At 36.9% G+C, this 144,179-nt stretch overlaps 3 protein-coding genes across 5 annotated transcripts; 2 read left to right on the top strand and 1 right to left on the bottom strand.

Moving 5' to 3' along the window:
* The first annotated feature begins 30,959 nt into the window (after nt 1–30,959).
* On the top strand, nt 30,960–34,206 carry LOC5567568 (xanthine dehydrogenase 1). The gene is made up of 3 exons (XM_021838562.1): nt 30,960–33,291; nt 33,754–33,860; nt 34,090–34,206. The coding sequence occupies exons 1-3, from the start codon at nt 30,960–30,962 to the stop codon at nt 34,204–34,206; spliced, it is 2,556 nt and encodes an 851-aa protein (XP_021694254.1).
* Nucleotides 34,207–34,729: 523 nt separating this feature from the next.
* Nucleotides 34,730–110,697, bottom strand: LOC110676980. 3 transcript variants are annotated; one of them, XM_021847177.1, is made up of 4 exons: nt 110,267–110,697; nt 35,619–35,724; nt 35,257–35,562; nt 34,730–35,199 (listed from the first exon to the last, which is right to left on the bottom strand). In XM_021847177.1, the coding sequence occupies exons 2-4, from the start codon at nt 35,655–35,657 to the stop codon at nt 34,765–34,767; spliced, it is 780 nt and encodes a 259-aa protein (XP_021702869.1). In that variant the 5' UTR covers nt 35,658–35,724; nt 110,267–110,697; the 3' UTR covers nt 34,730–34,764. The 3 variants fall into 3 exon arrangements, with proteins under 3 accessions (XP_021702869.1, XP_021702883.1, XP_021702878.1); XM_021847191.1 differs by lacking the exon at nt 110,267–110,697 and adding an exon at nt 50,898–50,982; XM_021847186.1 differs by lacking the exon at nt 110,267–110,697 and adding an exon at nt 50,862–50,886.
* Nucleotides 50,032–50,713, top strand: LOC5567569 (peritrophin-1). The gene is made up of 2 exons (XM_001657511.2): nt 50,032–50,143; nt 50,202–50,713. The coding sequence occupies exons 1-2, from the start codon at nt 50,140–50,142 to the stop codon at nt 50,609–50,611; spliced, it is 414 nt and encodes a 137-aa protein (XP_001657561.2). The 5' UTR covers nt 50,032–50,139; the 3' UTR covers nt 50,612–50,713.
* Nucleotides 110,698–144,179: the final 33,482 nt, after the last annotated feature.

Raw genomic sequence — 144,179 nt, 5'->3', positions numbered from 1 at the left:
GTGCTTTTTAAGAAGATTCAATGATTTTATCAGTTTAAGACATTTTTTTACGTGAAATATAATAGGAAAGCTTTCGAATGACGCACCTACACAGATTTGAAAAACGAACTTTCGGTATGTTTCGGTGATTTTTTATTTCTCGACCTGTTACAATTGCCTCTATCACTGGCACACATGCCCTGCTCAAGCATATTTTCCGTCCAGAGTAATGGAAGGAAGGGGTTATGTGCCCCATCTACAAGAAAGGCGACAAGTTAGATTGTGAGAACTTTCGAGCGATCACCATTCTAAATGCGGCCTACAAAGTCATCTGTAGTAAACGAGTTCGTGGGAAGTTATCAAGCCGGTTTCGTTGACGGTCGATCGACAACGGACCAGATCTTTACTGTACGGCAAATCCTCTAAAAATGTCGTGAATACCAGTTTCCAACGCATTATCTTTTCATCGATTTCAAGGCGACATGCGATAGTATCGACCGCGTAGAGCTATGGAAAATCATGGACGAGAACAGATTTCCCGGAAAGCTCACGAGACTGATAAGAGCGACCATGGAAGGTGTGCAAAATTGTGTGAAGGTTTCAGGTGAACATTCCAGTTCGTTTGAATCCCGCCGGGGACTACGACAAGGTGATGGACTTTCGTGTCTGTTCAATATTGCGCTAGAAGGTGTTATGCGGAGAGCCGGGCTTAACAGCCGGAGTACGATTTTTACGAGATCCAGTCAATTTGTTTGCTTCGCGGATGATATGGACATCGTCAACCGAACATTTGAAAAGGTGGCAGACCTATACACCCGCCTGAAACGCGAGGCAACAAAAGTTGGACTGGTGGTGAATGCCACCAAGACAAATCATGCTAGCTGGTGGGGCCGAGCGCTAGGTAGCAGTGTTACGATACCATGGATCCTTGCTAACGGCTGACAATAACGTTAGCCGTGAAATACGGAGGCGCATCATCAGTGCAAGTCGGGCCTACTATGGCCTCCACAAGAAGCTGCGGTCAAAAAAGATTCACGCCCGCACCAAATGTCCCCAGAAACACACATGTTATAATGATGTATTATCAACTGATATATGACCAAAACTAGTCATATATAAGTTGATAATACACAATTATAACATGTATTTTACTCGGGGTACCATGTACAAAACGCTCATAAGGCTGGTAGTTTTTTACGGGCATGAAACGTGGAAGATGCTCGAGGAGGACCTGCAAGCACTTGGAGTCCTCGAACGTCGCACAGGGCCGCATCCCATACAAATGCTGGCCAAAAGTACAATTCTCACTCAAAACGTTCAAAAATGGTAATTATTTGACAAAACATGAGTTTCGGAGGTAATTTGATAGAAATAGTCGCTGAAACAGAAAATCGATATTTCCGGTACATTTGACAGAATTTGTTTAAAATAGCACATTTTTGTAATTCAATTAATGAAATCCGTATCCATCAAAATCAAATGAAACGTCATTATTTTAATGCCAATTTGAAGTTAAATATCGTGGGCAAGCTCGAAGTGGTTTTTGAATCTATTCGGGAGCTTATAAAGGTAAAAAATGCAATATTTATATCAAGTATGATGGTCTAATGGGCTGATTCGTATTGTAACTAAAAAATAATTTTTCTTATCTTGGCGCAAAAAAGCACAAGTGAAGCCATAGTACATCGAATACTATGGAACATTTGCCACAAATTGAAGGGTAAATGATCATTTTAGAGCGTTTCCCAGATATCTTGCACTACCTTTGAAAAAAATGCCTTATTTTTGAAGAAGCTCTATGTTATACACTTCTTGACGTTCTCAAATGGTAAACATGTCAAATATGGTTTGAAATATCCCCAAAACAAAGCTTAAGGTATATTCTTTCGAATGAGACCGGTTGAGAAAGGTTTGGTCATGATTTAGTGCAGAAACTGCAATTTCTATAGAACAACTCTCACGAAATTTGAAAAATTCAAAAGAGTCAATTTCAGCTGACATCTGACATCCGATTCATCTGAAACTTTGGGGAATTGTTATTCAATACTGAAGAAATCAAGAAAAAATATTCGAGAAGGAATGTGCAAACTTCATTTTTTTTTACACTTTTGGCCAGCTTTGGGCCACTGTGCGTCGGGTGCTTAGGACGATATTCGGCGGTGTGCAGGAAAACGGTGTATGGCGGCGAAGGATGAACCACGAGCTCGCCCAACTCTACGGCGAACCCAGTATCCAGAAGGTGGCCAAAGCTGGAAGAATACGATGGGCAGGGCATGTTGCAAGAATGCCGAACAGCAACCCTGCAAAGATGGTGTTCGCTTCGGATCCGGTTGGTACAAGAAGGCGTGGAGCGCAGCGAGCTAGGTGGGCGGATCAAGCGCGTATCGATTTGGCAAGCGTGGGGCAGAACCGAGGATGGAGAGATGCGGCCACGAACCGAGTATTGTGGCGTGAAATTGTTGATTCAGTGTTATCTGTCTAGATGTTTACTAAAAATGAATTACTTAGCTCAAAAGTTAGATTAAAAGTATCTCCGATAAAGTTGTTCGCAATAACATTTTCTAGAAGCTTGCAGAAGAGCGCCGCCACAAATTTCCATAAACAAAAAAAGTTGTATTCTAAACATAAGGGCCACCTTATTATACTTTTTCCTGTAAGATGCAATAACTTACGAATAACTTCTCTTAACACACCATAAGTTTAAAATCGACGATAACAAAGAAATCACTCAATTCATGCTAAATTGTCGATTCGTACCAATGTGCATCATGATTTTTAATCATAGGGGAACTGGGTGTAAACTGCGCCGTTGGAGTAAAACGCGCCACCATCGATTTGAACGAACGACTTGCTTCGGGACGCCTTTTTGTCTCTCGATATCAGTGTCTGCATATTTCAATATACAGTCAACAACGCCGATCCTTAGTAGGCTCCGTCATCGTTGAATTCTTCTTTGTGTGAATGTTTGTTTGACAATACATGCACGAATCTGGTAGAACGTGCATTCAGTTTTTCAATTACTTTTGCTACACTAATTCTCATCCACTACTGACATTCAAATTCAATTTCACTAGTGAAAAAAATCATTTCCATCAGAATACCCCACAAAACATCCGCAAACTGCAAAAGTTGTATTTTTTATTAAAAGACAATCATGATTCATCAGCTGGAGGCATCACATTGCCGTTTTCTTACACCAGTAATATAAAATTCATTTGTAATTTTTTATATTCAATTTTCAATTTCAGTGCCTCTAGGTGAAACTGAATTTTGAAATGACACCAACAGTGGGTGAAACTGAATGTGTGCGTGTGTTGCACCCACTCTCTTTCTCGTCGCATTCGCACTCGAAGTCAGATTGGCTTCTTGCTAGCGGAGTTTGTTTTTGTTCGTTTTCGCACTGATCGGGTATCATTCGGCTGAATTTTTACGACACTGCTCGATATAACAGGAAAATGTATAAAAATGCTTCTCTGACTTTATTTTTGAATGTTTTCCTGCCAAAAATCGTAAAAAACTTAAAAAAAAGTTTTTTGCTATTTTCGTTGAAATGTTGTGTTAATTTCTAGGTTATGTTTCAGGTCGATCAACAACAAAACTTTTGAAACTATCGTTGATAACCGTCTCCCATTGTTTGTTTTCCATGCGAAAAAAGTGTTGAATTCATTCTTAAAAAGCGTATTGAAGGACTTAAACTTTAATCAACTCGTGGGGCAAAACGGCCACCTCTATTTCATAACTCCAAAATAGCCGTTTGAATTCAAATTCCAGCAAATGTAATGCCACGCAGCAGTTACGAGCAAATTAGAACCTTACAAATGCACATTTTTCTAATCAGCATCAAGCTTGATAAAAACTGCTCTGCGATGCAAAGAAAAACTGAACTCAAAATTTTCAGCACAGATCCTCAAGCGTTTTGAGTGAGAGTGGACAAAAATGCGAGGATTTTTTTTGGTAGTCTCTCTTTCTCTCGTTGCGATGCTCACTTTCACTCACACTTCAAAAGAACTCTTGAGCATTCGTCACCATATTTTTTAATTAGACTTTGTTCTGAAAAATTACCCTTAGTTGATCCATAACTGTGGGGTGACTGTATTATTGAACAATAACATCTGAATAAACGCCCTTATGTATGCAACGTATATCATCATCTTCTTCTTCTTCTTCTTCTTGATATGGACGTCCTAACTGGAACAGAGCCTGCTTCTCAGCTGAGTGTTCTTATGAGCACTTCCAGAGTTGTTAACTGTGAGCTTTCTTTGCCATAGTTGCCTTTTTTTTGCATTCGTATATCGTGTGGCAGGTACGATTATCCTCTATGCCCATGGAAGTCAAGGAAATTCTCATTACGAAAAAATCCTGGACCGACCGGGAATCGAACCCAGACCAGTCTTCAAAGAGCATCCTTCTACTCCAGGATTCAAACAAGCATGCTTTGTATGAATCCCAACGATCCCACGTTTCGAATCCTGATTTTTCAATCTCAGTGAGCGAAATTTTGCTAGGGATTCAATCCCAAGATTGAATAAGAATAATAAATAAAATAAAATAAATAAATAAATAAATAGAATAAGCACATAAGTGTCACCATTTTATCTCTGTAATGGAGATGTTTGTTTAAATTTTGTGAGGAATTCTGACAATTAACCAGCTTTTTGCGAACACTCATGGCCGCTACAAGTAAGCACCCTTCTTGGTAGGAATGAATCACTGACACTTGGGTTGGGTTGTTTGAAAACAAAAAGTTTAATGATCGCTCCTAAACGCCCCAGACAAAAAGTTAAAAGTTCTTTGTATTTGTTTTTATTACTTTTATGAAGTGATAAAAATGGTATTCCTACTAGATTCTAGATTCTGCTAATGTGAAAAGGTTGAAATGCCTCATAATCTAGGGACTTCTAGGGGTTTTGGTTTTGGATCTCGCTTGCAATTTAAGTAGGGGACTTAGAAACAATGCTTCAACGTTATTCTTCACAAAACCGCTCAATGATAATATTTTATAACATATTTATTTATTACTCAATATTTTCGGTGTCCATTTTTTAGCGATTAGCACATTTCTAAGGATTTCCTAAGGATTCCAACTGAATTCTTGAACCCTATAAGTCAGTTTTATTTCAATTCCTGAATGAATGACCTTTGCAAACTGCCTTTTTTGGATCATTACTACCAACACTGAATGCGTTAGACTTCGAGGGGCTTTGTCAATTGAATTGGATTTGTCTGAAATATTTTCACATTGTTTAGAGAAGGTCAGATGTTGTGTGAATGGTTTTACTTACAGATCGCTGAAATCAACACTATTTTATCACCTACATTGATGAAATATTCAGAAGTTAAAAGTTATACTGAAGTACCGTGAAACGGGGTAACTTTGATAGTTTTTATCGAAGAAAATTTGAATATTTTTGCATGCTGTATCAAAGAATTTTAATTTATATTTTTAAAACAAGTACTGATATCCTAACTATCGATTGCAGTTGAAAGATTGCCAAAAGATTTATTCCGATTGGGTATATAATTTGTCATATAATCGAAAGACGGTTTTCTGTTTTGGGGTACCGTAAAACGGGGTAACTTTGATAATGCGGGTAACTTTGATAGTGCGAGACCCCCAACATAGTAAACGAAATATCGAAGTTTCTTCTTCTTCTTTCTGGCATTACGTCCCTACTGGGACAGAGCCTGCTTCTCAGCTTAGTGTTCTTATGAGCACTTCCACAGTTATTAACTGAGAGCTTACTGTGCCAATGACCATTTTTGCATGCGTATATCGTGTGGCAGGTACGAAGATACTCTATGCCCTGGGAAGTCGAGAAAATTTCCAACCCGAAAAGATCCTCGACCGGTGGGATTCGAACCCACGACCCTCAGCTTGGTCTTGCAGAATAGCTGCGCGTTTACCGCTACGGCTATCTGGGCCCGAAGTTTCTGTCAATCAGTTAAGGAAAACGAATGCAAATGTAAATAGTATTAGTATGACACTTAATGTCAAAGCTATTTTCGTTGAAATCAAGTGCATTTGAGAATTTTTATGCAAATATTAAAAATTTACAAGATTTTAGCATTTTTGCAACGCTTACAAACAATCTGTTCTACGACCACTATTTGATAAAGTCATAATGAGTTCGTCACTTACCCATGACAGCCTAGTTATAGTAGAACATGAATTCGGTCTCAAATCTCTTAGCGAAAACCATTTTTACAAACTGGGACCATTTTTGTAATCTAAGTCAGAAATTTCCATATAGCGTTAAACGCCTAGAGGTATGCAACGCCCTATAAATGTTCCGTGATTCATTCAAAATTGTTCGATTTATACTCCATTATCAAAGTTACCCCAAAACAGAAAATCGACTTTCGATTATATGAAAAATTAAATATCCATTCAGAATAAATCTTTTGGCAATCTATCAAGTGCAATCGATAGCTAGGATGTCAGTACATGTATTAAAAATATAAAATATAATTCTTTGATACAGAATGCATAAATATTGAAGTTTTCTCCGAAAAAACTATCAAAGTTACCCCGTTTTACGGTAATTCTGATAGTGGAGTATAAATCGAACAAAATTGAATGAGCTGCGTAACATTTATAGGGCGTTGCATACCTCTTGGCGTTTAACGCTATATGGAAATTTATGACAGATTACAAAAATGGTCCTAGTTTGTACAAATGGTTTTCGCTAAGAGATTTGAGACCGAATTCATGTTCTACTATAACTAGGCTGTCAAGGATAAGTGACGAACTTTTTATGATTTCATGATATAGTGATCGTAGAACAGATTGTTTGTAAGCGTTTCATAAATGCTAAAATCTTAAATTTTTTAAATATTAGCATATAAATCCTTAAATGTACTTGATTCCAACGAAAATAGCTTTGACATGAAGTGCCATACTAATACTCTTTATTTGTGTACTCGTTTTTCTTAACTGATTAACAGAAACTTTTTTATTTCGTTCAGCGTGTCGTGGGTCTCGCACTATCAAAGTTACCCGCATTATCAAAGTAACCCCGTTTTACGGTACCTAGATGTAAATACATGTCATGTCAAAACAAATTTAAAAGTGACACTAAATCATCAACGGTTACTAGATACATTTTCATCGTTACGCCAGACATTATCATCATCAAAGATTCAATCCTGGGATTGAATCTTCTCATATAAGAGGCTACGGCATAAAAAATTAACAAGGCAGGCTCTTTATTAACACAAATCATAATAATCTAAAGTTAAAGTTAGAAAGTGTTATTCGAAGATGCCTGAGAAGGAAAGCAAGCTTGTTAAATTTGACAAGAAGAAGAAGGAGAAACATGCCCATGACAAGTCGCTAGTTGAACATAATTCATTCGCTCAATCTACAGGAAATTACAGCAATCGTCCTCGACTGGAACTTGGAGGCTTGGGTGAGGTTATACAGTCCATCCGAAGAGAGGAGTACGCGTCGAATATGGACATCCCTACGGCCATCTTCTACAAGCTTACCGGGAGCAAACAGGGTAATCCGTTACCTATCGCTCTCTCTCCCGTCACCCACTTAGATCCCACACGCTCTTACCATGCCCAGGATGTCTCAGGACGAGCCGGATATATACCAGATTCTTCCCACTCTATGGGATCAACTCCTACTAAACCAATTGACTACATATCCACTACCGCGGTGCTGCCATCTATTGGTCGGCCCTTTCCGACTCTGGGGGTCAAAGAGGTGGAAGAAGACACATCTTCGTCTACTGATGCGGCCATATTCGACGACTACGATGACACTGAGGCCGAGATGGAAGCGGAAGCGCTTGAACTTGGTATCTCGACCAGAGGCTTACGCGAATCCGATAACTGGACCTACGACTGCCTAGTAGATGAAGATGGCGTCAACATTCAGTCGATCTTTGAGGGGTTCAATACCTTTTTGCTACAGGCACAACTAAACAAGGAGGTCAAACTGGACAGGGTAACGATTCAGGGTAATCGTATGTTTGGGTATGTGGTGCCGACCGAGACAAGTTCCACTATTTGGGGATCAGCCAAATCTTCGGCAACCATCACAGAGCTGCCAAGGAGCCCTCGGGGTTCTACTTCCCAGTCTAGTTGTTCCACTACTAAGGAGAGCACATCGCGACCACTGAAGCCCCCAGTCAGGAATCATCTGTTTACAAAACGAGAGAATCCGAATTTCACATCAATCTTGGATAGACCAAGATTCGAACGTCAGCATCTGATCCTGCAAACTGGATCTGTGAAGCCCCGTCCTGTCGATACTCAAGTTCCCCTAACAACAGAAATGGATGGTCAGGGTGATGAGGATGTTCCCTATAAAACTGTACTGATCAAAATGCCGGGACGTACAGCAGCGAATAAATCTGTCAATCTAAAACTCGATTATCCCAAATATCGGCACATAATCGATCAGGAGATGCCTACTGAAGAGAAGATCATCAAGGTATTGAAATTTGGAAAAATGCATAAACGTTATTTCTATCAGTGTAATTACCAGACCTCGACAATTGAACTTTTGAATTGAGAAAACCCGTTATTAATGTAAACATCAAATTTGATTGCAAACATGTGACGTCTCTTCTATCGTACCATATACCATCCGGACCACTAGATCATTTTTTTTTCCAAATTTATTCGAGGATAGGAATGACGTCGTCAAGTAGCTGTCAGTTTTCGGAATATATCACCTTCTTAATATAGTGCACCGTGTAAGAGACAAGATTTAATGCATGCTTTGATCAAAAGAAATTGAGCGCGCGCAAACGATCTTGCCGTGGATGATTTGTATCTCAACAGCTCTTGGAGTGATATTTTTTGAAGACTGACTCAGACACCTTTAGCATGGTTTTGCTTTGTAGCTGCGGACTCTAACCACTCGGATAAGGAAGACCCAAACGTATGTGCAAGCATGATTGCGCATGCGCACGTGCGTACGGCTACGTCAGGCGTAGGTGGCGAGTTTCACCCGCAAAAAATAAAAATGCAGATAAGCAAGCATTTTTTGAAAATTGATTTCAGAACTCCAGAAAAACGAAAAGAGATAGCTGTTTTTACTTTTTGATAGAACATGAGCTTATAATAATCTATTTCGCAGCTAAAATCGCTTCCTTCCTTAGGCCATGTCCCCAGTCCTCCTGAACTTTTTTAAAGATATTTTTTGACTGAATGACCTGCCGTATTTTTAATATTTATTTATAATTTTATTCAGATAAAAAGGATAAGCTTTCTGCTAGTTAGAGCTAGATTTTATCGATTCATTAAAAAAAAAACATAACATGCGTAATGTGCGAGTTGAGGGAGAGTGTGCATCGGCGGATACTGCTGCAGCCGCTGAATACTTAAAATTAAGAACAATCATTGAAGCTGGGGCATATTACGCAGACCATGTATTAAAAGGTGACAAATATTAGACCTTTGTCTAAGCACCTTTTTATATATGTTTTTAACAGATCAATTAGAAATTGTGCACATTTAAACAAAAAACAATATTAAATTGTACCTAAAAAGCAAATTGGAACAACAATTTGTATTTTTAATTTAGTTGATCTTCTACGCTACCAGGTATTCAACGCCGACGAAACAGGCCTTTTTTGGAAGAAGATGCCATCCAGTACGTTTCTCGCGACAAGAGACCGCACAGCTTCCGGCTTCAAAAGAACGGATCACGTTGCTGTTCTGCTCCAATGCTTCAGGAGATAAACAGCTTAAGCCTTTTATTTTCCATCGAGCAATGAAACCGAGGGCTATGAAGAAAAGAACTTCAACAGGCTTCCAGTGCACTGGAAGAGTAATTCAAAAGCCTGGGTAACAAAGCAGATTTTTCAGGATTGGTTTGAAAACCTCTTTATCCCAGATACTAAGGAGTATTTGGAGGGTAAAGGGCTCGAATTCAGAGCATAGATAAAGCTCCTGGGTATTTGACTCTCGACCATCCCCAGGTGACGGTAGTGGTTCTGCCGCTAAACACTATTTCATTGCTAAGTTCAGTCACCCCACAGTTATGGATCAACTTGTACACAACAAAGTTGCCTCCCTGGCAATGCCGAATGTTGTAGTTTTCGAGAAAACACATTAAAATTCGCGGTTATTTACGGAAAGGTGACGATTTCGATAGAAATTGTAAACGTTGTCCATCCCACAGACGTGGATCAGTGGAAGATGAAGGTCCTCATTATGGATCAAAACCGACTAATATTATGGATCAGAACACTATAATAGCAATTAATCTGTTAGTTAAAAGAATGGTGTGAAAAGTGAAAGCATACGTTTTGGTGTTTCATTCGGAAGAAAAAAAAAAGGAGTAAAATTCCAGAATGATGATAATAAATCTTTGAGCTGTTTAGTAATACCGTAAAACGGGGTAACTTTGATAGTTTTTTCGGAGAAAACTTGAATATTTATGCATGCTGTTTCAAAGAATTATAATTTATATTTTTAAAACAAGTACTGGCATCCTAGCTATCGACTGCAGTCGATAGATTGCCAAAAGATTTATTTTGAATGGATATATAATTTTTCATATAATCGAAAGTCGGTTTTCTGTTTTGGGGTACCGTAATCCGGGGTATCATTGATCAGCGGGGTAACATGGATCGGAATGACCCATCTCATAAAAAGTTCGCATTATCATTTATTGATGGAACATTTCCAAATCATGAATGGTGCTTCTCTTTCTTGTATTCATCAGCTGATAAAAGTGAAGATTTTTGAGAAAATTGCGTTTACCTTATGCGTAAATTTGGCAACTTTTCGAAACAATGAATTCAATGATTAAGGATGACACTACCAAACATTAATGTCTCACATAAGTTCTGTAAATGATATGAGCAAGGAAAATGCGGTTGTTACTAAAAACGGCATCGCCGAAAACGATTCCGTTGTCAAAACTTTCATAAGTATGTTCAATTAGGCAACATTACCGAATTACTGTTAAGAATGTAACTTTCCCTTAGAAATTTGCCTACCTTTAGGCGTAATCGGTGGTTCGAGATGTTTTTAATTTTAAAATAACTCAAAAAGTAAATGACTTGTAAGCATTTAGCCTTCATATTCGGCTTCAGGGGCTATGATTTTAGTAGGTAATGACATTTTCAATATTACCGAACGTTGTTTACATAGGTGATCAATGTTACCCCATATCAGCTAAATCAAAAAATCACTTAAAACATTTGTTTTTAACATGCTTAAACCTTTCACAAAACAAAATAAAGTATATAGTCACGAGCTATGGGTACCAGTACTTGTTTTAAAAATATAAAATTTGCAACTATTGCATTTTCGAACCAAATATTCAAGAAATATTCAAAAAAATGATTAATGTTACCCCGGATTACGGTAACTTTGATAATGGAGTATGAATCGAACAAAATTGAATGAATAACGAACATTTGTAGGGCATTGCATACCTCTAGGCGTTTAACGTTATGTGGAAATTTTTGACTTAGATTACAAAAAAGGTCCCAGTTTGTGAAAATGCTTTTCGCTAAGAGATTTGAGACCGTATTCAAGTTCTATGATAAATAGGCTGTCAAAGATAAGTGGCAAACTATTCCAACTACATCAAATAGTGATCGTAGAACAGACTGTTTGTAAGCGTTTCTAAAATACTAAAATTGTGTCAATTTTAAATTTTCGTATAAAAAGCCTCAAATGTTCTTGATTCAAATGAAAACCACTTTTATATGAAGTGTCATACTAATATTCTTTAGTTTTGCATTTGTTTTGCTTAACTGATTAACAGAAATTGTGATATTTCGTTTAGTATGTGGTGGGTTACGCACTATCAAAGTTACCCGCATTATCAAAGATACCCCGTTTTACGGTACCTGTAATAAATGAAAAACTGGATTTAATACTAAACCATTTAATTCCACTAGAGATTGTATCCTTTGACAGATATGCGTATTTCGATCTAAGCTGTAAGGCAATCTTCAGTGCGTATCTGTCAAATGATACAATCTCTAGTGGTATTGAATGCTTTAGTATTAAATCCGGGTTTTCATTTATCTATCAAAATTGTATAATTTATCTATTTTAATTTTTTTTGTGTTTATTTCAAAAACATAACTGAAAAACAGTCTGATAGTATGTCATACGATTTACCTTAGATGTTTCCAATAGATTTGCCAGATACTCCAAAGGAAATTTCAGTTGGACAAATTTCTCTCTCTTATTTTCTTCTGTAGGTGAATGTCTGTTTCTGCTTGTGTAAAGTTCTAAAAACAGTAACTAGTTTTACCTAGGTTTGTTATTTGAAAAATAGTTCATGGACAAACTTCTCCAATAATCATGAAGCTTGCTTATTTGCTTCTTTATTATATCTCTTCTTTTCTCGCAACCTTCATAAACGCGGTGTCGTTCTAACATTCGAACGGCTTCCATAATGCACTCCGAAATGGTTCTGCTGCCGCGAGATAAGCTCACAACGACGCGTAAAATGTCCCTTTCGGTAGGTGGAGAACCACTAGGAAAATGTTCCATCATTGGACCAAGAAGGAATATGGAACATGCGGACCTTTGATGCCGCTGCATAGCTCTGAAATTCATAATTTATGAGAAATCTAGAAAAAAAAAGCATTACATAAAGGTTTGTGAAAGTTACTAATTGTCAGACACTATCGTACAAGATCAAGAATCCAATGGCAAACGGCAATCACACAAACTTCCTAACTTTACGCAGATGATGGTCGCTAACAGTACATGTCAAAAAACCGAAAACACAGAAATGCATTCAAAAGTGCATTGTTCAGCTACTACGATCAAAATTCGTTGAGAAGTGTTGCCTGTAATAAACCTCAAAGATCATGGTTGAACTTTTCAACTTTAAAGAAAAATCAATAACTAATATTTGGGTGACTCGTTTTTTTAACTTCAACCACCAGTTGAAAGCTATTACACTAAGCTACACATACTTGCATTAGACTGGTCTCTAGGTATGCATTGGGAAAAACTAGAGGAAGTTGACCATAAATAGATGTTTTCCCGTAGTAATTTCCATACAAACTTTAAACGGCTTGTGCAATCTCAGTTTTCAATCAGATGAACTCAAATTTTGACAGGTTACTCAGAATACACATAAGAATCGAATGAGCGGTGTGGAGCGAAAACGTTGTTTTGAACCACCCTTCCACGACAGTATGACACAAAATAACAAAGTTTCTGTTAATCGGTTAAGCAAAACGAATGCATGAGTAAAAAGTAGTAGAATGATACTTTCTGTCAAAGCTATTTTTGTTGGAATCAAGTTTATTTGAGGATTTATTTGCAAATATTAAAAATTTATAAGATTTTAGCATTTTTGAAACGGTCACAAACAATCTGTTCTACGATCTGTTAATCTAATTGATGAAGTCATAATGAGTTCGTCGCTTATCCTTGACAGCCCAGTTGTAGTAGAACATGAATTCGGTCTTAAATCTCTTAGCGAAAACCATTTTTACAAACTGGGACCATTTTTGTAATCTAAGTCAGAAATTTCCATATAGCGTTAAACGCCTAGAGGTATGCAACGCCCTATAAATGTTCCGTAATTGATTCAATTTTGTTCGATTTATACTCCATTATCAAAGTTACCCCAAAACAGAAAACTGACTTTCTATTATATGAAAAATTATATATCCATTCACAATAAATCTTTTGGCAATCTATCAACTGCAATCGATAGTTAGGATACCAGAACTTGTTTTAAAAATATAAATTATAATTCTTTAAAACAGCATACCTGTATATTCAAGTTTTCTTCGAAAAAACTGTCAAAGTTACCCCGTTTCACGGTACATGAAATTCAATCGATTTTCCCAACATATTACGATGGAGCGTGATAAAAGACGACGAGTTCCTTGAACTGAATAAGAAATAGCAGTTGAAAACATTCACTGGGCCGAGTAATTAGTCAAAGAGAAGATCGATGAAGAGAAATCGATCACTGCAGTTACGCCCTTATGATACTGAACGCAAGAATTTGCTTTCATTTATACGCCATTAGTTTATCTCGCTGATAAATTGCTGTTATAATGTTTTAGTCGATAACAGCGTAACAAAAATGACATTTTTGCGTGTCTCAAGGATCAAATTATGTGTCTAGTAGATTTGGGATAGATTAAATAGATTTTTCCAACATGCTTGCAGTCTCAATATCAAATTCTTCGGTTTTCTTATATGGCAAGATACAATAGTTTTAGAAACCATTAAAAACAACTTTTGATCATCGAAAGCATTATGAACTTTGTTGATAATAATTGTTTTAAGCATTGATGACCTACAATTCGTAGTTGGTACTCCGTGATTGACCAGAATAATCGAAGTTGCACAAGAAACCAACAGATGTAGCTTGGGAGTAGCTTTCCATCTTCAATGTACACTTTCGAGAAACTCAAACATTATAAAGTCAATAACGGCTCCAGCCATGTTTAAGAGTTTTGGGGGGGATGGGGGGGTGTTGAGATTTCTTACGCGCCATACAATTTATTTTTTATTTTCATACAAAAAGTCTTACCTTGGGGGGAGGGGGGCTTGAATAATCCCAAAAATTGTCTTACGTAATAAATGGACCGCCCATCGGTCATCGGGGAAAGGAAGGATAATGAATGTGACATCCATTGTTACTTGAGACCGAGATCACCTCTGCATCTCCATGGTTGTCACAGGAAGTAATGTGTTAGTGGACAGGGTTTAAAAGTACATACTCAGGATTCACCTTGGTAAGTGATGCGATTCATGTAGCCTCAGTTCAAAAGGTCACACATTAGTCACTAAAGATAAGGTGAACCTACAAGTCGACAATTTTAGTGTCGAACCATTCAAAGCTGTTTCTGTAATTACAAGAAATAGGTAAAATAAAAAGCAGGTTATGTTAAACATGCACATGTTTTAGACGACACATATAGTGACGAACCATTCATATTCTGTTATATAAATACATAAAGAGAGACATTCCTATCGTTGTCGTAATAAAAATATGTTTCTAAGGACTCCGACACGTTATTGCTTCATTAGCATGCAATGCCCAGTGGCACAGTCAAAATTCGTCCCTGACGAAAAGTTTTCCTGACGAACGCGGGAATCGAACCCACACCCCTTGACTCGATGCGATTAAATGCTTGGTAGCACTAACCGCACGGCCACGGAGCCCACAATGTTTTATAATAATCAAACATTTGAGCCAAACTTCAAATTTTCAAGAGCACAGATCTGGAAATCCGAATATCCGTTTGAGCTGAAAACTTAATCGATTGGTCGTCATCAGCTAGTTTTTCAGATATGTGCTCTTGATAATTTTAGGTTTGGCTTCGATTTATCTTCACCTCAAGATAAAAGCATGTAAGTGGCTCACCAAATCAATCATTCATCCGTGACTGAGCAGCCATATGCGATACACACACATAAAAGTTCACTCCGTCAACGCGAAAACCGAACTCGTAGCTTGAGCCGCTTTTTCCAGATGCAAATCATCAAAAATCCAAATCAGTTAATCGTGTCACAAACGTTGTTTAAATTCACAGATCAATGGTCAGTATCAACAGAAAAAAAAAAAACGCGAGCGATTAATTTTGACTTACCTACGCGCGGGCTACTACGATCAATCCGCTGTGTTGATTTTCACGTTTTTCTCGATAACCATCAGTGGGCCGAAACGCTAAACCCACGGTGTACTATATTAAGAAGGTGATATATTCCGAAAACTGACAGCTACTTGACCACGACATTTCTATCCACTTCGAACAAATTTGCGAAAAAAATAATCTAGTGGTTCGGATGGTATATGGTACGATAGGAGTTACGTCACTTGTTTACAATCAAACTTGATATTTACATCAGTAAAGAGCCTGCCTTGTTAATTTGTATGCCGTGGCTATTAAAAAAATCGTTTTTGCTCCACACCGCTCATTCGATTCAATATCAAATTCTGAGTGTCCTCCCAAATGTTGGGCTCATTCGGATGAAAATTGAGACTGCACAATTGCTCTTATCCTCAAGAACACATAGGCAAATACTAAGACTGACTGTGGCTATACCTATTATTTTCAGCACATTTACACATGTCCCACTTTTTTATTTCGTTTCCCTTTATTGATAATAATTGTTATACACATGAAAATTGAATTCTGTGGCAAATTGAGCGAAAAAAATTGCCAAACAAGCTGGCAAACTTGCATGCAAGTTGGTTGAGTCAAATTTTGCATTTCAGCAGTCAATATCTCAAACACTAGACGTGCTATGACATTTTGGAAAACGGCAAACAGTTTATTTGATAAATAGCGGTATTTTTGTGCTTGAGACACAACCGTATTCCGCAGCATAATGTGAGTCGATTTGAATCATGATAATAATGATCCTCCAACGTTTGAAATTTCTATAGAAAACGACACTTTTCCGAAAACAAACGTGAGTTTTTAGATGTATTCCCGGTCGATATACTGCTGTGCCAGGGAGGTTATTTTGTTTTATACAGCGGCACCCTGATTTTTTATCTTATTTTGCTCAGAAAAATGACCCTTAGTTGACCCATAACTGTGGGGTGACTGTAACTACATTATAGAGATATGGTTTTCCGGTTATTTCAACACATACACTTAAGTTAGTTAAGTTCAGTACATCGGTATTAGACTGGCCCTTAAACAAAAAAGTTGTAAAACTTAACGGGGCACCCCCTAGATATGAGCCTTAGGGTAAGAAAAACGCTCTCTCAAAATTTCAACTCAATTGGTTGCTCCACCAGCTGGCGCAATCGTTATGGAGTTTGTATGGGATATTCTTCTCAAATATAATGAAAATTGACCCTATGTCACTGTTTCGTTCCGCTTACTAATTGTTCGCGTTCAAATAAGGCCAGAATGACAAATACACTGGTTGATACCCAAATGAACATAATTGCAGAAGGTTGTATCTGGATTTAATATCATTTTCATTACTTTTTCAGTTGTTGAAAGTTAGGCTTAGATCAGCACTCCCGAACAGTCACTTATACGCATGCGACATGTGCCTCAGCTCGCCCAGCGTCATAGGTAGCTATGATGCGCTTAGTGGTTACCTCTAAGCTATGTTGAAGAAATACAAGCAGTATTGCATGATATACTTCAGATGGTTAAAACACCAACTTTAATAATTTTGATCGTGGTACAATCTTCTACAATATTCTTCGCTATTATATCAAGTAGTGTTTTTGACATTCTGGGTCCAATTGAACGCGATCATCAATTTTACTGAGCCAAACAGTAGATGATGTGCTGTTGCTCATATGTTTGAGCTGAAAATCCCATATTAACTTCAATTCAAATGCGCCAGCTCATGTAACGACCAAATGAGCTGAATTTTTCAGAAAGGCTTCCTCTAACCCCATGAAATAATCCTGGGGGGTGCCCCGTGGAATCGTACAACTTTATTTTTCTCCCATACTGAGCTGGGCCAGTCTAATCGGTATTCAATCGGAAACGGTATAAAAACTAAGCGTTTGCCAAACGTGGGACGATCTCGATAAAATTGGACTGCAGGTATGCAACCAACGCTTCGTTGATGCGAACGCTAAAACTGGTTCGAAGATTGCACGTTATAGATTTACACAGATCCGGACATAAAGTGCGGAATGCCATCATGCCATTTCTATCCCATAACACTTAATGATATTAATTGACCCTAAATTCCTTTTCCCAGAATGAATCTGTTGCGGCGGGATAGAAAGACGGTTTCGGACACTGTGCTCTCAGCAGTGCAAACCAGCGATGTGCTGGTGATGCAGTTTTAAACTGCAATATAAAATAATTTATCAAACCTCGCATAACTTGTGATCTCGCCCTAAAAGCCATTGGTAACCATGAGTGTAGCTCGTTGTTTCTGAGTATTTGAAAGGATTTTCATGTTATTTAACAACGCTATGGGAAAGAAAGGATCATTAGCTACCTGCCCGTGATGTTGGTTTGGATGCTTATTTTTTCTTTTGTTCAGAAACAACAAAGAAATCTACACATGTGGCTACCAATGGCTTTTAGGGCGTTATCTCAGAGTATGCGAGAAACAATGGTTTTATACTAAGTTAATCACTGTAGAATTGTACTATTAAGGCTGTATGTACATTACAAAATCATACTTCATCTAACTTTATTTGAGATTCTTCTTATTTAGATCTCGTTGTGCCCTCAGGCTTCAACTACAGCTTTTAGAAACTACCTACAAATTGGCCATGTTTGCAATGTACAGAAATCGACTGTGATGGACACATGAAATTGATATCTGGCGCGAAAGTGACGGTAGTGAATTATCGTAGGAGGTACACCAAAATTCAACCGGTAGATTTAAAACGAGCGTAGAAGAAGGGAACAACGAAACACTTATGGTCCGACGTACATGAAACGAGTGAACGGAGTGATCGTTGTCTATCCTTCGAAAAAGGCACGATAAATGTGACCGAAACGTCAGGTGTAGATCCCTAGAGACTGAAAGCCGAAAACCCCAAAAACATAACCTACAAATTCAGTAAGTCAATAAACCGTACAGACTTTAATTATTATAACTTACTATTGACCTCCACAAATTCAATTCAGAGTACCTAACTACGTGATTGTAGATTTTGAGAAAACTCCAGAAATTCAACTTTATCTTAGGGAATTTAACTCTTTTTAATGTTTCTATCCATAGTATTTTGTACCTTACCATCATTATCTCTCTGAGAGGATATGTAGAGTAAGCAAAACTGTAGTATCCTGTGAAAAGAGAAGGAATTAATTCTAAAATGAAATGCAGTGTTACATCCGAGCGATGCGATGACCATCCCGCACATTATTTTGAGAAGCAAATGCAGAAACAAAAAACTGTTTTACAAAACATCTCGCGTATATCACTCTCGCCAGTTGATATAAAACCAGAAGAAAGCCCCTTTACCACGACCATAATACGCTATGCTAACGACTATCAACAATTATTTGTGGGGCAAAACCGTACTTGCTGAGCCCGTGGACAAAGTTTCATTCACATTAAATGGCAAGCGGTACACTATTGGAGCTCATACGTGCCCGATTGATACAACGCTAAACACCTTTTTAAGAAACCATACCCTACTTCGAGGAACTAAATATATGTGCTTGGAAGGTGGTTGCGGCATTTGCACCGTATATGTTGAACGACAGGATCGTGCAAACGGAGAGAAGGAATCGATTTCGGTGAATTCCTGTCTGTTGTTGGTGTTTGCGTGTCATGGACTGGAAATCACCACGATCGAAGGAATCGGAAACCGGAAGGATGGATATCATCCGCTTCAGAAGCAGCTGGCCGAGTTCAATGGGTCTCAGTGCGGAATGTGTTCTCCGGGAATGGTTATGACGATGTACGGTTTGATGAAATCGAAACATGGAAAAGTGAGTGCTGAGGAAGTGGAGAATGCATTTGGTGGGAATCTTTGCCGATGTACCGGATACAGACCGATACTGGAAGCATTTAGAACTTTTGCAACGAGTTCTGAACAATTGTGCGAAGATATCGAAGATTTTGTGAAGATCTGTCCAGGTGAATGTACAAAATGCGTAAGCAATTGTAAAGTGCGAGATGATAAGCGACCAGTAAGAATATTGTTTCTGGATGGAAGAGAGTGGCATAGAGTGTACACTTTGCAAGAGGTTCTGAATATTCTAAAACAAATCGGAGATCGACCTTATATGCTTGTATGCGGTAATACGGCTCATGGAGTGTACAGAAGAAACGAAAATGTGCAAGTGTTCATTGATATTAACTCGGTAGTGGAACTTCATGAGGTTTCAATATCAGACACCATTTCAGTGGGAGCAAATATCACGTTGACAAAATTTATAGATGTTTTGACGGATGCTGCAGCTCAAGGTCCACAGTATTACTATTGTAAAGAAATGATCAAACACATAGAGTTGGTAGCCCATCCCTTAGTTCGAAATGTTGGGAGTATAGCAGGGAATTTGAACTTGAAAAATCAGCACCGTGAATTTCCATCGGATATCAGCTTGCTGCTGGAAGCCGTTGGTGCAAAACTTACTATAATGAACAAATTCGGCCAAAAAAACGTGGAGAGCATCGTAGATTATATATCGTCCAGTACCCAGAAGAAAGTAATACGTTCTATCAGTCTACCGGCCCTCGATCCGAACGTGTACGTGTTCAAAACATTCAAGATTATGCCCCGTGCTCAGAACGCATTTGCTTTAATGAACGCTGCTTTTCTGCTAAAGCTCGATGCATCCAAAACAATCACCGAGGAAGCAAGAATCTGTTTTGGGAACATAAGTGCCAATTTCACTCGTGCTGAAGAAACAGAACGCTTTTTGGTTGGCAAAACTGTGTTCAGTAATGACTCTCTTCAGGCTGCAATTAAATCGCTGAATGCTGAGCTACAACCTGATTGGATTCTACCCGAGTCATCCGCAGAATACAGGAAAAATCTAGCCATTGCTTTGTTCTACAAACTTGTATTGGGTATTGCTCCAGTGGATCAAGTAAGACCGCAATTCAGATCTGGTGCAACTGTACTGGAGCGGCCTTTATCGTCCAGTAAGCATTCGTTTGACACATATAAGAAGTATTGGCCACTTACTAAGTACATTCCCAAAGTAGAAGGTTTATCGCAATGTGCAGGTGAAGCGGAATACATCAACGACATTCCTCCTTTTCCAAACGAACTATTTGCGGCATTTGTTGTCGCAACCGTTCCACGCTCCAAAGTTGCAGAAATTAATCCGTCAGAAGCACTCAAGACGGAAGGTGTTGTTGGATGTTTCACGGCCAAAGATATACCAGGAGCCAATTCGTTCACACCTCAAGTGCTGGAATTTCCAGAAGTAGAGGAGATACTATGCAGTGGAAAAGTATTATACTACGGCCAACCAGTTGGAATCGTGGTGGCTGAAACTTCCGAAATTGCTTATAAAGCTGCCAAGTTGGTCGAAGTCACATATGAGAAAGGATCAAACCAAGTGATACGACTGAAGACAAGTGACGGTGAAGTTAGCAGTAAAACTTTTAAAACGGTTGGTGAAGAATACGATACCACAGGGATAAGAGACACAAACAAAATCATTGGACGTATAGAACTATTCGGTCAATCTCATTTTCCACTTGAAAAACAAACATGCATTTGTGTTCCACAAGAAAGTGGTTTGGATGTCTATCCGTCGGCCCAGTGGATGGGTGTTACTCAAGTGGCTATCGCTCAAATGCTCAATGTTCCTCAAAGTCGGATCAACATTTTCATAAGGCGTTTGGGTGGAGCTTTCGGGAGTAAGGTCTCTCGTCAGGGATTGACGGCATGTGGCGCAGCACTGGCCGCCCATCTCACCAATCGTCCTGTTCGGTTCAACCTTACTTTGGAAGCAGATATGCAACTAATCGGAAAACGCTGTGGTTGTATCAGTGACTACGAAGTCCATGTTGATAACAATGGAAGAATTCTCAGACTAATAAACTACTTCGCTCATAACTTCGGATCATCATTCAATGAGCCCCTGGCAAAATCAGTTATATTACTTTTTCCAAATTGCTATGATAACAAATATTGGACCGTAGTTGGGAAAATGGTAAAGACTGATCTTCCTAAAAACACCTGGTGTCGAGCTCCGGCATCTACTGAAGCAATTGCCATGGTTGAGACAATAATGGAGAACATCGCTCATGCTACAGGGAAAGATCCGTTAGAAGTTCGTCTCGCAAACATACCAAAAGACAGTAAGATGCGATTACTTATACCGGAGTTTTTGAAGCAAATAGATTTCGATTCTCGGCGAAAATTCATCGACTTGTTTAATGTCGAGAACCGGTGGAAAAAACGAGGCATTGCATGGATACCAATGAAGTTCCAAACAGATTTTCATGGCATATATTACGCCTTTGTTTCCATTAATATAGGAGACGGCTCCGTAGTTGTAACTCATGGTGGTATTGAAATGGGTCAGGGAATCAACACCAAGGTAACTCAAGTCATCGCTTCTACATTGGGCATTGAGTTGGATATGGTGAGCGTGAAAGCTTCCAATACCTGGACTGCGGCGAATTCTGAACCATCAGTTGCCAGCATCACCAGTGAGTCAGTATGTTATGCTGCAAATGAGGCTTGTAAGACATTGCTGGAAAGAATGAAGCCATACCGGCAGAAGTATCCAGATGCTTCGTGGTTTCAACTTGTGCAGATTTGTTACGTCGCAAGTGTGGACTTGAGCGTTAGTCTCATGTTCAAAGCTACCGATGTTTTGCCATATTTCATATGGAGTCTGTGCAGTGCTGAAGTCGAGATCGACGTTCTTACTGGAAATATTCTCATTCGTCGGATGGATGTTCAGAATGACACTGGTGAAAGTATGAGTCCCGGAATTGATCTTGGTCAAGTTGAAGGAGCCATTGTCATGGGCTTGGGATATCATTTGGCTGAAGAGTTGATCTATGACGCTACCAACGGAAAACTATTGACAGATCGAACGGTAAACTACAAACTGTTTGGCGCTAAAGACATTCCAGTAGACTTCCGAGTGAACTTCTTGAAAGGCAGCTCCAACCCATGTGGAGTGCTGAGATCAAAATCGACCAGTGAACCCCCTCTGAACTTGTCAGTGGTAGTTTTGTTTGCTCTAAGGTATGCTTTACGATCTTCCCGACGAGATGCGGGACTACCGGATAATTGGATTCCACTTACCACAGCAACAACACCGGAAAAGATCTTCTTAAAATCGGGGAACAAGATGGAAGATTTTCTCATAAATTGATAGTGCATAATGATTAGACACTTGAAGGAATAAAATAAATGTTACTGTGTTTCATTTGACTTTATATAATATTTCAGCATAGATACAGTTTGAAGACTCAATACTTAATTGTCTTCTGGTGCTGAATAGAAGAAAAGCACCAATTTACGAGCTAGCACTCATTTTCGGCCTATTCATACGATTTCGGCCTACTTTGTATGAAACCCCGAAAATCGGCAGAGAATTCTTGTAGGTCGTACATTAGTGCTTTTCCCCTACTACAGATCTGAATATTCCTACTTGCACGATGCAGTGCACTATGGTCCAGGTATCAGTTTTACGCGGAAAGATGCATTTTGAGCTTTAGAATGAAACATTAGACAAAAACGGTCTTCTACAAAGTTGTTTGTATTAGTTAAGCCCTTTGTTTGGTGTTATTGAAAATTAGGGTGGACCACATTTTCATAGAAATTGTGTGACTAACTTTCTTATTTGTAAAAATTATATTATACATGCTTCAGCAAAGTTGTAGACCATTCAATTTCAAGCAACTTTGCCAAAAAAGTTTTTTTGTATCTCTTAAATTGACCGATAGCTTTTTTCCTACGGTGACATAGGGTGGTCCGAACAAAACTGGTTTTCTGGCTCTAGAGTTTTCAATTCAAATTTCTCATCAAAGCAGTCTATGAAACACTTTTAGAGCTTTGAAAAATGCGTAATTTGGTGAGTGAAGAAACTCGCTATCTCCTTCCGTTTATGAGTGATTGTTGTTTTTCTCTCAAAAACATGCCTACTTTGATTGTGAATATCTCTGATTGGGGCAAACATAAAAAATATCTTTTGACAGCGTTCGAAAGACAAAATAAAATTGTATATTATATCAAAAAATTACAGATGTGTTATTTTTGTAACTTTAATAAAACGACTTGAAAGTCAAATATTTTTTATCACAAAAACTTTAATAACTTTTGAACTAAAATAGATATCATCAATATTTTTGCATGAAAATTTGCGTTTTGTTAAGTTCTCAAAGTCGTTCATAGACGACTTTGACGAGAAAATAATATTAAAAAAACAAGAGTCGAAAAACTTATTTTTGTTGGACCACCCTGCGATGATTAGGAAAAAATGCTCTAGATTGGTCAAATTTTAAGCTACAGAAAAACTTTTTTTGGCAAAGTTGATCAAAATTTCAAGTTCTACCGCTTTGCCTAAGAGCATATACCAGTAATTTTGCAAATAAAAAAGTTGATTATATGATATGCGTGATATTGTGGACCACCTAGTTTAAAATGACACAGTATGAAAGCTTACATTTTGAGAAACAATTTTGTAGAAGATCATTTTTGTCTAAAATTTCATTTTCATGCTCAAAATGCAAAATAATAAAGAAATACATACAATGAAAATCTTCAAAATAGTTTTGAAGCCCTATCTTTCTTATTTCAGATTTCTCGTCAAAGCGGTCAATGAACGACTTTTAGAACTTAACACAACGCAAATTTTCATGCAAAAATATTGACGATATCTATTTTAGTTCAAAAGTTATTAAAGTTTTTCTGCTTAAAATCCTTTGTTTTTCAAGGCATTTTATTAGAGTTACAAAAATAACACATCTGTAATTTTTTGATATAATATACAATTTCATTTTGCCTCTTGAATGCCGTTTAAAGATATTTTTTATGTTTGCCCCAATCAGAGATATTCACAATCAAAGTAGGCATGTTTTTGAGAGAAAAACAACAATAACTCCTAAACGGAAGAAGATAGCGAGTTTCTTCTCTCACCAAATTACGCATTTTTCAAAGCTCTAAAAGTGTTTCATAGACTACTTTGATGAGAAATTTGAATTGAAAACTCTAGAGCCAGAAAACCAGTTTTGTTCGGACCACCCTATGTCACTGCAGGAAAAAAGCTCTAAATCGGTCAATTTGAGAGATACAAAAAAACTTTTTTGGCAAAGTTGCTTGAAATTGAATGGTCTATAACTTTGCTGAACCATGTATGATATAATTTCTACAAATAAGAAAGTTAGTCGCTCAATTTCTATGAAAATGTGGTCCACCCTAATTTTCAATAACACCAAACAAAGGGCTTAACTAATACAAACAACTTTGTAGAAGACCGTTTTTGTCTAATGTTTCATCCTAAAGCTCAAAATGCATCTTTCCGCGTAAAACTGATTCTTGGACCACTGTGCAGTGGAATATACCCTGTTAGGATACGAGAAATATTCCGTATTATATGCCGTTGCATTTCTTCGGACAGTACGTCTTCCAGAGAAAGGCCTGAAACAGTGCCGTCAGCCTACGAAGGTCTACCAATGGAACCCTTAACAGGCACTCCAACGACTCAAGCCGTTGATACGCTATCTACCATTCAGAATAGTCCCCGGCTGTGGATCTAGTCTACCCTGACCATTAACTCGATGCTGGTCGGATTGGTGCCGAGGTCAGTCCTGCGATTCCGGTGAAAGAAGGCTTCCGGCTCATAGTTGCCCCGACTACTCATCACCGATGGTACGTGACGCTCAACCTAATCGGTAAAAAACATTCCCATCTGCACCTTTGCCTCGATCTCCCCCGGAACTACATGACGCAACTTCATCGGGGGAGGTATGTGCTTATGTACTTCACTAGCCTCTGCTGTTGGAGCATAATGTGACAATCTCACCGGGGCTTTGCAGAACTTTCATGCACTCCTGGTGGACCAGTTGGACGCCGAGGTCGGTCCAGCGATTCCGGATGGAGGATGACTTCCGGTTCACTGGCGCCTGATGAATCAAAACAGGCGCCCCAATGACTTATTATCGAGACCTTCGGGTTAAAGTCCTCCTCATCCAACAACAACAACTTATTACCGATGTTACGCTACGCCCGCTCTACTCGATGTAGTCCCCGCCGGAGGATCTAGCCTACTCCGATCGCGACCCGGAGCTCTCTGGTCTTCCCTCCATCTCCTTTGCAGCAACGACATTATCTGCGTTATCCCCCTGTTCCCGCATTCCAAGTGCTTTTATGCTGGCACATGTTCTGCACGATATTGTCTGGATTTAGGACGCTTGCGGTTTATAACATGCTCCGGGGTCTCCTCAATATTTGGACAGGCCGGACAATGTGAAGACTCTGCGTTTCCGAGTCTGTCCAGATATTTCCAGAAGCATGCTCCGGCGAATTCTGACAAAAAAAAACTTGACTTGACCCTCGTATGAGCGTTCGACTACTTCTTGCATGAGGAATCGATAACCGTGAACCATTTAGCCCCCGAACTTTCCGCGCTCTACAGGGATAGCCCCCTGCGGTGAATCTACCTTACTCCGTCAGAGCTCCCCGTCTTACAACACCCGCCCCGAACTGTACCGTCAATCACTCGTTTGCTGTTCTCTCCATTTCCGCTGGAGAAACCCATTCCAGATATTTTCGACACTACACATTTTGTCCACGATGTTGCTTACTCGGACGTCTTCACCACTGACAGTTTTCATTCCTCTTCGCTCCGAATCGAAGCGTGGGCACTCGAAAATTACGTGTTCCGGCGTTTCCTCTACATCGCCGCACTCTGGACAGAGCGGCGATCCAACGAGGCTGAACCTATGCAGGTACTTTTTAAAACAGTAGTGGCCTCATAAAAACTGCGTCGTATGGAACCTGACTTCTCCGTGTAGATCCACCTTCCGTTCGCCGCGGAATCCCACTTTTGCTGCCACTTCCTTATTGTATCGATTATTGCAGTCTCCAATCTCCTCTAGTGCCTCTGGCCTCGTAGCACTCACAATCTTCTTACAAAACGTAGTCGATAGGGATCATGCCGGCTATGACACATACCGCCTCCGACAATATGGTGCGGTAGGCACTCGATACCCGCATGGTCATCAGCTTGAACTTACTGGCAAGCCTATCTCGATTCCTGTTTATCTTCAGCACAGCTACCCACGCTAGACCAGCGTACCTAAGGATGGATGAGGACACGCTAGCCAATAACCTTCTCTTGCTACTGATTATTTCCGAATCGTTCGACATAATCCTGATCAGTGACGTAATCACCTTCGCTTCTCTCTCGCAATGCCTGCAATACAATGCAATCCACATGGTATCATCGCTCATTATGCCGAGAAGTTTCAGTTTACGTTTTGAGGCTATTACGTGTTCCCCAACAGTGATTTCAGCCTTATGAACCATATTACAGTTACTGATAAGCACTAATTCAGTTTTATCGTCTGCAAGTTCTACGATTTCGACGCCTCTTGGTAGCTTCAGGGTCAGCACTCCGTCGTACATTACGTTCCACAACGTCGGACCCAAAATAGTGCCCTGGAGCACGCCCACATTGATCACAATATGTTTCTGTCCTTCACCAGTATTGTAGCTCAGTGTGCGATTGTCAAAATTACTTCCAAGAATCCAAGTCAGGAACCTTCATCTTATGCAGCGCTGCAGCAATGGCTTCCCAGCTTGCGCTGTTAAATGCGTTCTTCACATTGGTCGTAACGATTGTACAAAATCGATTGTCTCGTCGTTTTGTCGTCCCTACCGTTTTGATTGCATCTATTATTGACTTCCTTCTCCGAAATCCGAACTGCATAGTCCATTTTCGCCTTCTGTAAATGCCGTCAGCCTTTAAAGGATGATCATCTCCAATAGCTAACCGAGTATATCTAGCAAGCATATCGGTCGGAACGAACCTAGTTCACCGGGGGGCTTACCCGGTTTTGGTAGAAGTACTTGTTTTTGCCTTTTCAGTGCACATATCTAGGTTGGCTCCTAAAGCTGCTCTCAACGCAACGTTGGGGATACCATCTGTTCGCGAAGACTGCAAATGCACTCATTCCTCCAATAAGCTGGGTGACGTTCTCGGTTTGGCTCGATCTTCTTGGTATGGTTGTGTCGCATACACGCACCAGCGCAGCCATTAACTCCTCTGAACTCAAGTTCAGTATCGGATCTTCTCTTCTGAGTGCTTCGACAAAAATCTCTTTATGGAACTGCTTCGTCTTCCACATCCGCTCATGTGGTTGCCTTTCGCTCTGGATATTTTGTGTCCGTTCATCGATTGTGTAGCGGACCTCCTGGTGGTCGCTCTTAGTATATCCGTAGGAGACTCTCCAGTTCATGCTTCCCAGTAGCCTTCCTCACTACGCCATCTACACAGTTTATTTCTGTCGACATCTTTGCAGAACCGGGCCAAGTGGTCGTATTCTAGACACCTGTAGCACCTCTTAGGTCACTGAGAGACGCAAAGTGGGCATACCGTACATCCTTGATTTTTCCGGCGCTTTGTTGGCTGCTTCTACTTTAAGCTTTATCGACGCTGTCTGCATTCCGCACGGTCATCTTCTCAAGCGTACATCAAGATCGCATTGTTCTCTCCCCACCTCGTCTTCGGTGGTAATTTCGCCAAAATCTTTGCATTTGAGTATCAGTGCAGGACTCATGACTGTCACCTTCACCTTCTCGCCCATTATGCTGAGCTTCTGTTCATCGAATCCTTTTTCCATTCGATAATTATGTTCCCTGCTTGGGTGCGTTTGATTTCTTGCACGTCAGCACCAAATTTCTTGAGTTACGGGTCTGTTCTCATGGCCCGCAAGACTTCGGCGTATGTGCCTTCGCTTGCTTTTACAACGACCGCTTCACTGTTTCGTATCTTCCTGATGGGCTTTTGCTTTCCCGCGCTATCCTTCCTTCCCCTGTCTTTCCTGCTTTGAGCCATCCGCCAAGGGGTGTCACAATTTTTACGACCTGTTGCTTCGTCCGTCGGTCTTACATCTGTGCTCTCTTGTTTCTTGGATGCTTTCGTCGCCTGGTGACGATCGAGTTCTTTTGGTAGTGAAATCTGGTGCAGTTGTTACTCTCATTGACTTCCCTTTTTCCCTGTTCCCTTTTCCGGTGGATGTTCCGCCACCAGAGCACTCTTGCTTGCCGCTAGCTCGATTTCAGCAGCTTCTACTCTCTGCGCCTCCTTTTTCCACTCCTTGATGGTTGGTCCAAGAGTACCTGGGATTCTTGTCACGAGGTCCTTAATGTCCTTGTGCACGTCATGCCTCTTATCGACGTACTCACGGAGCTTATCCGAAAGGGTTTTCGCCGCTTCCACTTTCGATTGCTTCGGAAGTAAGTTCTATACGCTTTGCAACGGCTGTTGCTGCCCCTTCTCTCTCTGTTCTTATTTTCATTTCTGCTTATTGTGTATCTCATGTTTACGCTTTTGATGCTCATGCAGCTCTTGTTCACGCTTCTCTTGCTCCAGCTATTGCTGTTGCATCTTTTCCTTTTGCTCTGTCGGTGACCTTGGCAAACCACCTTTTGCGAACGGATTCGCCGCGTCTTCTCCGTCAATGTTGTTTGATTTATCTCTTTCCATGCTTTGCGGGTCTCCCTTCCGAGCCACTATATCCGCTCGTCGTAAGTAGTCCTTTTGTGATCTAGCAAGGTGGCCATGCAGGGGATGACACGGTCCTTCATGGGGTACCGTGTTCAGAGTCAGATCGACGCTAGTCATGAATTTTCAACTGAGCCAACTTCCACCGTCTAGGGTGGCGAGTTTTGAACGTAGTAGGAGGCCTGCCAGGGTTTTAACGGGACGGGAGCAACCGTACTTTTAGCCCACATGACGTTTCAGATTGGTTTTACCCGTTTTTACTATGGAAGTGGAATAACACGATTGTCGGCTCCATTTCGTCTTGTTGTCATGTTGAATCCTTGGGCTTGTCCTTCTCCTTACAGCCAGTATACCGTAAGTAGAATCTTACTGGCATCGATTCTAATGTGCTCGACGGCATGCCTTCTTTTGAGCCACTCATAGAGCTAAGCGCTCGGTCACTTTTCCGTCACCTGTTTAGTGTTAAGAGACGAAGAAAGCGCCAACTGATGGTTTTTCATTGGAGCTAGGCAAAATCCCTAGCTCCCACCTCTACTGTGTTCAAGGGCTGTTCGCAATTAAGAGGCATAGACTATCAAGAGTAGTATCTTATCGCCTGTCGTTCGCATCACAACGGAGCATCAATTCCTTGCATTGGCGGGTGAAGTTGATTCTGATGGTGAATCATATGGATGCTATGATCACTGCAGGGCAATTTGAACAATTAAGTGATCTTCATGGAATAGCCAGAAGAGCTCCGGGATGATAAAGCTCCGGCAAAGGTTTGCCGGCATTAGAAATTGTTATATGGCCTGAAGCAGGCCATCAGAGTATGAATCCAAAAGCTGGACAAAAAGCTCAAGCAAATGGGTTTCAAGCGATCAAAGTATGACACGTCAAAGCTGTTAAAAAAGGTCAAGATGAGCGGCTACAAATACTGCTCGCACTCTCCACAATATGAATTAGCAGCTCACCAAGAAAATGCGCACTGTAACTGAAGAAGAAAAGGTTTATATGTAGAACATACCGTAAAAAAAGCTCGTTGGAGTATTACAGTTCGCTGCGTAGTGTATGTACCAGGCCGGACACCAGCCATGAGATACATAAGTCTGGCGAGCAGAATTTACAGTAACATTGAACTGGCGCATTCTTTAGCGGCCCCCTCTCTCCCTATGAGTGTGACGAAATTCCTGGAGGACCCTTAAATTAAGCAACAACAGACACCAGTGTGCCGCAGTAGTTCATCAAATCGTAAACCTTGTTCCTGATCATGACTAATGATGCCTTCATAAACTACGCAAGAGATCAATGATTGAAAATTTCATATGAATCTAACAACATTGGTCAAAATAGTGGTACGCTAAGCACAAATAAATTATAGAAAAAAACTAACTTGGTATGTTTTGATGTTTCATTTCGAAGCCAAAGAAATCTTAACACCTGTCCACGAAGAATTATGTAGTAAAAGTATTATAGCTAAATTCTACGAATACTGATTGAATACATCCCTTCATCAAAGATGGGCTTGTGTAATCCGATTTGTAAATAAAATCATATAAACATGTAAAATTGTTTATATCGAAACAAAAAACAAAAATATGCCAAGTTGTGAACGATAGTGATTTATCTTTATGCATGTATATTATTTTGTATAAACTAACTAAATCAAAAATATTTATAACCCCACATATGTCTATTCACACGTCTCGCCGGTTGGTATAAAAACTACTCATAGGGCAAAAAACACGACCATTTTGCGTTATGCTGTCGACTATCAACTATTTCTTGTGGGGCGAAACCGTACTTACTGAGCCCTTGGAAAAAGTTTCATTCACAATAAATGGTAAACAGTACACTATTGGAGCTCATACGTGCCCGATCGATACAACGCTAAACACATTCTTGAGGAACCATGCCCTACTACGAGGAACTAAATTCATGTGTCTGGAGGGTGGCTGTGGTGTATGTACGGTGTACGTTGAAAGACGGGATCCTGCAAGCGGAGAAAAAGAATCGATTGCGGTAAATTCCTGTCTGTTGTTGGTGTTTGCGTGTCATGGATTGGACATCACAACGATCGAGGGAATCGGAAACCGAAAGGATGGATACCATCCACTTCAAAAGCAGCTGGCCAAGTTCAATGGGTCTCAGTGTGGAATGTGTTCGCCGGGAATGGTTATGACGATGTACGGTTTAATGAAATCAAAACATGGAAAAGTTAGTACTGAGGAAGTGGAAAATGCATTTGGTGGAAATCTTTGCCGATGTACCGGATACAGACCGATACTGGAAGCGTTTAGATCTTTTGCGACGAGTTCTGATCAATTGTGCGAAGATATTGAAGATTTTGTGAAGATCTGTCCAGGTGAATGTACAAAATGCGTTAGCAAATGTAAAGTGCGAGATGATAAGCGACCAATTAAAATAATGTTTGTTGATAGAAGAGAGTGGCATAAAGTGTACACTTTGCAAGAAGTTCTGAATATTCTGAAGCAAATAGGAGATCGACCTTATATGCTTGTATGTGGAAATACGGCTCATGGAGTGTACAGGAGAAACGAAAATGTTCAAGTGTTCATTGATATCAATTCGGTAGTAGAACTTCACGAAGTTTCAATATCAGACACTATTTTAGTGGGAGCAAATATCACGTTAACGAAATTTATGGAATTTTTGGCGAATGCTGCAGGTCAAGGTCCACAGTATTACTATTGTAAAGAAATGATCAAACACATACTGCTAGTAGCTCATCCCTTAGTTCGAAATGTTGGGAGTATAGCAGGGAATTTGAGCTTGAAAAATCAGCACCGTGAATTTCCATCGGATATCAGCTTGCTACTGGAAGCTGTTGGTGCAAAGCTTACTATAGTGAACGAATTCGGCCAACAAAACGTGGAGAGCATCGTAGATTATATATCGTCCAGTGCCCAGAAGAAAGTAATACGTTCTATCAGTCTACCGGCCCTCGATCCGAACGTGTACGTGTTCAAAACATTCAAGATTATGCCCCGTGCTCAGAACGCATTTGCTTTAATGAACGCTGCGTTTCTGCTGAAGTTCGATGCATCCAAAACAATCACCGAGGAAGCAAGAATCTGTTTTGGGAACATAAGTGCCAATTTCACTCGTGCTGAAGAAACAGAACGCTTTTTGGTTGGCAAAACTGTGTTCAGTAATGACTCTCTTCAGGCTGCAATTAAATCGCTGAATGCTGAGCTACAACCTGATTGGATTCTACCCGAGTCATCCGCAGAATACAGGAAAAATATGTCAATAGCTTTGTTCTACAAACTTGTGTTGGGTATTGCTCCAGTGGATCAAGTAAGACCGCAATTCAGATCTGGTGCAACTGTACTGGAGCGGCCTTTATCATCCAGTAAGCATTCGTTTGACACATATAAGAAGTATTGGCCACTTACTAAGTACATTCCCAAAGTAGAAGGTTTATCGCAATGCGCAGGTGAAGCGGAATACATCAACGATATTCCTCCTTTTCCTAACGAACTATTTGCGGCGTTTGTGGTCGCAACTGTTCCACGCTCCAAAGTTGCTGAAATTAATCCGTCAGAAGCACTCAAGATGGAAGGTGTTGTGGGATGTTTCACAGCCAAAGACATACCAGGAGCCAATTCGTTCACACCTCAAGTGCTGGGATTCCCAGAAGCTGAGGAAATACTATGCAGTGGAAAAGTATTATACTACGGCCAACCAGTGGGAATCGTGATAGCTGAAACTTTTGAAATTGCTAACAAGGCTGCCAAGTTAGTTGAAGTCACATATGAAAGAGATGGTAACAAAGTTGTTCCTCTTCGGCTAACTGCAAGTGACGGTGAATTGAGTAGTAAAACATTCGAAAAGGTTGGTGAAGAACATGATACTGCCAAGGTTAAAGACGCACGTAGTGTCGTTGGACGAATGGAACTGTTCGGTCAATCTCATTTCCCACTTGAAAAGCAAACATGCATTTGTGTTCCACAAGAAAGCGGTTTGGATGTCTACCCGTCGGCCCAGTGGATGGGTGTTACTCAAGTGGCTGTCGCTCAAATGCTCAATGTTCCTCACAATCGAATCAACATTTTCATAAGGCGTTTGGGCGGAGCTTTCGGAAGTAAGGTCTCCCGTCAGGGATTGACGGCCTGTGGCGCAGCACTGGCCGCTCATCTCACCAATCGTCCTGTCCGGTTCAACCTTACTTTGGAAGCAAATATGCAGCTTATTGGAAAACGCTACGATTGTATTAGTGACTACGAAGTTCACGTTGATGATCACGGTAAAGTTCTCAAACTAACAAACTACTTTGCACATAATTTTGGATCGTCGTTCAACGAGCCAGTTTCAAACTCATACATAATGATCTTTCCTAACTGCTACGAAAGTAGAGCTTGGAAGATCATTGGTAAAATGGTAAAGACTGATCTTCCTAAAAACACGTGGTGTCGAGCACCGGCATCCACTGAAGCCATTGCCACGGTTGAGACAATTATGGAAAACATTGCTCATGTTACGGGGAAGGACCCGTTAGAAGTTCGTCTCGCAAACATGCCAAAAGACAGTAAAATGCGATTACTTATACCGGAGTATTTACAAAGAATAGAACTCTACTCTCGAAAACAATCCATCGACTTGTTTAATGAGAAGAACCGGTGGAAAAAACGAGGCATTGCATGGATACCAATGAGATTCCAAACAGATTTTCATGGAATATTCTATGCTTTTGTTGCCATCAATATAGGAGACGGTTCCGTGGTTGTGACTCATGGTGGAATTGAAATGGGTCAGGGAATCAACACCAAGGTAACTCAAGTCATCGCTTCCACATTGGGCATTGAGTTGCATATGGTGAGTGTGAAACCTTCCAATACTTGGACTGCGGCGAATTCTGATCCGTCGGGAGGTAGTATTACCAGTGAATCAGTGTGCTACGCTGCAAATGAGGCTTGCAAGACATTACTGGAAAGAATGAAGCCATATCGTCAGAAATACCCAGATGCTTCGTGGTTTCAACTTGTGCAAATTTGTTACGTTGCAAGTGTGGACTTGAACGTCAGTTTCATGTTTAGAGCTACAGATGTTTTGCCGTATTTCATATGGAGTCTATGCAGCGCAGAAGTCGAAATCGACGTACTTACCGGAAATATTCTCATTCGTCGGATGGATGTTCAAGTGGATACTGGTGAAAGTATGAGCCCGGGAATCGACCTTGGCCAAGTTGAAGGAGCTATTGTAATGGGCTTGGGATATCATTTGGCTGAAGAGTTGATATATGATGCAACCAGCGGAAAGCTATTGACGGATCGTACGGTAAACTACAAACTGCTTGGACCCAAAGACATTCCAGTGGACTTCAGAGTTAACTTCTTAAAAGGGAGCTCCAATCCATGTGGAGTACTGAGATCAAAATCCGCTAGTGAACCACCCCTCAACTTGTCAGTGGTAGTTTTGTTCGCACTAAGGAACGCTTTACAATCTGCTCGCAAAGATGCGGGACTACCGGATGATTGGATACCGCTTAGCACAGCCTCTACGCCAGAGAAGATTTTTTTGAAATCTGGATGCACGACGGAACAATTTTTACTAAATTGATCATACACAATCTTCGAATAAACATCAATAAAATCTTTAAACTCGGAAGTTTTGTTTTATTTATTTCTTTACCAGCTTTGTGATTTTAACTACGGCAAAAATTCTTTCTACTAAAAAGCATATCATTTCATTACACTTCATTTGCTTTCAAAATACAACTTTATTGTACCTTCATTGGAATTTTCTGAGATTTTCTCAGTTGCAGCTTATCCAACCCGAACGTGGCCAACTGAACGATATTGCTCGAGCAGAACTCAAACAAATTGCGTCGCGTATGGACCTGAACGTGTGTCTGATCCGATTCGATTCCCATGAGAATCCGCTGCGCGACTTCTTTGCTGGACAAATTAAGATTCGGCGCTAGCTTTGTCTGGTGTTTTTGCTGCTGCGGATGATTGGTGAAAACGGTGGTTAACCGGATGTTTTCCGGACGGCTGAGACCAGAAGCCACTTGAGTGCGGCAAATACTTTCTACGAGATCATCATAATCCGGCAAGCAGTCTATGGCAGCGTGAGCTCTACTGGGAGTGTTTTTGATGGAGACAATGCGTCCAGAGCCTTGATGTAACATGTCAGGGACGAAGCATGTGAGGAGCTAAAATTTAGCAGAGGAATTAACATGATTATCAAAATTCCACCAACCAAAAGTTACGTTAACATATCCTAAAATGTCGCTCGATGTCTGACTGACGAATTGTTCCATTTGTTCGTCCGTTATTCCGATACCGTTGTCGCATTCTTGATGAATCACCAACTGAATCGAACCAAATTGTGTTTTGAGCTTCGATGCCAGTTCACTGACCTCTTTCCTGCTGGATAGGTCACAGTTAAATTGTTGATGACGAACTGAGTCCGATCGTTTCCCGGAAGGAGGAGTGACTAAAGCCACGCGGCATTTGTGAATCTCGATCAACAGTTCGCACAGTAACTGCGAAAGCGGGGAGCATCCATTGGTTATCTACAAAATATGGGATGATGTTAGGGTGTTGTTCATAAGTGTATACTGCAAAATACCAAAACGTTCCGTTTATGTAGAATTGATTCGTTGGACATTATGAGATGAGGTGCTGATGCTTTCTATGCTAGTGGAATGTTGTTCATCTTATGGACAAAGTGCTTCCTGAAAAAGAACAGAGAAAACATTTTTTGTCAAGACTGATGAATAAATGCAATTTAGTATATCAGAAAAAACATAGTACAGCAAAACGCTATACTAAATATTTTAAGCGGTTGTTTTGATAATGATTTTTTTTTTTGGAAAATTGTGTACCTTAAAAGTTTAACGCACAGCTATTCGGCAAGATCAAGCTAAAGATCTCGGGTTCTAATTCCATCTTTCCTGGTTTGGATTTTTTTGACTTCCCGAGCGGAAGAAAATAACTACTAAATACCAATTTGAGGTATTCCATACCATATAATTTCCAATACTTACAATCTGAATGAGGTATGAATGAGCCCTATATGGCTATATGGTGCAGAATATAAGGTGGACTAGGATCCCTGAAGGTGATTGTACAATGTCAAGACTTGTGCTCTTCAAAATTTGCGGAGTGGCTTCGTTCTATAATCATCTGAAATGATCCTAGTCTTCAGAAAATGCCAAGCGATCAACATGGGCATCGGGCATGTTCAAGGTAGACTGGTTGGAATGCCCGCTTGGTATTCAGTACCTCTTGTAATTTGCTTCAAGTGTCTGGGGTAGTAGGTTATGAACAGTTGAACCAAAAAAATAAACCAGCGAAAATTTGTAGGCTCATCTTTGAAAAAATAAGGTCATAGTGAACCATGACTCTTTTGAAAAGAACCGTGATTCGTTCACTCTATTTTGAGAGTCGACTCTTTTGCACGCTAAGCCTGCTCCACGCAGCGCACGTGTTAAAACTACACAGAATGAGGCAACTAATGCAGAACTGGCTGACTGTGTGAAAATTCTGTGTAGGTCGCACTCATTCTGTGAGTAACCGACGTGTTGGCCTTCGGCTGTGCGGGGATCGATGGAAACGGAACTGTCAGTCATCTCCCGCGCGGCAGCAAACAGTTGGCGATTGGTAAGATTGGGAGTTTTCAGGGATTTTTTCCAGCGAAAAGCCGGAAGATGGTCGCAAATGAGAAAGTTTTTCCCTTATTTGCTTCCGCTTCGGCTATTCGAATGAAACAATCTCTGAAAAACTTTAAAATCGGGATGTTTTTTCAATGTTTTCAGAAGCAAAATAAACATGGAAGCGAATTCCGTATTCCAAGCGTTCCTCCTCTGTGCGCATTTCACTCATTCGGTTTGTTTACCACCGTTTGCACAAAACTGTGTACAGCCCCCTTTGCACAGAATCTGTGCAGCATGAAGAGAGGCCGATTTTGTGTACTCAGCACTCATTTCTGAGCGGATGATGTTTAGCGTGTATGTAGGGTGGATTCAAGCGCCGGGTATCGGTGTTGGTGAACGTACTTGCGAGATTGGTGGTGATTCGCTTCATCTCCTCTTTCAAGTCCCGGCTAACCCCCACAAAGTTGGTGCCCCGATCGCTGAATACTTCTTCCGGGGCCCTCCTCCGTGCAATGAATCGCCTTCTCGCCATCTTGCAGGACTCCGTGGTCAGGTTTGACATCACCTCCAGATGCACTGCGCGTATGGTCAAGCATGTGAACAGTGCGACGTAACGCTTCACTTCGTTGCGTCCCTGCTTAACCAGTATCGGCCCGAAGTAGTCCAAACCAACGCATGTAAACGGCCGAACGTGTGATGCGGTTCTCGCTTCAGACAGTGGAGCCATTCTCGGCACTGCTTTCCAGCTTGCTTCAAGGCGACTTTCATCTCCGACACGTAGAACCGTTGACGCATCTTGTTAACCGCCGTTTCAGCATTGCAATGCTTGAGCCGATGGTGTGTGCTTTAGGGTAATCGAGTCTAGTTCGCCTCCAAGCGTCTGGGGCTCTCAAGGGGCTCCGGAGCTTGTAGGTTGAAGCGCCCATCTAGCGAATAGGGAGTCGTGGGTTCGATCCCTACCAGAGAACGTGGTTTCTTTTCGCAGTTTCATTTTCAATTAGTACATTAAGGCCCAAGTCAGTGGCGCGTCTGAAATGCGCGCGGGCTACTTTGATCGCAATTTTAACAAATTTGACCACCTTTTCCAAAATTCTAAACTCACTTGTCTCTTCGAAATTAAATGGAGATTATTTCTTGTGAAGAAACCATGTTCATAAAGTTATTAGATTTAGCTGGAATGTCTTTTGAGTGGCAAATGAAATGCCGAAAATATAAGACATTGCTTGCTATTTCATCTGATAGAAGCTGTTTGGGGACATATTTTGAAAATTGGAAAACATCCATCGATAGATATTTCCTCAAGGATTATTCCTGTAAAAAAATATTTCCAATAAAATTAGGCAGGAATACGGGAATGTCTTTTAAACGCGATTTAAAAATCATCATTTTTCTCATAAAATTAGCCATCAAATTGCCAACGATAGCCATGCAACGATCGATGAATCAGGCATAGTTCATCCAAGTGGGCAAAATGAATTCTAGGAGTAATCCACGTTGCAGCTAATGGGAAACTTTCTGGTGGTTGATGAGTTTTGATGATAGAGATATTTTGTTTCTTGGATAAGTACAATTTCATGGTGAAAGTTCATAATGATACTTATTTCACTACTGGACTATCGCAAAAGTTTTTACAAGTGCGGGAACGCTAATGAAAGTGCGCGATGGCATCAAATCGAGTCAGTTACTTCAGCGGGATTATTCATCGCAGTCCAAAGAATAAATGATCTGAAGACACCACTATGGTTCGAAGCAATCTCGCACTTTTATTCCCAGTTCAGCAGTGAAAGAAATATACAACAACTTGATAAAACTTTTGCGCGAGTTAGAATTGATTTGACGCTTCCACACTAATTATGATTTGCATGAGGGAACATATGTCAACAGTATATAAAATTATGTTTGATAAAACCTGATAAGGAGGTGTTGTTATGTTCCATGCTTATTTGAAAATGATGAGTAAACTACCTATCTAAATGATGCTTTTCTGAAATAAATTTGACTGCTCCAATTGCAATATTGAAATTATATGAAAATTCGCATGCCCACCCTAGCCGTTGAAGAAATGAACCGTTACTCTTTGAACGTGGCAAAGGATGGTATTACCATGGATGGTGGGTGCGCTCGTAAGACATGCAGTTGTTTGCCCCAAGATTATTTGGTTTTCTAATATGAAAGCATACATTTTTTTATATACCAATGAATTGCTGAGAAAATTTGCAATCTATTGGTGCTAATTATAAGGCTGAAAAATAAAATTCATAGCATACTTTTTCAATTTCCATTTCATGCGCAAACGATTTCCGCTGCAACAGCAGCGGGCCGTGGGAAGAAGGAATACGAAAAACCGACCAACAAGCGATAAATGAAATGTGTTCATCTAACTGTGAGTCATTTTGCTAATCATGTAGGATGGGTGATCTGTTGATATTGATATTGGTATCACGTGTTGATTACTTCGAGCCTCGAATTCTTGGATCAATTTTAATTTTATCTGCAAATTGTTCTGAACAAATCTTCTTAATTTTGTTGAATAAAATATATTGGGGGATTAGAGTTTTCTAAATTAGTAAATAATACGTCATAAGTCATTTTTAATTTCAGAGCGGTCGGTTCTCAGCTTGCTGCTGGCGATCAACATGCTCGTGCTGTATGTATCAAGCGAGCGTGCTTGTGCGGAATGTACTAAGTATACGATGCAACTGATCTTGAATTAAATATTTCATATTACAATTGGCATTGGAAATTCCAAGTAAATATTTGTATCTCATGGCTTTCTAAGTGGGATGCCCGAAATTCATTGAAAATATTCTAATTGTTTGTGACTGAGAACTTTGGACAGACAATTTGAATGTGATTATTGGGAATTTGTTGAATATTTTCCAATTACTGGTAGACACTGAAAAAGGCTGCAATATGAAAAGATGATTGCTTAAAAAGTCTTTGATAAAGTGTACAATATTTTGAAATACATCGAGTTGAAAACAAACAAAGATATGACAAGAACACTATTTGTATGACATGTTGGTTTATTAAAATAAATCCTAATAATATTTGAGATTGTTATGGAATAATTTGAATATTTCCGAATACCTGATGACAAATGGGTATTCCAGACAAATATTTGAATGAGATGAGGAGCTTTATCAACATTTTGAGTAATACATTACATTCAAATGAAATAAGGGTTTCTAAAAAAAACGGTTCAATGTATAAACGAAATGAGTATTTTCTAGTAAACTCTCGAATATTTGAATGCTCTCTCGAAACATTCGCATTTTTTCAGCAACTTAGAAATACTTGTGTTTTGTGGAATTCTTTAAATTATTCTGAATATTTGATGGCGATTGAAAATTTCTGACTTATATTTGAATGAGATTAGAATATTAGAAAATTTCTGAAAAAATAGAGTATCTCGTCAGTGATATTTGCATAAAAGGAATGTTTTAGAAGAAATTCTGAAGTATGCATGATTGAGATAAGTATTTTTTAATGCAATTTTAAATAAGACGTCTCAATATTATATGAATATAATTAAATAAATTATTTAAACAATATATGCTCCTTTTTTAAGAATTACCGCTGAATGTTTGACTGAGATGAGAATATTTTGAATGACTCCGGAATAATTCAGTTATTTATGAAAATTTTGAATATTTCTGAATATTCGATGTTATTTGAGAACTTCTGGCAAATATTTTAATGCGATGAGGATTTTGAAAAAAATTAAGTATGACAAAATATTTAAATGAAATGAGTTTCTCGTGAATAATATTCATATATGGTTTCTGAATGAAATTTTGATAAATGTATGAATAAGATGAGTATTTTTATTTCACTTCAATATTTGAAATATCATGGAGTTCTTTGGAAAAAATCCGAATTATCGATGGCAATATAAAATTTCTGACAAATATTTTAATGAGATGAGGATTTTTACGAAAATTCTGAGAAATATAAGAACGCGATAAGTATCTCGTAAACAACATTCGAATAAGACTGAATTTCTAAAATAAATACGGTATCTTGCATGAATGATACGAGTGTTCTCTAAATAACTCTCGACTATTTGAATGATCTCTGGAATCTTCCGCATATTTTCGAATATCTGCGAATTTCAAAGATTCTGACAATTTTTTCAATAAGATAAGAATATAAGAAAATTTCTGAATAATAGGAGATAAACATCTCGAAAGTAATATTTGCATATAAAGAAGTGTTTCAAAGGAAATTCTGACGAGAATGGGATAGATATTTTCTCAATATAATTTCAAATGATATGAGTGTCAGAAAATTTCTTAATAATATATGAATAAGATGAGTATCTCATGAATGACAATTGAGTTATATGCTTTTTACAGGAATTCCGCTAAATGTATGACTAAGATGAGTAATTTTTTAATTACTCCGGAATACTCGAATAATTTATGAAATACTTTGAACAGTCACGAATTATCGATGCCATCATGCCAATCGAGAATTTCTGACAAATATTTTAATGAGAAGAGGATTCCAAAATATTTCTGAAAAATATATAAATGTGATGGGAATCTGTAAATGATATTAAAATTATAGAAAGGTTTCTTGAAGAAATTCTGAGAAATGTGTAAATGCGCTGAGTATTTTTTCAGTAACTTCTAAATTCTTGAGTGTTTTGTGGAATTCTTCAAATTACTCTGAATACTTGATGGTGATTGAGAATTTCTGGCATATATTTGAATAGAATATTAGACAATTTCTGAAAAAAATTGGAGTATCTCGTCAGCGATATTTGCATAAAATGAGTGTTTTAAAAGAAATTTTTGAAGAAAGCATGAATGAGATAAGTAGAGTATTTTTATAAATCAATTCTAAATAAGACGAGGATACTAGAAAATATCCATATAATATATGAATAACATGAACATCTTGTGAATGATATTCAAACAATATAAGTGTTAAATAACTTCCGCTGAATGTGTGACTGAAATGAGAATCTTTAAATTGACTCCGCAATATTTTAGTAATTTATGAAAACTTTGAATATTTCCGAATACTCCATGCCTATTTAGTACTTCTGTTAAATATTTTAATAAGATGAGGATTCAAGATAATTTCAGAAAAAAATATATGAGTGAAATTTCTCGTGAATGTTATTTATATACGATAAGGGTTTCTTGATGAAGTTCTGATGAATGTATGAATGAGATGAGTATTTTTAATTGACTGTAATATTTAATTGAAATGTAATGGAATTTGTTGAAAAATTCGATCTTGATAGCAATTGAGATTTTCTAACAAGCATTTGAATAAGATGAGGATTCCAAAATATATCTGAATAACATATAAATGAAATGCGTGTCTTGTTATTTGAATTACATAATGGTTTAGTAAAGAAATTCTGAAAAATACATGAATGAGATGAGAATTTTATCAATGACTCTGGAAAACTTGGGTGTTTTATGAAATTCTTTCAAGTGTTCCGAATACTTGATGCCAATTGAGAAATTCTGACATATGTTTGAATGATATAAGGATATTATAAAACTTCTATTTTATGCATAAAAAAAGTGTTTGATAAGAAGTTTTGAAGAATGCATTCATAAGATAAGTATTTTTTGTTTCATTTAATTTAAAAATAATTCTAGAAAATGTATTGATATTATATGAATACAATTAATATCTCGTGAAAGATATTCAAACAAAATAAGAAGACGTGTAACTTTTTCGTAAATCTTTACATCAATTTGTCCATCTAATCCAATTGCAAATTATATGTAATGTTTGGCTTTTCGGTAGTTATTAAACTTCCACTCGGCTGGTTAGCCGTAAACCACGATTCATAATTAAAAACAAGTAGCATATAAGTACTTTTTTTAGAATCTCCGCTAAATACGACTGAGACGAGAATCTTTTAAATGACTCCAGAATATTTCAGTAATTTATGAAAACTTTGAATATTTCTAAATTTTTGATGCCAATTGAGAACTTCTGGCAAATATTTTAATGAGATGAGGATTCTAGAAAATTTTAGAATACAAAATATATACATGAGATCGTGAATGATACTTATATACGATAAGGGTTTCTGAATGAAATTTTAAATTAAATATTTAAAATGTTCTGGAATTCTTTAAAAAAAATTAAAATTCCAGATGGCAATTGAAAATTTCTGACATTTGAATATTATTGAGAAATGTAAGAATAAGATGAGTATTTCGTAAATTGCATTTGATTGAGATAGAATTTCTGAATTAAATACGAAAGAAAATATTCTAAATAACTCTTGAATATTTCAATGCTCTCTGGAATCTTTCGCATATTTTTGAATATTTTCTGAATAAGACTAAGCTATTAGATAATTTCTGAAAAATAGGAAATAAGCATTTCTTAAGTAATATTTGCATACGGGAAGTGTTTTTAAAGAAATTCTGAAGAATGTATGAATTAGATAAATATTTTTTTAGTTTAAACTAAATTGAACCGAGGATACTAGAAAGTCTCTTTTTAATATATGTATATGACAAAAATCTCGTTAATGACATTTGAACAATATAAGTGGTTTTTAAAGAATTTTCGCTAAAATATATGACTGGGATGAGAATCTTTAAAATGACTCCGGAATATTTGAGTAATTTATTAAATGCTTTGAATATTTCCGAATACTCGATGCTAATTGAGGGCTTCTGACAAATATTTAATAAGATGAGGATTCAAGAAAATTTTAGAAAGAAAAAAAAATAAATGAGTTGAGCATCTCGTGAATGATATTCATATACGATTGGTATATCTGGTTGAAATACTAATGAATGTATGAATGATTTAAGTATTTTTAAATTACTTTAATATAAGAATCATTATGGAATTCTTTGAAAAATCGGAATTATCGATAGCAATTGAAAATTTCTGACAACTATTTGAATGAGATAAGGATTCCAAAATATTTCTAATATATAAAAATGAGACAGAGGCGAGCCTACCAACGACTGAAAGTCTCTTTAATAAAGATAGATAATGAAAGTCAAAATGAGGTAGAAGTAAAGCCGTTGGTCCCGAGATGAACTAGCCCAGGGCTAAAAATCTCGTTAATAAAGAAAACAAAAAATTATATAATGATTTCTCATAGAAATTCTGAAAATTGTATGAATTATTAGTGTTTTTTCATTGACTTCGGAATACTTGAGTGTTTAGTGCAATTCATTGAATTATTCTAAATACTTGATGGCAATTGAGAAATTCATGTTTTGAATAAGATTAGGATTCTAGAAAATATCTGAAAAAAATTGGAGATAAGTGTGAGTGATATTTGCATAAAATAAGTGATATAAAACAAATTCTGCAGAATGCATGAATATGACAACTTTTACCTTAATTTAATTTCAAATAATACGGGGACACTACACAACATTTTAATAATATATTAATAAGATGAGTGAATGACATTTAAATAACATAAATACTTTTTTTAAAGTAATTCCGCTGAACGTATAACTGAGATTAGTAATGATTCCGCAATATTTAAGTAAATTATTAATTACTGTCAATATTTCCAAATATGCCTGACGCCAATTGAGAACTTCTGAAAAATATTTGAATGAGATGAGGATGAAAGAAAATTTGAGAAAATTATTATTGAGATAAGTATCTCGTGAATGTTATTTGAAGGGTTTCTAAAAGAGAATATGACAAATGTGTGGATGCGATTATTTTTTTAAGACTATGCAATGCTTAAAATGTTATGGAACTTTTTGAAAAATCTAAATTCTCGATGGCAATTGCGAATTAATGACAAATTTTGAATGAGTTGAGGATTCCAAATAATATTTCAATGAAATGTGTATTTTGCTAATGAAATTTGAGTGATATAATTGTTTCTAAACGAAATTCTAAAGAATGTATGAATGAGATGCAATATGTTTCAACGACTCCGAAATACTTGATAATTTCATGTTTTTTTTTCAAATTTCGTACAATTTTTAGCAATTGAGACATTAGAACATATATTTGTATGCATAACTATTGTCTTAATTCAATGTTATATAAGACGAGAAAGGATTTTTACGAAATTCTGAGAAATATAAGAATGCGATAAGCATCTCCTAAACAACATTCGACTTAGACAGAATTTTTAAAATGAATACGGTATCATGCATGAATGATACGAGTGTTTTCTAAATAACTCTCAAATGCTCTCTGGAAACTTCCGCATAATTTCGAATACCTGTGAATTTCAAAGATTCTGACAACTTTTCAATAAGGATATAAGAAAATTTCTGAATAATGGGAGATAAACATCTCGAAAGTAATATTTGCATATAAAGAAGTGTTTCAAAAGAAATTCTGACGAGAATGGGATAGATATTTTCTCAATATAATTTCAAATGATATGAGTGTCAGAAAATTTTCTAATAATATTTGAATAAGATGAGTATCTCATGAATGACATTTGAGTAATATAAATGCTTTTTACAGGAATTTCGCTAAATGTATGACCATGATGTGTATTTTTTGAATGACTCCGGAATACTCGAAATTTCATAAATTAAATTCAAATAGTTTCCAATTATCGATGGCATGATGGCAATCGAGAATTTCTGACAAATATTTTAATGAGATGAGGATTCCAAGATATTTCTGAAAAAAATATAAATATGATGGGAAACTGTAAATGATATTAAAATTGTATAAAGTTTTCTTGGAGAAATTCTGAGAAATATATAAATGCACTGAGTATATTTGCAGTAACTTCGAAATACTTGAGTGTTTTGAGGAATTCTTTAAATTATTCTGAATACTTGATCGCAATTGAGCATAACTGATATTTGAATAAATGAAATTTATTAAAATAAATTCTGAAGAATAGTTAAATGAGATAAGTATTTTTTTTTATTCAATTTTAAATAAGACGTCAATTGTTATGAAGGTCGGTAGTTCGGTGTGCAATTATCCGAATGGTATGAATTTGCGGTGGTGAACTAAAAATAAAGTGAATTTACTACTTTTGTTGGATTTTAACATTTTTTATACACATGTCTTAAAGTTCCAGACGGTTTTAAAATGGAAATAAAAAAGTAAACAACATCAATTTTAATTAACTTAAAACAGATATATATTACAAAATCATCCCATAGTTTTTTTTTTGTGTAAGGACTGTGCCGGATTGCAAACCTAATTTGGTAAAAAAAATCATATTTGTTTTCATTTCTAAGTTATAAGACCTTGTTGTTGTTTACTTTTTTATTTCCAATTTTAATCCGTCTACATTTGAGCATGTGTTTACTAATTTCAAAATCCAATGAAAATGCTAAATTCACGTTACTAGCTGCTAAATTCACTTTATAGAGCTATATACCTGTACCTGTACATGTAAATGTACATGTCAAATTTTGACACGTGTTCGTCGTGTAAACGTCAAAACCTTACAACACTATATTTCCTTATGCTAGAATAGTCTTAAAGTAGGCAATTTAAATGTACAAGGTCTAGTCAGTTTGATTGAACGGGGTAAGGCTCTCCTAGATAAAGGGGTCGTCAAGAAAGCACATGGTCATTTAGGGAGAGAAAGGGGAAAGGGTCTGGCCAAAAACACGGTCCATACAACTTTTAAAATTTGTGTATGGGCAAATGACGACAAGGGGGGCGGGGGCAAAATGCCGAAAAAAAACATGCCCACGTGGTTAATGGACGACCCCAAAGAGTTCGTTTATCTCGGAACACATATAAGGGCTATTCATCTTTGAACGTAATCCTCACTATGGACTCTAGAAGAACCTGCGGTTGAAAAAGATTTATCACCACAAAGATATACCATTCACCATAGACCACTATAGGGTGATGTCATCGCCGTAAACAACAATCTTAACACTCGTTGGAAGGGGTAGCATCAGTACGTCATCGTATTCCATAAAACCAAACCCCAGATCAAACTTTGAAGTAGGGTAAATTGGTATAATACGCCCCAACCGGGCAATACCCCCCACTTCATTTTCAAGGGATTGAGGCTTCTTTAACACGTAAATATGATTACATATCTTAAATATCCCCAAAAAAATTATGTTGCGCATATAAGATCTTTGGGAAGTATGAACAACCAATGGAAATACCGTAAAACGGGGTAACTTTGATAGTTTTTTCGAAGAAAACTTGAATATTTATGCATGCTGCTTCAATGATGTGCAATTTATATTTTTAAAACAAGTACTGGCATCCTAGCTATCGATTACAGTCGATAGATTGGCAAAAGATTTATTATGAATGGATATATAATTTTTCATATAATCGAAAGTTGGTTTTCTGTTTTGGGGTAACTTTGATAATGGAGTATGATTCGAACAAAATTGAATGAATAACGAACATTTGTAGGGCATTGCATACCTCTAGGCGTTTAACGTTATATGGAAATTTGTGACTTAGATTACAAAAATGGTCCCAGTTTGTGAAAATGCTTTTCGCTAAGAGATTTGAGACCGATTTCAAGTTCTATGATAACTAGGCTGTCGAAGATAAGTGGCCATCTATTCAAAACTACATCAAATAGTGATCGTAGAACAGATTGTTTGTAAGCGTTTCGAAAATGCTAAAATTGTGTAATTTTTTTTAAATTCGTATAAAAAGCCTAATATGCTCTTGATTCAAATGAAAACCGCTCTTACATGAAGTGTCATACTAATATTCTTTAGTTTTGCATTTGTTTGGCTTAACTGATTAACAGAAATTATGATATTTCGTTTAGTATGTGGTGGGTTACGCACTATCAAAGTTACCCGCATTATCAAAGTTACCCCGTTTTACGGTACCAAAAATATCGAAAATCAGCTTTTTGGCGTAAAAATTTGGGTCCGATAGAAAAGCCTCATTGTAAATGAAGGCCCATCGTTTAATATTGTACTTATTATAAAAACTTTTACCGGAAGACGACTGCTAATGTCATGGATGAATCGACTGCGCATGCCATGCAGTCGTTGTCTATCAATCCAGTGGACCGAGTGAAACCGAACGCACCACCAACAGACAACGCTCCAACACGTAGTCGATAAGCACATCTGCAGGCCAATACCAAGGAGAAAGCTGCTGCAATTAATAGTGCAACTGATTTCCGTGGGGCAGCAGGTGGATTCGCAACGTTTTCTACGGATCACCAAGCGCTTCCGACTGCAACCAACTTTTCCTTCTCGCCGTCGGCCCTGATAGAGCAGCTAAGTGAGCTACAAAAGCGTGCGGACAGTCTCCAGCAGCAGTTGATGGTTGGGACAAACCGTCAGAGTTGAGATTTTGATCGAGTTCTGGAGTGGTTCGTATAGCCACCAACAAGTCCTCAGATTAGCAACGACCTGTGCGTAACGCCGCCTACGAGTTCTCGTCCAACGATGGCAATACCAAGGTTAACAGTTCGGTAAGTCAACCGTGCTCTAGTTCTACCGTTACCGAGCTGATATGAAATTGAGAATATACCTCAAAATTCGCGGTTATTTACGAAAAAATGTCGATTTCGATAGAAATTTCAAAAGATGTCCACCCCACAGATGTGGATCAGAGGGAGAGGAGGATCCGTATTATGGATCAAATCGACTCATACATATTATGGATCAACACACTATAACAGCAATTTATCTGCGAGTTCATCCAATGGTGTGCTAGGGAAAGCATACGTTTAGGCGTTTGTTTCGGAATCGTCTTATCTTTGATTCATAACTGTGGTATGGTTTTCAATGACCACAGTTATGAATCAACGCTTCTGGGAATACGCTTGACATTTTATTTCCTACAGATGGAAGAAGTATGCTTACGCATATTTAATTGATTGCGATGCTGTACAGATTTATGGTTCACGTAGGTAAAATGTAATTGCAACTCTATTCGACGAGATATTCCCGTTTTAATCCAACTCTGATCCATATCTGTGTGCTATCCATAACTGTGGGGTGACTGTACTTCAGCTTGATGGGATGGGATGATTTTCTACGCATGCTCTTATCGTGCTTCGCTATCAAATGGGAACGAATTCTGCAATGCCTGTGTATGCCGCTTTAAAATCGGAAAACAAATACTGCTTAGGAACGTGATATTCACGGTTTTGATATTCAACTTTAGGTGACCGTCTACTGAGCCGGATCGATAACTTTCCATGAACTCACTTGCCACTTTGTAGGTCAAATTTAGAATAGTCAACCTTATCTGTCAGTAGAAAAAAAGTTGACAACGTAATCTCCATCATGGTCAGTCTAAGAATTTATGTTTCAAAGATCAAGTTGATGTAAGATTAAATGTTAAAATAAACATCTGATTTCTGATAAGCTTCAACTGGGCTCGATAGTCGCCAGCGGTTATCAAATCGTATTGGCTACACTTTTATGATTATGTTATTAAAAAGAAAGAAGTGTGATAAGAATTTACGCACAGCTAATCATCTGCTCAGTAGTCCAAAATTGAAATTTCTTCGGCGTATTTCAATAGAATAACATTTATTCCAGCACATTTTTAGGCGAATGAGTTAAGCTTATCCCGGAGGGATTAAATTTTGTAGAAGATGAATGTGCAATTTTAAGCAGAAGTAGGGAATATTTTACAAATCAACATGTTTAATAATATTGGGGCCTTCTTTAGCCGAGTGGATAGAGTCCGCGGCTACAAAGCAAAGCCATGCGGAAGGAGTCTGGGTTTGATTCCCGGTTGATCCAGGATCTTTTCGCAATGAAAATTTGCTTGACTTCCCTGGGCATAGAGTATCATCGTACCTGCCACACGATATATGAACGCGAAAAAATGGCAACTTTGGCAAAGAAAGCTCGCAGTTGATAACTGTGGAAGTGCTCATTGAACACTAAGCTGAGAGGCAGGCCCTGTCCCACTGAGGACATGATGTCAAGAAGAAGAAGAATAGTATGTGATTCACAAAGTAGATTAATGCACGTGTTTGAAGCTGATAATGGTGGGCGTAGTTTACAAACGTGATATGACGTTAAACACGTACTATGACAGCTGTCCAAAGAGGATGATATCGTCTCCTTGATTTTTGCTGTCAGACCGAGAGCGTATGTGTGATACCAAATTAAAACAATGTACAGACTTTCGTCGATAAAAGATAAGATGTAAAATATGCAAGCCTTCAAATTCTCCCATGGAATAACCCAAACAGATGAGTAATGATAAATGTTTTTTTTTGCGATTCCTTCCAAAAAAATCCCAATTCCTAAAATGTAAAATTAACTATTTACATTAATATTAAGATATTCAAGATTTGGCACCGCTTTGAAAGTACTGATATCTTATACACAACACGCAAAGGGCAAGCACATTTTAATCGAATTCCTCAAATGGAACAATCTGCTGACGTCACCACCCGGTTCAACTAGTTCGATTTTTATCTCTTATCGTTATCTGGCTAATCAGGGCCAAATCAGTGTTTGTGCGAATAAGATCATACGCTTCTCATAAATATATCGAACATGAATGTCTGAAGCTTCACTCCATTTCTCGCAACCATACCGAAATCATTAAAAGTGCTCAATATCGAAAATCATGAGTAAGTGTTTTAGACAAGTATAAAGTGTTCACAGTTCCTAATGTGTTTTAATTTTTAGAGTTCCACATAACGATAGTTTTGCTTGCACTTTGTCTATCGCAAGTATCCAGCAGTTTACCGTGCGTTAATCAAAAACCAATGAAAGTGCCTCTTCCTGGATCATCCACCCTCTACATCGCCTGCAGCAGTGGAGTCACCGTTTTCAGGAAATGCTCAAACGAACTACTGTTTGATATTAAAACCAACCAGTGCATTCATCCAATGGCGGATCGTGCATCTCGGCAAATAGTTCAGTGTCCAGAGGATTTCAACCCGTCGTTTCCGACGTTCATTCCGCACCCAACCGACTGTGCCAGATATTTTATTTGTGTAGAAGACGTTGCTCACGAGTACCACTGCCCAACGGGAACCAAGTTCAATCCGGCCATAAATGTGTGTGATTTGCCCGAAAACGTTAACTGTTTCTAGTGGTTGTACCTTTCGAAGATATTATTTTTCACTATGTTAAGATTTTCTAAACTAATTAAACAACAATCATCTGAAGATGATTGATACACTTTTATTTGAAAACCTGTTATGTTATTGCTCAAATGTATCACTTTCCTGACCAAAAGCTTTCTTTGTACTAGGGTTCACACATTGATACCGTACACCCCTGCTAATTTCAACGATATCTCATGCAAACTATTGGAGTTCATATTGATTTTGAACTACTTACACTCTACGAACCGCAGATACACCTCTTTTTGATTACCTGATTGGTCGTTTTGTTTTTACTCTGTTCCATGAGCTAAATGACTCTTGAACCATGTGTAATCTGCACGATGTGCAGATTAGCGGAATACACATTAAAAAGTGTTCAGATTAAATGTAACCAATCCAATGTGGTATTCGGTAGATAAATGCACACATCAGTAAACATGTGAGTACGGAAGGACAGACCGAATGTATGTCAAGGTAACCATTATTGATTTTGTTAATGTTAAAAGTATGCACAGCAAACAAGCTGAATAATGACCGATCAGACAACTTTTCGTCGTCCGTTGGGGCGGAAACTGGATCAAAGAACGTCCCATTCGAAAATAATCAGTAGTGAAGGGTGTGCTGCGACAACATCTTGGACTTGACGAGGTGATGGTATTGGCTGTAGTTCGTGAACATGGTTATTCCATTAAAAGTTCTATTTTTTGTATACAGAAGCGATGCTTCTATTCCTTGTCCAAACGGCTTTGAGTGACGATTGCACAATGGCCGGGCCCCATATAAAGGGGCGGCCAAAACTACCAAAACCATTTTTTGAGATTTTTATGTTTTTTATGATTTTAAAATATACCTCATGTATTATATTATTATGATCCTTGATTGAAATTGACCCAGAATTTAATCTTCTATGACTTTTATGACGGCAAACTGGCTGAAGTCAAAAAATTGAAAAATGTTGCAATAAAATAAAGTACAAATTTGATAACTTAGGAATGCAATATTTCCCCAATGTTACGCACTATCTGAAGGCTTATAGTTCAACACTTTTATCGAGCATAAGGATGGATAAAAATATTTGGTTGAAGTTTTAAAACTGTTGAATATTACACTTTAGTAATTTTGATGATTTTTAACATGAAAAACAACTCTTGTCGCGTCATGTCGCCGCCATTTCGAATATTGCACATCAAAATGCATCCTTAGACCTTACAAAAAACGTTTATTTTTTTTGCAGAAATTTGCTGATTTGCAAGTTAGAGCTATTTAAATAATTCAATATTTTCATATATTTTGAAAATATTTTCATACAAAGTTTATTTAAAATATATTTCATCACTGTTCATACACATTTTGATCAAACTCGGTCAAATACAAACAAAAAATGTGCTTTCAGCTTAGTTTGATAACATATTTAATGAAAAAAACTGTTTTCAAAAAAGTTACGTAATATGTGAATAACCCCTTCTGAAACATTAAAAACGCCAAATAACATATTAGGTTTACATATTTCATCGATTACGGCAATAAAACTAGTTTTGGCCAAACTTCATTTTTTTCCGACCATTGTGGATTGAAGCAAGCCCTTTCTCGTTGGTACGCATTTATCCATAAAAAACGATAAGGTTTGACACTGATCCATCCATAACAAGAATTGTGCAAAATGTTTTAAACTGTATGTAACACCCCCACCAAGGTGACAAAAATGCAATGTTTTAATCTTCAATTTGATTTCCAGCCCCAGATGCTATCGTAAAATTTTGATACTCACCGATAAAGGCTAATGTGGTACTCAACGAACTTTAAGTTTTATGGTTAAGGTAGACAAAAGACGAGCATTTTTTGTTTTCATTGATACACAGCACATGCGTGCGTCTATAATAAGCTTATCATTTAATCTTTTTTTTTAACAATTTACTTCCATGCATTTATAAATATAGTTTATGATTCTTTGCAATGAAGTAATTTATGACACCAACGTCTTTATTCAAACGTTTCTGAATACGGTTTTAGGACATTTTGTCGAATGACATTTGGTCGAATGCCTCTGGAACGTCTAGTCAAATGAAAATTTGAGGACTGGTTTGTATTGGTTTACCAAGCGTTCCCAACACAGCAGCGGGCGAGCAATGGAAGGTAAAAACAAAACTATGGAAGAGATGGTAGCGAGAGTGGTAGAACATTGAAAAGAGAGCAGTTTAGAATAATATATCTGTAAAATGAATTATGTGATGAATGTAGGAAGCATTAACCTCAACAGTACTACAACGATTGTTAACAGGTACTTGTTACGGGACTTTATTTTCAACAATAACCTTGATGTGATATTGTTACAAGAAGTTTGCTTTACGAATTTTTCTTTTGTTCCATCTTATATTTCGTATGTGAATGTGAGTGAAAATAGTTCTGGGACTGCCGTTCTGATTAGAAATACATTTGAAGTGGGACAGCCGTTTCTAAGCTTGGATGGAAGAATATCTTCTGTAATAGTGAACGGGATAAATTTCGTAAACATCTACGCCTTTTCTGGATCGAACCGTAGAAAAGAACGGGAAAACTTATTCTTAAATGATCTTGCTCCCCACCACGGCAAATCGGGCATAACTGCTAATGTTGTAGGTGGTGACTTCAATTGTATTGTAGATGGGACTGATTGCGTTGGGGAAAACAAAAACTATAACCCGAGATTACAAACCTCATAGATTCGTTCAAATGGAAAGATGTAGCGCTGGTTCTTAAAAAGAAAGAATTTACTTTTCATCGTGGATCGTCAGCTTCCAGGCTTGATAGATTTTATGCATCGGTCAGTATCATGGACCGTGTGAAAGGTTTCAAGACAATTCCGTTACCCTTTTCAGACCACTGCGGAATTGCCATGAAAATAGGAATTTGTCAAAATACGATAGTTTCCAAAGGCAGAGGATACTGGAAGGTAAATAGCACAATTCTCATGGATGATTATGTAGCCCGAGATTTTGAAAATAACTACGAGATTTGGAAGCATAGAAATCAGTATGTACATAATAAATGCGAATGGTGGAATAGTATATTTAAAACTAAGTGTAAACCGTTTTATAGAACTAAGAGCTGGGAGCTAAATAGCAGGATTTTTACAGAAAAAAGCTACTTTCAAAGTAAGTTGAATGAATGGATGAACAAGCAGAATAAAGGTGAGGACACTCTTCTTAATGTTAGAATGATCAAATCTAGGTTGCTTGAAATAGAAACCAACAGATTGAAGCATTTGGGAAACACCATGAATGAATTTACATTGGTACAGGGAGAGATGATCAATATATATCAAATTGCAGCTCAGATCAAGCGTTCAGAGCACAGTAGCGGATTTAAATTATCTAAAGATGGTTCCATGATTGTGGATATCAGGGAACTCAAGAAAGAGGTTTTCGAATATTACACAGAGCGGTTCAAAATGGATGAAAGTGCAGGATTTCCAAACAACATCAATGATCCCCTCAACAGTATTAACAACTCACTGAATGATGACGACAGAGAACATTTAGCGCGGCCAATCACAATTATTGAATTGGAAAGGGTACTCAAACTTTGCTCAAAAAAGAAATCGCCAGGCCCAGATGGATTGACCTATGAATTTTATTTGAAAATTTTTGATGTTATTAAGCAGGACCTACTGCAAATTTTCAATCTTTATTTATCTGGCACCTTTTGTCCCCAAAAGGCTTTTCAGATGGGATTATCACACTTGTTCCAAAGAAAGGGAGTAACAGTAGGTCATTAGATGATTACAGACCAATTTCTCTAATGAACTGTGACTACAAGCTGTTTATGAAAATCATTGCGGAAAGAATCTCACCTGTTTTAGATAAACTACTCTCTGAGGGACAGTCTGCTTGCGTGAAAAACAAATCTTGTATGAATAATTTGAAAGATCTTCGTCGAATGCTGACTAAATCTTGTGAGAACAAACGATTCAAGGGTTGTCTTGTCAGTATTTACTTGAACAAGGCTTTTGATAGAGTTGATCATGAATATTTGTGGAAGGTTTTGGAGAAGTTCGGCTTCCTCCAAACAATTGTTCAATGTATTAGAAATGTGTACAGTATTGCGGTTTCCAGAGTCCAGATCAATGGATTTCTTACAGATGAGATCAAGATAAACAGCTCTGTCAGACAACGATGTCCCCTAAGTTTGATTCTTTTTGTTTTATACATTGAACCATTGATAAGAAGAGTTTCAGAAAGTATAACAGGATTTCTAGTTTACGATAAATTTTTAAAAGTAATTGTTTTCGCTGACGACTTTAACATAATTATTAGAAATGACGATTAGTTTGATCAATTTTGGAGTATATTCGATGAATATGCAATACTTGCTAAAATAAGAATAAGTCTGAGTAAATCTGAATACATGAGATTTAATCAAGTAAGAATGGGACCACAAAAGATTCGAGAAGTAGATAGCCTGAAAATTTTAGGAATAACGTTTTGTAGAAGTTGGTATTTGACGGTAAACACTAATTATAATAGAGTGATAAATAATATAAAACACTCATTGAGTAGACATTACATAAGAAATTTGAATTTGTATCAGAAATGTTGGATTTTAAACATATTTATTCTATCAAAGGTTTGGTACTTAGCACAAATTTTCCCTCCCTTAAACAAACACATAGCGCAGCTCAAATCTATTTTCGGAAAGTTTTTATGGAATGGGTTTATCTTTAAAATCGAGAGAAACCAGATGTATCTTGATTACATGAAAGGAGGTTTGAATTTGATTGATCCGGAGGCGAAAATTTAAGCTTTATTTTTGAGGAACATCCTGTATAACCCAGATGGTGGTGATACATCAGTAGAAGAAAAATATTTACTAAAAATGAGAGAAGCACATACACAAAGACTAACAAAAAACGCAAGAGAATGGATTCAGGAAGGGAAAATGTTGAAAGAACGATTTAATTATAACAGTACAAGGCATTTGTATAATTATTTTGTAAGTTTGAAAAACTGCACTCCTAAAGTAGAGCAAAACATTGATATCAATTGGGCAGGAATATGGGAAAACATAAATATGAGATTTATTTCAACCGACATAAGATCAATGGTCTTTTGTTTTGTTAATGACATCATTACAAATGGCAAGAAACTCTCGGCTTATAACATTCGCAGTAGCCAAGGAAATTGTCGCAGGTGTGGAATCGCAGATAGTAATTTTCATCGATTAAAAGAATGTCCAAAAGCGAAGATCATTTGGGAATGGTGCAGTTCGATTGTTCAAACGCGTTATAAAATAAGTGTAGTTGATTTGGAGGATCTTCTTCCATTTTCGATATGTAAATCATCGCAGCAACAAAAAGCTGCTTTGTGGCTGACCATGAAAGTGATTTCATTCAATTTGACATTTTCAGAACCATCACTATTTGTTTTCAAAAAGGAGATAAGGGAAGAAAGGTGGAACAACAGAACATTTTTTGCTTCGGAATTCGGATCAAATTTGAACATATGCTAACTGTTAACAATCGTATATGTACTTAAGTTAAGTAGTGTTAAGCAATAAGAAGTTTGTAGCTCGAATCCTGTTTCAATAAAAAAAAATGGATCGCTCCTAAGGTAGGTTCAAGTAACAGAAACACCATTTATTCAAATGTACACCGAAAGTTTGTTATTTTGGACAGATATCTAGACTTGATTTGTTGGTAAAAAATTTTTTTGATATGTTAATAGATACGGTTATTGCTTAAAGCATAAATGTCTCTATTAATCCACATTTTTGGCAAATTAACATATATTACGGAAAAGGAAAGCATCTTAAAGCTGGTGAAAGCTCGGCAGGTTTTGTTTTAATGCTGTTGCAAATCGAATTTTACCAGTAAAAATATCATGTTGACAATCTTATGGCAGAGGTTTTGACGATGCTTAGTCAAAAATGGAATTATCCAATGCAAATAACTTTCACTCATGGTACAATAATTTTGAATCATGTACTCAAACTTCTATTACATTCAAAGGTGGAAATAAAAATGCAGGACTTTGGATTTTCCAAGTTTAATTCGTCACAGTCCTTAGAGTTTTCAAGAGTATAAATTTCAAGAACAAAACAACAGATTGATCAATTTCATGTGATATCTGGCGCGAAAATGGCGATAGTGAATTATCGTAGGAGGTACACCAAAATTCATCCGGTAGATTTAAAACGAGCGTAGAAGAAGGGAACTCGAAACACTTATGGTCCGACGTACAATTATGTTTAAGACATACATGAAACGAGTGAACGGAGTGATCGTTGTCTATCCTTCGAAAAAGGCACAATAAATGTGACCGAAACGTCAGGTGTAGAACGGAAATCCGTGTATGATCCCTAGAGACTGAAAGCCGAAAACCCAAAAACATAACCTCCATCACAGTCGATTCCTGTACATTAAATACAGATATGTGAACAGTTTTGTAAATGAAACCACTCAAGAGGGTCCATAAGGGCACATCGACAGCGCGCCGGATAATATGGGAATCAAATTGAGGGTCGATAATTTGTCAACACTCACGACGAGCTCACGAAAAAACCAGAACGCCATGTCAATAACCTTTTCACCTTAACCTAACCTCTTGAACTAGCACAAGGTACTATTCCATAATTTTCATTTCGTCTAAGCCCGCAACAAAAAGATGCATTCACTCCCACACCAAACTGCATAAATTGCAGTCGATCTTGAAGATCAATGGTTTCTGCGACTCTCACTGCACTACGAACCACGGTCAGACCACAGCTTGCAGTAAACTGCACCGTCACTCATTGCTGGAAGAGATCGGCGTGGCTCAAAATTTTAAATTTCATTGCTGGACCATTATCGGCATTAATCTTGTCTTGATCGGTTCGGTAACCTACATTCTTGGTGCAGCCGACGGACGCACAGTGGTACCGCTCATACGCCAAAAATTGAAAAATAAATTGACTGAGTTTTCGCTGTCTTACCTTTCCATAGATTAATGATGTCAAGAATTTGAATCGTAAATTCTTTACACGTCTATTTTAAATATTATATGTAACTTACTAGTACTATACCAGGAAGGAAGTATCAGAATCATTTTTAAAATTTTATTTGTAACAAGAGCATGTTCTTGCAACCTTTCCAACCTCCAATTTTTCCTATTCAAATAACGGCTGAATCACATTTAAATTGTATTCTAAAAATAGATCGTTATATGAAACTTGACACTTTTGATCATGTTTGACATTCACTTAGTCGACAAAAACGCCACAGGGGCTAATTTTTTTAACACTGGGGTTGTTCTTATTTGACATTTCGGGAAACGGAAAACAAATACACACAAAATTTGAGTTTAAACCTAAAGTTGTGACAAAATCCCAAAAATCAGAATAAAATGTATTTTGGCCGTAAACCAACGAAAAGCATTCAAAATTGAGTAAACATGTGTTTCAGGCCTAAACTTAAGCGTTTGGTACTAAAATTGGGACAGGGCTTTAGGACTCTATTATTAGACTTTTTTCCAGTATAATAAAAATAAATATGAGTTTGTGTAATGTAAAAGGCTTAAATGCCCTCATTGTGATTTTTGAAAGTTACATTTTTATCTAGCATGATCCCTAGATACTTAACTTCATCTGAGACATTTATAATTTGTAATACAAATTTCATATGATTAAGTTCATTTTGAGCACAGAGAAACAAAAAAGGATGTTTGTATAGTCGCGTTTTGTCTCATAGAAACTTTCAAGTGACAACACCATTACTCAGAATCATTGAAGTTATATCAACAACAATAACCACGAGTGCGTTTGTGAAAAAAAATGATTTGTAAATTCCTGATGGTAATTTTTATTAGATTTTATGTCAGATGATTTATGACCACTTCGTAGAACAAATGGAACCACTGTGGGACGCCGCAAACGCAGGCCATCAATTGGCAGATGACCTGTTGCACTCTCTTGCAGATTTGCAATTTGTACCCTGCAGGGAAAGTGTTGATGGGACGGCACAGCTCTGCGCTGGAGGGGTATGTAATCCAATCCAATGAATTGTTTTTTTCTATGAAGTAAAGTTTGCTGAGCAAGTGTCCCATATGTGACGACATCAGGCAGTTGTGGTTGGGGAGAAAATTGAGTGTGGGCTTTCGTAACGTGCGATTTATTTGTAAATTATAGGCATTAGGTGCCTTCATTCGACAAGGCTCTTTCTTGTGAAAAATTGTCATACTAAAAATGAAATTCTACTTATTGTTGAACAGAGAAATGATTTATCTCCGACTATTTCTGCTTCTGCCCATATGCAGTTTTGTTGCATCATTTGGAAGCATTTCAGACCAAAATCGCGGAGGCACGAATCATACGCAACTGAAGACCTCCCTTTCACTTTGTTTTATTGTCATGATGAATGCCGTTTAAAGTTTTTGGCGTTCAGTTTATGAACGAGTAGGTAACTGGATAATGTTTTTCGTTTAATGAGAATCTGTATTGCTACAGATTGGACGGGAGCTACGGACAGAACATGCGAGGCTCACCTTGCTGGAAGTGAAGTGAAAGTCGTTTATTGGGTGTGTAGAAGATTGCAGTTTACATCTGAATTTGGATTTTATGTCAGGATTGGAATATAAACGGGTTTGAATTGGTCCAGGAACTATGCTCTAACAAAAATTATTAATAGGGTTCTAAAATTTCTGATGAAATCTTGTTTTTATTTAATAACACAAAAGAGCATGATCAGCAAGCAACCACTCTAGCAATTTTTCCATTTTAAATAACGGCTGAATCACATTTAAATTTTCATTTTAAAAATAGATTCAAATGTGAACCTTGACACTTTTGATCATGTTTACAATTCACTAAGTCAACAAAAACGTCACTGGGGTTGTTATTATTTGACATTTCGGAAGGGACACGGAAAATAAAGTACACCCAAAATTTGAGTTCAATCCAAAAGGTGTGACCAAATCTCAAAAATCAAAAACAAAATGTATTTTGGCCGTAAATCAACGAAAAGCATTCAAAAACTGAGTAAACATGTGTTTCTGGCCTAAAACTAAGCGTTTGGTACTAAAATTGGGGCAGGGCTTTAGGACTCTATTATCAGACTCTATTCAGTATAATAAAAATAAATATGAGATTGTGTAATATAAAAGTGAAGATGAGAATCTTTGCATTCCTTTTTCAGTTATTGTGATAGACAACTAAAAACATGTTACTACAACAACACTAATGGGCCGAGTGTATGTAGTTGGAACTTTTCGTAGATACCCTAAACCCTTAATATTCTACCTGAATTAAATCATTTATTGGATTTTTTGTACGATTTTTTCTGTGTCCTTATCCAAGTTTCATAAAAATCATCGAGTTTATATTGTAAATTTCTTCAGCCGCACAGCAATCTCCAGTATTGCAAAATTCGAAAAGTTGCTCACAACAGGTACCGCTAACGGTAATAAATGTGCATTAGTCTCACCTCATGTGCATTCAATGTGAGTGCGCCAAGATTACGTCAAACGGTGGTCTTGATTGCATGATTGTAGCATATATGTTCGAAGGAATGCTGCTACCGGTAGCGCAGCATTAAACGACGTCGACGACGACTACGGTGAATAGACGGGCGTTGATCTAATGCTTTCCTATGGTAGGGGTGGATCAACCAGACAGTGTCTAGGTATGGAATGATTTTATCAGATCGTTTTGAAACTGATGTAGGCAATTAGAGGGCGGGGGTTACAATTACCATGGGGTATGTAGATAAGTTCACGCTGCCTATTAAGATGTGCAAATTGGATCTTGGTGGAGTCAATCTATATTTTGCAACTCATGTTCAGTTGATGCTAGATGACGTTGAACGCAATGGACGGCAATTTGTATACCTGATAAATTAATGGTTGAACTGTGTCAAGTTATCATTCTTGTTTCTTCAGATCACCAAGATGTAAAAAGATTTTTTTCTCTACGCGACGTATGTTTGATAATAGGCCGACAGGGCGATATGGCAAGCGAACTTATAAGTTCATTAACGAATTTCAATAATTCATTATACACAACCTCTGTTTAAGTATTCCTACATAAATTCAGAGTCTGACGGAATGCTCCCCAGGAATTTGTCTAGGGATTGCTGTACAGATTATTCTAAGATTGGTACGTTTTAAATTTCCTAACAAATTTAGTGAAATTGCTAAAAGAATCTCTGATATAGTTCTTAGAGGATTTCTCAAAGGTATCCTTGATTTTTTTTGTTAGCTAAAGTTCTATTTCCTCAACAATTTCCAAAGAAGATTTTTCAGAAAAACAGATTTTTGGAGGGATCTTTGACGGAGTCAATGAAGCTCAAAATAGTTTCAATATTCAGGAATTGTAACATTTTTTTCCGCCCACCTTCCCTTATGGAATAGTATTGTATAATGAAAATTGAGCCTTTATGATTCTGAAATCAACTTCTCAAAAAGATTGTATCATTCAATAAAAATTGCGCCCTTAAGATCCAGGAATTATTATTTTTCCGCAAACCTCCTAGTTGTATAAAATCATGCAAGGAAAATTGCGTCCCTAATGGTCAGGAGTTCTGACGATTTATTTCACTTGCTTCTCAAAAGCGTACTCTCTTCTAATGACACATTTCACAACAGAATGCTTTAATGAAAAGAGAAGTGTGCCCCTATGATCAGGAATAATGACATTTTTCCGCCCACATCCTCTTATTACCTGGTATCATTTGAATATAATTGTATCTTTTAATTCTGTGTTTATGACATGTTTTTTCATATATACAAAATAGCTTCCCTACAATCCAGGTCATTTTACAAGTTTTTTCGGAATAAGTTTTCAAGGAATAATATCATATCGTAAAATTTGCGCCCCTTAGATTCAGGAATAAAGACAAATTTTAACATGCAAAAACTCAATGCAAAAATGGCAACTTTGGCAAAGAAAGCTCTCAGTTAATAACTGTGGAAGTGGTCATAAGAACACTAAGCTGAGAAGCAGGCTCTGTCCCAGTGGGGACGTTAATGCCAAGAAGACCTGCATTCTCCTCCTTCTGAATATTATGACCACGGAATTGCTATCCCGAAAAGCTGAAAAATTGAAGCATAAAATAAAACGATTTTTGAGAGCCTCCTCATAAATATAATAAAGAGAAGCATTGCGTTGAAAAAATGTAAACGAAAAAGTTGATTCTGTATTACCACTCATTCTCATTTGATTTCAAAGCACGGTGGATGAAATCGTCAGATTGATGAGTTTCCTCGCATAACCCCCTTTTTATGAGTTCATTTGTACATTTTGTTTCGTCCCGTACAATCATGCAAAGTAAGCCGAACCAATCCGTAGCAGCTGTCAAATCAACATATTTTATCACAAGTTAAGTCACATAAGATCGCAGGTTAGTTCGGTAGAAAATTTATACACTCGCATTGTATGCTATTATTCATCACATCAAATATTCACGTATATCGCCTCCACATTTGTACGTAGAAGGCTTTTTCGCGACATCTTATGAGTAAAGTTTTGCACATGCAAAGTCTCCAGGTGATTTCGTTATATGGCCATTCCATGAAAAAACGATCTATTGGATCACCGAGTTCCGTGCAAATTTGCTATTTTTTTCTTATCCGAAATAAGGATACACGTGTTCACATTTCAGAAATATGGTGACCAAAAAAATCGCGACAGATTTTCAATTTTCTTGGACGGAATGAAAGCTAAAGATTTTGACTTTTCTACATGAAAAAAAAACGTTTTTTCGTGTTTTGAAGGCCTTGGGACAAAAGGGGCTATTGCTGTTTTAATTTTTTCTTGAAAGTTCAGAAAATTGTACGTTTACTGTCAAACTTTGAGCAATGTATGTTTTTTTATTTATTTTTGAGACATATTTTTATGAAAATAAAAGATCAGTCAGTTTTTGTCACCATATACTGTATGCCGTATACTGGCATACTCTCAGCGCTTTAAATTTATTATAAAAAAAATCATTACTTTTGAACAGCTCAAACGATTTCCAATCTTTTTTTATGGAATGAAAGCTTAAGATTTCAACTTTTTAGAAAAAATATAAAACTCTGAAAAAAAAATTTACGTTTAAAAATATAAAAATTTTCTAAAAAACTAAAATTGTTTATATATTTTTATGTAAAAACATTTTTTCTTCAGAGTTTTATATTTTTTATGAAAAGTTGAGATCTAAATCTCTCATTCCATAAAATAATTATTGGTAATCGGTTGAGCTGCTCAAAAGTCATCAGTTTTTTTTTTAATATTAAAATCTATTGCGCTGAGATCTACAATATGTGCTGATAAAAAATGACTGATTTTTCATTTTCAAAAATATTAAAATTTTCTGAACTTTCAAGAAAAAATGAGAACAGCAATAGCCCCTTTTGTCCCGAGGCCTTCAAAACAAGAAAAATGTTTTTTTTTTATGTTTTTTCATGTAAAAAAACATTTTTTGTGAAATTTTACATTTTTCTTAAAAAGATAAAATTTTTAGCTTTCATTCCGTCTAAGAAAATTGAAAATCAGTCAAGCGGTTCAAAAGCTAGTATTCTTTTTGCCAATTCGCGATTTTTCTGGTCACCCTATTTCGGAAATGGTCACCCCAATAAAAAAAATCCAACAAGTCATGTATCCTTATTTCGCATTAGGAACAACATAGCAAATTTCTACGGCATTCGGTGACCCACTAGATCGTTTTTTCATGGAATGGCTGTATACGTATAATTTGGTTATTTGGGGCGGATCATGATTATTATACACTCAATTATCTTAAAATTCAACCCCTGTCCTTAATGCAATCTCATTCTTAATTATTAAGCTTTTAATTCGACACATATGTCATATCTAATAAAACATAATGATAAATGTGATTTTCAATTGAACTAATAATTGAACATGATATTATGTTTATTATCATAGGGCAAATCGCCAATTGTTGAACGATCTCATTTATCACTAAATGTTAAGCACCTCATAAAAGAGCAGGGTGCTGTTGAACATTTGGTGAGAAATTAGGCCGTTCAATAATTATTAATTTACCCTTTAGGTTTTAACTTTTTTATTTCCGATCATGTAAAATTCTGAGGATAGGAGGTTCCATTTTTTGTTACCTCAAAGGATCCCATGTAAAACCTTTTCATACTGATTTTGCACGAATGTAGGGGGTGATCCCCAAGTATCGGACACCTAAGCCGCTAAATTAAAATATTTTATACAGTCGTAGTGCCTATTTATGACAAATATTATCGTTTTTGTAGCGTACAAAAATAAATTTGAAAATGTAAATATGAATTTTGTCATTGCATGTTGATGATGCAAATTAGTACCAAATTGACCAATATTAAACGATGGCACCCAATACCGGACACGATTGGAAATGCCTCGAATTCTGTAAATTTGCACATCATTGAATGTTTTTTACTCCAGGATTAGCATTTTACTGCCAATTCAATGAAATTACAATATTCACAAGAGTAATTTGCGTTTTACTAAGTGTGCAATAAGTTCAACAAACAACCTCTTTCATATATGATGAAATATAGCACGTGTTATTCTGAATTTACACTCTTCTTATTTTTATGATCAATAGAATCCTTGAAAAATGAATATATTTGAATACACAGTGGTTCCAGCTACATAGGAGGGCGGTCATAAATACGAAAGTCGGTAAATTAGTCATTAATTCATGAAATTTGATATGTATTTGTAATATACATGCAAAGCATTTCATCTGATAACAGGGGAGGTGCTAAGGTTTTCATCCCCTTCCCCTCCACGTGTTGACTTGAGTGATTTCACCATTATTCACTTACATGTACCAGAAGAGTGAATAAAGTTGCAGAAGCTGTACAATAAAGGTTTTCTACGTGTATTGTTGAACAGCTTATTATGATTATACATTTTAAACTTAAAATTGCGACATACGACACATAAGTGGTTTCCACCAATCTGGTCGCAAACGGTCGCAGCTAAATTTATGTGCAAATTGTAATTTAACTACATAAGTAAGTTTTATAGAAGAACGCAGGAAGGGATTTGGAAGGGAAACATTCTTTTCGGCTTAGTAAATGTTTCTAGAATTTCGAGTTTTTTTTTAAATTTAGGCGGTATACCAGCAATGTAGTATCCAAACAAAATTTGCAAATTTTAATTTTATTCTTCATTGAGATCGATTAAAACCTTATTAAAAACCAGTGCCGTTGATAGCGTACTTGTGAGGTATCGTTAACATTTCTGACAGCGTAGTGAAAGTGTTTTAAAATGTTCAGATTTTTATCATATATATATCTCCACTTAAATCATCTCACTTAAGTGACCCTTATCGTATCGTAAAAGCAAGAGTTTATGACCTATGGGGGAACCACTGTGCATTAGGGTGCGGCTTATTTTTCAAAAGTTCTCAAAACCAAAAATTCGTGTGCTCTACTGAATTCAAATCACATTAAAAAAGAAACCTCAAAATCTGAGCCAAAAATATTTAGAGGTGGCGCAAGCGTCTTGAAGTTAAATTTTCAGGTTATAAAAAATGACCTTCAGTGAAGTACACATAACTTTGTTATTTTTCAATCGATTTTAAAATTTTTAGCATCAATACCTTCAAAATTAAATTTGTAAAAACTTTGTTGAACATCAAATTTGTCTAAAATCAAAACAAGTTTTAGTTAAAAGTAATTTATTCCAAATTTTTCCTCATTTTACTAAAAATTTCAACTTTGTTTGACCATAACTTCATGATTACTCAACCGATTCCAAATCTTTTTACATGCTTTTGAAGCTTATATAATTGTTTACAAACCTTTCATTTATCACATTTTACTAAAAAAATGTCTTGACCAAGTTATTCAGCAAAAACTGCACAAAAACATTATTTTTTTAACGAAAAATGCCAGTTTTGTCAAATCTTTGGCAGTTAAATATTGTCTCTTAAGCTGGAACTGATTTTTCTCATTTGTTAAACTTTTGGGAAGGACTTTGCAAGATTTTTTAAAAAAATTGAAACAAAATTATGTTTGCATATGTTAAAAAATTATTCAACTTGTATTTAAGGCAAGATGCTTTACATTTTTAAGTTTTATAGAAAAAATGCTATTTTCGGCAAAAATAAAACTTAAATACAGGTATACCTCGATTTAGTGGACATTTTGATTTCAAAATTGTCCATAAAATCGAATTGTACATAAAATCGAAGCAAAATTTTTATTTCACTTTTTGCTTTCTATTCAGTTAAAACTTCATTAGATTGTATCATTATCGCTGAAAAACTTATTTTCGATACCAGGGTCAATGTTCCAAGGTTAATTTAGCTAACAAATTCTTGATGAAATCAGTCCGTCAATGAAGTATTGCATTCTAATTCAAAATATAAATATTATTCATAAGAATACAATTAAACAGAACGACATAAACTATTTTTCGCATGTTTTACTTATTTGTTTATTCAAAAACTCAAGCGCTACCAGGCATTACGGAGCCAAACCCATTTGAAATTTTATTTACAATTCCTTCCACAGCATAAAAAAATAACATTTCTGCGTATCTAGAGGATCAAATTATATGTCTCCAGTGAATTTGGGATTGCTGAATCTGATACCACTCTTAGAAGTTTTCCAGCATGTAACAATTTTGAGCTACAGGTCGCCAAAGTTATACAAAATACCGGTTTTATTTATGTTTACATGAAATAAAATTATAACACATAGAAATTTTGCAAGGCTTGATAAAAAAAAATCTGTTTATTGAATTCAAAACCACAACTTTTTTTATAACATGTCGCTTCAATAATCAAGGTTTGTCAAATTAACAATGTTATTTTGATATAACAATGCATTTTCTACACGCTTAGAATAACTGCACTGTGTACACACATTCAAAAATGATACAATTGGTATTATTGGAGGCAAAGTGATTTATAACATTTGATGTTTGTTAAATTATGTAATTAAATTGTCCCATGTCCTATGTAAACCTTAAGGATCGCGAGACGCGTAGAACGGCAGCTCGGTAAAATTTTAATCAAGGTCCAAAAATTCCAGCAAATTTATTGCCAATGCTATGGTTCCATAAACGGCATCCTATCGATCGGACATGACAGCGAACAAAACAAGCGTAATGGGACATGGGACAGTATCTACTCCAAATTCACAAAGGTAAAATCAATTTTACAATTTTTAATCCAGGAAAAATATAAATGAAGCTTTTATTGAGGTTTGCGTAAATTTTTCATTTAAAAAAATAAAAATGGTATATTGTTGCTTAATATTATAAGAATATGAGACTGGAAAATAAGATTTGACTTCTATTTAATCCAAAACATAATGAGTTTTCCATATTATCGATTGTTCAATACATTTGTGAAGAATTAATTTCGAAAACTTTTTTTCTACATATACCGTAAAATCGAGTGTAATTGATCAGAAGGGTGAAATTGATCATCGTATCACACGATTTTATTTATTCGTAATGGAGCACAAATATCAATGTAAGCTGCAGTAAATGAACATTGCTTGTCGTAACTATTGTCGAATTGTGTGTTGTGAAGTTTTTTTTGCGTTAAAGAATGTTTATTTCTATGAAAATAACGTAAAATTTCAAAATCATGCACGGTGCAGTATTGACAAACACCTATAAACTTCTATTTATAAGCAAGGATTTGAACATGGTGTAAACCTGAAAGTTTGGGAGGATGCTTGAAATATATCCCCAAACCAGATTTCATCACCAAAATTCGTAACAATTAGCTCATATGGTTGAAATAATTGAATTATTGTTAGATATCATTGAATTCCTTAAAAAAATTGCATACATACAGGCGTTTTCCGCGTAATTCTTGAAATTTAACTCTTCGTTATTTTTATAAATATTGCATTGTTAAGAATTTTACAAGCATATTCGGATTCAGGGAGCTCAAATTTATCATGTAGAGTTGTTATGGAAACTTACAATAACAGCATTTACAAGTGATAAATTTCACCCCGAAATGAGATCGTCTGATTTTAAATTTAAGAGGTATTTGTTAACAATAAAATGACATTTGTTAGAAAATTTCGTTACATAAGTAGATGAGGCTCACCTTCGTACTTGTTTTCCTGCATTTAGTTGTTTGGCATTATTAACATTATAGAAAACAGACTAGAAAAACCGTGAAAAATGATCAATTTCACCCGAAATTACGGTACATTTTGTTTTATTATTTTCAAATAAAATAAAACATCGAAATGGAATCAAAATAATACTTAACCTAACGTTATCAGTTTAACAAACAAACTTTTCAACATGGCAAAAATGATTTCTGGATTTACAAACATGTCAAACTGAGTGACAACAATTATGATTGTAGAACCAACGGATATGTTGGGTTGAATTCAACCAAAATGTTTGTTGGCCCTGAGAGTATCACCCAATTTTTCGTTGACCGTACAATCTATTTCTCCGCGTGTATAATTTATCAAATTTTTGGTGACCTAATCCACCTAGCATGAAGAATAAGAGTTTACTTTCCATGTAGAATATAATTTAGTAAAAAATGCATCATTAAATTTTTGATTAAATCGGTTTCAACAACATGGGTACCGTCTTCATATATTTCAAAAAATATACTAAAAGTGCTTTTCTAACTAAATCAAATATTTTAAAATAGTTAACTCATAACTTTTTTATTGCTGGTAAAGGTTTTCCATTAGAGTATCGTATGTAAGCAAAACTTTTTCTTGTAGCAAAATTTTATATTTTAATCTCGAGATGATCCAATATGACCAGTTTCCTCAGTGTATGTCAAGTAACGAACGTATAAAATAATAAATAGAATTTATTTTTGAAATTTTCAAATAACTACTAGATAAATCATTATAAAGTTTTCTTCAACAATTTTCGAACGACTTCATTGTGGAATTTTTGTCTTTAAAAAAAAACTTCAGGAACTTAGAAAAACTCGTGATGGAACCCTCTGAAAAACCCAACGTAGGGTAACGGTTGTATTTTGGACCCCCTAAGGAAGTGATTTTAGTTTTTTGTTCCAATTAATCAATTGCACAGCGTAACCAAGTCAAAGAACATGCTAAAATGTAGAGAAAAACTTCCTCTACGAGATAAAAATGCCCAAACGGTCCTGTAGGATCCGCAAAGCGTCGAAAATAATTGAATTTTGATGCATTGTTTTTCATTATTTTGGACACACCAATACATTTTGGACCCTCAAAGTATATATTTTGGACCCCGGCATTTTTTATTGTTTGGCGTCAAAGTCCACGACACTGGTTGTATAATATGCTTGCCCGTAGTCTAATCAATCGATTGACAATGGAAAACCAAAGAAACTCTTCGCTCTTAGTTCAGAAATTTGAAAAAAGTTTTTGTTTACATTTGAAAAATTTCTGACGGCTTCAATTTCTGTGTGTAACGTGTTGTAACGGTTGCATGGATGAACCGATTGAATTAAATTATTTTCAGATAAAATAAACATATTTTCCATGTACAAACGGTTGATACAAGTGCGGAATAATCCAATCTTTCTAAATGGCATGCGAATTGAGTTGGTCTTTCGATTCAAACTGGGAACTTTGCAGGAAAACGGCCCAGGGGGTCCAAAATATATTGGTTACCCTATGTATCGATTGGAGTGATTGAATCATTGTGCACGAATCATTCATAAAAATCTTTCCTCATTGTAGTGCTTCAAAACGAGCTTATAGAAATAAAGAAACTACTGCAATAATTTCAGTAGGTTCGTCCAAATAATCCTGAAGAAAGACGCATAAACGTTTGAGTAATTTGTTGATAAATCCTTGCTTGATTTAACAACTCTTCCTTCTTCGAGAAAACTCTGGAGGAGCACTTGGATCAATCTCTGAAAAGTATAAAACCCCCTAATGAGAAATGCGAATTTGTGGGATTTTCGGAACAATCCAAAGAACAAAAGGTAACTATTTTATTAATAATTAAAATTTCCACAAATCACTATAAACATGATTGAAGCAAGTCGTGAATGGCAACATGTTAAAAGTTATCGTTTATCACTACACAGAGGGTGTTCGCTGGTTGGCACAAAATCCAAATTAAAAGCACTCGAAAGCCACTAAAACGGGTTGAGTAAGTCGAACTGAAGGCTCCTCATTTTTAAACTTTTCCCATCTTGTAAAAGCTTTGTTGTATATTTATTGATATTTTTTTTACATTTTTCAACAAAACATGATCCAATCGCTCTATAAGCATAGCTTAAATTCCTCACATTGTTAAAGTTTACATAACGCATGTTTAGAATGAGATAAACATCAAAAAATTAAACATGATATTTTAATGTCCATAAAATCGAGGTAAAATGTACATAAAATCGAAGTACATAAAATCGAGGGTCCATATAATCGAGGGTCCACTAAATCGAGGTATACCTGTAATCCAAAGAAATATGATTTTTTCATTAAAAATCATGTTTTTGGGTAGTTTTTGTTGAATACCTAAGTCAAAAATATTTTTTAGAAACAAATGTTGTATGTACAGTTTAAAAACAAATAAATTTGCTTCAAAAGTATGTAAAAAGATTTGGAATCGATTGAGTTTTAATGAAGTTATGGTCGAACAAAAATGATTTTTTAAGCAAAATGAGGAAAAATTTGGATAAAAGTATTTTTAACTAAGACAAGTTTTGATTTTAGACAAAATTGATGTTCTACAAAGTTTTCAACAATTCAATTTGAAAGAAAATGGTGCTAAAAGTTTTGAAATCGGTTGAAAAATAACAAAGTAATGTTTACTTAACTGCAGGTCATTTTTTATAGCTTGAAAATTCACCTTCAACACGCTTGCGCCACCTCTAAATGTTAATATTTTTGGCTCAGATTTTGAGGTTTCTCTATTAATGTGATTTGAATTCAGTAGAGCACACGAATTTTTGGTTTTGAGAACTTTTGAAAAATAAGCCGCACCCTACTATGCATTGATGCAAAAATTACCAAGACGCCATGAAACAAATGAAGCTGTCCAAAACTGGGGGACAGGAGGTGGTAGACCAAAATTGTGGTTTGATCATACTTAGTTCAAATGTGATACAAAATCCATTCCGACTTTGAAATTATGATAGTTTTCCAATATTTCTATGAGAACAAAATTACTTTTCCAAATTCAAAATCATTATCAGATAAGTGCAAATTTTGGTGATACGTCAACTTTTTATCGGTTTTTAAACATCTCTGTTTTTTTCTAAAAAAGCGTGCATATTTCAAGGATGTGTTTTCTACGCAACCATTCCTCTCTAAAATAGCTTTCTTTTCTTCTAATATACCATCTTGATTGGACCACAGACAATCAGACGTAACACTCTAATTACTTTCATCGTACAGCAGAATAGCGCCCAATTATAATATTTGGTATACCACTATAGTTGGCCGACGGGCCACTCATGGCGCTCACATCACTTTTGTTCGAGTTTGAAGTTTTCCCACTACCGCCACCTAGTTCAAGTTTGGCCAAATGAAGTATTTTTAGCATTGGGCGTAAATGTATGCGTGACTATGTTTTAAATTCCATTGTTCTAGCTGTTACGTCTGTTTGTCTGTGATTGGACGATGATTTTTCAATTTTTCGACGATGTCTGCTATTGGGTGCTGTCCGGTACTGGGGGATCGCCCCTATCATTTTTTGACCTGCCTATTAAACCTAATATCAACTATTAAACAATACTCGCTCAAATCTTGTTTGAAGCGTCTAATTAGTGAAAAAAAAATCATCCGCTGACGGCGGCCATTGACTTCAACCATCGTGGAGCCTCAATGTCAAACCACATGACGGGGTGGTGGCGTGTGTTTGTCTTGTTTGTAAAGAAAGCCAAATACATCAAACAACATCATCGCACATATGCCGGTAGTTGCAACGCAAACCGCAAGAATCCGCATATCATTCCAAGAATGACCTTGAAATGGTTCTATGCGTAGAACTCCAACTCACGTATGAGTTAATTATCCGCTGCATTTGATACTCGCTGGCGGAGATCTACTTATTTTTACACTAAACGGTTGGGCGAGTTTGTTTGTTATGAGTTATCGCTCATGGGTCATTTACAAACAACCTGATGAATTTCATGGGTTGTATTCTTGGTAAAATATCAAGTGACAGAGAAAGTTTTAGAATCGTTCGAAACAGAGTTCGTAACTTATGGACAACCCCTTTAGCGGTACATCTAGTGAGTTGATGTGTTAATGGTTGTGTTCAATTAGTACCATTTGGAATGAAATTTCAACATATGTCTGTGCGTATACGGTGCGAATTGGAAGGGTCAATAGCTTCGCGAGTGCAGAAGAAAAAAAACACAATCAAATAAATTGCACCGTTGAATCTCAAATGAAAATGTTGCACATTACGTTTTGGTTCTTTAATGGGGGTCCCCATCGGCCACATATGACCAACGTTGATTGTCATAATTAGACAATTAATCACCGTTTCGGTAAATTTAAAAGTTGTGTACCCAGTTTGCACGTGAGTGTGGTTCAAACTGGTTATATGTTTCACAAGAAAAATTGCTTTCGTTAGATCTTGAATTGTCGTGAAGGTGTTGTGAGAAAGTTGACGAGCCTCGTTAGGGGTCGTCCATAAATGACGTAGCTTTTTAGGGGGGAGGGGGGACTTCACGAATTTGTGACGATGTGTGACGAGGGGGAGGGAGGGGTCCTAGCTAGTGGACGTAGCATTTTGAATCACGTCGGTAATGTGAGGGACGCTGATAAAAATGACACACAATTTTTTTTATCGAACTTCTTTTTTCTTCTTTCTGTTTGACTTATAAAATAATGATTCAGCTTCTAAACATTCGTATTACAAGATTGAAAATGTTCTAAGAAATTTAAGATTTTCTTGATAAGTGCAATCAAACAGATTTTTGAATTGCTGTAAATATATATATATATATATATATATATATATATATATATATATATATATATATATATATATATATATATATATATATATATATATATATATATATATATATATATATATATATATATATATATATATATATATATATATATATATATATATATATATATATATATATATATATTCATGTATTAATAAATTAATTTATAAATAAACAAATTGAAAGTTAAATAAAGTAATTAAAAATCAACGCTTTAACTACTTAGAAAACATTGTTTATGTTTTATTCATATTTTCTGTTAAAGCTTATTTCTTAAAAAAAAACATATGTTCGTTTTGGCACGTATCACATTAAAACAAGATATTTATTCCGTGAATAATGCTTTCAATGTTGCAGAAGATCTCCACCCAATCATTTCATCGATTTGTTTTGATATATCAATGCTCTTAATGGAATAGCCAGAATACAACTTGATGGAAAAGCCTGGACAACAGATTCGAGTGTTATCGAAATTGTTTTACCATTAAATTTTCTTAATAACTCGATAATTTGATGGATTTTTTTTTTGTATTTAATTGTTTCGTTACAGGCTGTGTAAGATTATTTCAGTATGGGGAACAATAATGAAGTTAAGCTGAAATCTTAATAAAGATGAATAATTTGTATAATAATAGCTAGGATTTTCTGAACAATCCAAATATTACAAGTGTAATCTTTTTTACATCTGATACTGATACTGATTGCTAAATGGATTTGGATTTGGATAATAATGACGAATATTCATTTCAATTTAAGATATGTTGCTGATCATTTTCCTCGAAATATATTCCCTAACAATGAATTATTAAAAAACAGTCCTCTAATATAACGAAATTTGTTTTCAACATATTATAAAATCTAACTCTAACTCGTTACTCTTAGCTTCATCAATCCAATCCAAGATTTTTCCTCTTTTTTCCTATATTTTCAGCTTTAAACTTGTTTTTCATGGTAACAACAGATAAAGTAATACAATTTAGCCAACAACTTACAGAGGAAAATTTTTATTTAAAACTGTTTTCCAAATTACTTTTGAGCGCTACTGCATTTCAAACTTTTATTCGTTAAATTATCCTTACATTTCAGTCAGTAATTAATATCAAACTTTGAATTGAACTTCTGAATTTATTTTTTTTGTTTTAACCCAATTATTAAGAAAAACAAATAAAAAAAATATGGAGGGGGGGGGGTTGCTTGATATGCTACGTATTTTCCAAGGGGGGTATCAGCATTTGTGACGAAATGCTACGAGGGGGGAGGGGGGTGTAAGAAATCAGTGAAAAAATGCTACGTCATTCATGGACGGGCCCCTTACGTCATCACTAATGAATTTGCACAGCGTTCTTCGCCTGGATATTTAATTGCGTGGTTATTAATACACTGAAACCTCACTTTACGAAATGGGTCGGGAGTACGTAAAAGGACTTTTTGTTACTCAAATTGAATTCTCGCTTTCAATTCTGCTAGGGTGTGTGTGCTACGCGAGTTTTTAAAGTTTATATGTGATCGAAAAGCGCCGACCTTGCTGATGTGGGATTGTGCATGGAATTGAAGTTGTTTGTGTACACCTCCATTCTTCTGAACTAAATCGGAACGGCCTGCAGAAGTTTGGTGAGAGAGTTCTTTTTGTACACATCTAGTAGAAATTGTGTATCAGTAGTTTGTAATCATGCTGATATTAACTTTAAGGCTAAATTTTATTTGGACTGGGTGAATCTGTTTGCTGGAGTAGGTTTCTCTAGGTTCATGCATAACAGTGAGAAAATGAACTGAACACGGCGCGCCGCGGCGGAGGAATTCATTCAAGCTCTCGATGTATTGGTGGGAGCGGCAGCTATTTTTTTTAGTGGCATGCCGAATCGGTTGGCGAATATGTAGTGGCATCTGTTAAGGTGAAGCTCCTTTGAATCCACTAATAACTATATAAATGTAGTGGTTCACATAAAATATTCTCCTATTTGTTGGTAATAGTGAAATTATAATTGATAAGACGTTGTTGCCAGTAATCGCTACTTCAATTTGAGTCTTTTCCCCTTCGACTAAATCAGATTGCTTGATGTCGTACGTAACTATCAACGTATCTGACAGCCCTGCAAGCGAGCAGCAGGCGTAAAATTAGAAAAATAAAAAAGCGAAATGCTGTGATCAAGTGATTGTTTTTAGCACGGTTTGGTGAAATTTTAGGTTTTTTTTATCAGAAATCAACCAGTAATCGTTCTTTTATTAACAAGTAGTGAAAGTAAACTGTGTTGGAGGTTCTACGTTTAGCGAAAGTGGTAAAGTTTGGCGAAAAGTGTTCTTCGTTCGCAGGCGGATAAGTGTAAACAATGTAGCAAAGTTAAACGTCCGTGTTGAAAATAGCACGGTTTTTGAAATTTACACCAGCTAGTAGTGTTAAAACTTCGGAAATCGTAAGGTAATAGTCTTCTGATGTCTCGTTAGCAATTTGGGTGTGAACTTAGTGTAGGTAAGTGAAATATTTTGAGAAATAATGTGGACTTGCAGAAATGTGTTTGTATATGTGAGGAAGCCATTTTCACTGCCATGACAGGGATTCCTTCCTATATGTCCTTAACGACTATGTAGGTCAGGCCAGCAACCAGCGTGTAGAATATACTAATGCAAATCAGATTGAAAGCATGCGTATACGATTCATTGTGTGTGTTTGCCTGTGTTAGCATCGGTGGGTCGTTATGCAAAATCCAGCTTGTGCTGGTATAGGCGCGTGGGTGACATGATCAGTTTATCTCCTGTGAATGGTGGGACAGAATGTTGGCACATTTTCACATAAGAATACTTGGCATTGATGCATTGATATTGTGTCTTTGGAGAAAAGAGTGTTAACAGGTTGCGATTTGACACCTGAGTTCATGATAAGAGCATTGACGGCGCTTGATCTAGCACACGCTCGAATTCCTCTTTCGCTAAGAACCTTGCTTGGCAAATATTTTCATTTAGTCTTGCTATTGTAAAAAAAATCTTACAGTAAAAATATTATTCGTACTGCATTGTTAAATCTAATGAAAACGAATCAAGTTAAGGTTGAAAATTCAAAAAGAAGATTGATCAATAAAGGTCGATCACTGCTAATGCGCCTTTGGTATCCTAAGCGTGAGATCTTGTGATTTATGTTGGACTGCACGGAATGAATTCGACAACCTTGTGGCGCTATTAGAATCGTGATGTTACAGCCTTCGATTTGATTCATCTTTACAGTTTTATGTTTATCATCATATAGCTCTGGCGGGTTATTCGTATATTTTGTGAATGTATGTATGTGTTTTGTGTCTCTTTTGTTATCATTCATTTATAGTATATGGTGTAGTATTCACTATTTTATTTTAATACATTATTGCTAGTTCATTGTATTTCTATCTTATATTGTTATTTTTGATATTTATATTATATTACATAATATATTGTTGTATATATCATTTTTTGCTTTGCGTTATATTACATCATATTTGTTGCAGGGATCCAATTCAATAGGTGTAACTTCTTGAAACATTTTGAAGTCTACATATTGGAGATACCAACTTAATGATTGCTTTGCATCTTTCAGCTTGTTGTTCATCTATACGTTCATCTGTATTACATAATTATTTTGGAGTGTGCTCAATAAAGTTGAAATCATCATATTCATTGAATTAAATCATTTTTATCATCCATATATACATCATATATGAACTAAATTTACATTCTTATGTATATCTCATTATTTTATTTCATTTCATCATATGTTGGGATTTGGGAGGGTGCATCAGGGCATCATTGAAGTTGCAGCAGGACGATTCTCTTTTCCCCGCAGGTTTCGCGTAAGTATCTCTGCTTACCGGTTCACCACAGTCCCTTTGGCTCTTCATACAACGGTATTATGAATTCAATTTAATAATGAAAATTGACTCTGCTATCCAGTGAAACCGCATGCAGAGCAAGAATCAAGCTAGGATGGTGACTATCCACATATAAACATACATTGTTATTTTTTTCAGGCTTGTTGGAACAATCGGTTATTATGTATTTAATATTAATCAACTTTTATTCATCAGTGCGCATCGTACCTTCGTGCTGTGCGTACACGAATTCTCTCTGCTCTTGGAAGTTTTCTTAAAAACTACCTAAAGCAATAAAACAGTACTTTTCAGTGCTACAAAAACAGTACTTTTCAGTGCTAAAATTAAAAACGGTACTTTTCAGTGCTACTAAAACAATACTTTACAGTACTATTTTTTCTACTATTGATCCCTTTACGATCCTTGTTTGGACCCGTGCCTTCGATTTTTCGTTGGACCCGTTGGCGAAAGCTAGCGGTGGTAATCCTTCTTGGACACCGTCTTGGGAAAAAACCTCTCGAAGGTCACGTCTTCTTTCGTTTATTAACTAAACATGGTATCAACAACAAACAAAAGGAAGGGTGAATCTCTGAATTCACTAATTCCTTCCAAAAAAGTGGGTTTTAAAACTGTCACTACACGTGGCAAGAATGGAAGAAAGGACGTTTCCCCGGAATGCGAACTTTCTTCCAAGGGTGAAATGAATAATTGTATCGAAATGAGCAATCAGATCGATGCTCTAGACAAATTTTCCGAACACCAAATCGAAGCAGCCTCTAGCCCAGGCTCTTTGATTCAAGTGAGGAAGCAAAGAGTGCCGCCTATCGTGGTCAGTTGTTCCGAATTTGCGGGATTTAGGCAGGAGATCTTGAACTCCATTAGGGGAATCAAGGTTTCCTTCCAAATCGTAAAGAAAGGAGACTGTCGCGTTTTGCCGGAAACTCTTAAAGATCGTGAACTTCTTCTCAAACATCTTGAAGAGAAGAAGCACAAATTTTTTACTTATGACGACAAAACTGATCGTTTGTTCAAAGTAGTCTTGAAAGGTCTCTTAAGTGACTATAAATCACCTGAAGAGATCAAAAATGGAATAAATGATATACTTGGATTTTCCCCAGTCCAAGTAATCATTATGAAAAAGAGAACCCAATCTGACATTGTTCGGAAAGCTTTCTCAAGAATATTATTTAGTTCACTTTAACAAAAAAGAACTAAATAATATTAAAGCTTTAGAAAAAGCAAAACTTTTGTTTGATGTCCGTGTGACATGGGAACATTTCCAGAAACCTGGAGGAAATTACCAGAACCCCACTCAGTGCCGTCGGTGCCAAAAGTGGGGTCATGGTACAAAAAATTGTCGCATGGATGCTAAATGCATGATTTGCGGAGGTTCTTCTCACACCAAAGACGTCTGTCCAGTGAAGGAAGATACCACCAAATTCATATGCTGTAATTGCGGGGCTAACCATAAGTCCAATTTTTGGAATTGTCCTTCACGCAAAAGGGTCATTGAGGCTCGTGCCAGGCAGATGAAAGATAATATCCGTTACGATAACGGTCGTTTCCGGAATTTGCCTGGTAGAGTATCGAACAATGCTCATTTTTCAGTTAACGATCGCTTGATCATGAATCATACCCATCAGGAAGATCATAATCATGCTCATTCACAAACTAATTTTAATCCGACGGGTAGCCGTTCGAATCCTTCAATTTCGAATGTATCTACCCACGGTAAATCCTTTGCCGATATCGTAGCAGGAAATTCGAACTCCTTCCCTGTTCGATCCATGGGTACCCATTCTACTTGTTTCAAATCAAATGGAAAAAACCCTACCGCCACAGGTTACTCCGCTTCTTCGTCTACCGGAAATTCCAATGGGAAATCACATGACATGTCTGCCTCTGATTTTAATTTTCTAACTGAACAATTGAATCTAATGATTGATGCAATGTTCAAAGCCACCACTATGACTGAAGCAGTCCAAGTAGGTGTAAAATTTACAAATCAAATTGTTATTGGATTACGTTTTTCTAATGGATCCAAATAATAATTTAAGTATTTTAAATTGGAATGCTCGTTCTCTGAATGGTAAAGAGGACGAGCTGTTTTATTTTCTTACGGTTAATAACGTGCACATAGCAGTTATTACCGAAACGTATTTAAAACCTGGATCTAAACTCAAAAGAGATCCTAACTTTTTTGTTTATCGTAATGATCGACTTGATGGGGCATGTGGGGGAGTTGCAATCATCATTCATAGGCGTATAAAACATCAACTGTTTTCATCATTTGAAACTAAAGTTTTTGAAACTTTAGGTGTTTCTGTTGAAACACAGTTTGGTAAATATACTTTCATAGCTGCCTATTTGCCTTTTCAATGCTCTGGGCAGCAAGTTAATTTGCTCCAAACTGACTTGCGTAAATTGACTCGCAATAAGTCAAAAATTTTTGTTATTGGTGACTTTAATGCCAAACATCGGTCATGGAATAATTCTCAAAGTAATTCCAACGGCAGAATTTTATTTGATGAGTGCTTTTCAGGATATTTCTCAATTCAATACCCTGATAGCCCCACATGTTTTTCCTCTTCTAGAAATCCTTCTACGATTGATTTGGTCTTAACCGACTCTAGCCATCTTTGTAGCCAACTGATTACTCATGCTGATTTTGATTCTGATCATGTCCCTGTTACATTTCAAATATCCCAAGAAGCGATTCTCAATCCTATCAGCTCCACTTTCAATTATTTACGAGCCGACTGGAATATATATAAATCGTATGTTGACTCTAATCTTGATGTTAACATTTCTTTAGAAACTAAACTTGATATTGACAATGCTCTTGAAACTTTAACAAATTCCATTGTTGAAGCCCGGAGCTTTGCAATTCCAAAATGTGAAGTAAAATTTGAATCCGTGATTATAGACGATGATCTTAAACTCTTGATCCGTCTTAAAAACGTGAGGAGAAGGCAATTTCAACGCACTCGCGATCCTGCTATGAAAATTATATGGCAGGATTTGCAGAAAGAAATCAAGAAACGTTTTGCTCAATTAAGAAACAAAAATTTTGAAAATAAAATTTCTCAATTGGACCCTGGCTCTAAGCCCTTTTGGAAATTATCTAAAATCTTGAAAAAACCTCAGAAGCCAATACCGGCATTGAAAGAGGAAAACAAATTATTACTAACTAATTGCGAAAAAGCTCAAAAACTTGCTATGCAGTTTGAAGGCGCGCACAATTTTAATTTAGGACTTACTAGTCCAATTGAAAATAAAGTTACTCAGGAGTTTGAAAATATTCTCAATCAAGAGAACGTTTTCGAAAATGCCTGGGAGACTGATTTGGAAGAAGTGAGAACTATTATTAAAAAATTCAAAAACATGAAAGCTCCTGGCGATGATGGAATTTTCTACATCCTCATCAAGAAACTTCCAGAAAGTAGCTTATCATTTTTAGTTGATATATTTAACAAATGTTTTCAATTAGCACATTTTCCTGACAAATGGAAAAATGCTAAGGTTGTTCCAATTTTAAAACCAGACAAAAATCCTGCAGAAGCTTCTAGCTGTCGTCCAATCAGTTTGCTTTCCTCCATCAGTAAACTTTTTGAAAAGGTTATTTTGAACAGAATGATGGCCCACATCAACGAAAATTCAATTTTTGCCAATGAACAGTTCGGATTCCGCCATGGACATTCGACCACTCATCAACTTTTACGTGTAACAAATTTGATCCGTTCCAACAAATCTGAAGGCTATTCTACTGGTCTTGCTCTTCTAGACATAGAAAAAGCATTCGACAGTGTTTGGCATGAAGGTTTGATTGTAAAATTAAAAAACTTTAATTTTCCAACATACATTGTTAGAATAATTCAAAGTTATCTGTCAAATCGTACACTTCAGGTTAATTATCAGAACTCCAGATCTGAAAGACTTCCTGTAAGAGCAGGTGTTCCTCAAGGCAGCATTTTGGGACCAATATTATACAATATTATCACATCTGACTTACCTGAGTTACCTCAGGGATGTCAAAAATCTTTGTTTGCGGATGACACAGGCCTCTCCGCCAAAGGACGAAGCCTGCGTGTCATCTGTAGTCGATTGCAAAAAAGTTTGGATATTTTTTCTTCATACTTGCAAAAATGGAAGATTTCTCCTAATGCTTCCAAAACTCAACTAATAATATTTCCACATAAACCAAAAGCTCTTTATTTGAAACCTTCAAGTAGACATGTTGTCACGATGAGAGGGGTTCCAATAAATTGGTCAGATGAAGTTAAGTATCTAGGGCTCATGCTAGATAAGAATTTAACTTTCAAAAATCACATTGAGGGCATTCAAGCCAAATGTAATAAATATGTAAAATGTCTCTATCCCCTTATTAATAGAAAATCAAAACTTTGTCTTAAGAACAAGCTTTTGATATTCAAACAAATTTTCAGGCCAGCCATGTTGTATGCTGTACCAATATGGACTAGCTGTTGTAATACCAGGAAGAAAGCTCTGCAGAGAATTCAAAATAAAATTTTGAAAATGATTCTGAGGCTTCCTCCCTGGTATAGTACCAATGAGTTACATAGAATATCCAATGTTGAAACATTGGAACAAACGTCAAATACAATCATTAATAATTTCAGGCAAAAATCGTTACAATCTTCTATTGCCACGATTAATGCGTTATATGTTTAGGTTAAGTTAGGTTAAGTATATTAAAAACGTTTTTTTTTCTCTTATAAGCAGGTGAAATCAACTCACCTGTAAAAAAACTTAACTGCTACGGCAAATGAAATGTAATATGTTGTTAACAAAATGTTAATTAAATCTTAAATTTGTTTTACCAAATTAGGATGATAGTGTTGTCTAATAACACAGAACACCTAGATATAAGAAATTAATGTAATGTTTGGAATGATACTAAAAAAAAAAAAAAAAAAAAACTTTCATTCATCGGTCAAACCATCGAGTTAAAACACGATTTCCTATTTTTTATATTTTAAATTATTGTATTTAATTTTATTACATAACAATCATTTCATTGAATCATATAACATGGATGATATTGGGAGGGTGCATCAGGGCATCATTGAAGTCACAGTTGGACAATGGAGTGGAGTGCGTTGTACTATATCTACTGTTCATAGGTAAGAAATAGGTATACAAATAATTCCTTTGGCTCATAACAGATAATTTTCATTCCTTATAGCTACTAGTCCAGTGGAGGTGCACGAATTACTTATTTGTAATTGGTTTGTTATACTAATTCATTGGCATAATTTCCGGAAGCATCATGGAGTCATCGGAGATACTAACATAATCAATGCTTTTAATATTTTTGCATGTCGTTCTATTCCGGAAATTGTAATTCGTCCTTATTTTGGAGACTACCTAATGAGGTTCAATTCATCACATTTAAAGAATGGAAATTCTGAAACATCTACTATCCAATCATATACAACTATAAATTCAATTGTATATATTTAAATAATTATATTTCATTTATTATATGCTGGGTATTGAGAGGGTGCATTAAGGCATCACAGAAGTCACAGATGTAGTAGGGTGTCAGCCGGAGTTTAGGGGAATGTGCCGTGACATCATTGCACTACATGCTGTTCTAATGACTTTAATGTAATTGTCCTTGTTTACTACAGTAGGCTACAGCGAATGAAACGAAGTGTCTGATGTAATATTATTTTGTTTGTCCTCCCTAAACATATGGAAGCTGGAATTTTGTTTTTGTGTATCCGGAAACTTTATTGACAAATAGCTGATTTTTTATTTTTATTCAAATTATTTGTTTATTTTTTTATCATTCTTTCCTCGACCAGCCTAATATCATCAGTAGGACAAATATTCAAATATATGTCGGCCGATATAATACTGCATGCATTCAGATGCTGTTTCACTGCGTCATATATTATTGTTGCTACTATTTTATTTTCATACTTTATCATCATATTATTATATTATATATATTATAATCTGTTGTACTATATAACATATCACTATAATTGAATTTATCATGTTTTGGGGAGGGAGGGAGCATCAGGGCATCATTGAATTTACAACTGGACAATGAAGTGGAGTGCCAATCGGAGTCAGGAGGAAATGTGTTAGTCGTTCGCGTCTAGTACTTTTCTCTCCAACAGTTGTAAAAGATTTGACGCGCCCTTCTTCTAACAAACCTTTCCGTGGAAAGCTCGACAAGTATTGCAAATTCTAATACTCAATCTGTTGGATCATATGGCTGGAAGGAGATTCTCTATTTCCCGCGGGTTTCGCGTAAGTGTTTCTACTTACGGGTCCGCCACCCCCCTTTTGGCCCTTCATACAGCGATATGTTGAATGCAGATTGGTAATAAAATTTGACCTTACTGTTGAGTGGAGCCGCATGCAGAGCAAGACTCAAGCAAGGATTGGTGGCTACCTACATACATACATACATACATACAAATTGAATTCTCGCTTTCAAAATTAAAATTGAATTATGTTTTGCAGATTATTATAAACTTTTTTGCAATCTACAGGCTTTGCCCTTTGGCGATGAGGCCTGTGTCATCCGCAAACAAAAATGTTGGCATCCTTGAGGTAACTCAGGTAAGTTAGATGTAAAAATATTGTATAATATTCGCCCCAAAATGCTGCCTTGAGGAACACAAGCTCTTACAGGAAGTCTTTCAGCCTTGGAGTTTTGTTAATCATCCTAAAGATTACGATTTGGCAGATAACTTTGGATAACAATGTATGTTGGAAAACAAAAGTTAATTTTTCATTTCTACAATCAACCAAAAATGATAAGCTACTCTCTGGAAATTTCTTGATGAGGATTTAGAAAATCCCATCATCGCCAAGGGCTTTCATATTTCAAAGGTTTTTTTAGTAACCGTTCTCACTTCTTCCAAATCAGTCTCCCTGGAATTTTCGAAAACGTTCATATATAATTCTGCCGTTAGAATTACTTTGTGAATTATTCCTCGAGCGATGTGTGGCATTGAAGTCACAAATGACAAAACATTTTGACTTATTGCGAGTCAATTTGCACAAGTCATTTTGAAGCAAAATAACTTGCTGCTCAGTGAGTTGAAAAGGCAAATAGGTAGCTTACTTTACTTTTGATGGCGCTACGTCCTTCAAGACATGACATGCGTCACAATGTTAGGCTAACTAATTCGATCCAGTTTCTCGATCGCCCCACACTTCCAAGATCCTGCTCCACTTGGTCAAACCACCTAGCTAGTTGCGCTCCTATTCGTCTTGTACCCGCCGGATTGGAGGTGAACACCATATTTACGGGATTGTTTTCCGGTATCCTCACAACGTGTCACGCCCATCGTACCCTTCCAGCTTTGGCGACTTTCTGGATACTGGGTTCACCGTAGAGTTGCGCAAGCTCGTCATTCATTCTTCTCCTCCATTCGCCATTCTCATATACTCTGCCAAAGATCGTCCTAAGCACACGTATGTCAAGAACTCCTAACGCTTGCAGGTCCTCTTCGAGCATTGTCCACGTCTCATGCCCGTAGAGGACTATCGGTCTTATACTTATGACCCACTTGTGGTATACGTACCATGGTACAATTATCTTGAAATGGGTTCCTTACTGATAATTGTCTTCATTCAAGATAGCCTTGGAATAATTTTCTTGACAACTTGTACCATGGTATATGTATCAGATGTCTGTCCAAGGTATTATCAGCGTCTTGTACATGGTACACTTAGTACGGAAGTGAAGTTTACCAGACCGCAAGATCTTGTGGAGTTCATAGTAAGCACGACTTCCGGCAATGATACGTCTTCGAATTTCTCTGCTGCAATTGTTATCCGACTTTATCAATGATCCGAGGTAGACAAATCCGTCCACCACCTCGAACTCATCCCCTTCGATCATCACGCGTCTGACAATGCGAACTCTATCGCACTCGGTTCCCCCAGCCAGCAGATATTTCGTCTTCGACGGTTTCTACAAGGATCGTCGTTTCGCTCAACCAGGATATCAATTATTCGATCATCGAACCAGAATCGGAATCGTGGCCGGTGCTGATCAATTCATCGGATTACTGGTCATTCGCGACTACGAAGCAAAAAGAGATTCCACAAAGCACTCGCACCAACGGAAAACCTCGTAAGGAATTGCCATCGTTTGCGTGAAAAAAAGCAAAAAATATCTCTCTCCTAGTTTTTCTCACATAAAACCGAAGAAAACATCAGCAGCTTCGTAGTCGCGAATCGCCTGCACGATCGACGGGTGGACTCAAGCAAGGAGGCAGCAACGTAGAACGTTGTCCAGGTTAGTGAACATTTAGTGTATGTCCGCCGGAGCGTGGGCGCTTGGATACTCCACAATTTTGAATACAAATTTATCCTTTTGGATTGCGACATCTACACCCACACATCCCTGTATTATTACTACGAATTGAGGTTATATAATCTATAATTGAATGTTTTTTGGATAAGCTCGGCTTCATTTGGTACGGGTATGGTGCACCGTTGTTTTCTCCGGGTGAGTTGCTCGGTATATGTCCCGTCGAAGCAATTTTTGGATGCTACAGTTAATTTCCCTTCTTTTCACGCAACTTGATGAAATTTATCGAGATTTTATCCACATCTGGCTACGCTTTGCTATCAAAGTCGGACGACTTTACCCTATTGCTACACCCGTAAAGCTGTTCACTTAGTTAGGTGAGTCGAACAGTATATGTGCAGCCGAAGTTAAAATTTTGGATACTACCTATTCACATCAATTCATCAAATTACCCTTGAGATTCCGAACAATCGACGTTGATTGCCACAACATTGTGTGGCCGGATACCACCGATTGCGTTGGGTATCCTGTAGAGTAAAGTGGGGCAAAAGTTCGAGTGGGGTTAAAGTTTCTTTTTAAGATTTCTAGCTCAATTCAAAACAAATCTTATAAATGTCATGGTGGTTCGAATGCTATTCAAGTAAGAGACTTTCAATCCAAATATCATAACAATCGATTGAGATTTGGAAAAGTTATGGCTATTTGTTATTTTTCGACGTGAATATTGTAATTTTTGGTCAAACTTTCGTTGCATGGAACCAATTGAAGATAAAATCTTTTTCAATATTTTATGTAAGGGCGTTTCTAGGCCTATCATAAGGTTGCTTTGAGGTTTATTAGTTTTTGCATAAATGCTTGAAAACAATTTTCGGCCCATAGTGGGGCAAAAGTTCGAATCAGCGGGGCAAAAGTTCGACCCATGTATAAAATCACGGAAAAATTTGCAAATTGCCTAAAATCCACATATTATCTTCAAATTTAGTTAAATTTGTCTGATCGTGTGAAAATTGTAACCAAAATTTTACATTTTCACTTAGTTTTGCGAAAAACTGCTATTTTTGAGTATATTACAATTAACCCGGTTTGGGCAATTTTTTGATAAAAATTTAGTGTGTATTTTTCGTCAAACTTAAGTTTACGGCTGGTGTAAAGTATGCCTGTCATAAAAGAATCGATATTTTGTGTTTTAGCCAGCGAACTTTTGCCCCACACTAGATTCGAACTCTTGCCCCACCGGTGGGGCAAAAGTTCGAATAAGACAATCAATTTTGAAACTGTTATAACTAAAAATGGGTAAATATCTTGACACAAGTTTGTTCAGCAAAATTATAGCCAATATGTTGAAGGTTCACTGTAAGGTATTTGTTTTGTTTTAACTGCTATTGTTTTCCTGGAAACTTTAATTATACCACTAAGGTCGAACTTTTGCCCCACCTTACTCTATCACTCTCATAGGTCAATGTTCCAACTAATTCATATGTCCTAGCGAAGCTAGGCAATTACGCAGTATACTACACCATCATTTTCATCCGTTCAACACCCGATTGATTTCGACGAGTCATCATGTCGCTGGCATCGTATAAGGTCCTGGTGGCGAAGCTGAGCGACGTTCAACAAACCTTCAACGATATTTGGAGCTAGGTTGACGATCTGCCGGAGAATGCGACCATCCGCCAAATGACTGTTCGTTTGGAAAAACTGGACGATCTGTGGGATAAGTTTCCGAGTATCTCATAGCAATCAAAACCCACGACAGCGAGAAAAATCCGTATACAATGGAGAGGAAAGATTTCAGCGATCGGTACTATCCTGCGAAAGCGCTTCTACTGGATGCGATCAAGCTGAAGCAGGAACCAGTGGAGTTGAATACGTCGGCTAGGTTCCTAACGACAGCGACAAACCTTTAGTGGAAACATTGAGGAGTGCTTTTCTCCTCAGTCATCTTTTGCAAGGCGGATCTCCCTGAGGAAGGGAACCGAAGAATCTGATCGACTCTCTTCAAATCACTAGCGCCAATTACAAGTCGCTTTGGATCTTCTACAGAAGAGATACGATAACAGCAAACATCTTAAGAAGCTCCAGGTGCAAGCACTTTTCAAGCTCCCCCCCCCCCCTTGATCAAAGAAACACTCTCGTCGAAGGTTTGAAGAGGATCGTGCAGACCTTAGATAACGTCGTACAGCCTGGTGATTACAAGGATCTATTGTTGGTCAACATTCTCTCTGCGCGATTGGATCCTGTGACGCGTAGGGGATGAGAGGAGTTCTCTTCTACAAAAAAAAAAAAAAAAACAGGATACTGTGAATGAACTCACCGAATATCTACAGCGACGCATTCGTATGCTGTAATCACTGCCAGAAAAGCAATCAGAGTCCAAAAACTCAGCTCAATTCCACCAACCCGGGAAGTTCAAGACTTCTTCGGTCGAAACACTGTCCAAACATCCTGAGTAATTTGTGTTGTCTGCAGTGCCAGTCACCAGCTGTTCCAGTGCAGTGGATTCCAAAGGATGTCGCAATCGGAAAGGGAAGCAGTTCTCAGAAATCATTCTCTCTGCAGAAACTGCCACTTGAAGTTCTCTTGCCGGTATTGCAAGAAGCGTCATCATACGCTGGTGTGCTTCAGGCATGACAAGGACAATTCTTTGAAACCGGCTGTGGCACCGAAGCCGACGATGTCGAACAGTTCGAAAGAAGAACAGGATTCTACAGAGACGGCTACCTCAGGTTCCGAGAACGACTGCCAGCACTCAACGAATCTGTATGCGGTGAAGTATCAGTTCTCAATCAATCGTTGAACATTAGCTGCAACGTGTTGGCTTCAGAAGTTCTAGAGAAGCTGATGGTTCGATTTTGGTCCAGTGAGGAGGTCGGGTCGGCTGAAAATTATTTGCCACAAGAAGCTCGTTGTGAGGAGCACTTTGCTCGTACCGTACAAAGAGGAGAGGATGGCCGTTACAATATCGCTCTACCGAAGAACGAAGACGTTTTGGAGCGAATTGGTAAATCAAGAGAGATCGCAGCTCGATGTCTTCAGGGTGCGGAGCGTAGACTGGCGAAAAACGCCGATCTTCGTCCGCAATACTGCGCCTCCATGGTGGAGTACTTTCAGCTTGGGCATATGAGCAAGATCGAAGATATCGCAGGTTTGGTGAAACTATGCTATCTGCCACACCAGCCAGTAGTAAAGGAAGCCAGTACTACAACCAAGGTTTGCGTTGTGTTCAACGCTTCGTGTGAAACGTCTACAAGGGTGACGTTGAATGATGCGCTACTGGTGGGACCGATCATTCAAAATGATCTGCGATCAACCATCATGCGAAGCCGGACGAAACAGGTAATACTGGTCGAGGACATTGAGAAAATGTTCCGCCAAATCCTGGTTCGTAAAGAGGATAGATCACTACAATCCCTTCTGTGGAGGTCATCACCGGAGGAGGAAATCAGCACGTACGAGCTGAACACCGTCACCTACGCGACTAAACCAGCACCCTTTTTGGCGAATAGGGTCCTGAGCAGCTCGCAGATGACGAGAAAGGAAGGTTTCCGTTGGCGGCTAAGGCAGTCCGTCTTCAAGTCTTCATACATGGACGATGTGATTACTAATTCGAACGACGTGGTTAAAGCTGTACAGTTGAGAGTACAGCTTCAAGAACTTATGAACGCCGGAGGATTCAGGCTTCCGTAAATGGGCTTCCAACTATCCAGAGACGTTAGATGGAGTTGGAACTGAGGATTTAGCCATTCCTATAACGTAGATCAGTCTAGATCCAGACCCGGCGGTAAAAACTCTCGGATGGACTTGGATGCCGAAAACCGACACTCTGCGATTCCAATTCACGATTCCGGTATTGGAGGACGTAGAACCCTATCGACCACTAGGCCTCACAGGAGCTGCAATCACATCATTCAAGGTGTTTATGCAGCAACTGTGGACCCTAGAAAACGAGGATGGAAAGCGATTGGATTGGGATCAACCATTATCTCACACGGTGGGTGAGACATGGCGAACTTATCACCGACAACTGCCGATTCTCAACGAGATGAGAATCAACAGGTGCGTAATGGTTTCACAGACTGAACGAATTGACCTTCACGGCTTTTCGGACGCCTTGGAGAAGGGCTATGGTGGATGCGTTTACGTACGGAGTGAGGATTTAATTGGAAACTTTCTTGTTCGTCTGGTCGCGTCTAAGTCAAGCGCATCCTGGAGTTGCCAGACAATTCCCAGATTGGAGATATGTGGTGCACTTTTGACTGCGGAGCTGTTCGAAAAGGTCAACCAAGCAATCAGACTACCAGCGGGCGTACATTTCTGGACGGATTCCACGTGCGTCTTAGACTGGTTAGTAGCCACTCCCTCTACCTGGAGTCCGTACGTTGGTAATAGATGCGCGAAAATTCAACGGTTGACGGAGGGTTGGAAGATACAGAGACCGACGTAACCGATATTCAGTTGAACCGATTAAACCAAATAGACTGGTTCAACGGAAGATCCAAGATTTTTGGAAGCGGTGGAGACTGGCCAACTGAGCCAACTTCTAGGACGGAACAAAAGCTGGTGACCGCAAGTTGGTATTGAAGTTGGAAAAATGGTAGTACTCTGCGACGACAACCTACCGCCCATGCGTTGGAAGTTGAGCAAAATCGAGGAAACGCACCCCGGAGCTGATGGCGTAGTACGCGTCATTACGTTGAGAACAGCTTCTGGGAATTTAAAACGACCGGTAGAGAAAATCTGCCTTATGCAGGAACCAATCGCAGAGAACTAATTCTGTTCCAATTCCCAAAATTAAAAGTCCTTTCTCAATCCAAAATCCATCTCCCGTCTAGCCGAAGAGGAATTATTTTTATCATTCTTTTCAGAAATTTACGGAATTTATTTGCGGGTGAGAATGTTTGGGCCCATCACATCCTAGACACGCCAGTGATTTTTTCTGCTAACAAATTTTCTCGTAAATTTGATTAGTACAGTAAATAGTGATATGTTGAGAATAGTAATCCTTTGTAAAAGAGATTCGCGGAAGCTGACATTTCTGTCAAAGTGTGAGCCAATCGAGCAGCGAGAGCTGCGAAAGTGTGAGCCAAACGAACATGCGTTATGTTTGTTTTGAACTTTTCTTGAAAAGTAATGTAATCCGCTTGAAATTATTTCGGTAAAAGTAGTTTTTGATTTTTTCGGCCGTTTATTAGTTTGGATATGTAACTTAAAGATCTACAACGAAACAAAATACACTTTTTAGCAATGAGGAAGTCATGTCCGTGTTACAATATTATTCTCGACGCCGAACAAAATCAGCACTGCTGGTCTGTTGCCAAATCATTCCATTTTACATCCGCTTATCTCTCTATAAAGGATCACTAGTTAAGAACTAATGGTTTTTATTTAAACAATGTGAACCGAAAAGCCCGCGGCCGATCGAAAGGGATCCAAATGTATTAGAGTCTGAAATCTGTGGAACCTTTTTGGGGGATCAATTGCACTGGATGGTGTTTTACGGCAGAATAGTGTACGATTGAGTTACGATGATTGTGCCAATTTGTGACCATCAGATTTTTAACCGTCGGCTGCTGGAGCCTAGACGAGAGTGTGGACCTTTCTCGCCGATATTCGAAGGTGGGTTCCGGACCCGACAATGAGAATTGTTGGAGATTCAGCCTGGAAATTCCTGCTATGAGAAACGTTTTTTTTATCTTTATCAACGAGATTTTTAGCCCTGGGCTAGTTCATCTCGGGACCAACGGCTTTACTTCCCTTCCGTCGTCACTGAAATTTTTAGTGACTATGTCGGGGATGTGGTTTCGATCCCAGGTCCTCGGCGTGAGAGGCGTGTGTTCTAACCACTACACCAGGTCCGTCCCCGTTGTGAAAAACGTTGCCGTTCATCTGTCTGGCACGAGTCTCGACGATTCGTTTGCGCAAGAAGCAATCTCAAAAGTTAGACTTATGGTTTCCCTCGCAATTTGCGCATACAAACTTTTTGGAATCGTCCTTCAATGGACAGACGTCCTTAGCGTGAGAAGAATAATTCCGAGATTCACCCTTGCCTTAGTTCGTTGTTGCAACCATGTTTAGTGAATAAACTATAGAAGAAGTGACCTTCAAAGAGACTTTTTTCCCCAACGGTGTCCAAAAAGGATAACCACCGCTTCCACTAACGGGTCCAGAGAAAAATCGAAAGCACGGATCCTAACAAAGATCGAAAAGGAATCAAAAAGTAGAAAAAAATGCACTGAAAAGTAATAGTTTTGTAGCATTGAAAGTACAGTTCTATTGCATTAGATAGTTTTAAAACATCTGAGAGCAGAAAGAATTTGTGTACGAACTCTACAAACTTCTAATTCAAACAAATTCCATCAATTTAATATTACGTAGATGGAATTTACGTACCTGGAGTTTACGTAAATGGAGGTCTCAGTGTACATATTTCTTAAGACAAAGAGAGTGTTCAGTCAAATCATTATCAGCATGACTCATTTCATAAGAAATTTTATCAAGCTTATGCTGATACGTCAAACAACAGCACTAGGAGACACATCTGTGGGAAGTGAACAAACGGACATCAATTATAAGCTTCTGGTAAAAACCTAGCCGGAAAGCGCCAAACATACAATTTATTCACGATTGCATGCAGCTTATTTTGCATATACGCCGTACCTTTGTCAAGTAACGTGTTCTAACGCATGCCGGTTCTACCAAACAAACCAAGATGTGCGATGTGATATAAACAGAAATGAAGTTTGTTCAACGGAATGACTAGCTGTTAGATCCACAATGAGTCGTCGAATAAATCACGTATGAACGAGCAGAACGAACGACTGTTTGTTCTAAACGAAGGTGCGAGCTTGCTACATTGTTTTGGTTATTGTTGCAGGCAAATCCAAATCTGCGTACGCGTGGTTCTGGAAAAAAAAAAACGGTGAATCGAGCTTTCGCGTAAATATTTATGGTTACAACAACGCTTGATTGAATCTGATGCAGTTCACGTGTACAACTTATTTTTAATGTGATGTTATATTAATAAAACAACAAAGGACAAGGCGTCGAAGAAGACTATTTGAACTCGTTTCTGCAGATAATTTAGGTGTTACACAAGTTCATCGTTTTTTTCCATTCGATCGGTAGAAGTTTTTTGTGCATAGATCTCTGAAAGTTTTAAGTTTCCTTTGAATCCCCATGTACCCATTATGATTCATTTTCTGTTATTATCAAATAATTTAAGCCATCAGAGCAGTTGGTTTACAAAGCTAATTTACATACATGGGCACATTTTTTTTAAGTAAGACAAAATTGTAAGTTTTTTTAGGGTGATTAGTTTTTAATTGCATAGCTTTTCCTGCTCAAATCGTTGTTAGACCGACTCTTTTCAATTAATTAACAATTTTCTCAACTTTCCAAACTATATTTAGAAAAAAAAATATCAGATAAAATAAGTTTTATGACTTTAAAAATTATTACTCAAAATTGCTACAGCAGCCTCATATTTACTGGAGTCACATAATTTGGTCTATGAAACACGCGAAAAGGTTCCATTTGTTCCGCTATGTACTGTATACTTAAAAAGTTGTTACAATGCTTCCATCTTAAAAGAGACATCAACTACACATCCATTACTTCGCGCAAATAAAAAAAAAATGCAATTTCAATTGCAAAACGTCGATTTAAAAATCCTCATGTTCATTGCACCGAGGCACAACAAGCACCTTTTGTTTCGGTTTGTTTATTTCCGTTGCAAAGCTCGAGGCTCTCTTTTTCACAGTTTCACACTTTACCGTGAAAACCATGTCGCGACGTTCACCCGAGATGCACATGAACGCACAGAGACTAACTGGTGAGCATGCCCAACCGCACCCAGATATGTATAACCAAATCAAATAAAAGTCATGCAGCCGTTTGTATTGGCGGTAAATTTAGCATTCGTTGACATTGGCCGACCGTGATTGTTAACCAGCAATGACAACTTGCCAGCACAGTGGCACTTGGTCGGACAAAGCCTCTCGAGCATTGGAGCTCTTAAAATTGCATGATGACAATTTTCATACAGGTAGTTCTATTCTATTGAATGATGGTTCCCAAAAACATGAGATTGATCGAGTGGTGCTAGGTCATTAGGCCGAAGTATGTTAAGCCGAAGCACGTTAGGCCGAATGAGTTATAATGAATAAAGAATAGCCTAAAATAAAAGAACGAAAAATTTTGATTCCTGTCGAATTTTGTAAGTTTTGGTCTAATGACTTATTCGGCCTAAGCATGGTCATTCAGACAAATTACTCCGTTAAATATCAATAATACATTTTTATTATCCATATGAAATGAAATATTGATGTAATATTGATTTAAAAATTAAGTCAATTTGATAAATCATCGTTTTTTTATTCAAATTGGGGTTCTTTTAATATTTTGTCTGCCTTTTGTATAAAGGCACGCTACTGTGTGCTGTTTTATCTTACACACAGGTTCCCATTCTTCTTCGGTTGAGTTAGCTATTAGTGAACTTCATTTTCATATCAATTACCCGTTTGCACGCGAGTCGGGCGGTTGACCGATGTTGCGATCAGAACACGTGGCTTATATGTTCCAGTCTATCAACGGAGTTGCGTGATCATACTCTCAACCAATTGCAGGTACACTGGTTTAACCAAATAAAAATTCAACCATGTGCTTATAATAACGATAAACGATTTGTTGCAATTTTGTATATGGCATCATCAGACAATTCTGATTGCACAAGTCTAACGTAACCAAAAAAATACTTAATCAGGCCTTGACCTGACTCTGATAACTTATCCTAACGCAGTACAACACAATATAAAGAACAAAATGTCGTCAATGTTTATTCAAGAAACATTATTCTCATAATTACAATTATTGGTATCAGACAAATTGTTGAAATATTTAAAAAAAAATATAATTAGTTTAAATCATAGACACGGACACCGTGATTAACCATTTAACTGCATATACTGTAAAACTTAACACCAGACAACGGGACAAGCATGCTCCAGTAGCACAGCCGAGGAACATTCCTTACGAAAAGTTTCAACGGCTGACGCGGGAATCTAACCCACACCCCTTGACACGATACGCTTAACTGCCTGATGACATTTAACCGCACAGCCACGAAGCCCACTTTAAAAAAGCTGACGAAAGTACTAGTACAAGTATAATATGAACTTTGCCACTTGTATCATAAACCTCGAAAGAGGATGGATGATTCGAACAATCATTCATTATTCGCATGGTTGGACAGACATCACAGACGTCTAGCAAGGAACTTCACAACTTGTACTTCCGGAAGTTGTTTAGAAATTTACGTACAGTCAACATTCTTGACCGTATCTAATAATCACCACAGGACGATGACTAACCAGTTTCCACCACAGTATTCATAATCATAGTAATGCTAATATGTTAGTTAAATCCCTAATTGCATTATCTAATTCCTTTGAATTCTTTGCTATTTCGAGCAAATTAGCACATGCATGCGATAGAAGTTTGACGTCTGTTTCAAGCGCAATGCTGAGGAATCACATTCTCGAAGCTTCATAATGATTGCTGGTTTGTCCTTGTATGTCAGTACTAAAGCTAGCAAAATCTACCGAAAGACAGTGAAATGGGGTCAATTTACTTATTATGTAACGCTAAAATAGGAAATTGTCGACTCCCTCTTCAATGCTTTTTGAATGGAAAATTTAAATTTTTTTTGTGTGAGTCGTAACGCTTGAGCCTGCTCCCCTCCTCCCCCTAGAGCGTTACGTGATTTGAGGACGCATTTTTGTCGAATAAATTTCAATTTTAAACAAAATAACTGCTGTTGACGTTTCGGTGATGGCGATGATTACGATGATGGATCCTTGAAAGTTAACCTTTAACGTAATTATAAAAACGTGTAAATTTATGTTTAAAATTCATTTAATTTAATACAAAAGATTTTCTTGTACAGAACATTATGGTCCAGAAATAGCATGACTAACGTTCTTATTTGTATAAATTAATATATACATAGTTCAGAAAATTTGTAGATCATTCAGTTTCAAGCAACTTTGCCAAGAAAATCTCTTGTAGCTCTTAAATTGACCAATTTACAGCTTTTTTCATATGGTGACATAGAGTGGTCCTACTAAAACTAGTTTTCTGACTTCAGCCATTTCAATTTTAATATCGCATCAAAGTAGTCTGCAGAACATTGAAAAATGAGAACGAACTCGCTATCTCTTTCCGTTTGGGGATTTATTTTCTTGTGAAACACGCCTACTTTGATTGCGGATATCTATGATTGGGGAAAACATAAAACATATCTCATGATGTCAATCAAAAAAACAAAATTAAATTGCGTATAATAGCAAAAACTACCTATGCCTTGTATAACAAAGAATTTTTATCAGAAAATCTTCAATAACTTTTGAGCTTAAATATATATTAAATATATATATATATATATATATATATATATATATATATATATATATATATATATATATATATATATATATATATATATATATATATATATATATATATATATATATATATATATATATATATATATATATATATATATATATATATATATATATATATATATATATATATATAAATGATCTTTTTGCATGAAAATTTGCGCTTTCTTAAGTTCTTAAAGTCGCTTATAGATGGCATTGATGAGAATTTAATATTTGAAAAACGTAAGTTAAGTAAGTTTTTCTCTAAACGTAAGTTTTTAAATGCTCTAAATCGGTTAATTTTGAGCTACCGAAAAACATTTTTTGGTAAAGTTGATGGAAATTTGACGTTTTACAGCTTTGCCTAAGAGTATACAGTCAACTCTCCATAAATCGGTATTGAAGGGACTATCGAGTTAAATGTAGAACACATAACACGTTTAACTGCGATCCAAGGGACACTCGTAGTAGTCATGAAAACCAACTTTTCCTATGGCTCTCTAACTCGATATCGAGGTACAGAATATCGAGAAAGGGAGTGTTGACTGTATACCATCATTTCTGCAAATGAGAAAGTTGATTATCTTATTGATGTGAAATTGTGGACCACCCTAGTTTTAGATAACACTGAATAAAAGATTACATGTTTAGAAACAATTTTGTAGAAGACTTTTTCTGTCGAAAATTTAATTTTCGTGGTATAAATGGGAAATATTAGAAAAACGCATAGGGGGAGATCCCCCAGTACCGGACACTTAAGCCATTAAATTCATAATTCGAAAATATTGATTGTATGGGCTCGTGTTATCCATTTATGATAAATATTATCATTTTAATAGTGTACAAAAATAAATTTGAAAATATAAATATGAATTTTGACATTGCGTTGTTTTCAAAATCTTAATACAAAAAATCTTATCAATGGAAAAGGAGAGGGTTAAAACAACCGAAATTTTATTTTACGGTACTAGTGGACAGTTCCTATGTGTCGACATCGAGTCACGGAACATCTTGGGCAGTGCTTCCCAAACTTTTTCAACTAATATTTATCTGGAATCGCCCCCCTGATATGTGATTCAAATATTTTAAGTATGCGCTGTACGCCAATGTGTCCAATTGTAACTTATCAAATGTAATGTATGCATAGACGCCTTATGACGTAGTTAGGGCGAAGTTCTCCAAAAACTGAACCAAGTGCAATATTTTCCTAGCATACACCCGTGAATTGTGATATCATGCTGATTTATCTGCCATTTCTAAAATTACTGCAATAATTTTCAGAAATTGTGAATTATAAATGTTTGATGTTTTTGGGAGCGCATTTTTATTCAATCCAAAAACCCTGAAAAATGCATGAAAATTCAGAATGTTTTTCAGCTCATTGTTCAATGCAATTTATTAAAAGAGTATTTTATGTAAAACCATGAAAACTTGAATTTTTTCTACCGTTCTGAAAGTTTAAATCCGACGCATCTCAGAAATTTTTTAAATGTATTTTGAAAACACTATTTAAATATACATTTGAAGAAATTACGTCTTTGGCATCGTAGGATCCCGATTTTTGTCTGCTAAATTTTCCAAAATTTGCTTCCAAAACTATTTGCACCATAGTAACTAATGAGAAAGAGTGCAACCGAAACATCAAAATGGGTAAATTAGATCATTATTGTATTTTTTAGATAGCTGGCGTTTGCAAAATTTTATGAAAATCTGAAATGCTGTCCATTCTTAAAACTCACACTTCTCACATGATATAAAAAAATCTGAATGCATAATACAAACATTTAGTGTTTGACAATAATCAAATGTTGTCTATCATAATTTTTAGAATGACCATGATTGAAGAGGTAAAATAGTCCTGAAATAATTAAGTTAGGAATTGATAAACCATCAGATGTGTGTCTTCCAAAGGTCATGAGTAATTATTTTCAAAAGCTCCCGTGTTATCTTTTTCACCTCCTTCCTAGATTTTTCGCCCCCATGAGCTTTAAAATCACCCTAGGGGGGCGAATTCGCCTAGTTTGGGAATCACTGATCTAGGGATTCGATTTACTTCGTCGCAAGGGCTAATATTCGTCGCATCAAATTTAGAATAGTCAACTACGGCGGCGAATAATTGAACATATCCATGATACAGATTAATTTTTCTAAAGCAATTTTGTGCAGCTGTTATGGTTCGTCCACCTGTATACTGAAATGCAATAAAACTACTTTATACCGTAAACAACTTCAGTTGAATTATCCGCTCTGCACTTTTTCACCGAAGTTGCATGGACGACGACGTACCGAGCAAAATCTGATTAGCGATCGACGGAGCAACGCCATACTACAATTCATATTTCTCCCCACTCCTTGTGTGACTTACTTCATCTGGCAAATTAGTGCTATGACAAATCTTCGTGCATATTCACTGAACGATTTCATTCCAATCACACGTCATTCTAAATTTCTATAGTTCACGAAATTTTAAAAAATTCCCTTATCGACCACATATAATTGAGAATCCATTATCAAAACTGTGGAAAAATACCTGTGAGCATCAATGTGTGCGTACTATCAGGTGTATTAAACGGTTCCTTTGATTGTGATGTAAAAGACTGTGTTCGCTGCAATGGGAGCAATTCTCGCTTAACTTATCACTGTATTGCTTAACATTTTGGGTAGTTTCTCACTATAGATCGAAAGACACTGTAGCTCAGCGATTGATGGCTCGTACATCTAAATATGTTGGTCAAACGTTTTATTACAACGTTGAGGAGTTATATTTTGACCATTCACTATATCATAGTGAATCGTTAGTTGTGAGACGAATTAAAACTAATGGTGATCGAAATGAAAATGGATACGACGGATACGGTAAGTAATAATTTAATCGCAGTATTTATCAAATCTAATTGCACAATGCAAAAGCCGTCTTGGAAAAGCTTTGTTTGGCATCGGTTTGTATCAGCATCATTCACTGCAAAATAGGGAAAGTTGCAGGTTCTCACTGACCATAGCTTAATACGATGGAAATTAGTACATCACCCTATAGAAGTTCTCTCACAACGGTGAACAAAAAAGATAGCCATGGCTAACGAAATTTTTTGCCTGTCCATGGTATAATCTAAATGAGGATGGTTTCCTAGTTCATCAATACAATTGCAATAACAATTATGTCTTCCTTAACCTAGTGATAAAGCCCGCAACTACCAAGCAAAGCCAATTATGTTTTACGTTCTATCCAATGATCCATAAGGCCAAGATATTAAATCACTCGTGTTTCTCTCTCTGGAAGTCGGTTTCAAAGACGTGTGCTTCCCCTTTTCAATAGTTTACACTTCATCCATTTTTTAATGGTCGCAATCGTACTTTTGAGTGCCAAAAATAAACCTATCAAGGTAGAGGTGTCTTGGATGAAACAGATTTATATTGCAACATCGTAAAACATGTCGTAACTTATCTTTGATGTACATACAAAGCAAGCGCAAGGGCATTTCATGCACTTCTCTGTCACTTTTAAGCGGCGAATTCAAGAAATCAGTTTAATGTTCTTCCAGACGAATCATTTTCTCAATGATTACCAACACGAAGAGTGGCCATTTAGTGCACAAATTACGAATGACAAAAATCTAAACTCTGCTGTGCTGATTAAATTAACATTGATAAGTGAACGGCTTGAAAGTCATGCTGCAGGAAGCACACGCCCATTCGGTACTTTTATTTATGGAACCAAGCGATTTCTATAGCAATTGTTTTAATTAGGTTCCGTAGTAAATTTTACTAGGATTAAGTTTGTGCAACTACCAATTTTTCTTGGAATAGTAACAATAGATTTATGCTGATACGGAACTACCTGACAAAATATGCGCAATTACAAGTTGCACACTTTAATAAGGAGTTCATTTTAGGTTAAGATGTTGGTTGGTTTGTTTACGATCAAATACACTAATTAAATTATTTTGATATTTATTTCTGGTTGGGCATTGTTCTTGCTTAGCTGTACATGAATATTAAAATAAAATCCAAGACCAATGAAACAGGAGAAGACCATCTATCCCACGATTAACTGGTACTGGAACTATGCCGGTTCAATCTCTCCTGACGAAGTAGTGGATAATTTGCACATGTGCTGCTTAATCACACTGCTTCCATATAATTGCAAACAACACACTTGCGTCATACGACGCGCTGGTGTGGCGAAAATTCACATTTGCGAGATGCGCGAAAGATTGATGAAAATTGGAGAAACATTTGAAATGCTTAGATTGTGTTTCTCACAGTGCAGCTAATTCTTCAGATCAAGTATTGTTAAGAAATGGGACCCTCCGTTACCATGATCAAGGTGTACTGTAGCATAGTGAGATAACCAAAAATAAAATAAGACGTGCACAAATTTTCCACAAAAATATTATTTTGGGAAAATAATATACCGAAACTTGTAGATTATGCCCTCAATGTGAATTTTAAAATTTAAACTTTTATCTAGAATGAGCTTTAGATACTTAACTTCATCTGACAAATTTATTGGGAACCCTCTCATCATGGCTACTTGAAGGTTTCAAATGAAGAGCTTTGAATATATGTCAGAATATTATTAGTTTATGAAGAAAGAATGAAGAAAATGTTTGGATATTCATTTTTGCAATCTACTACAGATGACACGCAGACTTCTTCCTTTGGCGGAGAGGCCTGTGTCATCCGCAAACAAATATTTTTGACATTCCTGAGATAACTCAGGTAAGTCAGATGGGAAAGTATTGTATAATACACAGCGTAACAAAAATGACATTTTTGCGTGTCTCAAGGATCAAATTATGGGTCTCTAGTAGATTTGGGGTTGCTGAATCTGGTGCCATTCTCAGAAATGTTCCAGCACGTCACAATTTTTAGCTACAGGTCGCCAAAGTTGTATAAACCACTGCACATTGGTCCCAAAGCCATATCTAGGAAGACAAAAACAATTGCGCCTAAACCGTCAATTTTAGATATATGGTGTCTTCGGCAAAGTTTCTCCATATTATACAGACATTTTTTTTCAGAGATTTGAAATTAGGGTGGCCCACATGGTTTACGAGATCAGCACATAAACTTTTTTGCTGACACATTTAGGACTACACAATGTTCTACAATGTTTTAGAACAATCGATTTGGAGCAACTTTGCCGAAGAATCCAAATTTCTATCTCTTATGGTTCGCGAGTTATGATTTTTTTTAACAAAAAAGTTAGGGTGGTACTGAAAAATCAGTTTTTTCTTGATAACTTTTCATACGATAATTTCTCGCAAAAACTTTGTTCCGAGCACTTTTAGAACTTTTGATTGCGCGACTTTTTGCCGAAGAAACTACTGTTCCATCTCTTATGGTTACAGAGTTATAAGAATTTTTCTTCGAAAAAATGGTTGTTTTCAAATGCCGATATCTCCAAAAGGCGCAAACGGATTTTCAATCTTTTGTCGGCATTAGAAAGATTATCTCTTTCTCTAGTTATGGTGAAAAAACTGTGAGGACGTTTTTTGTTTGAAAAGATTGACAAAATTTTGAAAATAATATGTTTTTTAACCGAAAATTGTCCATAACTTGAAAAATATTCGAGATAGCTCTTTGGTGCCTTCAGCAAAAATGTGCAAAATTGAAAGTTCTGAAAGTGCTTCATACAAAGCATTCATAAAAAATCAACCCTTTAAGATATATTCACCATAAACCGAATTTTATATGGTAAAGAAAGCGAAAAAAGAGATATTTGCTGGAACAATCGAAATAACTGTATGTAAAGTCATTTTAAATTGAATACACATGTATTGATATCGATCATAGTAAGCGGAATCTAAGGAGTTGAAAAAAGGAAAATTATTCGCTGAAGCAGTTTTCAAGTGATCAAGGCCCACCTTCTGGTTCGTAACCTTAGACAGATATTTGGGATTTATATCTGGCTCTTGTTCAAGTTTCATGCATTCTTCAACAGGCGAATGCTGCCCTGACTTATTCGTTGTGGCAGATTTATTGGGTTTAATTGAATTGAATGGGATAAGTTGGATGCCCAGATAGAATAATTGCAGATACTTCTATATTTCTATGGGAGGATATCACGGGAAGTAAGGTTTTGGTAATTTGAAGGAATTCTTCAAAGTATACGTTTTGTTATCGTTTAGGGATGATAATATAATAAACGGGACCGGTATCGAACGCATGACCTTCTGCTTAGTAAGCCGAAGCGGTAGCAATTTATAACCAACCACGGCATAGATTAGCTGGACAAACAATATGTCGCGTGAAATAACAAGACTTCGTTTATGGATTAATGTTCCATGGATCACTGTTAAAACTGCTTCAGCAACTAAATTTCCCTAACTCCTTAGATTTCGCTTATTGTGATCGATCTTATTTCATTACATATATATTCAATTTTGAATGACTTTACATACAGTTATTCCTGTTGTTTCAGCAAATATCTCTTTTTTTCGCTTTCTTTATGATATAAAATTCGGTTTATGGTGAATATATCTTAAAGCGATAATTTTTCATGAATACCGTAAATTCGGGTGAAATTGATCAGTAGGGTGAAATTGATCACTATGTCACTCGATTTTATGTCTTCCTAATGGAGCACAAATATCAATGTCACCTGCAGTGAATGAACGTTGATTGTCGTATGTATGTCCAAATTGTGTGTTGTGAAGTTTTTTGCGTTCAAAAATGTTTATTTATATGAAAATAATGTAAAATTTCAAAATCTTGTACGGTGCGGTGTTGACAAACATCAATAAACTTCTAGCTCTAGACAAGGATTTGGACATGGTATAATCCTGAAAGTTTGTGAGGATACTAAAGATATATCCCCAAACTAGTTTTCATAACCAAAACTCGTACCAGTTCGTTGATTTGGTTGAAATAATTGAATTCCTGTAATATATCAAGAAATTCCTTAGGAAATTGCATACATTTAGGCGTTTTCTGCGTTATTCTTGAAATTTAAACATTCATTATTTCTATAAATATTGTATTGTTAAGAATTTGGCAAGCATATTCGGATTCAGGGAGCTCATATTTATCATGTAAAGTTGTTTTGAAAACTAACAATAATGGCATTGATAATTGATCAATTTCACCCCGAAATGAGATCTCCCGATTTTTTGTTTTAGACATATTTTTTAGCACTAAATTTACATTTGTTAGAAAATTTCGGTACTTGTGTCAATGAGGCTCACCTTCATACTTGTTTTCCTGCATTCAGTTGTTTGGCATTGTCAACATTATAGAAATCAGATAAGAAAAACCTTGAAAAGTGATCAATTTCACCCGAAATTACGGTACTTTGTATGAAGCACTTTCAGAACTTTCAATTATGCACATTTTTGCTGAAGGCACCAAAGAGCTATCTCGAATATTTTTCAAGTTATGGACAATTTTCGGTTAAGAAACATATTATTTTCAAAATTTTGTCAATCTTTTCAAACAAAAAACGTCCTCACAGTTTTTTCACCATAAACAGAGAAAGAGATAATCTTTCTAATGCCGATAAAAGATTGAAAATCCGTTTGCGCCTTTCGGAGATATCGGCATTTGAAAACAACCATTTTTTCGAAGAAAATTTTCGATAACTCTGTAATCATAAGAGATAGAACATTAGTTTCTTCGGCAAAAAGTTGCGCAAACAAAAGTTCTAAAAGTGCTCGGAACAAAGTTTTTGCGAGAAATTATCGTATGAAAAGTTATCAAGAAAAAACTGATTTTTCAGTACCACCCTAACATTTTTGTTAAAAAAAATCATAACTCGCGAACCATAAGAGATAGAAATTTGGGTTCTTCGGCAAAGTTGCTCCAAATCGATTGTTCTAAAACATTGTAGAACATTGTGTAGTCCTAAATGCGTCAGCAAAAAAGCTTATGTACTGATCTCGTAAACCGTATGGGCCACCCTAATTTCACATCTCTGAAAAAAATGTCTGAGAAATATGGAGAAACTTTGCCGAAGACACCATATATCTAAAATTGACGGTTTAGGCGCAATCGTTTTTGTCTTCCTAGATATGGCTTTGGGACCAATGTGCACTGGTTTTATTAATTTTTACATGAAATTTAAAGTACAATTTATCATACTTTTTTGTAATCTAATCCACCAAACATGCAAAATAGAACTTGAACTTTCATTTCAGACATAATTTGATTGAAATTGCACGATTAAATTTCAATTAAACCGATTTTTTCAACATGCTTGCAGTCTCCATACAAAATTCTTCGGCAAAATACAACAATTCTCTAAACCATCAAAAAATAACTTTTCCGTATCGAAAGTAATACAAACTTTGATGATAAGTATTGTTATACACATAAGGTTTGAATTCTGTGGCAAATTAAGCCAATATATTACCTTACAAGCTGGCAAACTTGCATGCAAGTTGGCTGAAATAGTCATTTTTTGCATTTTCAACAGTGAATATCTCAAAAACTAGACGTGCTATGATATTTCTGAAAACGGCAATGGATTCAGCAACGCTTAATTAAGTGAATAGCGGTATTTTGATGCTGGAGACAAAAACGTGTTCCGCAGTGATATTGCACTTGCACCAGTATTCGCCACGATTTCAATTTCGGTTCCTGAATTCGCCACCTACGTTGATACCATGGCGAAAAATAGGTGCAAAGGAGCAAACATTTTAAGAAAAATGATTTTTTTTTCTATTATTTTCTGAGAAAATTTTGTGGTTTCCAAGAATGTTTCCGTACCATCTTAAAGCAATTTAGCGCATTTAAAAAAAAAAAAAGCAATTTAAAAAAAAAAAAAAAAAAGATAATCCGAGGTGGCGAATAACTGGTATATGGTGAATACCGGTACACCTTCCCTAGGAAGTCCTAAATTGAAATAATGTGCGCTTTCAAACTGCATAGCAAGTTTTTGAGCTCTCAGTTAGTAATATTTCCTTCAAGGCCGGAATTGGCTTTTGAAGTTTTTTCAAAATTTTAGCTAATTTTCAAAAGAGCTTAGAGCCGGGTTCCATTTAAGAAATTTTATTTTTAAAATTGTTGTTTCTTAATTGAGTATACCGTTTTTTAATTTCTTTCTGCAGATCCTGCCATATCATTTTCATAGCAAAATCGCGAGCGCGTTGAAATTCTCCTCACGTTTTTAAGACAGATCAAGAGTTTAAGATCTCCATCTATAATCACGGATTTGAATTTTACTTCATATTTAGGTATTGCTAAGCCTTTGGCTTCAATAATGGAATTAGCTAAAGTTTCGAAAGCATTGTCAATATCATTTTTGTTTGTAAAGAAATGTTTACATCAAGATAACTATCGATATATGTTTCATATGAGTTCCAATCGGCTCTAAAATAATTGAAAGTGGGGCTGATAGGATTGAGAATCCCTTCATGGGATATTTGAAATGTATCAGAAACATGGTCGGAATCAAAATCAGTATGAGTAATCAGTTGGCTGCAATGGTGACTCGAGGCGATTAAGAGCAAATCAATCGTGGAAGGGTTTCTAGAAAAGGAAAAACATGAAGGGCTATCAGCGTATTGAATTGAGAAATATCCTTAAGAGCATTTATCAAATAAAATTCTGCCGTTGGAATTATTTTGCGAATTATTCTATGTGCTATGTTTGGCATTAAAGTCATCAATGACAAAACAATTGATTTATTGCGAGTCAACTGGGTCCTAAAATGTTCAATGAAATCTTGTTTTTATTTAATGACACCAAAGAGCATGTTATTACAACTACTTTAGCAATTTTTCCTGCTCAAATAACGGTTGCATCATTTTTAAACTTTAATTTAAAAGTTGGGGTCATAAATGAACCTTGACACTTTCGATCATGTTTGACGTTCGATTAGTTGACAAAAACACCACAGGGGTTTTAGTTTTAACACTGGGGTTGTTCCTATCTGACATCTTGGAATGGACATGGAAAACAAAATACACCCAAAATTTGAGTTTAAGCCAAGGGGTGTGACAAAATCTAAAAAGAACTTTTAAAAATGTTTTCTGGGCTAAAGCAAAGGAATAACATTAAAAAAATTGAGTAAACATGTGTATTTGGCCTAAACTTAAGCGTTTGGCACTAAAACTGGGACAGGCCTGTAGGACCCTATTTTCGCAACGTAGTTTGGAGCAATTGAAGCATTGAAAAGGCAAATAGGCAGCTATGAAAGTATATTCACCAATCTGTGTTTCAACAGAAACACCGAAAGTTTCAGGAACTTTAGTTTCAAAACATTTGATGTTTTATACGTCTAATGATGATTGCAACTCCCCCACATGCCCCATAAAGTCGATCATTACAATAAACAAAAAGTTTGGATCTCTTCTATAGATATGGAAAATTATTTCTGTACTATTTCTGTGCGTTCTCTAAAAATCAGTTTTTACTGAGTTCCTTCTGGTATTTCCAAAAAAAATCCTTCCCGAGAATAGCAGTATTATTGAACAGAGTTTTCCTAAAGTTTTTTAGAGTTTCTGGTCTAACCAGAAAATTGCTCTAAGAATCTTTAATGAATTGCTTAAAAATAACATTTTCCTAGGAAGATCCTCTACGTACTTCATCAACTCATAGTTATCAAGACGTAGTCATCAAGATCACCAAGCAAGAATTGTTTCAACAAATTCTTCAAAGGGTTCTTTAATAGATTTTCCAACATTAACAATTCATTCAGAAAAGTTCTTTGAAAAATTTCAAGGATTGCTAGAACTATCCAGGATTTCCTGCAAGAACCACTATTTTTTCCAGACGCTATTCTAATTATGCCTCCTAATATTTCACAAGATTTTCATAAGCATTTAAATAGGATTCAATTGAGAAAATGACCTCAGCGATTTCTTCTATCTAGAGGAATTAGTTCAACAGGTTCTCTTCGGCGATTCAGATATTTTTTTAGGTTATAATAATTAACATAAATGTTTCGAATGTTAATCCCGAAATTCTTCCATCTTGATATCTATTCACTTTCCATTTTTTGTTCAAAAATTACTCCAGAAATACATCAATGTTTTTTAATTGATTTCTTTTACAAATTATTTTACGAATCACTGCATATTCATATGTAATTAATATCAGATTCTAGAATAACATAAACAAAAAAAGCTTTTTGAAATACTTCTGAAAAAATGATTTCAATTCAAATTGAATTCGAAAACAATACTTAATTAATCTAGGAAAATTCAAAAATCCAACGAAATTTTTACAAAAGGTATTTTTATTTAACATCTTAGACATCTGAGTGACTCATGAATTACCGAGAGATACTATGGCGAACATATTGATGTAGAAACCATTTTTTCTTACTTGCGGATATTCCAGGCATTTTTTTTAGGACGAACCATTTTTAATTATTATGGTCGAGTTGTAGATGTTTGAAGAGAGAATATTGGTGGTATTTTTAAGAACATTTCTCATGGTAAAATTCATATTTTCACTAAATTTGAATCATGAAGAACATTTTTGCATAACTTTAAAAATTGTTTGAAATTTCTGATGGACTTTCACAAACTGAAAACCAGATTTTCACAACTCCTAGAATTAACCTTTTTAAAAGCCATGGTAGAGTAAAGTGGGGCAAAAGTTCGAGTGGGGCAAGAGTTTCTTTTTGCATACATGGGTCGAACTTTTGCCCCGCTGATTCGAACTTTTGCCCCACCATGGGCTAAAAATTGTTTCCAAGCGTTTATGCAAATACTAATACACCTCAAAGCATCCTTATGATAGGCCTAGAAACGCCCGTACATAAAATATTGAAAATGATTTTATCTTCAATTGGTTCCATGCAACGAAAGTTTGACCAAAAATTACAATATTCACGTCGAAAAATAACAAATAGCCATAACTTTTCCAAATCTCAATCGATTTTTATGATATTTGGAATGAAAGTGACATTTATAAGTTTGGTTTTGAATTGAGCTAGAAATCTTAAAAAGAAACTCTTGCCCCACTTTACTCTATAGTAATCAAATGTGTAAAAATCAGATTTATATCTTTACTAGTCTTGAAATGGCAGTATGGTGGAGTCGTGCCCATACTTTCTGGGACACCTATAAGCAATCAATTTGTGAATAAAAACAAACATTGAAGGCAGTGTTGTTCAAACTCAATTCCCCGAAAACAACATTTTCCGAACTACGAAGCCACGAACACACATGCTCTATCCTACTAAGATAGAAAAGCAGATGGTTGGGCTTGAGTACTGCACACAAAATCGATCAATGTTGATCCCAGAGAGCCACAATTGAAGTTTCGGTGAAATGAAATGAGTGAGTGAGTGAGTGCGAATCATTTCATCGAAACTTGAATTGCGGCCCACCGAGATCGAAACTGTCGGATCCCATGTGCAACACTCAAGCCCAACCACCTCCCCCTCCATCTCAGGAATACAAGGCACAGTTATAACAGTTCATGGCTTCACAATTCGAATTTCGGGGAAATGAGTCTGGTCAACACTGATTGAAGGAATAGTTGTCCTTTAAGAGGAATTCTCGTTGAAAGTATGAACACATATCATAATATGGTTTGACTCATTTCCAAGAGATGTGTTGCAAAAGTTCTGAAGCCCCCCTATTTAAATTCGTTCAGGAATTTGTTTATACTAAAATTTTTCAACGAAGGATGGTTCCAAACATGTTACTGCAATTCTGCTCAAACTAGTCAAAACAATATGAAATTTCTTAAGAATTCCAATTGAATTGAAATACAACCAGTTTTTTTTTTAAATAATGTAGTTAAGAGTTGTGCAGTTGAGAGTCATGCAAAACTACATAAAAAAATGAAGCAAAATCAAAGAAATAATTTATTTTGGAATAAAAACTATGGTCGACTTTTTTGGACTTCTTGACACCACACAGTTCGAACGAAACGTGTAAATTTCTGAGACATATAATTCACATAATTGGAGCGTGGTATATAGAGTAAGGTGGGGCAAAAGTTCGACCTTAGTGGTATAATCAAAGTTTCCAGGAAAACAATAGCAGTTAAAACAAAACAAACACCATACATTGAACCTTCAACATATTGGCTATAATTTTGCTGAACAAACTTGTGTCAAAATATTTACCCATTTTTAGTTATAACAGTTTCAAAATTGATTGTCTTACTCGAACTTTTGCCCCACCGGTGGGGCAAGAGTTCGAATCTAGTGCGGGGCAAAAGTTCGCTGGCTAAAATCCAAAATATCGATCCTTTTATGACAGGCATACTTTACAACAGCCGTAAACTTAAGTTTGCCGAAAAATACACACTAAATTTTCATCAAAAAATTGCCCAAAACCGGGTTAATTGTCATAAACTCAAAAATAGCAGTTTTTCGCAAAACTAAGTGGAAATGTAATATTTTGGTGACAGTTTTCACACGATCAGACAAATATAACTAAATTTGAAGATAATATGTGGATTTTAGGCAATTTGCAAATTTTTCCGTGATTTTATACATGGGTCGAACTTTTGCCCCGCTGATTCGAACTTTTGCCCCACTATGGGCCAAAAATTGTTTTCAAGCATTTATGCAAAATCTAATACACTTCAAAGCAACCTTATGATAGGCCTAGAAACGCCCTTACATAAAATATTGAAAGAGATTTTATCTTCAATTGGTTCCATGCAACGAAAGTTTGACCAAAAATTACAATATTCACGTCGAAAAACAACAAACAGCCATAACTTTTCCAAATCTTAATCGATTTTTATGATATTTGGAGTAAAAGTCTCTTACTTGAATAGCATTCGAACCACAATGACATTTATAAGATATGTTTTGAATTGAGCTAGAAATCTTAAAAAGAAACTCTTGCCCCACTCGAACTTTTGCCCCACTTTACTCTAATGGATATTTACATGACATGCCATGTAAACTTCAATTATATGTCATGTAACCGAGCAGGATTTTGTGTGGTTACAAGACATATAACACAAATGTACATGATTGCAGACTTAAATTTACATGACATCATGTTTACATCGCATAAATGAAGTTTACATGACGTGTAATCTTCATTATTTTTAACTGTGCAGGTTAAATTTCTGCCATCCTTCGCAAAAAAAAATTCGTAAATTTCTTAAAAAGATCTGTTACGAATTAAATTTTATATTTCACCAAAAACTCTCGCCATTTTTCGTCTAAGAATTTCCTTTACTAATCTTGCCTAATTTTCAATTAATGTTTTCGGACATTATACGAGTTGTAGTTAACATATGGATTACTTCAATTAATTATTGAGGGAGAACATCATCACTGGGGCCCAGATAGCCGTAGCGGTAAACGCGCAGCTATTCAGCAAGACCAAGCTGAGGGTCGTGGGTTCGAATCCCACCAGTCGAGGATCTTTTCGGATTGGAAATTTTCTTGACTTCCCAGGGCATAGAGTATCTTCGTACCTGCCACACGATATACACATGCAAAAACGGTCGTTGGCATAGTAAGCTCTCAGTTAATAACTGTGGAAGTGCTCATAAGAACACTAAACTGAGAAGCAGGCTCTGTCCCAGTGGGGACGTTACGCCAGAAAGAAGAAGATCATCACTGGACACCTCGAACAGGAGGAAGCCTGTCCCCCTGTTCCTACTGCAATGAGCATGGTTTTGTACGATTACAAATAGATACGGCTATCACTCCATGCAAACTGCAAAAATTGTTGAAGCCGTTTTGTGACGGATGTTACACATGTATCTAAAACCAGAACATACTCGACATCCCTTTTCCTCTAAAACTAAATATCCTTCTTTCGTCAATATGATTGACGTTGGAAGAAACGTCAATTTGGCATTGAAAAAAAAAACATACATATTGTTATTGTTTTAATCCAAAAATGTTGGTAATGCTTGCATTGACCCTGGATGTATTGTGTCTAAACAATTTAATCATCACCATTATCCTTCTACGTTTCTAGCAACTCTACGCCTAATTTCAGTAGTATTAGAGTGTCTACGTAGCTTATCACACCGCACGACTAGCTCCACCAAGTCATCCATAAAGCTGCATGCAATTATGAGCTTCTGCAGATCATTATGTCTGTGTAATGCTCGATCAAGCAATATCACGATCACGTTGCTGTAAGTGATTTCCCACCAGACGAAGCCCAGGTTTGACCTCCTCACCCGAATACTTCTCCGGAAGAATTAATCAAACCCCAGTCACTAATTATTATTATTCGTTGATCGCACGCCATGTAACTCGCCGGATCGAAACAAAAACCAAACTATCATACCGAGAAACAACAACCGCTATTAAATTACCTATCAATGTTCGGTTCACCACCTCTCAGCAGCAGCGCATGATGCACATCAACCGCAATCCGACGACGTGGTTGAACTCGGCAAATAGCTGTTCACGCAGCAATATCCGGACGGTCAGACACAGCCAAAACAACGCCAATTTCTTCCTCTCAGAAAGAGATAATAATGATTTGCACTAATTTTCCGTAGATTGTCATTGCGGCGCCCAACGAACGTAATTTCAAGGTAACCTCAATGCACTTATGCAACGATTCCTAGAAACGGAAGCATTCCACCATCAACCAAAACAGAACATTTACTTAATCTAGCCGGTGCGATTCGTTGACGATTGGAACCACGTGCGACGCGTAAGAATTGTAAACAACTCCCGAGAAACGTGACGATCCGAACTTGTGGGCACTTGGACTCCGAATGATGCCAGTTGGTGAATTGAAACTCACGCGATCCATCAACCAACCGAAGCTGTGACGATGAACTGTTGAATATCTTGCGGACCACACATACACCGACTCGAACGGAACTCAGAGTCTGGCCAGCAAAGTGCAGTGACTGCATTCAACTGCATCGAATGAACTATGTTGGAGTCAGCCAATCTTATAGTGAGCACTGTTAAATAGTTTTGATTAGCATTTTATGACAATAAATCAATAATGATGTAGGTACGCTATATCAATTTGAAGTCAATTTAGACTCCAAGCTCAGCTTGTAGATTGATACCTTACCAATCCACCCGATAAAGTTTGATTCTGTTCATCCACCTCCCGCGTATCATGAATGCCGTCTGTCGAAGTGAACTTTTTAAAATCAACTTCAGTTTCGCGCCTCATCTTGCTCGCCAACGTGTTGCAGTCGGCTTGGATGCAAATTGTTGTATCCGTTGGAAGCGGATTTTTGCAAGGCGGAATATGGGTAATTATTGGTCTCGTGAACCCTACTTATACATATTTTGCAGACTTTGAAGGATAATTAACACATTTAACGGATGATTAGGGAGGAACGATAAACGCCAATACTGAGGCTACTGAGCCATGAAGAATGAATGGCTTTGCGATGGCTGTTCAAGATAACATAATCTTCCATGCAAGTTTTCGACGAGGTGAAAAGGTTTACAGCTTTTCACCACGCTTACTCACCATATGATATATGTAGAAATGTTGATGCGTACTGACAGCACTTTTATATTCGCACAAGATCCACATATTATCTTCAAATTTAGTGAAATTCTCCTGATCGTGCAATAAATGTCACAAAAATTTTACATTTTCACTTAGTTTTGCGAAAAACTGCTATTTTTTGGGTGTATTAAAATTAACCCTGTTTTGGGCATTTTTTGATGAATATTTAGTGTGTATTTTTCGGCAAACATAAGTTTACGGCTGGTATAAAGTATGTCTGGCATAAAAGTATTGATATTTTGTGTTTTAGCCAACGAACTTTTGCCCCACACTAGATTCGAACTTTTGCCCCACCGGTGGGGCAAAAGTTCGAATAAGACAATCGATTTTGAAACTGTTATAACTAAAAATGGGTAAATATTTTGACCCAAGTTTGTTCAGCAAAGTTATAGCCAATATGTTGAAGGTTCGCTGTATGGTATTTGTTTTGTTTCATCTGCTATTATTTTCCTGGAAATTTTGATTATACCACCAAGGTCGAACTTTTGCCCCACCTTACTCTAATATTTTGTTGATATTGTTTTACAATCAATAATTTGAATTCTCTTTTTCCGAAATGTTCGAAAAATCCCATCCCCGACATAGTCACTTATGACGTAAAAAGTTATAGTGACGACTTCCTTCGGAAGGGAAGTAAAGCCGTTGGTTCCGAGATGAACTAGCCCAGTGCTAAAAATCTCGTTAATAAAGTCAAACCAACTAACCATTTTTTTACCTACAATATTTTTTTTTATTTTAATGTTTTAAACATTTATTACAACTTGCAAGTATTAATTCACTTCTAAACAAGAATTAGTTTAAGTTTCCTCGTATAATAAGGATTTTAAAATGGATACCGAGTTATGGAGGGAAATTTTCCTATCACGTGACATCGACTTATGGAGAGCACGATGGTAGGGAATTTTAAGGGACCGAGAAATCCATCGAGTTATAGAGTATATCGAGTTATAGAGCATCATACAACTTTTTTCTTATAAATTAACTCTTATATTGAGCTGTTTGATAATCCAATCCGCATGGTTATTAAATTAATTACCGTCGTTGGGGGTGACAATGGGTCAAAAAGGGATGTGTACGAATTATTATTTATTGAATAACTATCGTAATTTAACTCCAATAAACTTCAAATTTGGTGTGTATGTACTTTGATGGTACATTAACAACTGTTCAAAACATTAAAGAAAAATATTTATTCACAGTGGCACCACAAGTGAATGAAAAATGACCCAATCTCACCCCATAGAGGGGGTGACATTGGGTCACTGTAATTGAAATAACTTGTTTTTGATAATATGGTTGCAAAACCATTCACAGCTGAAGAATATTGATGAAATACGATGCAAACAAGATGAAAAGATATCTAAGATGTATCACAAGTATGATAAACCCACTTAAAAGAACGATTATACCGAAAAATTGAAGAGCTATGAGAAAAAATATGTAAACACAACATTCATCGTCAAGTTTACATAAATTTTCTAATTTTTTCTCTCGAAATGTTTTCAAAGTCTCATCCCCATTGCCATGAAGCCTATTCAGTTTCCCCAAAGGTGTACTGAAACAGTGATTATTTTAATTCTTCGCAAATAGTTAAATTTCGGAGCGACATTCCACGATCAATATATTTCAGGCAGATGTTGACGTCATAATCACGATATTTCAGTGTTCCGTTCAGTGTTCAGTTTCTATAATATGAAAACACTGATAAATAATTAAATTAAAAAAAAAAACAATCCATTTGATAAAATTTTACGATGTTGCTGCGCACGAAACACAGTTGCTGGATTGAGAAGTTGTCAAAATGCGTTGCATTGTTATTCAATGTACGGAATCCTCAAGTAGACTAGTTTGATGTTTCAGAGATGCTGTATTTAGAAAGAATAAACACATCTTAATGAAAAAGAAAACTACCGGCACCGTAAAATGTCAAAAATGTGGACTTGCAATTTCATTTACTGTCGTTCTTGCTTGACCCAATCGCACCCCCATTTTTGATGTTTTAGACACCGTACCGAAAAAAATAAAATTTTTGTTGAAAAATCAAATAGATTCTGGAAAATACGTGTGAAGTGTAATGAAAAGACTTTAAACCTACTACTAATATAACAGTAGAGGTTAAAGTACATGCGTGATACTTTGCACAGGATAAATTAAATGTTGTAAATTTTATCTAATTTCAACATACAAGTTTATTGATATAGTAAACAAAAACTACTATTTCTAAAAATGTATATTGTGATGAATTACGTGTAATAATATGTTCCCTAACATATGAAATATTAATTTAAGTAATATCACCGTTATTAGCTGAAATATTTCATAAATCATATTTTTCCGTTTTGACCCAATCTCACCCCCCAGACCCATTGTCACCCCCATCGACGGTAACTTATTACTCGTGGTAAATATGGAGAAGACTGCAAGACTCATCAAAAGCTATTTATGTAATCGTAGTCATACTGTCTGGCACAATGGGAACTTTACGGACTTAATTGTTCGTGCAGTGTACTGAGACGGTTACTCAGGATATTAGTCATGATATCTAGATCATCTATACTGAAGAATTCGTTCGTAATAAAAATATCTTAAAAATGAAGACCCTGTGTTGTAAAAGAAAGTTGGTTCTGAATTGTCTATAGGAGATTTTTTTTTTATTGTCGGACTATTTGGGCCGACTGTTATAAAATTATTACCAGAGGTAGTCTCTAAGAGCTCGTCGATATATGACCAAAAAAAAAACAAAAAAAAATCTAGTGGCTTATTTTCTCGAATTTTCAGGATTTCCGTATATAGTAGAGGGTCTTGTTTCCCCGGCTCGGAAAAATCGGGATCCGGGATTTTATTTTTCAAAATCCTGTGAAATCTTGGGATCCCGCTTCGTGGGCTTCGTGGCCGTGCGGTTAGCGGCGTCAGCCGTTTAGGCGTATTGTGCCACGAAGCGTGGGTTCGATTCCCACTCCAGTCGGTGGAAACTTTACGTCAAACGAAAAATTCATCACTGGACTACTGGGTGTTCTGTGTTGTCCGTTGCCTAATGTTCGTGATTGTTCAGTCTGTGCAGCCTTTGGCTGAAGACTGTGTAAACTGTCTTTATCCCGGAATAAAATCAAACTCTTCTTAAATGACCATAAAACGGTCGGAGCAGTTTAGTTGCATGGAGTAGCTTCACAATAACCTAACCTGGTTTTAAGGTACAGTTGGAATTTAATTACCAAAAAATAACACCCTACTTCATTCACCAATATTCCACCTATTTACCTGCACTCGACGTTAATGGTTACTGATTTCTATATAAATAAAAATGAAATGATGTTTGTATGTCACGAAATGGCTTGAGAACTAGTGTTTGGACTTACATGATTCTTTCACTGTTGAATTCGTCCAGAGCTCCGACGTGTTTTTAACGTAGAATAAAATTAAGGAAGTCTTATGAATAGAGTGGAAAACGGGATAAAACAAATCTGACATTTTCTACACGGGACTTGCATAGCGTTTTCAACAGCCTACTTGATGGCAAGACGAAGTTTGCCGGGACCACTAGTTTTAAATAAATAAAAATGGATTGGTGTTTGTATGTCACGAAATGGCTAACGAACGGGTCAACGGATATGAATGGTTCTCTCTCTATTTTTTTCGTCAAGGGTTCCGACGTGTTTGTGTGTATAAAAATCCCAGGATATTCACCGGGAAAGTTGGAAAAACGAGAAGGCACGGAACTGTCATTTTGTACGGAACGATCCATAGCGTTTTTTCAACAGTTTACTTGATGGCAAGACGAAGTTTGCCGGGACCACTAGTCTATATTAATAATAATGGAATAGTGTTTGTATGTCACGAAATGGCTTACGTACGGGTCAACGGATTTGAATGATTATATTTCCGTTTTGTGCGTCAAGTGTTCCGACGTGTTTGTGTGTATAAAGATTCTAGGATATCCACCGGGAAAGTCGGAAAAAACGAGCGTGAACGAAACTGTCGTTTTGTATGAGAGGGATTCCACGGAGGCATGCAAGTCGATTCTGATCGACCATTTCAAAAATATCTGAAACTTTGCACAGTTTTTCAGTTCCATCTAAATCGTCATTTTCCGATATCAAATCTTCAAGTTGAGTCACGACTAACTTTTCAAAAGGGTGTATGTGAAAATGGTTCAAAAATATTCAAAAAGCTGCACAGCAAAAACGGTTCGTTCGATTGTTAGACAACTAAAGAAACAAAGTTAGACAACTAAATAAAGATTCCAAAAAAAAATACATACAGTAAAAAAAAATTTGTTTTTGCTTTAAAAAACATCATTTTTGTCACAAAAACTCAAATATTTCAAAACCCTATCGGAATACCAACGTAATTTTTTGAGGGAAAACGGTCCATTATATTAGCTATCTGCCATAAAAATTTGGTGATGGTAAGCCAATAAACAAAAAAGTTATGACATTTCAAATATTTCACAAATTTGACACTTAGTGAAAAAAATTTTTTTTTTCATTGTTAATTTTTTTTAGGACCGCAGTTTGTTGCTGAATTTTTTGTTAAGGGTACCACATGAGGTTAACAAGTTGTTTTCAGGATATTTTATTTAATTATTCATAACTATTATAGCATCTATTAGAAAGTTAGACGCGATCCAGTGTTGTGATCTAAAGTCTTGATAGTGTCATATTTTTTATTGTACGTAACAGAAGAAAAATTCTCTCAATAGTGTTGAAACCTTTTGATAAAAGAAACCTATAAGAAATCTAATATTGAAGACAAAAGCTACAAAAAAAGTTTTCTATACAGGTATACGACTAGTTTACCTGCAAAAAGTTTACCTCGTAGAGAACAAGGCGGGTCTATACCCAGGTGATCTAGTATACGTAAAGCAGGTCGGTTTTCTCGGCGCTGGTTTTCTCCACAAAGTTAAAATCTGATTACACCTGGGTATAGACCCGCCTTGGTAGAGAATAGACTTTGTTAATCATATTTGGGAGAAAGCGAGTAACTTCAACAACATCAAAAACATGATAGGTACATACCATGAACATACTCACGAAAAAGCTAAAAATATACTACCACTATGGTTATAAAAGATTTAATTGTAAAATTTTTCTTCAGTCAAGCAAACGACAACAAACTTGTCAGTAAAAACTTAAAAGTGATTTTGTTTATTAAAATCTAACGAGCAACATGAGTAGTCGCTTTCTCAACTGTTGCAAGCCGTTTGCAGAAAAAAAAGTGTTCGAAAGAGCTACGAAATCTCACCGAAAGCACCATAGATAAACTGAAAGCGGATGGTTATGCTCCAATGTCTACATTGAATACAAATTTACGCATTTGTACGTCCTGCCGTTTAAACGTTGACAAACGGGCAATCTGTACATCATCGGTGGATCAGGTTGCAGGAAGTTCGAAAACAACAACAACTGAGGAATTACTAGATGCACCGACAACAACTGAGGAGTTACCAGAAGTACCAAGTGCAGATAGTCTTGCCACGGTACCATCAGCGACATCTGTTTCAACAAATCAATCAGAAGATGAGTGCATCCAGAAGGTCAACATCGAACGCTTCAACGAAGGGATAGCTGGAATAAAAGTGACTCCGATTAAATTGACGAAGATGGGTTATGTCAATTATCCCGAGAAAAAATACCGTGAAATCAACGAAGCTGTACGAAGAAACCTCTTCAAATTAGGACCTGAGGATGTGAAAAATACAGACTACGATGAGGTAATTATGAATATGAAGGAAAGGTTCTCGAATCTAGCCACGACAAGGAAAGAAAAATTATTGATTTTGTCGATGCTGCCAAGCTCGTGGTCTATTCAAGACGCCATTGATGAGTTCAAAACCAATAGAAATACAGCAAAAGAGGCAAAACAATTCAAAAATAACTGTCTTGCAACCAAAAATGCTAGGTCGAGTACTTCATTAACAGATGAGACAAAAGAAAAAAATAATTCAATATTTTGAAGACGATGAAGTAAGTAGAGCTATGCCTGGCCAAAAAGATTATGTATCTGTAAAAAAGATGGAAAGCGTCAAGCAATCCAAAAACGATTAATGATGACTACTTTGAAAGAAGCGTATACACGCTTCAAGGAAATTAACGAAAATATTAAGGTAGGTTTTTCCTCATTTGCAAGCCTTCGTCCAAGGCAATGCAAGCTTCTATCCAATTCAGGAACACATAATGTTTGTGTGTGCACATCACACGAAAATATTAACCTAATCTTACATAGTTTGAAGAGAATCAATTTATCAAAGGATATTAAAATGTTAACTGGTAGTCTTTTGTGTGAAAATACAACATCAAATTGCTATCTACGATCTTGTTCGGATTGTCCAGATTCTTCATCATTGGGAAATACTTTATTCGCTGAGTTTGAAGAAAATTATATTGATCAGTTATCATTTGAGCAATGGGTGACCACGGATAGGTGTGACCTAGAAACTATTGTAAAACCTGTAGATGAGTTTGTGTCATTTTTTTGCTTGAAATTAGAAAGTTTAATTCCTCACGACTTTATTAAAACAGAGCAATCCCGCTTTTCAAAAAATACGAAAAATACATTACAAGATGGTGAATTTTTAGTCATTTGTCATTTTTCTGAAAACTATAGCTTTGTATTGCAAGATGAAGTGCAGTCCCATCACTGGAACGTACAACAAGCTACAATTCATCCATTCGTTATTTATTTCAATGGAAGTACGCAAATTGAACATTTTAGTTTTATTGTAATTTCCGAAGATTTAAGACACGACTCAGTATCTGTAAATTTGTTCATTGCCAAAATGATTAACTTTTTACGCGTTGATAAGGATAAAGAAATCAGAAAGATATATTTCATGTCTGATGGAGCAGCATCGCAGTACAAAAACCGTAAGAATTTTTCGAGCCTATGTCAATTTAAATCAAAGTACGGAATTGATGCAGAATGGCATTTCTTTGCTACGTCACATGGCAAAGGTCCTTGTGATGCTATTGGAGGAACCATAAAGCGCATGGCCACAAGAGCAAGTTTAGCCAAAGAACGTGAGCATCCAATTAAAACTGCAAAAGAACTATTTGATTGGGCGAATCGCAGAAAAGAAGAAGATTTAACAAAATTATCATTTTGTTTTACTACTACTGAAGAGTACGAATTAACGGCATCAGAGCTCAGCGAGCAATATAATAACGCGAAAACGATCCAAGGAACCCAAAAATTTCACTGTTTCATTCCATTGTCAGAAAATAAAATTAAAGCAAAACTATACTCGAACTGTACTGATAATGATGCAAAAGTGTTCGATATTGTAAAAAATTGAATAACAATAAATAAATAAATAAGTATTAATAAAATGTTTTCATGATCTCATAACGCATACCCAAATCCAAAACTTTTAAAGTTTATATATAACATTTAGAAACTCATCGATCATACTCTAAAAAAAATATCCTGGTAAAAAAAAAAATATTTTCGTGTAATCTGTTAATTCATTTTAATTTATACATATATACATATACATAAAATATTTATACATATAATATACATAATACTAATGAATACATGAAAACGACTTGTTTAATTCACGCAAGGCCCTTAACAATAAAATCAGCAACAAACTGCGGTTCCCGTAATAATTTACACCGAAAAAAAAAATTTTTTTTTTCTACTAAATGTGAAAATTGTGACATGTTTGAAATGTCATAACTTTTTTGTTTATTGGTTTACCTTCACCAAATTTTTATGGTAGATAGCTAATATAATGGACCGTTTTCCCTCAAAAAATTACGTTGGTATTCCGATAGGGTTTTTAGATATTTGAGTTTTTGTGTCAAAAATTATGTTTTTAATGCAAAAAAAAAATTTTTTACTTTGTGTATTTTTTTTTGGAATCTTTATTTAGTTGTCTAACTTTGTTTCTTTAGTTGTCTAACAATCGAACGAACCGTTTTTGCTGTGCAGCTTTTTGAATATTTTTGAACCATTTTCACATACACCCTTTTGAAAAGTTAGTCGTGACTCAACTTGAAGATTTAATATCGGAAAATGACGATTTAGATGGAACTGGAAAACTGTGCAAAGTTTCAGCTCAATAGAAAAAAATGAATTAAAAAATTTACCAAATTTTGGTGCTGTTGCTTGGAATCACTCATGAGACGATTCATAGCGTTTTTGAACAGCCTACTTGATGGCGAGACGAAGTTTGCCGGGTCCACTAGTTCTTTTTAAATAAATTTCAATCGTGATGCGTATAGAATAGGTAATACCAATCACTCTCAATTTCGCCGTTAAAGCTACCAAAATCGATCCTCATTGCCATTCTTGTAACTTATTTGCATTCGGTGGATCATATGAAATCTTCATGCCTTTTGAAGAGTTGGCACAATAGCCGCCAGCATGTCAGATCAAGATAATATTCAAACGGAAAGGCCCATCACGGTGCTCCAATTACCGTTATTATCAAATAAAATATACCATTCAAACGGCAGTCAGCAGTTGATTTCTGACGTTGTTCTGCACCTCTGGGCCGATTTTGAAAAAAATCCTTAGTCAGAATTTTGAGTTACGCCCTTTTGAAGTTTATATGATGGAAATCACACGAAATATGCCACTTTAACTTATTTAAACAAAAAGATTAATAATAATGGTTTAAATATTCAAAAATACATTTTTCTAAAAAAATTCTCGACCGACATTTGAAAAGGGCCAATGCTTTGTTTAGTTATTACTAATAAGCCAATACACGAAATATTATATCTACCAAATTAACGCCTGGTAGTGATTTTGAGAAATTGTCCAAAGCATTCAAATTTGTATGAAAAATTCTTGGACAGAATATGCAGATACGCCCTTTTGAAGTGTATGGAAAGAATATGGAATATGGTGGATTCTGCTTCATCTATAACCAACGGTTTGCTAGGTGCATACATAATCATTACACTTTTGCGGTTGTTCTTATTTCATTCAATTTAGCAAGTTGCATAGAAGGAAGGATTCAAATATAATGTAACGCAGAATTTTCCAAATTGAGACCCCCTTTCCTCCCCCACGTTACAGCTTTTGTATGGAAAATGTATAAACCGTAACACTACCGAACCCCCTCGTTACGTAATATTTGAACGATTTCAAATTTACACGTACACATTTTGTCTATACTGACATTGAAAAAGGACCACAGTATAATTGAAATATACACATTTCAATACAGCTGAACAATGACTGTATCAAAGTTGACCTTAACACTCGAACATCACTTATCTGTATCTATATTATACATCTGTATTCTATTCCATTTTATTTATTTCTTTTCCATTCTAATCTGTTCTATTCTATTTAATTATACTCTACTTAGATTTATTCTACTATGATCCACCCTACTTGTTCTTATACATATTTTTACAAATGGACGCTGTATTAATTAACAACTGCGCGCAAAAGATTTGAACGATACACTTTCGATATATGTACGGCTTTTTAGCGCTCCCAGCTCTGTAAAAAATGCTATGCTCAGATTCTGACTCCTAGTGCGTGCTTCTCAATGATCCACAAAAATGAAGATTTTAATTATTATTTCACAGCAAGTCCAAATAAGGGTTTCAACTTATATATGATAGTTTTTATGTATTTTAAGGAACTGAAGCATTTTGTATTAAATGCTTTTCATTTGAGCTAGATCCTTGTTTTAAAGGTAATTTGAACAAGTTTGTCGAGAGCTGGGAAGAGCAGAGTCTGACAAAATCTTCGAAATATCATATCACCAAGTTTCATGTAAAAGACTTCTGCAATGCGGCTGGTCGAGGACTAGGCTGACATAATGAGCTGGCGTCGGAGTCTGTGCATAGCGCTGTTTCACAGACCTGTCAGCGCTATAAAGTCGAACAAACATCGAAAGTGTACCGTTCAATTCTTTTGCGTGCAGTTGTTGATTACAACATTGACATTTAAAAAAAAATTGTATAAGAACAAGTAGGGTGGATCAGAATAGAATAAATTTATGTAGAGTAGAATTGAATAGAATAGAACATATTAGAATAGAGAAGAATTAAATAGAATAGAATATAGAATTATGTAGATACAGATATGTTATGTTCGAATGTTGCGATCAACTTTGGTGTTCACCTATAGTGATGTGTATATATTTCAATTATACTTTGGCCCTTTTTCAATGTCAATCTAGACAAAATGTGTACGTGTAAATTTTATGCAACTCGCTAAATTTAATGAAATAAGAACAACCGCAAAGGTGTAATGATTATGTATGCAACTAACCGTTAATTATAGATGAAACGGAATTCACTATGCAATATTCTTTCCATACACTTCAAAAGGGCGTATCTGCATATCCTGTCTAAGAATTATCCATTCATATTTGAATGCTTTGGACAATTTCCTAAAATCACTATCGGGCGTTAGATTGTTAGATATAATTGTTCGTCTATTGGTTGATAAGTAATAACTAAACATAGCATTGGCCCTTTTTGAATATCGGTCTAGATTTTGTTTTTATGAAAATGTGTTTTTCAATATTTATAACCAGATAAAAAATCAAAACTACATTTTTTTTTGTATAATCTCTTTGTTTAAACAAGTTAAAGTGGCATATTTCGTGTGATTTCTATCATATAAACTTCAAAAGGGCGTAACTCAAAATTCTGACTAAGGATTTTTTTCAAAATCGGCCCAGAGGTGCATAACAACGTCAGGAATCAACTGCTGACTGCCGTTTGAATGGTATATTTTATTTAATAATAACGGTAATTGGAGCACCGTGCCCATATAAGCCTTATACAGCGAGCTAATAGCAATAAGGAAAAACATCCATGCATAAACAGTCACCAGAACAACATGCCGTTTGTTTGGAACCATAATTTGATAATTACATAGCAGTATTTTCTAGTTCAATATTCAATGTCGGGGAATCCCGGGATTTTCGAAAATCTCTCGAGATTCGGGATTTTTTAGATCCCGACTTTTTTGTCCCGGGATTCCCGGGAGAAGACCCTCTAGTGTATAGTACTAATTATAAAAATTCAAATCTCCTAAAATATGCATCGTAGAACAAAAGTTTTTTTTTTGAAATCGACAGGGAATTTCTTCAGCAATAAACATATAAAAACATTTCCCGGAAAAATTTTCACCATGGAAAAAATTGTCGGAAAAACAGCGAGAAAACTATCGCCTGTATCATGACACATTTCCGAAAAAATATTTTTATGTTTCATCAATCCATACTCTAATTTTCGTTCATAGACGACAAAATAGTATCTTTTACCGTTTAGGCGACAGAACTGAAAATGATTTGTTTACCTACCGAACAGACGAACAAAGGACGAGTAATTTATAATTAAAAAGAACCAAAACCTAGGAACTAAACCAGAAAAAATCCACATAATTTTGAATTGTTTATCGCATTATTGGCCTACAGCCATACCGTTACGTACAAACATCCAGCGAATTAAAATTTATAATGTAAGGTTTACTTCTAGGTAATCTATAACTTTAATGAAATTCTCCATAATTCAAAAGAGTGACATCAAAAGCATAGCAAAAGCATAGCGATCCAGTGGTTGACTAGTAGTGGAACGGATTCATGGAAGAACACGGTAGGAGTATGAGAGCGTGCAAAGACAGTTTTTTTTTGCAGCAGGAAGGAAGTTTAGTGAAATTATTGGATAGGGTTTCTAATGAATGAAGCGACCTGTGGTAATGAATGTAGTGACGTAGCTTTTCCAGGTCCTTGGGGCTTCACGTATACGATTTTATCACGTGTTGTTACAGAATCCAATCGTCCTGCTTTCTTGAGCTTGACAGCTTCACTCCTAATCCGTCTAGCATTGGGTGGCAGGTTCTCATTGATGTACATACAAGAATCCGATAGAACTCGTTTCTCTGATTGCGGAGAGCGAACTCACTATTCAGTCCAGCAGCAATCGGAGATCGTGATAGACTTTACAGCTCAACCATCGGGTTGGCCCTCTTTACAGCACTAAGGTGCCCCTTGCCGATACTCGACAGTGGGTGAAATCAACCATACGCCATACATGGCAGGCAGAGTGGGTGAACTCACGAGGGGCCTACCTGCGAAAAATCAAACGTAGCACTGATGCTTGGATAGACCTGAGGTCAATGAAGAACCAAAAATATTTTCCCGGTTGAGAACCGGCCACACAAGGCTATCCCACAATTACAAAGGAAATCCTTTCCATTGGACATGTGTGGTATGTAACACGGGTAACACAGTTGAGCATTTTATCTGCAACTGCCCAGCCTTTGATGGCCCCAGACAGATGTAGGGTTTTGTTCTTCTTCGTCGTAAGCGCTACTATTCGTCGTATCAAACTTTAAATGTTCCACTACGGCGGATATTCAAACTTACCTGCAACAAAGATTCATTAGCCAAGTGTAATTTTGTGAAAGCTGTTATGGTTTGTACACTTGTACACCAAAAATGCAATAAAACTACTGTATTTCGATTAATAACTTCAGTTCAGTTATCCACTTTGCACTTTTTCACCGAAATCGCATGGACGAACACGATTTGAGAGAAATGCTTAGCGATCGACTGAGCCACACCACTTTCCAACACAAGTTTCTTCCTGCCCTCGTGGGTGACTTACTAGCCGGGCACTTATTTTCACTATGGAAAACCTTCGTACTTCTTCACTGAAAGATTTCATTCCAATCACTCGCCGTGAAACTTCAATAAATCACCAAATTTTACGAAATTTCCTCAACCGCCGCGTATAATTGAGAATGTAAACAAAGTTCAATCCGTCGTACTGAGAAAAAAAAGCTTGTGCGCATCAATGTGTGCGCGACGCTCGATGTATAAATACGGTTCCCTTGATTGTGTTGTTTTCGCTGTACTGTGAGCAAATGCCATAAATGTACGGTCAAAAGGAATTGTGTTCATATGTTTGGGCTGAATTTTGATGACGAACAATTAATTTTAAAGGAAATAAGTATATTCCATCATGCTGAAGTAATGGAGGGAGATGCCCGTAGATCTATATGTTCTAGTAGATTTTATTATAGCGTTGATATGTTGTGTTTTAACCATTCAATACACACAGTGAGCCGTAAGTTGTGAGACGAATCTGGAAACTGATTGAAAACGATACGACGGACTGAGAATATGGTAAGATGCATTTTCTTTGCATTATTTCCACTAAGAAATCAAGATTTATCAAAATGTTATTGTACAATGCTAAAGCCGTTTTAAGAAATAATTGTTTGGCATCGGTTTGTATCAGCATCATTCACTGCAATACTGGGAAAATTGCAGATCTCACTGATCAATGCTTAATACGATGGATACTAGCACATCACCCTATGGGATTTCTGGTAGTATTCGAGAAGCTCTGCAGGCCGGACCCTCTTCAATGGCGGCGCATATCTCGTTCATAAAGGACGCCGAATTATACTTTAAAATTTAGAGTTAACGCCCTTGAAAAAAATTGCGTGATCGTAACTATCTGTTGTAGTACCGTAATGTGAATGTTTTGTAGTACTGTCGTTGGCGATGAGAATGGGTCAAAAAGCGATATGTACGATTTATTTATTGAATAACTATCGTAATTTAACTCCAATAAACTTCAAATTTGGTGTGTATGTACTTTGATGGTACATTAACAACTGTTCAAAAAAATTAAGAAAAATATGTATTCACAGCGGCACCACAAGTGAATGAAAAATGACCCAATCTCACCCCATAGAGGGGATGACATTGGGTCACTGTAATTGAAATAACTTGTTTTTGAGAATATGATTGCAAAATCATTCACAGCTGAAAAATATTGAAGAAATACAATGCAAACATGACGAAAAGATATAACACAGGTATGATAAACTCAGTTAAAAGAACAATTATACCAAAAAATTGAAGATTTATGGGAAAAAATATGTAAACCCAACATTTTTCGTCAAGTTCAAATAAATTTTCTTGTTTTTTCTCTCAAATTGTCTTCAAAGTCTCATCCCCATTGCCATAAAACCTATTCAGTTTCCCGAAACGTATAGTGAAACAGTGATTATTTTAAACCTTCGCAAATAGTTAAATTTCGGTGCGACATTCCACGATCAATACATCTCAGGCAGATGTTGACGTCATTATCCCAATATTTCAGCGATCCAACTCATTTGTACTTCCTTGAGATGCTTCTATAATATAGAAATATTGATAAATAATTAAATTACAAAAAATAAATCCATTTGATAAAATTGTACGATGTAGCTGCGCACGAAACACAGTTGCTAGTTTGAGAAGTTGTCAAAATACGTTGCATTGTTATTCAATGCACGGACTACTCAAGAAGACTTGTTTGATGTTTCAGAGATGCTGTATTTAGAAAGAATAAACACATCTTAATAAAAAAAAAGAGAACACTCGGCACCGTAAAATGACAAAAAAGTGGACTTGCAATGTCATTTACTATCGTTCTTGCTTGACCCAATCTCACCCCATTTTTGATGTTTTAGACCAGTGGTCCTCAGCCTAACGGACTATGCGGGCCAACTCAATTCTTTCAAATCATAGCGCGGGCCGCAAGATAAGTTAGGTCGATAAAAATATTATTATTTTAACTCCTTCACTAGCAGCTCATTTTTTTACCGCAAAATAGATATTCATATCGCGATAACTTTCATGTTTCTCGATATTTTCGCACCATATTTTGACAAGTTCTCAAAAAAACTCTTCTAGTCTGAGAATTTGTGTCGATTTTGATGATTGGTTATCTGGATCCGGAGTTTTTACAAAATTCTTTGGGGGACCGTCGTGTAGCAATAATCAACGTAAATTTTGCGGGTTTAAGAATTTCTATCGTAGTAATCAAATATTCACTGTTCGGAACAATTCATCAATGAGAGTATGTTGTAAAAAATGAGTAATGAGCATTTAGGTTTCTGGTACCACGCTGGCCAAATAAACATCTTGAAAACTTTAAAAAACATCATTCCGTAATTTTCAGATATCTCCATAAATACTTAATCGATTTGTATGATCAATTCAGAGTAGGAATCACGTTTTGAATATTTATTTTTCGGTAAAAAATAAACCTGCTGGTAGAGGGGTAAATGTCCGAAACCACTTGAAAGGTACAAAAAGAGGGATCAAAATAAATAAGAAAAAATTAGCTAAAAAAAGGAATTTCTTAAGTTTTTATTTTAAAAATTCATTTTTGTCGTCTTCTGAATCATCATTTTAGCTGTATTTTACTTCAAAAACTTGAAATAGAGTGTTCAAGGAAATGTGGATCTGTTTTTTTTATTCCCTTCAAAATTCTCGATTTTTCTAAAGGAAAAGGGGTGGTTGACATCAAAGAAAGTTAGTATTTGTATCAGCCCAATGATTAATATTAATGACTCCACATTAAATTGAAAAAATCTATCCTTAGCAAAGCTCTCTCCAGGATAATATCATGGTCCAAATAGTACAGAAAACTATTTTTACGCGGTTCATATAAAAAACAGAACACAGAACTACAGAAACCTTTTCACGCATTGGAACATTCTTAAATTTACTATACAATTGAGATTTTTAAAGGATGTTCTGTTCTTTCCATAGTTTATTGAAACAATCTATTTTCCAGTAATTTTTGATAGTTATTCAAATGTTCAACATCGAAAATATTCAAGCAAATCCGCTATGATTTTAACAACCAACTTTCTATTAAAATCATGCGGGCCACATTATAATAGAATTCAAAATTCGTTTGCGGGCCGCACAAAACCTTCTCGAGGGTTGAAAAATCAAATAGATTCCTGAAAATACAAAAAAATCTGTGTCCATACAAAAATTGCTGAGAGAAAATCTGTGTTCCATACAAATTGAATCTGTGTCAGAATAAAAAAATCTGTGTATACAGATAAATCTGTATATATGGCAGCCCTGATTGTGCGTCTAGCTCTTTGTTGTTTAAATTCGTGCCAGCTTATAAACTCTGTGTAACTGTACATAGGTTAAGTTACAAATCTTTTGTAGTTTTTTCTCAGGCTGGCCCTTCAGGCTCGTTCTGTTTTCTTTTTTTTTACCTGACTGGGGATGAACCTGCCTACGGCAGCAAATCCCTTCAATAAAAAGTAATTCAAATTAGAAAAAATCATGCGAAAGGAATGGAGAGAGATGCCCGTAGATCTACATGTCCCTAGTAAAACATTTTATTATAACGTTGATATGTTGTGTTTTGACCACTCAATATTCGTCATCAAACGTCAACATCCCACCGCAAAATCGCTAGTGTTTGTAGGGGATTTTAACCTCCAAATTGCCAAATAACCTCCAAATCATCACCTCCAAGTTAGTTCCAATACCCTCCGTTATGTGAAATATGATGGCGCGTCGATCGTCGCAAGTTTATCGTAAACAGTCAATATCACAGTGAGCTGTAAGTTGTGAGACGAATCTGGAAACTTATTGCGATAGAAATGAAAACGATACGACGGATTGAATATACGGCAAGATGCATTTTCTTTGCATTATTTCCAAAAAGAGATCAAGATATATCAAAATCTTATTGTACAATGCTAAATCCGTTTTGAGAAAGAATTGTGTGGCATCGGTTTGTATCAGCATCATTCAATGCAATACTGAGAAAATTGCAGTTCTCACTGATTAATGCTTAATACGATGGATACAAGCACATCACCCTACCATACAAATAGAAAAATCAAAGAAATTTTCACTACGAAAATTTTGGCACGTTTCGGTCATCAGCAAGGCTTTGTTTCACAGCCACGGAAGCTCAACGCTTTGGAAAGTCCCGCCGGACCACTTTAACCGTGAATCATCGTATCGACTTACGAATGTTGCTAATTGAGTGCCTTAAAAAGCACCGGCCAAAACACAGCAACTTTTGCAACGCTTATCCTCAAAGTCCAACCTTATGTAAGGAAGAAACCCTGAATCGCCAGCCAGCGTTATCAATTAGAGGACGCTTCCCATCGCAACTATCTATACGATAAGACACTTATCGGAGCGCATCACACCTTCCACTGCCTCACCATTGGGGCTCTGTTATTGTCGCAGTCCCTATTGATTAGTTAGTATCGCGTTCCACGGATCTTCGTCGCGACTCTTTCCTTTGCCATGTAGTTGTTATCTGGGCAACTCTTTTTGTTGATTATTTTTCAATGCTCGGCAAAAACAGAATACCCAGCTGCAGATCAGTTTACTCCACAGAATGGTACTGCGTTGACGGTTAGATTATTTGATACAGTGATTTCGTTTCCGGATATCGCGGTTGATTATTTTCTTTTTTGCGTGTATGCTTGATGGATGAACTTGCTTGTTATTTGTATTGATACTCCGGTATGGAATCGGTTCCAACGACAACAGACTCAAAAATGGCGGTTGAAGAGCACAGTTCTGCAGATGATATTAAAAATCACGGAAGCGGTGTGGAGGACAAAAAGGCGGAAAAGCCAGAACGCAGTCCAAGTGACAATGTGAACGAAGATAAGGTAGGTCATGGAACAGAAAATCGTACCATAGTTATTAACTAATGGTATGAATTGAGAATTGTTGGAAAATGCCAACAAATGCATCAACGTTCAATAACACAGAGAATTTATATGTTAAGATACCCACCTGATTAGAGTGCACGTTGCCTACATACAATAAACCAATCAAAGTATCGCTTCCATCGAGCAGCAAATTGTGATAACGAACACTTAGAAGACATAAATTTCAAGCTTGACGTGCACACAATTTTAAATGATAACAAGATGCGACAGAAAATGACTCATTTGATAAGAATAGAACGTTATGAAGTGCAGTTTTTTTTTTCTCCTGTACAAAGGTATATCAGACATTGTGTATCATTCTAACGATTATGGAACTAGTTAACCTGTCTGTTTGAGATTCAATGTTTTACTTATTTGACTAATAAAATGTATGTTTTCCTGGAGCTACCATTTTCCATAGTTCGAATATCGAGCGCAAACTTCTAAGTCTCACTTCAAAACTAGGAAATGAGTTTCGACGTGTTATCCTTTTAATATGCTGTGGCGACACTCAGCTACTGTTAATTGAGTATTGAAATAAGATCGATTTAAGGAGGAATTACCAAATGATTTTTAAAGAATCTGTTAAGAAGCTCTTGGAGAATTGTTTTGTAAAACAAATCTAGAATGAATGATAGTTTGGGAGTTCAATAAGAATGTGCAATGCATACATATCACTTTTACCACTTTATAAATTTATTCTATAACTAATGCTAATGAGGTAATACTGAGAAACAAATAGTCTACATATAAACACATTATCACCAGCAGTGGCAGTTTTGATGAACGTATGAATGAAAGGCGCATCATTGTAATCCCACCAGCTAGCAGCACCATATTGCCTTAGCTCGTCTCGTTGAACTGTTTCGTTAGCTGAACGATGGGAGCAGCGCATTTTTAATTAACTCAAAATTGAGGCAATCGCGATAGCTCCCGTCGCTCTTAGTTATCCCACTACTCCGATGGTTTGCATTGATTTATTAGTCGGCTTTTTTTTCTCCTGAAAAGTTACAGCGAGAAGTCACAATAAGTCATCGCGCTCCGAATCAAGCGCTACATGTAGGGGAGTGGTCTGATGGTTGGGCCACCTCGATATTTTCCATTTCTTCCATTTAATTTTGCTTGTATGGCATATGGTGGAAAAAGGCCAATATTGTTAAATATTTTTTTAGTATTCACTAATTTACATGCTTTTGGAAACCAATTATAGTGATTGAAACATAATTAATGAAGAAAATCAAGGGCACAACGGTTTGTAAGTTGGGCCATCGGTACCGGATACCATAAACAAGTTGATCAGTTTTTTTTTTACAATTTATCAGTGTATATAACTGATGTTTAATGAAATTTAATAAGTGAAAAAAATGTCTTGATTACTAAAAATTTAAAATGACTGGAAGAAAATTGATCACATTATAACCCAATAGATTTAACAATATAAAAAATCCAAATCAACTGGATCAGAAAAATTCTCAAAGCTCATTTATTTGATCATTTTATTACGAAGTTATATTTTTGTAGCTCAGCATAATACGCCTAAATGTATGCAGTTTTCCTGAAAATAAGCACGTTTTTCGAGAATAGACGGTTTTACGATTGAAAAACTATGTTTATTATGCTGTATGCATGGGGCAAGACACTTGATCTGGTATTAAAATATTAATATATATATTAATAGTATTATAATTGATATTAAAGATATTATCTAGTGTACTGGGAGCTTCCTCTCGATTATGTTTTCGAAACATATGGGCAGATGATTGACAAAAATTAACAACACGATAAATTTGAATCTTATGTGGAGCTCATGGTGGAGCTAGTTCAGATTTGTTGTTTGATCTAGTATATGAGACGTCGTTGTACGAATTATGAAGTGCAACACTTCTGAGCCGATTTCACACTAAGATCTTGGAATATAAAATTTTCGGACGAAACCGCAAAATGCCCGAATAAATGATGCAGTTGTTCCACATCAATCGTTGCCTTTTTCATAGGGGCAAGCAGCCTCAGATCATTTCCGATTTGGGAAACATAAGTTTCTTGGATTTTTAAGATTTAAAGTAAAGATAAAAGCTCATCGTGTTTGAGTCCATCATGTAGGTTGATATCTTGAAACGTCAGATGTCTTTGTTTGAATAGTCACAGCCACCTCGATGTATTTCGAAAATATCAAGGGATTAATATATATTAATTGATATTAACAGATATTAATACCAATATTATTAAGTGTCCTGCTCCATGGCTGTATGTTCTCAAAAATAATTTCAGTGGCTCTCACTGAAGCATACAACATTTCAAACAATCAAAGTTTGCATTTAAGCTTTGCACCAGCTGATTGTTTAGTACTAACTTTTCCAACAGTATTGCTTTCCAACCTTCAAAAACTGTGAATATTTCTGTGCAAAATTATCGTCATAAAAATTTAAAAAGTTTAATATATCATTAAATATCTATAAATTAGAATACTTAGAATGTCTGTGATGCATACGAGCATTCAGCATGATTGATAAAAATTGCTATTTGGTACCGACCTGGCTCGTGAACTGCGGAATGTCGGAGAGAGCGTGGCAGCTCGTCGAAAACCGGAGAACGTGATTTCCGAGCGGTGGACCCCATCGCCAACACTTCAGTCAAGTTCCACATCTACTACAGCGTTGGCGACAGAGCAGAATGTGGAGTTGTCTTCATAGTGATTGGGAAGCAGATGAAGCGAGTTATTCGATGGAAACCGGTAAGCGATCGAGATGTGTTGAGATTGAAGGGCAAGTTCTTCAACTACAGCCTGATCAGCATATATACGCCAACGAACGATAAGCCCGATGACATGAAGGATGAGTTGTTTGAGAGCCTATATAAGGCCTACGGAGCGTGCCCAAAGATGTCAAGATAGTCATCGGCGACGCAAATGCGCAGATCGGGAAAGAAGACTTCTCACGAAACGTCATTGGAACGGATAGCCTTTATTTTGTTACCGATGATAATAGCATGCGGCTAGTAACCTTCACTGATGCTAGACGGATGGCAATCTGTAGTACCGCCGTGCGGGGTGACATTGGGCCTAGGGGGTGACTTTGACCGCCTTTTTCGATGCATCTCATGGCTAATACGGGAGCCAAAAAACTAATCCATGACTATCCAGTGGCTATTTATAACGTATTATTGAAGCTTTCCACATTGTTTTCATTATTCTGGTTTTGGTTTGCTGTAAAAATCTTGGCCCAAAGTCACCCTTATGGCCCAATGTCACCCCGCACGACGGTATCTACTTCGCACGAAATAATATCCGCAAACACACCTGCTGACATCCGAATGGCGATGCCTGCTCTCAAATAGACTACATGCTGGTTGATGGGCGACATTTCTCAGATGTCATGGATATCAGGACCTTCCGAGGTCCTAATATCGACTCGGATCATTATCTCGTTGTAGCTGGAATTCGGGCGCGGTTATCCTGCGTCACGAGTTCCAGAACTAACAGAACGCTGCGCTTCAATATCGAACGCTTGTCGGGAATCAGGATGATCATGACGATCAAGTTGTGGACACACCGACCCCTCTCCTATGGTCTATCAGCGAGCTTAAGAAATGTAAGGCTCCAGCACGGAAGTGAGCAATTTTACAAGTCGATTCACCGAGTACTTCTGAAGGTATGAGAGGACGAAGTTATTAGCCTATCGGCTCATTGGATGCCCATATTGGATTATCCACCCAATCTACAAGAAAGTGCACTAACTTTAGTGTGCCAATTAGAGAGGAATTAACCTGCTGAGTTCAGCGTATAACATTCTGTCGCACATCCTGTTCAACAGACTGAGACCACTCGAGGAGTCCTTCGTCGGCGAATGCCAAGCTGGTTTTCGTAAGGACCACTCGACAACGGAGCAGATGTTTACCTTGTGAATGATCTTAGATAAATTCACTAAAAATAAATGAGCTATGGCAAATAATGTCTGAACATGGTTTATCAGCGAAACTAATTCGGCTGATACGTTCTACGCTGGATCGTTCGAGATCAAGGGTAAGAATCACAGACGAGGTGTCAATCTCATTCGTGACGTTAGGGAGACGCACTTTCGTATTTACTGTTCAACGTTGCACTTGACGGTGCTATTAGGAAATTTTACGTGCAGAGAAAGGGCACTTTTATCAAACGGTTATTTTTGCGGACGATATCGACCCTAATGGCATCAACCGCAGGTGAGTGGAAGAAGCCTTCATGCCTCTGAAGAGAGGGACAGCGATGATAAGCCTGACCATTAATTCAACCAATATGAAGTACATGGTTGCTTGCAGAAATAGAGGCAGGCTTATTGGTGTAGGTGCTGAGGTAGTGTTTGATGGGGATGTGTTTGAAGTTGTTTATCTTGAAACACTTGTGACATGTGACAACGACGTTTCCCGCGAAGTGAAAAGACGTGTTGCGGCTCCGAACAGGGCCTTTTACGCACTACGTAACCTGCGCAACTTGCAAACGGACACAAAACTCGTCCTGATTTTTCCGGTGGTTCTCTATAGGCACGAAGCGTGGATGTAGAAAGAGGCAGACCAGAAAGCCTTCGGTGTTTTCGAGCATTAAGTGCTACGGACAATACTCGATGGGAAACTCGAAAATAGTGTGTGACGCAGACGCATGAATCACGAGTTGTGTCAAGTGTACAAAGTTACGAACATTATCAAGCGTATGAAATAAGGCAGACTTCAGTGGACTGGTGCGAATGTCGGAAGGAAGAATTGCGGAAATAATTTTCTGCAGGAAACCAGGTAGAGGTCGGCGACTTCGTGATAACCATAAATATGCTGGCTGTACGGCTGGCGAACGTTCGAGTCAACTGGGAAAGTATCGCCCTAGACTGACGAAGATTGAGCTCTACAATACATCCGGTAATGGCATGACGCTAAGCTGTAGCCATCAAGGTATCAAAGTAGGTAGGTGCCGACCTGATCAAAATTGTCCCGCTGATCAATTGAACCCCGAATTACGTCTTGCAATTTTGTAATTTATCCATTCCTTTAACGTTAGCCTGTTAGTTATATCAGGCCGGTCAAGAAAGAGGTGCAGTTCAGTTACATGTAAGATCTCTAGTTCCATAAATCTACTCGAAGCCTCTCTTAAACATTGTAAGCGTCGACTATTGCCTAAGGACTAAAGCCAGATGATTCTACGTTAAGGTGAAGATGAATCGAAGCCAAACACCAAATTTTCAAGAACACAAATCTGGAGAACCGAAACCCGTTTGAGCTGAAAACTTAATCGATTGGTCACCACCAGCGAGTGACCAATCGATTAAGTTTTCAGCTTAAACAAATGTTTGGTTCTCCAGATCCGTTTTCTTGAAAATTTGAGATTTGGCTTCGATTTATCTCCACCTTAAAGCTCCGTTGATAAGCACACTTTTTCCACTGACCGTCGTATGGTGTGGCAAGATGAAGGAGCGCGCTTGTTCATTCCTGGTTTGAAGTGGTGTAGTACGTACTGGGGTGGCTCTCGAAGGCATCTGCGCCGTAGAAAGCAGCAGACAAGAAGTCTATTATTATCTTGGAGATTTATACCTAGAATTGTATGGCGGATGTCTGCAGTTCAGTGGTGTTACGTCGGCAAAGATTGTAGACGAATCGTGTAATTGCTCCATTAGCGCTTCCGTCAATGCTTGATAGTATAACACGTCGCAGTAGGTATACGGTGTTAGGATGACAGCTTTCACATTTTTTTACGCGTTGGAAGCGATGGTACATTCTGGAAACGACAAAAGGTCCCAGGTAAGTAATAGTGCTAAAAGTTGGATGGGATCTCCACAAAATACTAAACGATATTGTGGGATGACATCTCCCTCCATACTAAACACGAATGATATCAACCAGTCTGTTAACCTGCTTGATTGGTCCTGAGATGTAACCCTGCAGGCCATCAACATTGAGTTGATATTTATAGTTGAGATCATTCGACAGGGTATTGATAAACAGGCTGAATAACAGGGCTCTAAAACATGAGACCGGAAGTGTTTCATCAATCAAACGTGGTAGTATCCGCTGAAGAAACCCTGAATACTTGGCAAAGTTTCCTCAGGATGTTCGATGCTTAACCCAGTTGAAAGCTAACGAGAAATGAACCAGCACCAGTGCGGTTGTGGTGCTATAACCGCGTTGGTAGCCTGATTGATGTGAGGCCATAAGGTGAAGGTTGGAGTTGTCTAAGTGATGAGAGATCTGCGCCTGCCTTATCTTCTCAAGGATCTCGAAATCTTCACGAAGGAGATCGGGAGATTGACACACCCTGTGGCATTTGAACTTATCTCGAATAGTTGTTTGGCAACTTCTTCTACTCTGGTGGGTTGGAAACGTATCTCTTCTTGAACGATGGCTGGTGCAGCTTCCCGACATGTTGGCACTGTTGGAGTGACACAACTTTCTCCAGAACTTCCAGAGAGCTCCAGGCCGCGATCGGAGTAGACTAGATATAGAAAAGCGGACGTAACGTAGTATCGGTATTGGATAATCGAGGCACCTGTGTTTCGGAAGTCATTTGGCACCCGAAACTTCAGAACTAATCTCGGCACCTGTCCGACCAATATAGAATCGGAGTAGGCTAGGTCCATCGCCGAGAAATAATTGAGTAGATCGTGGAAATGGACCGGACAAATCTTTATCGGTGCAGGATAGATCCACCGCCGGGGACAATTTCAAGTACTACGTAGCCTATTACCAGCTTGAGTCGTCGGAGTGCTAATCGAAAGCCATCCTTCACCCGACATCGATGGACCGACTTCGGAACTCTACCGGTTAGTATCGGAACCGTAACGCAAACATCGGTTCGAGAGATATTATTCCTGCTTCGAGAGAAGGGAATAGGGAACTAAATCGAGTAGCACCGACCGTGATAAACCAGCAGTTTTCTGACCGCCCATGAACCGCAAATAATCCAACAACCGGAATCGCTGGACCGAACTCAGCATCCAACTGATCAACTAGGAGAATTGGAAAGCAGCAATTTGTCGTAGTGCAACGAAGCTTAGCCAGTAAACGCAGAAGCTATCAGTATACATTGTGTAGAACTCTGGCATGATGCAGGCCCCAAAAGTAGAATGCGAGGCGTCTGCTAGCTAATGTTTCGTCATCTATATTAAGGTATGGAGTTCCTGCTTGAGCCAAGGCACTGGAAAAAAAGCGGAACCTCGGGAAGTTGAACAGAGCGTTTCTGCTGATGACAGTGCGAGATCGTATAGAACGATATCGCCAGAGATAATGGAAGATGGACCCACCGGCTCATCCCAAACCTATCGACGTGGATGAATAAGAAGCATGGATGGATGATCTTCTACCTGATACAGTTCCTATGAGGTCATGGATGTTTCAGAATGTATCTCCATAAATTCTGTAACGCAGAGTCGCCACATTGCCCAGATTGCTCAAACATCGAGGAGATACCGCAAAATGCAGTTTATGTCAGCCCAAAATTCGCGGAACGATATGCTCGGAAGCAGCGACGGAGATCTAAATCCCGAAAACATCATGCAGAAAATGTGTCAACACGTAAGTACGTGCACGCGGTGTACAATGCGATAACGCAAATCTTTCGTCGCTGCAACAAAAATGGCGAGAAAACCAGAAGACGTCAAGCCGCCATCGGAGTAGGCTAGATCCTTCGTCGGGGACTTGGTCGAGTAGTTCGAGCGTCACATAGTATTACATTGTGCGTCTGCAAACAGGAAGTTATCCCCCAACCAGAATTGCAGGACCAATCCCGGCACTTAACCGACCAACATCGCGCCATCTGCCCGGATAGCAACGGATCGGGAGATCTTCAGCCGTCGGGGAAATCTTCGTCGGAGTAGGATAGATTCTTCGCATGTTGCGCATGATAGATCCACCTTCGGGGACTATTCTGAGGCACTCTACTGGCCCACAACGAAGTAAGAACAACGTGTAAGGTCATCAGTTTCGGGAGATATTCCTACGTCGGGGAACTCTGCATCGGACTAGGTTACTTTAATCATCGGAAACTTCGCCGAGTAGTACCGATCATCAATGTGCCATCAACAGTGCGCATCGTACCTTCGTGCTGTGCGTACACGAATTCTCTCTGCTCTTGGAAGTTTTCTTAAAAACTACCTAAAGCAATAAAACAGTACTTTTCAGTGCTACAAAAACAGTACTTTTCAGTGCTAAAATTAAAAACGGTACTTTCCAGTGCTACTAAAACAGTACTTTTCAGTACTATTTTTTCTACTATTGATCCCTTTACGATCCTTGTTTGGACCCGTGCCTTCGATTTTTCGTTGGACCCGTTGGCGAAAGCTAGCGGTGGTAATCCTTCTTGGACACCGTCTTGGGAAAAAACCTCTCGAAGGTCACGTCTTCTTTCGTTTATTAACTAAGCATGCTATCAACAACAAACAAAAGGAAGGGTGAATCTCTGAATTCACTACTTCCTTCCAAAAAAGTGGGTTTTAAAACTGTCACTACACGTGGCAAGAATGGAAGAAAGGACGCTTCCCCGGAATGCGAACTTTCTTCCAAGGGTGAAATGAATAATTGTATCGAAATGAGCAATCAGTTCGATGCTCTAGACAAATTTTCCGAACACCAAATCGAAGCAGCCTCTAGCCCAGGCTCTTTGATTCAAGTGAGGAAGCAAAGAGTGCCGCCTATCGTGGTCAGTTGTTCCGAATTTGCGGGATTTAGGCAGGAGATCTTGAACTCCATTAGGGGAATCAAGGTTTCCTTCCAAATCGCAAAGAAAGGAGACTGTCGCGTTTTGCCGGAAACTCTTAAAGATCGTGAACTTCTTCTCAAACATCTTGAAGAGAAGAAGCACAAATTTTTTACTTATGACGACAAAACTGAACGTTTGTTCAAAGTTGTCTTGAAAGGTCTCTCAAGTGACTATAAATCACCTGAAGAGATCAAAAATGGAATAAATGATTTACTTGGATTTTCCCCAGTCCAAGTAATCATTATGAAAAAGAGAACCCAATCTGGCATTGTTCGGAAAGGGCTTTCTCAAGAATTTTATTTAGTTCACTTTAACAAAAAAGAACTAAATAATATTAAAGCTTTAGAAAAAGCAAAACTTTTGTTTGATGTCCGTGTGACATGGGAACATTTCCAGAAACCTGGAGGAAATTACCAGAACCCCACTCAGTGCCGTCGGTGCCAAAAGTGGGGTCATGGTACAAAAAATTGTCGCATGGATGCTAAATGCATGATTTGCGGAGGTTCTTCTCACGCTAAAGACGTCTGTCCAGTGAAGGAAGATACCACCAAATTCATATGCTGTAATTGCGGGGCTAACCATAAGTCCAATTTTTGGAATTGTCCTTCACGCAAAAGGGTCATTGAGGCTCGTGCCAGGCAGATGAAAGATAATATCCGTTACGATAACGGTCGTTTCCGGAATTTGCCTGTTAGAGTATCGAACAATGCTCATTTTTCAGTTAACGATCGCTTGATCATGAATCATACCCATCAGGAAGATCATAATCATGCTCATTCACAAACTAATTTTAATCCGTCGGGTAGCCGTTCGAATTTTTCTATTTCGAATGTATCTACCCACGGTAAATCCTTTGCCGATATCGTAGCAGGAAATTCGAATTCCCCTGTTCGATCCATGGGTACCCATTCTACTTGTTTCAAATCAAATGGAAAAAACCCTACCGCCACAGGTAATTCCGCTTCTTCGTCTACCGAAAATTCTAATGGGAAATACATGACATGTCTGCCTCTGATTTTAATTTTCTAACTGAACAATTGAATCTAATGATTGATGCAATGTTCAAAGCCACCACTATGACTGAAGCAGTCCAAGTAGGTGTAAAATTTACAAATCAAATTGTTATTGGATTACGTTTTTCTAATGGATCCAAATAATAATTTAAATATTTTAAATTGGAATGCTCGTTCTCTGAATGGTAAAGAGGACGAGCTGTTTAATTTTCTTACGGTTAATAACGTGCATATAGCAGTTATTACCGAAACGTATTTAAAACCTGGATCTAAACTCAAAAGAGATCCTAACTTTTTTGTTTATCGTAATGATCGACTTGATGGGGCATGTGGGGGAGTTGCAATCATCATTCATAGGCGTATAAAACATCAACTGTTTTCATCATTTGAAACTAAAGTTTTTGAAACTTTAGGTGTTTCTGTTGAAACACAGTTTGGTAAATATACTTTCATAGCTGCCTATTTGCCTTTTCAATGCTCTGGACAGCAAGTTAATTTGCTCCAAACTGACTTGCGAAAATTGACTCGCAATAAGTCAAAATTTTTTGTCATTGGTGACTTTAATGCCAAACATCGGTCATGGAATAATTCTCAAAGTAATTCCAACGGCAGAATTTTATTTGATGAGTGCTCTTCAGGATATTTCTCAATTCAATACCCTGATAGCCCTACATGTTTTTCCTCTTCTAGAAATCCATCTACGATTGATTTGGTCTTAACCGACTCTAGTCATCTTTGTAGCCAACTGATTACTCATGCTGATTTTGATTCTGATCATGTCCCTGTTACATTTCAAATATCCCAAGAAGCGATTCTCAATCCTATCAGCTCCACTTTCAATTATTTACGAGCCGACTGGAATATATATGAAACGTATGTTGACTCTAATCTTGATGTTAACATTTCTTTAGAAACTAAACTTGATATTGACAATGCTCTTGAAACTTTAACAAATTCCATTGTTGAAGCCCGGAGCATTGCAATTCCAAAATGTGAAGTAAAATTTGAATCCGTGATTATAGACGATGATCTTAAACTCTTGATCCGTCTTAAAAACGTGAGGAGAAGGCAATTTCAACGCACTCGCGATCCTGCTATGAGAATTATATGGCAGGATTTGCAGAAAGAAATCAAGAAACGTTTTGCTCAATTAAGAAACAAAAATTTTGAAAATAAAATTTCTCAATTGGACCCTAACTCTAAGCCCTTTTGGAAATTATCTAAAATCTTGAAAAAACCTCAGAAGCCAATACCGGCATTGAAAGAGGAAAACAAATTATTACTAACTAATTGCGAAAAAGCTCAAAAACTTGCTATGCAGTTTGAAAGTGCGCACAATTTTAATTTAGGACTTACTAGTCCAATTGAAAATGAAGTTACTCAGGAGTTCGAAAATATTCTCAATCAAGAGAACGTTTTCGAAAATGCCTGGGAGACTGATTTGGAAGAAGTGAGAACTATTATTAAAAAATTCAAAAACATGAAAGCTCCTGGCGATGATGGAATTTTTTACATCCTCATCAAGAAACTTCCAGAAAGTAGCTTATCATTTTTAGTTGATATATTTAACAAATGTTTTCAATTATCATATTTTCCTGACAAATGGAAAAATGCTAAGGTTGTTCCAATTTTAAAACCAGACAAAAATCCTGCAGAAGCTTCTAGCTATCGTCCAATCAGTTTGCTTTCCTCCATCAGTAAACTTTTTGAAAAGGTTATTTTGAACAGAATGATGGCCCACATCAACGAAAATTCAATTTTTGCCAATGAACAGTTCGGATTCCGCCATGGACATTCGACCACTCATCAACTTTTACGTGTAACAAATTTGATCCGTTCCAACAAATCTGAAGGCTATTCTACTGGTCTTGCTCTTCTAGACATAGAAAAAGCATTCGACAGTGTTTGGCATGAAGGTTTGATTGTAAAATTAAAAAACTTTAATTTTCCAACATACATTGTTAGAATAATTCAAAGTTATCTGTCAAATCGTACACTTCAGGTTAATTATCAGAACTCCAGATCTGAGAGACTTCCTGTAAGAGCTGGTGTTCCCCAAGGCAGCATTTTGGGACCAATATTATACAATATTTTCACATCTGACTTACCTGAGTTACCTCAGGGATGTCAAAAATCTTTATTTGCGGATGACACAGGCCTCTCCGCCAAAGGACGAAGCCTGCGTGTCATCTGTAGTCGATTGCAAAAAAGTTTGGATATTTTTTCTTCATACTTGCAAAAATGGAAGATTTCTCCGAATGCTTCCAAAACTCAACTAATAATATTCCCACATAAACCAAAAGCTCTTTATTTGAAACCTTCAAGTAGACATGTTGTCACGATGAGAGGGATTCCAATAAATTGGTCAGATGAAGTTAAGTATCTAGGGCTCATGCTAGATAAGAATTTAACTTTCAAAAATCACATTGAGGGCATTCAAGCCAAATGTAATAAATATGTAAAATGTCTCTATCCCCTTATTAATAGAAAATCAAAACTTTGTCTTAAGAACAAACTTTTGATATTCAAACAAATTTTCAGGCCAGCCATGTTGTATGCTGTACCAATATGGACTAGCTGTTGTAATACCAGGAAGAAAGCTCTGCAGAGAATTCAAAATAAAATTTTGAAAATGATTCTGAGGCTTCCTCCCTGGTATAGTACCAATGAGTTACAGAGAATATCCAATGTTGAAACATTGGAACAAATATCAAATAAAATAATAAATAATTTCAGGCAAAAATCGTTACAATCTTCTATTGCCACGATTAATGCGTTATATGTTTAGGTTAAGTTAGGTTAAGTATATTAAAAACGTTTTTTTTTTCTCTTATAAGCAGGTGAAATCAACTCACCTGTAAAAAAACTGAACTGCTACGGCAACTGAAATGTAATATGTTGTTAACAAAATGTTAATTAAATCTTAAATTTGTTTTACCAAATTAGGATGATAGTGTTGTCTAATAACACAGAACACCTAGATATAAGAAATGAATGTAATGTTTGGAATGATACTAATAAAGAAATTAAAAAAAAAAAAAAAAAAAAATGTGCCATCAGATTTTAGGCAACTGCAAGGGACATGGAGGTCTTTATTTTATTTTATTAGGGGGATTCAATTAACAGCGTAAAACACTGCGTAAGTGATTCTAAAATCATTAATTAAATATTTCATGACATTGCGAAAAAAGCAAATGAAACATTTCGGATTGTCAAATTCAACAGCTTATCGCATCCAAGAACGCTTTGGTAATCTGACAATTGTCAATAATTTGTTTGCATGGAACGGATACGGAAAAGCCGGAAGCAAGAAACTCGAACTTTATGCAGCAAAACGGTTACAAATTCACAGACCAAAGAGAGGTTTATTTCGATCTGGAACTTTGTGTCCTGGTGGCAGATCTGATTCTCGCTCTGAAACACGATCTGGCACGAGTTAATTTACGATAGCTAACCTAGGATCAGTGACGTCTGAAACGTGGAATTTGTTCTGAGTGGTTAGGTACTTTAACTACGAACATAGTGTCCGAGACTTTCAGCCCGTGGTTGGTTCATCTCCGGGGCATAGTGTGGCCTTTTTTTCTTTACAAAATTGGGTGAAGACATGCAATAAACTGGCTTCAATGGTTTGAAACCGGTTTAGAATTTACATTAAAGTTAGGCACTTCTTAGGATTACTGGGCTATCTTTCTATCACATAAATCGGAATCAGCTGCAGGTTACCTGGTGAAAGCAGTCTTATATGGAATATTTAATCATCAAACATGGCCTTCGTTAAGTAAAATGCTGATGCGCCAACCATTTACCTTAGTTGAATGATTATTAATATTATCAATATTATCAATACATATGACGTTATGAAAGTGCCAAAATCAGCCTCAATAACCCCAAAAATTGATCAACATTTCGAGCTGGAATAACAGATTTTGGAACAAATTATTGACGTTGCCAACGCGATGCGGTGGTAAGACCTGTGGACAACTAGATCACAATTATCTCATTTGACATTCCAGCGAATCTAATGAGGAATATTTCATTTGAAAAGTTTCATGGCTGAAGTTACGCAGAATTATGTATTACGCGACTTTAAGTGAATACCCCTATTATATATATTTTATAGCCAAGTTAGGTGAAAGTTTTTCGTTTTGCTAAAAGTGCGAAAAAAAAAAACTTATTTTTATGGTCAGTTTTTGATTTTGTGTTGGGCCACCTCAACCTACAGGCCATCTTTTTGGATCATGATTCGGAATTGTTCCAAAATGCTTAGTATTCTTATATATCAAAACATGGTTTCATGTCAAAAGTTAATCATTTCAAAGTTATCTTTAAGGTTATATGAATTTTATATTTTTCAGTATCCAATTGGTTTTGATGATAAGAAATCAAAACTCTGCCCAACCTACAGACCTCTCCCCTATCTTTATAAGCTATCGGCGCGGTGCTGTAATGGTCAATGTACACACAACGGAGTATGTATACTCCTATCAACCAGTAAGCCGTATCTTAAAATTGACTACTGTTTCGATAGGGGTGATCAACGGCCTCACCATCAGTAACTCGCGCAATATTTTCCTACAAACATGAACACCCCAACCATGCGATCAACTAAGATGTTGCATTCTGACTAATGGCCTGTACAGGAACAGCAGCCGTATACGCGTGCTCTTCCCAGCCCAAATCCAAACCCAAACACACTTGTTCGTCACATCGAGTGATTTAAGAACAACGGAATCCCTTTACGCATTGCACGCTGACGGTTGTTGCTAGTGTAAGGGCATTTGCCATGTGAGATGCTGTCAGAACTGTTTGCTGTCTGGCTGGGCGCACTCTGAGTGACTTAGTTTAGTACATTATGCCGGAGGAGAACGGAATGCCACACAAATTGAAAAAGTAAATTTATTAAATACTCTTGATTGGTCACTATGGCGTGCACGCAAGGCAGCAAGACGACGTTGACGATCCGGGAGAGATGGGTCACGCCTGTCAGTCGATCGCGGACAATTTGCGAGTCAAGATGAACCGGAACCGCGGACGGTATCGCGAGTTGATTAGAAGATAGTGTTTGGAGTATGGAAATTAATAATGAATTGTTACCAATTGTAAAATGAGCTGAAATGGTGTCAGTATTCAACGAAAACGTAAAAATAAAATGTATTAAGAATATTAAAGTGTTTGAAAAATATATCTAAAGTTGCCTGTTATCATGTTCAACAAGCGAAGTAAAAACAGGCATTCAAGTAAATATGTAATGAACAATCAAGAACGTGATTGGGAAATAAAATAGTGAACAAAAATCAGCGCTATTAGGGAGTGAATATAAAACAAGAAAAAGAAGACAAATAAGAAGAAAAAAAGGCGTAGATCAGGAGAAAAAAGAAGAGAAGATAAAAAATGAAGAAAAACACCAGTACACTGCAGTGAATATGCAGAAAAAACAAATGCACAACATGTGAGCAATTGGAATATTGCAAAATCCGGCAGTCAGTGAAACAATTTTTGTACGAAAGTTTTCTTTTTCAATTTTGACATTCCTGCATGAATAA

Source organism: Aedes aegypti, chromosome 1 (assembly GCF_002204515.2).
Source record: "Aedes aegypti strain LVP_AGWG chromosome 1, AaegL5.0 Primary Assembly, whole genome shotgun sequence".
Lineage (NCBI taxonomy): Eukaryota > Metazoa > Arthropoda > Insecta > Diptera > Culicidae > Aedes > Aedes aegypti.
Note: the sequence above shows the minus strand (reverse complement) of the source record. Positions and strands in the feature narration are given on the sequence as shown.

Bases quoted from the DNA above. Each gene is read 5' to 3' on its own strand.
- LOC5567568 (XM_021838562.1), top strand. From the start codon at position 30,960: ATGTGTCTGGAGGGTGGCTGTGGTGTATGTACGGTGTACGTTGAAAGA. The intron at 33,292-33,753 runs GTAAAGTTCTCA...CCATCAATATAG, and splicing joins AGTTCACGTTGATGATCACG to GAGACGGTTCCGTGGTTGTG. The intron at 33,861-34,089 runs GTGAGTGTGAAA...TTAGAGCTACAG, and splicing joins TGGGCATTGAGTTGCATATG to ATGTTTTGCCGTATTTCATA.
- LOC110676980 (XM_021847177.1), bottom strand. From the start codon at position 35,657: ATGTCCAACGAATCAATTCTACATAAACGGAACGTTTTG. The intron at 35,563-35,618 runs GTATTTTGCAGT...CATATTTTGTAG, and splicing joins TACATAAACGGAACGTTTTG to ATAACCAATGGATGCTCCCC. The intron at 35,200-35,256 runs GTAACTTTTGGT...GCTAAATTTTAG, and splicing joins ACATTTTAGGATATGTTAAC to CTCCTCACATGCTTCGTCCC.